The sequence below is a fragment of the Drosophila innubila genome (assembly GCF_004354385.1).
Source record: "Drosophila innubila isolate TH190305 chromosome 2L unlocalized genomic scaffold, UK_Dinn_1.0 4_B_2L, whole genome shotgun sequence".
Classification (NCBI taxonomy): domain Eukaryota; kingdom Metazoa; phylum Arthropoda; class Insecta; order Diptera; family Drosophilidae; genus Drosophila; species Drosophila innubila.
Genome location: NW_022995372.1, coordinates 16,262,341 through 16,406,519, shown reverse-complemented (window position 1 = coordinate 16,406,519; position 144,179 = coordinate 16,262,341). Strand labels below are relative to the sequence as shown.

Here is a 144,179-nt window from a genome sequence, read left to right as displayed (position 1 = left end):
TTTAACACAGTGAGATTGCAAATGTATCAGAGTCACATCTGCGGGGCATTTTTACCTCATTTAATTAAAGTACTCGTGCACTGACTGAGGAGTGGTGAAGAGGGGCGAATATACACGTAAATGTTATATTTCAATTAGTTAGTCGGCAAAGAAGCTGCCAGTGCTGAGTGGAGATCCGTGTGCGGCAGTGCACTGGGCAGAATGTACACGTAAAGGCGTTGCAAGAACCTGTGCAAAATAATTAACTGCATGCAACAATTTCCATGCCACGCCTAACTAGCAACTGTGGCAACTGGCAAACTGGCAAACTGGCAACTGCCAAACTGGCAAACTGGAAACCGGCAATCGAGAGTGACAGACGAGGGTCGACATGGGGTCTGGTTGAATGCTCGCATTGAACACGTTGCAGCGCCAAAATGAAAATCTGCATTTAATTTATTGATGCAACAACAACATTGATAGCAACAAGGAAACTTTTGTTGAGCATTTTATACGGCGCCTAAATGTATGCAGCGTAAATTGTTAAACGCGCGCTTAATCTGCATATGGTAGGCGTGGCCCATTGCCAACATTTGGATCTGGTTCTGGGTCTGGGTCTGGGTCGGTGTCGGGGCTTCAGTAACGGATCTGCTGCTGTCTGTTCGCAACGAAATTGTTTCATTTGCCCATTAAAATGTACAGGGCGCAAATGTAAGCACTTTATTGGGTTTTTCGTAACGCCCATGTTGCATGTCTCCTGTCCCATGCCCCTGCCACATGCCACATATCCCTCTGCCAACATTGCGGCTGTTTGCCACGTTTGCATATCTGTTTTCCATGTTCACAATCGCTAATCGTTAACGTCTGTTGGCTTGTTTCGCACTGTCTCTCTCTCTCTCTCTCTCTCTCTCTCTCTGTCCCCCAATCAACTCAACCTAACACTGTCTGTGCCATAGGCTTAAACTAAAGGTCAGTTGCTTTAAGTAGTTTCCTATTAGCACTAATATCATTTTTTGTGATCTGTATTTAAAAAAGTTTCAATTACTAAATGCTTATACTTTTTAAAAATTCTCTCCTGAAAGTAAAGAGAATTTCTTTTAACAATATTTCTTAACTGTACTTTAAAATGTATACAATTTGCAATTTATTATACAATTATATATAACAGCTGTTATACAAACTTGAAAATATTTTAATAAAGATTTACAAATAATCGCAAAGAATTATACAAATCTGACCAAATTTGTATACTTCTGAACTTAAAAATTGTAATACACAATTTTTGTTTACCATCGAATTACAAATATTTTATTTTTTTTGCATTTCTGTCATTGTTGAAAATGAAAATGTCCTTTTCAATTACTTTAATTATCTTCAACGAATCAAATTCAGTCAGTCAGAAATGAGGAATGGGTTTTGTCCCTTACAAACCAAGTACATTCACTACAACAAAAAATATATTTCCGACTGTCACATCACAAATTTTTCAATAGGATCCACTTATTAATTTCAGTATATTTCTTTCTCGTCTGACGTCATTCATTTATAACTATTCTTGGTTTCAAATGTTAAGCTAAAAATATTTTTGTTTATCTCTTGAAGTGACCAATGCTTCAGTTTGTTGTCGTTGTTGTTTGTTTGCTTGTTTGTTTGTTGTCATTTTGGCAGCTAGCCAGCGGAATTCCTTATACAACTGCAACAACAATAAGAGGGATGTGAGTATATACATATGTATGTATGTATGTATGTATGTGTCCTAAACATTTGTATACGCGACAACCTTTTTGATCAGATTACGCAACGTAAAACTGGTTTGCAAATTGAATAAATGACTTTTGTGTTGCCAATATAAAACGTGTTTGCAATTTTTGATTAGTAAACAGAAAAGCGTGTTCCGACTTTTCCCGCTCTCTCTCTCTTTTTCACTAAAAAAAGAAGTTCAAACACTGTTTTCAGCTTAAATTTGTGGCAGGCATAGGAATCTCCATCCCTGGACTCTGTCGTATATTCTCCCCTCGCAATGTCATTTGTCAATTTTGCTTGGGTCATTTTGGTTTTTGGTCGCTTTGTGGTGTACGTGAGCGATTGTTGTTGTCGTTGTTGTTGCTGTTTTGTTAGTCGACCAATTAAAATTCATTAAACGTAAATTAACATTGAAGTTTGGTCAATGGTGTCCCTCTCCCCACAATATAAATTAGGGGTAGCATGTAACGCCCCAAACCAAAACGCGACAAATTGCAAGCAAACTGAATGTGAAATTAGCCGGATTGAACTGACAGTCAAATTGAGATTATTTTGGGGATACAATTTGCCAGAACACAAAAGACTATTACAGTGGAACATATCCTAACATATTTCATAAAAAGAGATAAGACATGTGACTTGCTCTACACATTCTTGAATTTTAAGATACATGGATAATCGATAAACAGAAATATTAAAAGATTTAACACGGAAATTTATTAAATTTTACTAATTAGTCTTAAGAAATTTTTCAACGAAAAGAAATAGAATTGTATCTAAAGAGAATAAAAATAAATCAAAAGACTGTTGACTAGAATATTTAAATTCAAGATAAAGAAAAATAAACAAAAAGTTTTAAGAAAAATCCAACATACTAAAAAAAGAATTAATTTGAAAGTTTAAAAAAAATTAAAAGAAAATAATACAGAATAGAGGGAAACAGAGAAATATTTGGAATATGAATTAATTTAAGCGACAAATCAGCAACAATATCTGAATTCTTGAAATAAGTTATGCTAAACTCGTTTTCAAAAAGTATTTGAAATAGAATTGAGAATTTAAGAATTCAAGATAAACTTTTTCCCTTACTCCCCATTTTCTCTTATCTCTCTGTATGTTTCTTTTTCTGACTCTTTTCTCCCTCTCTGTTTGCAAAGGAATTGCAAATGCTGCATTGAGCCTAAAATGCGGCAATTCAATTGCCAACTTTTAGCTGGAAAGTTAATATCCAATTCAAGCTTAATGAGCTGTGTAATATTTGCATTTCGTTCACACGTTTAACACTAATTTTGTACGATAGTGTGCCAAAAAAAAAATGGGCAACGCTTTTATGTTTCTTGGCAAAATGCCGCAAAATGTGAAGAGGGGAGCAAAATCAACATTCGGACATGGCAATTGCTTGTAAATGGAGAAATAGAGAGAAATGGAGAGTAGGTAAGGAGGAGAGAGACGGAGAAGAAATGGAATGGGAGTAAAAGAGTTTTGCATATTGGATTAGTCTGATTGTCAATCGCTTGCAAGCATAAATCTATTACAAAATGTGCAAAGCGTAAAGTGAAAAGCAGAAATCAAAGGTCATAATTCAATATTAAATCACTCATACGCCAGGTTAAACCAATTTCAAAAAGCTTGAGCAGCATCGAGCAATAGGGCAATGAATTGGATTTTTTGGTCATTCACACACGCACACAAACACACACACACTACAGTGTGTAGGACAGAGTTGAAACAAGCACAACAATTAGTGTGTGTCAGTTGAAGTTATGAGAAATGTGTTGTTGTTGCAGCTTTTAGCCAAATGAAAACCTCAAATGCCTTGGCGTTCAGCAACAGAAAATCTTCTTGGCCAAAATCAACAAAATATTTCAAAATAACAAATGTGTCCCATCGTTGTCCAGTTTCTCGGATGACAAACTGCTTTTGGCCAACAACAGATGGAAACAGAACAATATTTGTGTAGGTCATGCTGCACATCGGATGCCCTTTCTTCCATTTACCAGTTATATGCAAACACAAATACACAAAGCGCAGCACATATTAATCAGAAGAGAGAGAAGAGGAGAACAGAGAGGTATTTTAGCTTTAGTTTTGGTCGGCAAAGCAAATAAATTGCAATTTGTGTAATTCCAACACCTTGGGGCGAAAATCAATGCAGGCCAAGTATCTCAAACAATCTGCCTCTCACTCACTCTCCACTCTTCACATCTTTCTGTCTCTCTCTCCCGCTTGAAGTGTCATGTGAGGTTGTGTGTCTGTGTGTTTGTTTGTTTGCGGTGTCAGGTGTGTGTGAAAATATTTACAATTAAACACAATACCCAACGCTTGTGCTGCGTATTTGCTTACGTTCTAGCCAAGTACGTAGCTCATTGTTTAACTGAGAGAATTGAAATTTTAGGGCGACTCGTAAGTCACAAGATATTTGATTTTAATTACACTATACATATGAATTTACCAACCGATTTTTGGGCAAAGATCGTTAGAATCAAAAGAGAGGCATCTAAGTCTAAATATCGAAGGCTAAAGGAAATTGAACCATTTAGCAGATGAATATATATGTGAAAAATAAATAAATTGATAGGTGACTTATCCAAATGGCAAAGAAAAGAGTATTTTTATTATTTTATTTGTAGAACAAATCTACTATAGACGCTTACTTGTTTATATAAATAAATAAATCCATGCAACTACATATGTGTTTTTACAATCACGAGCGATTGATTGTATCTGTTCCTATTTATTTTAAATAAAATTTTAGAGCTATGTAGTATATTTCTGTTTCGAATATATCTATCCTGTGTGATCACAGAGGGTACACCTTGGTAAAACGAAACAATATTTGTAGTAATCGTAAATGTATAACATACTGTATTACAGATTATTTCCACTGACAAATAATAAACAATTGTTTTCCCAAAATTTATACTTTTTCATTATCAATTTACGCACCAATGATATGACTTTTGATTTAATTATGTTTTCAAAAAATATTTGTATTAAAAGTTTCCTATGGTAATTCTCTTACTCGATTTACTTATTTAGTGATTGTATACCGTAAGTAAATAAAACTTTATTTAGTAAAGTAAAGTAATTTATAATATTTTACTGCACTTACCCGGCACACATTCCTTTGTATTTCATCAAAATATCATTTATTGTATTTTCTAGAATATACATTCCACTATAACAATTTATTTTTGTCTTTCTTGACTTTAACATCCCACATTTGCTAGCTGCAGTATGCCCAAGAAGTATCTTAACATATGCAATTGAATTACTTTCTCCAGATTTTTCCCCTTCTTTTTTTCACCTGCCTGATGATGTGCAGCTGTGTGTTCGCCTTCATAATTCAATATAAAAGCTCTGCGCTAGTTGACTTAAGGATATATTTAGTTACGAGAGTTGAGTCACAACTGAGATTTGGGTCAATTGAGCACTTGACTGTCTGAGTTGAGTTCAAGTTGGCGACAATTTTGCTAACTTATTTACCAAAGATGCCTTAAAGTCGGCTGAAAGGATGTTTTCTCCTAAAGCTTTGACTTTTATTTAATCAATTTTAAAGATTTTCCGCACATTTTACTTAGATATGTGATTATGGGCGTTGCCATAACCATAAAATATTGACCACTTTGTCCACACAAGCCGCACAATTAAATGTCTATTTTTGTGGCTTATAAAGCCATCAACACTCTGTCTCAATGGCCAAGATAGATTCCAAGCTGGTCCTTGGGGATTGGCCTACCATTAGACTAGGCCCTGAAGCTAACCACACTGCTTAACAGAAAAGCACTCATGATGAATGCAAGGGAGGGAGAGAGGAGGTTTACTGCACCCCAAGCTACTCCAAGCTTAACCCTAAAAGTACAATTTTAAGCAATCTTTAAGACAGCTTCCCCACTCTTATTTTCTCTCTCACTCTTAAATTTTCCTCCCTCTCTTTTCCCTGATTTTCACTATGGCTTAAAAGCTTTAAAGCAATTTATAGCATGCTCATACAAAAACACTTTAAGAGTTTTTTTTCCTCCTATTTCTTATCCGACTTTTTATTTTAGTCGAGCATATAGAAATTATACGCCTGGGCGTAAAGTGAAAGCAACTAAAATAATAACAAGCAATGAAACCAGTTAAAATGCTACAAGTACTTTTTGCCAGACTTTCAAATATCCCTTAGCTATTTAGTAGTTAAAGCTAATGAATAACAATATGAGAACTTAATAAATTTAGCAGGAAACGCCATTTAGAACTAATGATTTAAAAAAATTAAAACTGAAAGAATTTATTTGAATGAATGGGAAAATCACATATATATGTTGTTTTATATTTTATTTTAAAATTGATTTATAAATATAGATTTATATAAAAAGGGTATCAAATTCATTGAAAGCCTGATTAAAACACTCGCTAAAATATCAAAAAATTATTTAAACCTGTTTTTATTCTTTGGAAAGACTTATTGCACTTACTCATTAAATTAATAGAAATTTATACAAAACTACAACTTTAAATAATTGATTTATTTAACTTATACTTAGTACTTTTCAATTTATCCATTTGTATTGAGGAATACTCGAAAAAGGCATTTAGAGTATATAAGACTTTTGTATATTTTCTTTTTTTCTCATTTTCATCTAGTTTACCAAATAGATTACAGGGTATATGCTAGATCATCAACTGCAGTAACACCAATGAGCAACAGTCACCGCCATTAGCACAGGCTACAATTGAGTGTGTGTGTGTGTGTGTGCACACATTATTTACAAAAAGAATTTCATGGTGAAAGCATTGCCTGGATGAGAATCCTGCATCCTTTGGCCATTGCCTTGTGGAACTCAACAGTAATAACTTTGCTAGTACCGCAGGCAGAAAGTTGTTGTTGTTGTTGATGTTGCTGTTGCAGTTGCAAGTGCCGTTAGATTTGGCCAGTTGTAAGCAAGCTTTCAATATTTTCACACTTTTGTTTTAGTTGTAATGGTTTTTCTCCGAGTTTTCATGCGAGTTTTGTCTCCGAGCTCACAAATGCAATACAATTACACTTGATGGCACACACATACACACACACAGTGGCACACAGACACACAGGCAGACACATGTGTTGCAAGTAAATTGCCTTCGGCTCTGCGTTGCACATTTCTTCTCTCTAAGAAAATGGGGGCAAAAGGCAAGTGCATTGTGGGCGTGGCCAGCAGCAAATAAGGACGAAAAGGACAACGTCGTCTGCACACTGGCCACAAAATATTTGTTTTTTTTTTTTCTTGCAAGCCTTACAGTAAAATATATATGAGCCTGTGGTTGTTGTTTCCCGGAATTTATGTTCTCCTCCTGCGAGGGATTTTCCTTGGTCCGCATATTGTTTTAAATGCAATGGTTGCGAGTTTTTCATTTGCTGGAAAAGCTCTGCAGACAGTTAAAGGTGTTAAATACTCAGAGCTTTCAACACTTTATCATAATAAATATAAATAGCACCAACTCTTTTGTTTATTAAATATGTATTACGCTTCACTTTCTAAATCAAAGCAAAAGATCTATTGTTATTGTCATTAAATATGCTTTTTTATAAATTGAATTATTTTTTCAGCGTTAGTTTAATTAATTTTCATGCATTCACTTTGACGATAAAATATTCATTTATGAAACAAATAAATTAATAATAACCAAAAAAAAATGACGAAAACATTGCACAGTTTTGCCATGTGAAACATTTTAATTGTCGTTTGACTAATTTATCAAATATAAATAAATATAATAAATACCGAACGATAACAGACAATTAGTCTTGAAAAACTCTATAGATAGAGGGAAAGAGAGAGACACACATAGAAACCCTCGACTTGCTCTAATTAATGTCACCCTAGCAAATTGAGTAAACATTTTTATGCAACCAACTGACATTTTAATTGATTTATGTTAATTACTGTTTAACAAAATACGCCCGACTGATTACTAAATTGATTTTAAATGATATGCAAACAGAAAAGCGACAGATAGACTGAGAAGTAGAGAGAAAGAGAGGAAAAATAAGGGGGAAAATACTGTGTTAATCGGTAAACAGACAATGATAATGACAATCTATTTTTACTCCTGATTGACATCAAACGTCAGACGTAAAAAAAGACGGAGGGAATGTTCGACTTCGAGACACTCTGGAGAATAGAATTGTAAATTTACTGGCAAATTATTAGGAAATTGTAAATATTTTGTTAAGTTAGAAAGCCATATAAAGTACTTGTATTAAATATTTCACATTATATTTAACTTATCAATTATATTTTGGGCAAAACCAACACAATTTTTTTTTTTTTTTATTTTGTGGAATGTGATAGACACAATAATAATAACAAAACAATGTATTGTATTTAGGATAAGAATAAATGCAAGTTACATTTACATTAAAACTCAAAACATGAGAAGGTAAAATTTCTTTTTTGTTCTAAATCTTAACTTTAATCGATTATTCAAGATGTGATTGCTGTATTTTGGACTACATTCTATCTTAAATAAGAAAATTGTATAAATTTTGAATAGTAGACGCTACTTAAGACCCAACTAACTTAATATATAAATTAGCTTTCGCCTACATTTGGTTTCTTTCTCTTTCGACAATTGGTTGGAGCTTAACTTTGAATACCCAACACTTTAATTGATTCTATGTTTACACTAATAGCTATTACAATTTGCACTTAATTATTACGCTTTACCTATTTGTATGCAAATTGATTGCCAGTTTCTCTATATTCTTTTTCTTCTTTATTTAATTATCACCCTGGTTTTAGCTATTGATTGTAACATTGGAGTTGAAGTAGATGATGAAACAGAAAATGAAAATAAAGTAAGGCTCAAAATACTTTTCAAAGTTTGAAGTTTAAAGTTGAAAACGGAAAGAGACTTTGGGGAATTTCAAAATAATAATGACAGTTGATCTTTGGATTTAGTTTTGTTTTAAATCTCATTGCGCATTAACTTAATGACAGTCACAGAAAGTTTCAGAAACAAAACAAAATGCTCGAGGCATAATTTTAGGCGCTGCCCAGAGGGAATAAGAGCAAAATGGAAGTCTATAAAATGTATATAAATTTAAATGTATACTTGAAGTAGCCTCCTCACTGCAGCAGAGTACGAGACACACTCTGTAATGTGGCTTATCAATTTCATGTTGGGGCATGCAACGTACTGTAAACGCGTGAGCAATTAAAAGCCTTTGTCCACGTTTAGTACTCGTATTGAGTTGCAGTCCTTGTTGCCCTTGTTGTCTCAGCTGTCAGGTGCAGTCGAAAGCGAGAAGAAAGACAATCATGCTGTCCCGCTGTGTGCCATGCAAGTTTAATTGCAGGCGAATGCCTATCAATGTCCTCTATAAATGCCGAGAGTCCAACAACAACTTACAATTGACTTTAGTCAGTCATGCAGGCATGTGTGTGTGACTGTATGTGAGTGAATGTGTGTGTATGTGTGTGTGTGTGTGTATCTTGGGCACATGCCAACACACAAAACATGCCATAAATCCACCGGCAGCATATAATTAATAAGGATTAATTGTGCACCAGAACTTGCGACGACGAGGACGCAGCCACAGTCAAAATTTAATTAATTAATAGCACAACTTTAGGCGGCATTCAGTGCACCATCTGCAATCCCGTCCCCGCCACCTCCGCCGCATCTCTCATACATAGTCTCTCCCCCTTTATGTATGTATCTCCCTATCGCTGTCTGTGTTTATTGTGTGCTTACAGCAAATTAAATGCATATATGGAGATTCTCTATGGAGTCGCAAACAGATTGGGGCAATCGTCGGGAAGTTTGCTTAATAATAATTAATTTAAATTTTTGTTGCTAAGTTATCAAAATAGAAATCGAAGATTTTACCTTAAGATTAACTTGTCCCAATCAAAGATTATAATTTTTTTAATTTATTAAACTTTTAAATGTTATATTTTATTTTATTAAATTTAAGTTAAGTTTAACTTAATTATTCAAAAGTTAAAAATTTAGTTAATTTATTTTAATTACCTAATAAAGCAAAGCTTTAAATAAATGCTGGAATAACCTTTTTTAATTTATATAAAGTTAAGTTAAGGCGCAAATTTGGCAACTCAAATGAAGATGTAGTTTTAGCTCGCGTTGTTTCTGTTGCTCCGCAAGTAATTCGCTTAGCTTTTTGGGCCTCAAACTTTTTTATTAGCTGCACAATTCTCTGGTCTTAAGTTTTTTATCAGCTCTTTTACAGTTTTCTGCCTCGTTTCGCTGCGTCTCTGACTTAACCCCGCAATTATTTTGCCATTTCTTGTGCACCTTTTCGAAGAAGGTGAACGAAGTGGAAGGCAAAAGGCCAGAACTAAAATGGAATACGGCAATTAATGTAGAGCTCCTGGCACAGCTTCTGCAAGCAATTGAGAATTGTTGGCCATTTGACGTTGACTTTTAAAAGTGCAGGGAGCAGTCGCCAAATGAAAAGCGAGTAAGAGATTGCTTTTAATTACGTTAAGTATTTTATTGTAGATATAATAAGTAAGTCTTGTGATTAGCAAGCCGAGAAAAGGAACAAAACTTTCAGCCAGCGGAAATTTCTGGTCTACTCTATTCCGGCCTTTATATGTGAAACTAAATAGCTTCAGCGGTTCTGTAAAACTTGTTCAAAATTTATCATGAACATGAGATTATTGTTTTCTCATGTTCATGTTAAATTTACTTCCAAAATAAAAATGAATTATATATAAAACAGATTTTATAAGTTACTTGTAAATTTTACTCAAACAGAAATTCAAACTGAGCTAAATCTATTCGAATTTTAAGTTGTAGCTAAAGATATTTTCTTTTGCCTGTTATATATATTTTCACAAAACCAGAAAATCTCTTTAGCAATTTCATTAGATATAAAAGTACAAAAAATCAATAGCAATTCTGTTGATAAAAATGAAATGAACTGAATAAAATGTTGCTGCGTTGAATGAAAGCTGTTCACTTTTGTTTTCTGATGGCAAAATGTAATCAGGCAAAATAAGAATAATAATAATTTTTAATTTCTCGTTCTATTCATTATTGTTTTAAAAACACGGCATGGAGTTCGTTCGCTCGCTCGTTATTTAATTCAATGCGCATTATTTATGGTATTTAATTTAAATACCGAGCTGATTAATTTCCAATGTTTTTTGGTTGACCGAACAAAATGAATTAATGCCTGAAAATTAAATATAAATGCGGGCCAGCAAATGTTGTAGTTTGTGATAAAAATGAAAACAAAGCTACAGTGTGCTGGAGGGGAATGGACCCTAGAAGACACCCTACATATATTTCTCAAAATGAAAAGTATAAAAAAATCAGTATAGCAGCATATCCATATATATTCCATTTATATAAGCTTTATAATTATTTTAAGGACATTGAAAGGTAATTTCTATATTTTTGACTATTGACTACACTTAGATGAGTTCTGCCGAGCGTATAAAATTCCTGGAGACTTATCCTTAATAGCTTATATCTCGGCCAAAATAGACACAAACACATATACAAAGAAAATTCATAAATTTTGAGGGAAAAAGCAATTTAGTATTTATCTGTGTTTTTCATACTTTATGCTTGAATGATTTTTCATTTCCTATTTCGTGGAACTTTTTTTTATTATTGTGTCAACAATATACAACAACAACAACAACAGCAAGACTTTAAGCAATAATAACTACAGCTAAAATTTTCTTTTTATTTGTCTATCTCTCTCTCTCTCTCTCTCTCTCTCTCTCTGTTTATCTAACTATCCTCTTCATTCATTTTACGCGTTTGTGTGCGTAAACAAAATTTGTTTGTTGTTATTGGACTTTCTGCTCTGTGATAATTCGTTTTTGACTCGAATTTTGCGATGATGTCATGAAATCAAAACAAAAACCGTTCAAATTTCACATCCCAAATGCGTAGTGTCCCCGTTTTAAGTGTGAAATTTGAATAATATTTAAATATCTGCATACTTATAGGCGCATAATTAGACAATTATACATTATAGGGAGAATCGTTGTACAACAGCATTTTGTTGGTTGTTGTTTTTCTCCCACAGTATGTCAATTACAATATCACTTTAAAGGGCGAAATCCACATTCACGACCACTTCAAACCGAAAATTAACCAAAATTGTAATGAGCAACTAAAGATTTGACTGTGATAAGAGTTATAACTTCACTTACATCAATCTTTGGCAGCCATAAGAATTTTCCCTCTCCAAATAAAAAGGGCTAAACGTTGTCGTGTTAGCGTTTACCTATTTTCCAGCTTTCTTTCTTCATTTTCCAACTCTTGCTTTCGCACAGGTTTTATGGCATAGTCCGCTTTTTTGCTGGATTTTGCTCTTTTTGTTGGAAACTTAAAACAACTTGGTAAAGGGCCACAAACTGTACATACGCGCATTATTAATAGACTGTGCGAAGAGTTGGCCAATCCGCTATAGAAAACCCAATACACACACAAGCACACACATACACTAAGAGCACCCATTGAACATTGCGCTTGCCACACAATGTTTGTCTAAGATTCACGTTTGCCCCACAGGCGTGGCATCTGTGTGTGAGTGTGTGTGAGTGAGTGTGTGTGAGTGTGTGTGTTTGTATCTATGTGTGTGCTGGTGTTGGGTGCTTTTTTGCGCCAAGTGGTCGAACCGTGCGCCGGATATTGGCTAAATACACCGCCAGCCAATTTTAAATTGCCAATATTGATTTATACGTCGGCTGCGTTGCCACATGGGGCAGCATCACACATACAACACAAACATACACACACTTGGTGGCGACTCTCAAGCATTGTTAAGTTGCAATTTTCAGGTGGTGCACGTTGCACGCTGCACGTTGCACGTTGCAACTTGCAGTAAGTAAATGGGCAATGGGATTTTGCAGTTAACGTCTGGGAAATTTATTGGAAAACACGCGCAGCGTTAACAAGTTTGTGACTCCAGTTTTGTAGGCACTGTAAGTATACGATTCGACAAGAATATACGACTTACGTGTATATACGAGATCTCTCTTTATTATATTACTTAACTCGAATGCAATTTGATATGCCATCAAAGAGCATCATCTCGTTTATCTCTTCTTCTCTTTTTCATTTCGACATTTCGCATGATTTTTCCTTTCTCTGTTTGTGATTTCCCAAATCCCATTTAAGTATTCCCTTTATGGGACCACAACGCACCGCACAGCAGTTCAACAAACTCTTTTGCATAATTCATGCAAAAATTCCTCAACTCTCTTCTCTTTATCTTCTTACGTCTCCCAACATCTTGTGTGGAAAGCGCATGTCGACATATACTTTAAGTGTTGATTACAGATTGGTTTGTGCCATATAAATATTATGTTAACAACTCGTCAAACGTTTGTAAAATGTAGGAAAAATACTTACAGGAAAAGGCTACAAAAAACATCAGACAAGAAAAGCAAATTTTTGCTAGATAGTAACACTCAAACATGTTAGAGCCCAGAAACGAACAAACTTAAATAAAAACCGTGAGAGTCTTATTTGCCACATATATTCCAAAATGCTATAGACATTAATAATAATTATAAAATAAAACAATACCTTGGAAATTGGCAATAAAATAACAATAAACAATAAATACATAGTAAATATTACTTGAGCGTCAACTATTTTCATTCCATTAAAGGACTGCAAATTCTTCATATTTCAATAAAAATTAATTAAAGAGTTATCAATAATAAAGTTAAAATTAAATATACTAAATATAATTTTCCAATTTTCTGCAAAAGCGAAATGAGAAAAATAGTTTTTAAGTAGTTTTTACATGCGAAATAAAATGTAAGGCTTTAAAATTTTAAGGGAATAGCAAAACTAGATCAGAATAAATAGAAGTGTTTCGTATTTGTAAAGTAAACCAATTTATAAACTTAAGATATTCAGCATGCAAATCGAAGCAGTGTTTTAAACATTTCTGCGAGAAACAGTCTAAACAATGAATTGATTTTGTTGCCAAAATCAAGTATACTTCTATTCCTATCCTTCATTTTTTTACCCATTTTCCGTTAACTTGTTGAATGATTTTATTTATTAATGCATGGATATATAAGACCGCAATTTGATTTATAAAATAAAAAACTGGCAGAGTCCCCGCGGCGAATGAAAAAGAAAAACAGAGGCCAAAAGAAAATGAAGAGGCGGAAATATGAAAAATACATTTTCCATTAAATTTAATTTGCATGGTTTTAGGCGCAATCAGCTGCCTCTAAATTTCAAGCTGCAAAAGGAGGAACAGTAAACGCTTTGGGATGAATTTGATTATGCGTAAAATACGTTCCCAAATCGAGCTTAAATCTGGAGTCTTGAATCTGGAGTGTGATGTGACCAATCCTTAAGTACTTGAAGTATAAACCAGTAGATGAAACTGGACACTGCATGGTAATGCTGCTTACGAAGGACCTTGCATTTGAAGTAGCTACTAGCACAAGGAAAATGCTCGAGAACTTCCGAGTTGTTATTGTCTTTGGATGGACTTGCGACTTACACATCCTCGCTTGCCATTTTCTCCACTTTTATTGTTATTGGCGCTTGCATCATTATTTCAGTTGGCGCCTTGAATTCCCCTCGTGCTGCTCTTTTCTTCGAAAGCTCCTCCCTTTTCCACTTTTCCCCTTTTCCCCTTTAGCTCCTTTGCCTCCTTTGGCTGTTGTCTACTCCGGGTGTCCTTTGGGCCGAGGCTACTGTGGCGGTGTCGTTTTGCATTGTTTGGTCCTGTTGTCCCCGCAGCACGAAGGACTCGAAGGATGTTCGAGCATCGTTGCCTTTGCCGTTGCCGTTATTGTAGATAAAGATAAATAGTCTCAGATAACGTTCAGTTATTTGCAAACAAATACAATTGCGGTTCATTGATGGCGGTTTCATTTCGCCTCGCCCCAATGGAGAGACAAAGACCCCAACCCTCTCGGGTTTCCCGCTCCAATTTTATGGGGTTCATGCTGCATCTTCTGCTCCTGCTCTCCTTGTCGCCTAAGGTAAAATTTCCCGTTTAATAAAACTGCAATATAACGTAGACAACAAGAGAATTAGTGCGTTGTTAACACTATTAAAAATCCTACGACGAACTACTCTATCTTTTGTTATCTCTCTTTTTTCCCTCTTTGCTTATACCAATTTTTAATTTCATTTTAATTCCTAGGTGACAAAAGTTTGACTTCTGTTTGTGACAGTTAGATATTCAAACTGATGGAGAGTGAATCATAATTAAATTAAATTTTAATAAAATTTAATAAAAAATTTTGATTGAAGTTTTAAAGTATTATCAAAAAAATCAAGGAACTGTCAATTAAATCAAAATGGATACTGTATTAATATTATATTTTTTTGGTGTTCAAATGAAATTAAATGGAAATGGGAAAAATAGGAAAATTTAATGTTTTCATAAATTTTTTTTTTAAATTAAACTTTAGTTTTCATTGAAGCAATATGTACTTCTCCATCGAAATCTATTTGTACTGATACACCAAATATTCGACTATAACCCTTTTGACAGTTCCACAAATGGTAACCAGACAATTACAAAAAGCTTAAAGTTTAGTATTTTCATATTAAATGGTGTCGGCAATCAAAGCAGAGCCAAAATGATAAGAACTAAAAGGCTGATATTTTTACAGCGGTCGTGTTTTATTGAGTAGGGCAAGGTAGTTCTTAAGATATATATTTTTGTATTTATCTAATTTAAATAATTTGTTTACTTTCTATTTTTGTAGAATTTTAGCGAAGGTTAAATCGACAACAGGTTTCTCAAATGTACCCAGTTTCTTCTCTTTAGGCGAATAGTATTCCCTTTCAAGTAATTCATTGATGCATAAGTCTTGTCGATATGTCGTTGGTCACGTATGGACTGATATTGGGCTGAAACAGTGTCTTCCAGGTGTGCGCCCACCTATGGCAGCTTATCAATAGTGGTATCTAAATTAGTATAGCCAAAACGCAGTCTGGGCAAACAATTTAAAAGGGAAGCGAGCTATAGACTTCTGGGAGCACGTCAAGCTGCCATAATCTTTGGCTTTAGAGCAAAAGTAAAAGTTGTTCGCCTTTTTCGCTTTGACAGCTTCTTGACTTACTTTCAACTTTCACTTCTTCTTTTGCTGTCTCTGTCTTTGTCTCTGTTTCTGTCTCTGTGTCTGCCTCTATGTGTATGGAAAAGTTTCTCAACTTTCTTGTGCTACGTGCATTTTGCAGATTTGCCTATGTGAATGTCGCTGTCGATGTCAATGAGGTTTTATTTTCCCTCTTTTCGTGGGCCTTGCGCCAAAAAGTATGTTAAGCACTTTGCTCTCAGTTTTTCGGCGCACTTTTGGCATGGTCGTATTTTCGTATCTTCGTATCTGGTCTGCGATTTATACGTGCATGTAATATGTGTAATTTATGACTGACAGGATGTGTGCGTTTAAATTATGTGCAAAATGCTACCGAAAAGCTGCCTGAGCCCCTTTCTTTCTAAGCTCAGGGGCTAAAAAACTTTTGCACTAAGTAAGCTTACCAAAATAATGCCTAGCGAATAAACACACACATGGGACTGACTCCAATGTCACAATTACTTGACTGTCACGTCTGATTCTATGCATGATATGAGTAAGAATGAATCTAAATAACAAAAGAAAAAGATTTTAATTTATCTTTACTTTTGCATTTTAATTGCAAATGTGAATATATAGCTTTTATTTTATAGGTAAAATTAACACACATTGTAATTATTAACTAAAGCACATTATTATTTCTAAGTAAACATTGAAATTAATCACTAATTATTTGATTATTAATTATAAATATTTTTAAACGTCAGTTATATGCAAAATAAATAATAATTTTTACATTTGTATTACAATAAAAAATTCATAAAAATATTATTTTAACTCAATTAAGTTAAGAGTTATATAAAATTGTTGTACTTAAAACTTAAAAATTAAATAAAGTGTTGTATTTTAGACTAAGATATTTGAATTGAATTGATTTAAACTTAAAGCTTACACAAGATATTTCCATACTTGACAGGACTGCATTTTAATTTGACAGCATGAATTAATCCATCTTCTAGCTGCTTTTGTGGCGCTCGAGGAGATTTTGAAAAAAAATAAAGTCCACTCAAATTACGATCTATGCATGCTGGCAAAGCAAACTGGTGCATTGCCAATTGAATGATGATTTTTGGCCAAAATGAGTTTTCATTTCCAATTACTTTACAATTGTGCTATTGTCTGGCTCTGACGAGTCAGTGTCGGCAGTCAGTCGGCTCCTATTGCAGTTGTCCCCTCTCTACCCTCCCTTTTTTCTAACGTAACTGGGCGTTACAATTCGATTTCCTAATTTTCAATTTTACACGTTTGGCAAACACTCGAAAAAGAGAAAGAGAGATAGGGAGCAAAGACAACGCAGGCGAGAATCAAGAAAATCCCAATTGGTATCCGTATCCATATATGCATTGCCAGGCCAGAGACTTTTCCTAGAAAATTTTAATTAAAAATTGAATTTTCCTTGCATTTAATTAAAAGCTTAACTGCTGCTGCTGCACATGAAAAATGAAGAATGAAAAGCAAAGGCAAGAAATACGAAAAACTATGCTCGGATGAGCTAGAAGACGGAGTGGCAAGACTCAGGGTGGTAAGGGTAATGGGTAAGGGGTAGGTGGTATGAGTGCAGTGAGCAGAGCACTCGAGCTGAAGAGCATGCACTCGTTGCAGCTGAGATATGAGAATATCATCATAGTTATCAGGCAGCTAAAGCTCAAACTGCAGAAGGATAAGCAGCACAGCACTTGTCCTTGCAACAACCGAAGAAGCAGCAGAGGCAGCAAATATTTTTGTTTGTTTACACTGGCTAAATGCAACACTGACAGCTCCTGTCAAAATAAGCAACTAATCTCTGTTCTGCAATATTGTTTGCCAACCAAATACACACATATTTCTTCACACGACTGCAGCTTAAGTTTCAGCATCTTTCAGTAATTTTTAGACCTTTTAAATTTGTATGCAACACACAAATATTGCATGCCACAAACGTCAACTAGTTCATAAATTTATAAATTAAATTCACCAATTGGTATAATTGGCAGCAGCTTAATTGATAGCTGTACAACAAATAAAGCTATGTTGTTGCGGTCGCCCCAGAAGTGCAGAAATCTTAATTTAAACTCATGAATTTAAAATTTATTTATGGATTCCTCACAATATTCCTAAGCTAAATAGAACCACTTTTGGATGGAAAATGCAGAATTATCGGTTGTTTTCTTCTTTCAATATAACAAACTAAATTACTCTTCTTCTAATAATTGCGGGGTATAAACGTTGACCATTGATAGACGACTTTTTTATTCCGATTGCACTTTTAAAAGACTCAGACTTGCAAGTTTTGTGGAGCTTCGAAATAATAAATATAAATATAAGCAATTATTATTATGAATTAACCCTTGTCGAACTATTAGGATCTTTAAATTTTATTTGAGCAACTTTTAAAATATATTAATCAATGTAGTGAAAGAAAATGCGAGCGTTGTGGAATTTTGAACGCTCCGAGATAACAGGACTCTACAGGACCTTCAGTCAACAGCCACATATTTGTGGTGCATGCTGTGGCAGCGATTGTTTTGAATTTTTCATAAATTTTGCCACAAATTGCTGCAGAAATGAGAATGCGTGGCGCAGACCTTGCAGTAGGTAAGTTTTGCCTTCGAGTGCGAAGGACAGCAGCAGAAGGAGTTAAAGGAGCAACAGAAAATAGTTTAATATAAAATGCAGACAAAGGCTGCAGAGTGAGCTCATCTAAGGCCCACATACTTTGCTAGGGAAGCAGGACAACAGGACCAAAGTGCGTTCTCTGCCAGCATTTGGTGCAACTTTTCTTTTGTGCGAAATAGAGAAGGAGAGGCTCGAAAATATTTAATGCACCCACAATATTTTGGCTGTTTGGGAAGTGATAATGCACCCGCCTATGTAGCACCCGTAGATGGACCTCAGTCTCCTGCTAGTCTTCAAAGCAAAACAAAGTCCTTACTTTTCCCCTTACCCTATACATCTTTTATATGTACGAATATTCAACAGTGTGGAAATAATAAAGCCAACTTGCCGACAGTTATAGTTGCTTTGCTTACAGTTGTTACTGCCAGACTGTCGAGACGCCGGAAACCGGATACACTCATTGCCGGGACAGACAAAGGGGGTTACACTACAACCTCCTTCCCCTTCCCCTTTCCCATCCCCACCCCCTCCCACAAAGCCTCTGCTCCATTTCGGGCGCCGGCGCCAATGAAAACTGCAGAATTCGACACTTGACTTCGCTTTTGGCTCACGCAATGCATACAATTTATACCATCGAACGATAATAATACTAGATTTTACTTTTTCTTTATTTTTCTAACTGCTTCTTCTTGGCTTTCTCCCGCACATTTTTAAGTGCAATTCAGTGTAAAGTTCAAGTGCTCGTTGTCTGTTATCAATGCCGGAATAAAATTGTAATGGGAGTCCAAATAAAAGACAAACTTTAAAAAGATTCGGGAGAAGCAAAAACAATTGAAAACACGTGAAAATGCACAGTAATGATGTAAAAATTCGATTTTTAACTACGTTAACTCGATAATATTTTTGACGATCAAGCGATTTAATTAATTCAAATTACATGAAAAACCGACAACTCCATTAATTTCCGCAAATATAACTAATACTTTATTTTGTTTTTTTTTAAGAATATATTTAATTTCATATTTTCCAAGGCTGCAAACCGGTTCTGAACCAAACCTCGTAGACAGTAGCTCGGTTGGGTTTGTAAGCAGCCCGAACCGGATCATGAACCGAACCCTTGAAAATATTTACTTTGCGAACCCGAGCCTAAACCGAACCACTTTCTAAAATGAAAGTTTCGGTTCGAAAAAAAAATTATTACATAAATTTTAAGGTTTTTTAATATTACGCAATTATTTGAGACTTTGGACTAAAATAAGTCATATTTAAATCTTCAAATAAATTTAATGTATCATCAAAATTTGATTTTTTTTTTAAATTTATTTAGTTCAAAATGTAGAGAAAAATGTATAACAATAAAAATAACTTTTTATATAAAAGTGAACCAAGGTTCGAACCCAAACCTTAGGTTCAGTGGGTATGCAAACCAATGCGCGAACCGAACCGATGTCTTGCTCTATGGTTCAAACTGAGCCTTTAACCAAATTTTGAAGGTTTGCAGCCTTGATATTTTTTAATAAATATTATTTATATTCCTCTTTTTAATAAAATATTCTTATCGCTGAAACTCAATTTCCAATCAGTCATTTAGATATTTTCAGCTTCATATTCGAAATTTGCATATAATTTATTCTACAGACGCCTTGGTATAATTAAATTTTCGCTTTTCTATGAGTCAAAACTTAAGATGAGAAAATGAAAAGGACGCAGCGAAATTTCGCTAATTTCCTATTCAAATCATGCCCTAATCGAACTCAGTGCAACTGTCAAATGACTCAAAGATGACATTTATGACAATACTTCTCCCCCCTGCTAGCTTTTCACTCCTCTCCCCTCCCAGCTCAACATCATTCCCATAAGCATGAAGGACTCCTTTGCCTGAGGTATTCGTCTCCGCTTTTCTCTCTGTTGTTGTCAACATTTTGATTTGAATGCTGTCAACATTTTCGCAACAGACTGACAGCCAGTCGAGAGGGCAGACAAGTACGAGCGGAAGAGAGAAAGGGACACGCGAGAGAGAGATAGACTGCCAGCAAACCTAATTGTTGTCAATTTGACATTGTAAATCAGCTAGTCAGGTTTTGGTATTTTGTTTACTAGAACGTTAGACCGTTAGACCGTTAGACCATTAGACCATTAGACCGCCGGTTAATTTGTCCACATCTTGACTGACGCTGTCAAGACAAAGGCCATTGTCAACGCAGATTCAAAACATATCAAAAACCAAAACTGCGTCCTCCAAGTCTCTCTTTTGCTCCACGTTTCTCTGTGAAGTCGTAAACCTGCTCGACTTTCCTGGTCTGAGCCACAGCATGTTGTGCTACCAGGGCCAATTTGCATGCTGCTGACATTACATTTTCAAACAATTTTTATTATCTAATTGGAATTCCCTTTATAATTCAAAGTAACATATTTCGACACCATACATATAGATTATAAGAAAATCAATTCAAATAGAGATAGTGTTCAAACAAAAGACACGAGTAATCAATCTATAATCATTAGTACATGAAATCAAATGCAATCGAAAATGTCAACCTAAAACAATCTATTACATATTTAAATCTACTCTTTTGGCAGAGTAACTTATTTATTATTATTTTTTTTATGCTTATAATTTTATTAACAGACTTGGATTGCTCTTAGCTCTACTTTAACTGTGTTTCACTTTTAAGCAAAACAAAATTTCGTTTCGTAAATTCAATTACATTTTCAAACAATTTTTATTATCTAATTGGAATTCCCTTTATAATTCAAAGTAACAAATTTAGACACCATACATATAGATTATAAGAAAATCAATTCAAATAGAGATAGTGATCAATCAAAAGACACTAGTAATCAATTTATAATCATTAGTACATGAAATCAAATGCATTCGAAAATGTCAACCTAATATGCACAATCTATTACATATATAAATCTACTCTATCGGCAGAGAAACTTCTTGGAATCTATATGTATGAAAATAACAAATTTCTGCAGAATTTCAAAGTAACTTACCCTGTGTTATATGAACTGAAAGAGTATATTTGTTTCGTTGTACAGCAAATTGCATTTGAAGCACGATTTTTGTATGTTCTTGCTTTTATTCTGGCTGTCTGGCTGTTCGTGTTGTTAATGCAGAGCTGCATTATTATGATTCGCGCCATAATTATTTTTCTGTGCATCTCGGACTCCCGTCCGTGTAGGGCCCAGAGGGAATCAAGTCGGGCTAACAGGGAGAGGGCCAAGAGCCAGCATTTTGCTTGTCACGCAAATGTTTCATGTCAGATTTACGCTGCTCCGGCCACTTTGTGCAGAATATATAAACTTACTATATATATACTTTATGTTTAAAATGTGCTATCTCACTCTACGTGTATATAAAGCACAGTATCTATGTCCACGTTTGTGCAAAATCGCGTGACACGTCGACTGCCCGGTTGTCCACTTCCAGCATTGCCTCCGTCTACCAACTGACCTAACAACAAAATTTTCCTTCATACAGTGTGAGTATGAATAAAATATTAAAAAAAAAAAAATAAATGAAAATTAAAATAGAGTCAAGTTTGGTTTAATTTAATTAAATTTTGATAAAACATAAATTTGTTTAGTGTTGTTTATTGTATTAGCATTTTATTTTGAACCAACTTCTTATAAATTCTAGCAAATGGAGAGAAAAACTTATAATGGGGTTAATTCAATAGTTTATTTATTGTACATTTTTTGCATATATACATTTTAAACTTTTTAATCCTTTTTTCTAATATTCGCATTTGATTTTAATTAGTTGTAAATTTTAATTGAATGTTAAGAAAAAACATTATTTATATATTTTTCTCACATTTTCAATTGCTTCTGTTCCACTGTGCAGAGACCCTCAGACTGCGTCTTTTTAGCACGTTCTAGCGGTCGCATGCAATATTTTTCAATTTGTAAACATATCCTGCGGTGCAAGCGCTGAAAGCTGGAAAGAAAAGGGCAGCATTAGTAAACAGATGCCACACCCCCTTGCTCCACTACCCTAACTACCTATCTCCCTCCCCCTCCACAACAGTAGCAGAACGAGACGTCAACATGGCCGGCGCATGAAATGCATTTGCTTCATTTGTTTGGCGTGTTTCTCATGTCAACTTAATGTTTATTAGAAAATGTCTGCTCAAATTGCACTGGACAGCCGACCAAACCACGTGCCGCCTTTACTCAGTCCTTTGTCCCCTCCTGGCATCCGCTCCCTCAGCAGCAGACGGTGCACATTCATCAGACAACAGACGACAACAGATGACAGACACAGACCCAGACCCAGACCCAGTCTCAATTCCGAATCCCTAAAGGGGTTTATGCCAACCAAAGTCAACGTTTAGTCTGTTCTTTGATATATCTTCAAATGAGAGAGGACTATCATTTCATTGTTATTGTCCCCAGTTACTATCTTATAAATGCGTATTGCAAGCCTCCAAATTATAAAAGTTTTGAGTCATCGAAAAGATTATTAATTAATGGTTGAAATTAATTTGTGAAAAACTAAATATATTATTCATATTACCTAATTATTTAAAATTCAATTATAAACATTCTATATTAGCTTACAAAAATTAACTGTCACTTGAAGAATGTGAATTAATATTCCCAATTTGAATTTTAGAAACAGTCTGATTACAAAAGTGTAAACAGGACAAATACATCAGCTTAGCTGCACTCTTACTTTTAGTGTTGAGCTTTATTAATTGTAAAAAAAATACAAAAGTGATCAAGCGAAAATTAATTTAATGAATATATTCCGCACTAATCAAATCGAAGCAAACAGATTATATTTATTTGCTCTCTTGGGACAATTATCATTTTTGCTTTCAAACCAGACACCCGAGTTCATTGATAACCTCTGTTATATGCACATTGATTTACATATACTTTTATAAATGTTCACATGTTTGTAAATACAAAAATGTGTAGCCTGGTATATATGAAAGCTTTTTGATATTATTCTGTTAGTCTTTGGTTAGCAATTGAGCAGTAATATAATTATAAGTAAATCAACGACTTACAAAACAATATTTAAACATTGATGGTGAGTAAAGAGAGTATTAATTAAATAAAATAAAGTGAAAATAAAAAGTGCCTGACTAAATTTAGTGATTTTAGAAAGTGAATAAACACGCAAATTTAACACATCTTTCAATATCTTTCATAATGCTCCAGACTACAAAGATGTGGATAATCTGGAGCCTTCCTGCTGCATTAGTGCTTCTTACTAGCTGCATATCGGCACTTCCTCAGGTGACTGATAATTTTGATGGCTCAGATGTGAACATACTTGAGAATGCGGTTAGTCAAACTGACCCTAGATCAAAGTCATTCGAGTCTGATCTACCTCAGGTGTCTAAAAATTTTAATGGTTCTGATATTGTGAGCTTACTTGAGGAAATAATGAGTCCAAAAGACTCGTACGATGATAGGTCAAAGGCTTTCAAGAGTGATCTACCACAAAACTTTGTAGCTGAGTTGAATAATTTGCGAAGGAATATTACAGCTGCATTATCGGCAATAAATCAGCAAGGTGAGATATTGAAGGGCTTAATCGATGGCATGTTGAAACAAATTGAACCAGCTGAAACCATAACCCCGTCAACTACCACGTCAAAACCGGAAACAAACATCGTCACGAAGTCCTGCGGTATTGACAAAGTTTGCGTTAAGAAAGGACAGTGTGAATCGGATGACAAAGACATAAATGGGAATTACAAAATTCAATTCCGATCAGCTCAAAACGATAATCCTTGTCATTATCTGGAAACCTGCTGCCATATAGACGACAGGGTGAGAAAGTCAACATTTTATTTGTTATAGTCTCCTAATAGAGTTAATTGTATTGCAGATCGAAGAGTCCACTAGCCCCGATGGCGACGATGATGACGACGAAATTCCAGAATGTGGCCAGCAACATAGCCGAGGCAAAGGAATGACCTTGGCCGCAACTCCAAATAAGGAAGCAGAATTCGGTGAATACCCGTGGATGGTGGCAATAATGCTAGCATCCGACGAGGAACCAGAGTATATCGGTGGGGGCTCAATACTAGCTCCAAATGTTGTCTTAACGTCGGCCCATAAGGTCCAAAAATGCAACCCCGATGAGCTGGTGATCAGAGCTGGAGATTGGGATCTGAAGACTAATCTGGAAATATATCCACATGTGGATCGCTCCGTCAAGCAAATGATTTTGCATGATCGTTTCTCCAGAGATTCCAGGCAATACAATATTGCCCTACTCGTTCTCACAATGAGCTTCAGCTCCAATCCACACATCGCGCCCATCTGCCTGCCGAGTTCCAGCGATAGCTTCCACTACTCAGACTGCATTGTCACGGGATGGGGTAAAAGGAGTCAGAACAGCTCTGATTATCCACATATCCTCAAGGAAATTACTGTGCCTTTCCTACCCCGAAAGACGTGCAATGATCAGCTGCGAAAACCTCTTGGCTCGAATTTCGTCCTTGACGAGACTTCCGTTTGCGCGGGCGGAGAGAGGGGCGTTGATAGCTGCCTAGGCGATGGGGGATCTCCACTCGTCTGCCCGATAAAAGGTCATCCCAATCGTTACTATCAAGTTGGCATTGTTGCCTGGGGTCTCGGCTGCGGAAAGGAGAATGTTCCAGCTGTATATACCAATGTTCCCTATCTGTATCCCTGGATTATCCAAGAGCTCAAAAAACTAAATGTTGATAGCCGATACTACACCTTAAATAATGTACCAAAAATTATCCGATCATTTTAATATGTCATAATATATCAAGTATTGGCTTTTTTTATTGATTTCATCATGTTCCGTCTGAATTGTTCATGTCTATCAACTTAAATTTAACATTGAGTTTTTCATTGTGCGCTATTATAATGATCTATGTATAAAATAATGTACTTGGAGAATAATGAAATTATTAAAAAAAAAAATGTCTTAAGATTGTAGCATCTATTTGCATTTTGCTCGGATTTTTGCTTTTGCAATATCAATTTTTTGAAATAATTGATATTAGTTATCATTCTTTGAAACAAGAAAAGTTTCCTGAAATATAAATCGAATAAAAGAAACACCTAGTTGTGTCGTTCTCCTTATCATGGTAAATTTATAATTCATTTATTGTTGAAATTGACAATATTAATATGTTTCTTTAATAAAATTCAAGTAAATATGCAATTGCAAATAAAAATGGGTTGACCTTCGCTTGGAAATTCGCAAATGTCCACATAACAAAACGATACAGTGTGCAAGCAATTTAATTACATTTTAAACTGGTTAATCGTTACTTATGGGTTATAGCTACAGGAAGAAACGTGATAGTTCTGGAGTTGTGCTTCAATCCAGGGACGCAGCATCTGCACATTCACATAGACGCCGGGCACATTCTCATAGCCACAGTCAAGGCCCCAGGCGACGATGCCTGCCAGCGTGTATCGATCGGGATCATCAAGAGAGGGACACACGAGCGGGGAGCCACCGTCTCCAAAGCAGGCATCTTTGTTCAACTCGCCGCCAGCGCAGACGAAGCTGCTGTGCAGCTCAAAGTATCGTCCTAGGCGAGTTCGTCGCAATTGTCGCTGGCATTTAGTCCTGTCCACGATTGGCACATCAATCTTCTTCAGAAGATGGGGATAGTCTGGGTCATCAAGATTCTTTTTGCCCCAACCTGTGACAATGCAGCGGCGTTGATTGAAATTATCGAGTATTCCGGGTAAGCAAATGGTGTCGATGTGCGGTGCCAGCTTAAAGGGAGTCTTCAAGATGAGTAGAGCGGCATCGTTCAATAGCACAACCCCATCAAAATCGGGATGCACAATTTTCGTGGCCACACCGCGATCTTCATGGGCATATGGCTCAGCCGTGATGAGGGTATCCCATTCGCCAGCCCGCACCATAAGGTTCTCGGCCGAACTGTTAATGATTTTGTGGGCTATAGTAAGCACCACATTAGGGGCCAACAAGGTGCCACCTCCCTGGACGGTATCTTTCTCCCAGACGCTTACCATCCAGGGGAATTCACCAAATTGTGATTCACCGTTGTCAGTATTTTGTAGGGTCACTTCCACTCCCTTGGGATTGCTGTAGCCACATCCCCGAGAGACATAATTTATTGTTGGTCTCGACTTCTGCAAAAAAAAAGGGAATAGGTTTCATATTGACTAATGAGTCAAAGTCTCTCTTACCTTCTCAGTGTTAAGGCAACATGCTTCTGTCCATTTGCAACCGTTATTGTAATTTGTCGCGGAAGAAAACCCCGATCGCGCATTGATAATTGTTCTTCCGTCCCTGACGATTGATCCATTTTCACACAATTCAGCTGGAACACATTCCATATTATAACCACAAGACCTTACACTGTCTTCTCCCATGTCTGAGGTGTCCCCTGTAAAGTCTTCGGGTCTTCCCAGAGCTCCAGTGCATAACTCAATGCAGAGAAAAACCCCAAATAAACCAAAGAGCTTCTTCATGTCAAAATTTCAAAAAACGAACTGATCGTCGTAAGAATTTGTCGAGCACTGAGAGCTTTTTGCTATACAAGTACCATATATAGACAAGTACATACAATTGTAAATTTGTACGTGTGGATTTGTGTCAGTACATATTAAGTGATAACATATACTTTATTCTTATTTATTAAGAGAGCAAAACTCAGAAAAATAAGTTTAAAGTAATAAAAAATCCCAATGTGTCACATTGTAAAAAAAACCATTGGTTTTAATTAAATATATACTAATTCTTTGTATTTATTTATTTTAACTTATCTATTTAAGAAATAAAAACCATTCTCTGAATGGTGAGTGTGTTTCTTTGTCAAAACACTCAATTGACTCACTGTACATAACCACGACATATATAAATACGAGCATTTTATTTTTTACGCAGATGATTAAAATGTTGTGCTCGGGAAAGTTTGGTTTAAGACTGCTGTTCCTCGTCTGGTGCGCAACGGCATCTTCAGCTGAACGTAAGTTAAAAGCAACAAACAATTACGCAACCTTAATATTGAAACAATTATTTAAATTTTAACAAATTTACCCCATGCAGAAAGTAACGATGACGATGTTGATATTTTCGAAGATATTGTTTCATCGGGATCCAATGACTCAAATAACACGGAGAATGGCCAAAAACTAAATGCTCGTAAGTAAAATTGACTCATTCATAATATTTACATAATGACCTATTAAAAAACATAACTAATTTACTCTATGCAGAAAGCAACGATGACGATGTTGATATTTTCGAAGATATTGTTTCATCGGGATCCAATGACTCAAATAACACGGAGAATGGCCAAAAATTCGATATATCAGTTAAAAGAGACGAGCTTCAGAAGAAGCTTTATAATTTATTAACCCCAATCGGATCAAAAACAGAAGATTTAAAAGCGATTCTTGATAAGACTTTCGAAAATATTTCAAATCGAATTGAAAACAAGACAGTTGAGATAATACAGTCCGACCCAGATGCTAATCAAGAATCGTGCGAGTGCGTGGAGATTTGGATGTGTAAGAATAGTACGAGAAATCAATATGGAACGTACATCATACAGCCTCGCAGTCTCTACGTCAAAGAAGTTTGTAAATATAATCAAATCTGCTGTTACAAATCGGATATGGTTGGTATAAACTTTATATATATATTGTCATGAAACTTATAGTAGACCCTTTGTAGATTGAGAAGAGTCCCGAGCCCGAGTTGCTCGACCGGATGCAGGATTGCGGCATACGCAATGTCAATGGCGTAGAACTTGCCATAGCTGGCGATAAACATCTTGAAGCGAACTTTGGTGAGTTTCCTTGGATGATTGGTATCTTGGAAAAGGATAATTTAATTGAAAACCTAATAAGAAACATTGGAGGCGGTTCCCTGTTGGCACCAAATGTTGTACTAACTGCTGCCCATAAGGTCGCCGACAAATTACCGAACACATTAATTGCGAGAGCTGGTGAATGGGATGAAACAACCACAGATGAGATCTATATTTGTCAGGATCTTGATGTCGAGCAAATAATTACTCATTACCAGTTTCAATATAAGGTCAACAACATTGCACTCCTTGTACTTAAGGGCAGTTTCAAACCCAGTCCACACATTTCTCCCATCTGTTTGCCGAGGTCCAACCAGAACTTTGATCACTCAGGCTGCATTGTCACGGGCTGGGGCAAAAGACGAGAAAACAGCACTGATTATCCGCATATTCTCAAGAAAATTACAATGCCACTCGTTCACCGCAATGAGTGTACTGATAAGATCAAAATAATACTTGGTCCACGCTTTTACCTTGAGCAAACTAGCATTTGTGCTGGCGGCGAGAAGGACGTAGATGCCTGCTTTGGAGATGGTGGAGCTCCTCTCATCTGTCCCATAAGAAACAGTCCCAATCGTTATTATCAAGCTGGCATTGTCGCCTGGGGAATTGGCTGTGGAAAGGAAAATGTTCCAGGCGTATATACCGATGTTCCCCGTTTCAATTCCTGGATCAACAGCGAACTCAAGAAACTAAATGTGGACAGCAAATACTATACTGCTTAAGCAGAATTTATTATGTATATGTGTATATGCATACATATAAATAAAATCGAATACTTGGAATTATTTTATTATAAACATATTATATTATAGAAATAAGAACTTATCAGCAAAGTTCTCTCTTGACAACCTTCTCCGACCTTTCAACAAACAGCGACGATGATAATCTTAACACTAAAAAAAATCGGAAATATTGCCTAATCTGTCTTGAAAATTTTACTATAAATTGCGAAGTATATTTCAAATATTTAATTTACAATATTTTGTAGAATTTCTTTTTTAAAAAGCCTTACTGTTATGAGGTAACGCAAATTTGATGTTATTTGAAAACTTTTATTTTAATGATCAAAATTTATAATTTGTAAATAATAAAAAATCAACTTTTGGAACACAAATTGCATTTAATCTTATAGTTTATTTTATTATTTAAAATTTTAACCAAAAACGAATATTAGAAGTCCCTGTTTCTTTCAGTGTATTCAGTGTATTCTTTTTGCGTACTATTCACATATTTTTACTTTTGATTACTCAGTAGACTCTTACGGCTTGCTACGAACAATACAAAGCGCGACATTCAACACTTTGGCAAAGAAATTAAAGAATTAAGTTTCCTGCTGTGATTTTTTTTTATTTTCTTGCTGCTGATTTGTTTGTTGTTTCTGTGTATTTTATCAATATTTAAAATTGTAAGTGCTTATCGATAATACTGCATGTTGCTGCCAAAATGAGTAATTACCGATAAAGTCAACTGTTAACAGCAACATCGATGCATTTAACATTGGCATTAAATTGACGGCACTGTTAACATACTTTTTATTTATAGCTTGTCAAATGCTGTTATCGGGGACTCTTGTATGGATTCTGGTGCCCAGTATTTATCTGCTCGGTGCACAGTGTGACCCTAATGTCACAGAAGATGTAGATATACTTGAGGAAATTATAAATGAAACTTCAACCAGTGATGTAGATATACTTGAGAATATTTATGATGGTCCTTCCAACAATTGTCCTCCCAGCAATTGGACTTCACATAAAGCAGAACTAATACAACAAATCGATGCCATATTAAAAGAAGGATGCGATCATGATATGGTCAATAGTGCTCGCAAAACAATCGAAGAGGCTTTTGCGCAGATTGATAGGCTATTTAGTCCTAATTCTAGCTTCAGCATAGGAACTGAGTCACCACTAAAAACAACAACAACGACAACAACGACAACAACGACAACGACAACACCAGCACCAACAACGACAACAACAGCACCAACAACGACTACGACAACCGTTAAACCGATTAAATACTGTGGTTGGAACAATGAAAAACGTTGCATCAAACGGTGGAAATGTGAAAATCCATCGGTAAGGGAAGGGAAATATTTGATAAATATTAAGAATAGCAGAGTATGTCATTACCTGGAGACTTGCTGCTCTACTGAGAATTTGGTAAGTGTAACCTCATTAAATTTGAGTTTTTCAACAACTTCATTTACAATTTGCTCTCTTACAAAAGCTCAACAAATGGACACAGCCTCATCAACCTGATAACGAGGATTTACAATGCGGCTATGCGAATAATAAGGGCCTTTTTATGACAATCGAGGGCAACGATCGAGGTGAATCGGATTTTGGAGAATTTCCCTGGACTGTGGCTATATTTACCACCTCGAATGCTTATCGTGCTGGAGGTTCTCTGCTCGCACCCAATGTCGTGCTAAGCAGCGCTAGTCTATTGAATAAAGACAATGCGATGAAGGTTCGAGCTGGCGATTGGGATCTGAGAACAGACAATGAGATTCTGGAGTATCAGGAGAGATTGGTGAAGCAAACAGTAACTCACCCCAACTACTTATTCGATACCTCTGAAAATGATATTGCACTGCTCATTCTCGAGTCGGACTTCAACATGAAGTCGAATAACAAGCACATCAGGCCCATCTGTTTGCCTCCCAAAAATATTGTGGTGGACTACGACAACTGCATTGTTTCCGGCTGGAATAAAAGACCCATAGCCGGTCGATTGATGTTGACAAGCATGCTGCTAAGTATCGTCGATTGTACAATCGGACCAAAATATGACTCAATCTTGTGTGTGAAAGGTCAGAACTCAAATCTCAAGTTCTCCACTGGATCGGCACTAGTTTGTCCTAAAGCTCACGACAGCACCAATCGGTATTATCAGGTTGGTGCCTGGAGCCATGGATCTGGCACAAATAACACCAGGTTTGCTAATATACCCAATCTTCTGGATTGGATAAGTGCTGAACTCGCCAAGCTTCAGATTAATCTTGATACTTGAAAAAATTCGATTTTTGATTACATTTCCACATTTAATTTGTAGTATATGTTCGTCATAATAAATATAATACTATCGCTCATCAATTTAAATTCTACTTATTCAAATACAATACAAAAATTATCAATTATTATGGAATTATCGGTATAACTTTGCATTTTTTGTGAGTATTACATAATCAAGAATCATAATCGGTAGCAACCTTGTGAAATCTGACTAAACTAACTTTACTTTAACAATTTTTTATATTAATCAATTATGTTTCGATTGTTAAGCCGCTTGACATAATCACTAAGCTAATAACCTATCTCATTTCATACAGTACTACTGAAAGTGTCCGCACAAAACGCCAGACATTGAGTCCACGGTGACATTTACTATGAACCTGAAAAAGAGGACAGTTCTTTTTCTTCAGGTTGATAGTAAATTTCACAATGGACTCAACTTTCACAACTTTCAGTTGTATGAAATGAGTTCTCTAAAGGTTGTTTTCTTAGTGATATAATCGTAACAGAACCGATAGTGATGGTACTAAAAGAACCTGCATGCTATCGATTGTATCCAGATCTGGGCTTCAACTGCTTGAATTTACTTTAAGACATGGCCATTACCTTTTTTCAAGCCGCATGTGGTGCTCCACAAGCGAAACGGTTAACGTGGCTGCCACCAAATGTGGCAAGTGCTGGGTGCTGGTAGGTGGGAGGAGGGGAACCCCCGTTGGCAGGAATGCCACTTGCTGGGCGCTAAGGCATTTCAATTTTTATTCGCTTTAACTTTACCAGCAGCCTCAAATGTTTATACATTAGCAACATTTGTGCAAATGCGTCCCCTTCCTCTTTCTGTTACTTTCTGCTTCACTCTGCCTACCTCCCACTTCCGTTTGCGCCATCGAGGACGACGCGTCGTCCTTGTCGTCGTCACAGGTGCTGATTATATTGAAAATTATTAGTAAAACATTGCACTGGCACTGGCTGGAGGCAACAGTGGCCAAACCAGAACATGCCACGCCCACTCACTGCATGTGGGCAATAAAAATTGATTGCATACTTTGCGGTGCGCCAAATGTGCGTTTCAAATGCTCTCTCTGTATGTGTAAAATGGACCAAACAATGACTTTTGATCCAATAAAATTCATTTGGTTATAGGTTAAAAGAAAAAATAAATGATACAGCGTACAAACAAATATATTTATATGCATGTATGAAAGACATAAAGATAATTTTTGAAATTCTACTAATTTAAAAATTTATCATTAAATATTTGTATTATTAAAAATGCTACTGAATACACTTTAACACTAATTTTAGTAAATTTGCTTATAATGATAAATATCAATTATCTTCAAGTAGTGTAGTTCACTGTAGTAAGTATAGTTTTTCCAGGCCGTTACACTATGTAAAAAGTTTGCTTAATACACCCACGGTTCAAATTATTCGAAGTGGAATTCAAAATAAATATTTCTTCTTTTGATTACAGACTCTATTTAGATTTTCCGAGTGTATTTAGTTTTAATATTTTGACTATCTAATGAAGAATTGTAGTTGACATTTTGGAAGCACTACATTAAAAGTTAAAGGACCTACCTTATCGCACATATTGCTGTGCTCTTTCGGCACATTGACAATAATTTCAAAATTGATGATGTGCACATAATAAAGTGTCAAATATCAGCACACATCACATCACAGCATTGCGAGACGTGCAGCATCATCAGCAATGACATCGACATCGACATCATCGCAATGTGGGACAGAGAGTGGTAAGTGGGAGGGAGGAGTGCAGGGAAGGATAATGGCTATGAAGACGGCTTGAACTGCGACAGGCAGCGGGAATAAATAAACCAAACGTGCGCTGTACCTAAATAAGAATAAGAAAAAATAAAAATAAAATATAAAAAAAGTTACATTGGAGAGAAGAAAATTGAGAAAATTGATTGAGCGCACGAAACGAAAGGAGAAGAGAGGAAATGTGGGTAAGGCAAGTAGAATTTGTAGAGGATGTCAACATTGAAAAGTTAACGCTTGTCATACGGCAAGGCACCTTGAGTCTCCTTTTTAGCCCTCCATCTCCTCCCTCGGTCACCAGTCGGTTGGCCTGAATTTTGATCAGGACAATTTTTCACCTTTAAACAATTTGGCCCCAAACGCTGCTGTCGCTCGAATTTTTATTGTTTTTCCTTCCTTGGCGACTTCTTGCTCTCCTGCTGCTCCCTTTCACTTCTGTTGACAAGCCATTTAATCTATTTTTCCCGAAGCTGTTTACATACCTTTAGCGTGCAGTGTTGCATAAGTTAGCACTGAGTTGGTTAACTGCAAATATGTTGCATACATTTCCATAAGCTCCTAGAAGAATTCCAGGACTTACTTGTAACTAAATTAAAATATATGTTACTATCGTGATTACAACATTACAATTTTAATCAGAAACGACAGGGATGGATAAAATTGAGTTTTTTTTTAACCAGAATTTAATTGGAGTCAAATTGTCAACTTTAAATGAGAATCGATTTAATTAACTCGATTAATCGACTGCAAAATAATTGCATTTAAGTAGTTGAAAATCGTATATACATAAGTATCGGTTAACGATCCAGTTAAAAGTTAATAACAAAAACTTATGAAGATACAGCTTTATTATAAGAGTATATCAAATACAGATCCAAGAATAACCAAGCATGAAAAGCAGCAGGGAAGCAAAAGCCTAGAATCTTAATTCACAACTTTAAACAGAATGACATTTTAATATTCAGTTGACTTTGCTCAGTTACAACACAAAAAAAAATATTTAAAAAAAAAAAAACAAAAAAAGACCATGTTTCAATTTTTTTTCCCGGGAAATCGCGTTTCCCGTTTATCAACAAATGTTAGATCTGCAATTGAGTAAGTAGAAATCGCTGAGGTAATAAGTTTCACAATGATACTGTGAATTCTATAACTGTTTCACGTAGTTATGAAGATGAATGGACGGCGAACACAGAAACGGATGATAAGATGGCTTTCAAGTTGTCGAGGTAAGTCAAAAAGGACAAGAGGAACACATGTACGTAATCACAGAGCCCTGTAGGACCTCGCTGCTAATACTCGACTATAAGCAATTTCGAGCTGCCCAGCGTATCCAGAAATATTGGAAAAGGTATCATGAGAGGCAGATGAGCTATCAATTGGATGCCGCAGTGAGCATTCAACGTTGGTGGCGTGGATTTCGTCAGAGACGCAAATACATTCAACTGGTTGAGGAGAAGTTGCATCAACGTCTCTGGGAGCATTTCAATCGATCGGCAACGAAGATTCAGGCCTTCTACCGTGGCTGGTTTGTGAGGCAAACGGTGCACAATGCGTACAGCTTGCGCCGCATGCAACTCTGTGCCGCCGAGGAGCTGCTCAGTTGTGTGGCATACAAGCTGCATCATTTGCTCCGCACATACTCCATTCCGGGCGTCTACTCACTTCGCAACTCCAAGTAAGTATTACTTCCTATCCCCTTCTCCATATTTTTTTTATCACCCTCTCCTTCAGATGCCTCTCGAAGGTTGAGAAGATGTTGACCAGCACTACCTTTCGATTTCACAACGATCGTGCACGCTATTATCAATCCCAAATGGCAAATATGACAGAGTCACGACGCGCCGAGTTCAATGCCAACAGAGCATTCACGAAGGTTCCTTATTCGGGGCCCAATTTCAACACCTTATGCAAAGTACCCTGCGATTCCAGCGTATTTGGTTCCAAATATATGGACAGTCGAATGTATAAGATCATCGAGGGGTATGAGAAGAGTCAACTAGACCAGAAAATGCAAAAGATGAAGCACAGCTTGGCGAATCGTAAATAGGATTATCTCTTCTTTTCACTAAACCATCTCTATCCAATTTTGTCTTTGCTTTCTCCATCTCTTCCTCTCCTTTCCATATTTTGCATTGTTTTTAATTTTTATATTCAGTTTTTATCTTTCCCTTAAGCCCAATTTTCACAGAAAAGTTAATGGACAATTATCCGATCTTTCTATTGTAGCCAGTATATTATTTATTTCAATTGCGCAATGCGAATGCATAATGATGCTTAACCTATCTTCTTCTTCTATTTATTTACAGAGTATGTTATAATCACTAAGAAAGTATGTTATGTTATTTACAGTGTATGTTATATATTTACATCGAGCTAAGTGTACATATAACAGCGAGATGTAAATAAGCGATAATTATATTTAATCGATAACTTAATCTATATTCCTGCTGCACTATGTATTTATTTTCTTTGATATTGAAGTAGTTCTACCCTATCTTTCACTCTTACTTAACCACCTTTCTTACGATAGCTAACTCTATCTCTCAGTATTTTCTTGTCTTCTTCTTACTTTCATGCTCGACTTTCCCAATAATTATTTATTCTCTTCTTTAGGTAAATTTCGCCTGCATGTGGAGAACATTTTGTCCCAGAAAGTTCACACCCAGCGTGACTTCTGTGGTGATGTTATCGAGAGCATGCGTAAATGGAAGATTTGGGACGATCAAAACGTGAGCATTAGCAAATCCATTTTTAAGTCGCCCGAATTGCTCAGTAACTTTCTCGATGAGGCCGCCGATTTCCTGAAAGACTTCCAAAATATCACGTGTCATTGTAAAATCAAAGTTTTCGATAAACTTATTTGTAAATAAGCGAGACAAAGTGAAAGACAGAGTGAGAAAATCTTTCTCTCTCTTTCTGCTGACTGATTAAATTTTAGAATGTGAATGACATTAAGGATGAACTTTCAGTGGTAACGGGGATTTTGGGAAACATGTGTGCTTGGCGGATTTATAATTAAGGGAGAAAAATGGGAAACGAAAATAAAATACTCTCTTTGTTATAACTTTCTTGTAATAACTGAGTTTAGGCTCGAACCTCGACTCGAATCCCTTTCTCCTTAAATAAATATTTAAATTTTCATTTGTTGATTTGAAATAATAATATAAATTTAGCTCACCATTTTAAATGAAAAACGATTTATTTAAGTTGATCAACCACTCGATGAATGAAAGGGACGAAAAAGCAGAGAAGAAATAAAGATACGACGTTGGAGAGGATGTCATGGGACCAGGATAGTCAGTGGTGAAATGAAGGGAAAGGGAAGAGTGATCCAGGAGCAGTAGAGAAAGCGGGAAAAGATAAGGAGTCGAGACGACGCACACCTGTCTTCCAAGCGGACTATAGGGAATGTTCTCATGAGGAATTTTCCTTTGTTTCGTTTTTATTTTATTTTGTTTCGGCGCAAGGCATTTAATTTATTTTTGGCCTGGCCAAGAAAAGCGAAAACCCAACAAAGTTGCACATGAGTAATTTTTGATACAACTTTTGGCTTCAGCGTGGTAAATCCTGGCATGCTACCTATAAATACTTGACATGGTTACAATAGCTGCCTGCCATCCTGTCGTCTGACAACGTGGCAACCTTAGCAGCACCTAACCCAGACTCAAAGCAACCCAAACCAACCGAATTGAACCCAAGTTCCAGCTTCTTTTATAGCATACGTGCAGGCGCATTCCACTCTTGACATTAACCATCTGGCTATAAAGGGCGAGGGGAATGGGAAGAGGGAGGGGAAGGGTAGCCATTACGTGACGCCCGCGTAGGTCGTCTTACCAAATTAGATTTAACATCCCCTCTGTCCCCCATTGTCGACTCCGACCATAATTAATATGCACGATATGTGGCGTTAAGTTGTGTGAAAATTACTTGTGCGTTGACGTGACGCAGGAAAAACCATTTTCCAGCCAAGTTCTAACCAAAAGCTGTAGCTTTTGCACTCCCCTCAAGTCACTCCCCTGTTGCTGTCGCATCTTGCCAATTGTTATTCGATTACGTATTTGCTTCCAAGTATTCACTAATTAGTTGTTGATGATCGAGTGTGCTTTAACTTTTGATATCCAAATGCCCAAAGGCAAATTACTATGTTATGACGATTATATCAAATCTAATGGCTTTCAATTAGACTAATTTTTGGAAAGACTTGAAAGGAAACTATGAAATACCTATTCATTATCACGATTAGCAAGCTTCAATCATAACAGTCACCAACTAGTTTCTAAATTCTATACATCTATATATCTTTTAAGACTAAAGAGTCGAAGTGTTGATCTAATAGGAAAAATATATTGATAGTAACACAGCTCAGAATATGTAACATTTAAAAGTGTTGCAATATTTTGTTCACATGCAGTTTGCCCACTGCGAAATGTGAAGGGGAAACTCTTAAGACACAATATCAGTAGAAAAGCTCTTAACGAGTAATTTTCTATCAAGATAATTAACTAAACAGAGTTCCTTAAAAAAATGTTACCTTTTATACGTGTAGCAGCATTCCGTTTACTATATTTCAAATTGAATATGAATATGAATCTTAAGAATCATTATAATTTATTATAATATTCTAGAACAACTGTTTGAAATTATAGTCCAATCAAATCAAACATACTTCCTGGGAACACAAACTGAACTGATTCACCAATTTCAACTACTTTTTTTCTCGACTCTTTTTTTGTTTGTCTTTTAAAGCATCTCATATCCATCTTAAATATGCTCTACACAAACTTTTAAGTTTTTAATTAATTTGTTTTGCTGCGGCTCGAGACACAACGAAGACTTTCAACGCTTTCTTTCTCTTCCCTCACTTATTGGGATTTCTGCTCATTTTCACTGAACCACAAGGAATATATAAAACAAAAATGGAAGAAGGAAAAAAAGGTTAAGTGGTTCCATTTGGCAAGCATTTAGTCAGGCTCCACAAACCATCAATGGGTCGAGAGTGTGTGTGTGTGTGTGTGTGAGTTTTAATAGGCTTTTGTGTTGAAAATAAATTGATGTGGTGCACCTGTAAAATGTTCCAGCAATAAGCAAAGAGAAGGAATGGGAAATGCCGAGTCTGTTTGTGGGTTGAGGAAAACCGCAATGTAACCAGAATTTGAGTTAATTTCGAGTAAATTGTTAGAACTTTTCGCTTGGCCTTGACACGACATGCTAAAGGACTTGTGAGAGTATTCATTGTCTGTAGCTTTCAATTTGTCTAGCTAAAATTACTTTACACAATTTAATTTAAACTCCCATTAGTCTAGATGTTTACAGAATCGATTTAAGTTCCAACTTGCAATTGGTCGAGTTTCAGATCCAACTTCATTTTATTTAAGGCTACAAAATGATTAGCCAAAGTTGGTAAACTCACGAAGAATGTGGGACATGGCCGCTGGATTCTCCTGCTGGACCGTGTGTCCAGCTCGGTAAATCCAGTACATGCTGAAGCCGCCGCCCTTCTTCTCGTAACCCTCCAGCACTCCATTGATGCGGAAGGGGCTTCGGTAGGAGCTCACATATTCCTGCTTGCGATGCCAGGGCATTCGATTGATCCAGTTGACAGTGCCGGGCGTGGCACAAAGCATGTCCAGTATTCCCGAGTAGACGCCCACACGCACTGGCGTCTCATTCAGCAGACGGGTGACTGGGATGAAATGCGATTAACACGATATAATACAAGGATTGTTAGCTTTACTTATGTGTATGGCAGGCTTGAAGATGTCTCCTCCCAGATTGATGAAGACCGTTCCATTTTGCACCATCCACTCGGACATGTGGGTGAGATTGAGGGCCTGGGTGACATTCTTGATCATAAAGTCACGAAGCTTGGGATCCTCCCCATACCGATAGTCATCATCAATATGGACACGACGCTGTGTATTGTATAGAAAGACGCCTCCCGTATGCAACTTGATCAGCTCCTGAATGTCCGCGTTCTGTTCGATCACCTGCATCCATTTCTCAGCGTATACAAGCTGGGCAATTTTGCGGCCACCCTCGCAATGCTGCTATAACCATCGTGATCGACAATTCCCAGCTGAAGCAGATAGGGGGCATAGGAGAGGGTGCTATCCAAGGGAGAGGTCCATGGGTTTCCAACCACCACCGACTTCAGCTGGCACTCGAGACTCCCTCGCTCTTTGGCCAGATACAGTTCCAGGGCAAACTCAGGCGCCATCTTGCCGCCATAGCTCTCGGAAAATATATGCAATGGCACCTGACGGAATGCTGGATGCTCTCTGAGAAAGCTGACCATCAGTGTGACCAGATCTCTAGCTATTTGATTGTTGTTCTTTGCATAATCACCGTGGGACTCGACATAACTGAAGCCCGTGCCAACCGGGCTGTCGATGAAGAGCACATTCATATACTGCACCCAACTGCTGTCACGTGGTCTGCCCTCAATGTCCATCGGTCCCAGCTGCTCGAAGTTGCCACAACCCGTGGAGGCCACGCCGGGTCCACCTTGCAACCAGATGACTAGCGGTCGTTCTGTATAGGCACTCACATTTGCCGTCGTGTAGTACAGCCAATAGAAGAGATGGGCACCCTTTCGTACCTCCACATAATTCCAGTCTTGCTCACCGGCTCCAATGCCACGACGTCCTAGCAATATTACCAGTAAATTGGGTAACCCAAAGTTAATAATGTTCATTTATATTACCTTTTACATAGCCAAAGAACTGCAGCAATATTAGAACATAGGCCGTGATCTGCTTGTTGTCTTTCAGTTGCATTGCCACGCCCACAATCTGCTAATAACACCGTGTACTCCAACTGTACTGTTCTACACACAAATGCGCACTGAATTTTTGACGCAGCTTTTCCAATTGCTATTTATAAATTGCCTTTCGATCAGATAAACAATTGATGAACTTTGGAAAAGTTCCCCACAGTTCATGAGCATTAAACATTCTCCAGTTTATTTTATTAGTCAGTCTGTGCATAACTGTTAGAAAAACAACATATTTGGCTTAGCATAAACATTTATACTACAATATTTGGCTATGCAATTGTTGACGGAAGTATGTATTAAGATATGGATTGAAATACAGGCATTCATCAAGAAAAACCTCTAAAAAAAAAATTGATGCATTAATGTACACTTTTATTGCTGCTTATAAGTTCTGCATCCGTATATTAATATTGTCATAATGAAAATAGTCATTATTTCTAATACAATTACCAATATAATTTTTTTTTTTTTTAATTTGAAATTTGCTCACCTTTGCATACTTTTGTGCGCTGCAAATAAAAGTTCAGAAGCAAACGTTCTGAAAGCAGTGCCCACCCTCAAGACCTCCTGAACCTGGTCTTGACATGAAGATCTCCGACCAATATTTAGATGATCTCCCCAGTATCACCCCTTAAGCCTTCTCTTATAAGTTATCTTTAATTCATTGTTATGTTCTATCATAAATAATTTTGTTTATATTTTTAGTTTAATTTCTGTAAGGTAGCAGGACACTCATCCTTTGTAAAAATTTCATTATATTTTTAATTAAAAAAAAAAAAGAAAGCAGTGCAGTTTCATACGCTAGTTTAACAGTAAAGCCATAGCATACTTTTGCGCTGCAATTCAAAGTAACTTTGGCTGCATTTCTCTGTATTCTTTTCAGCATACAATGCAAATTCATTTTTCGATTGTCCAATGAAAGAATTTTCAATTGCAAATGAAAATGCTACCTGCAGTTTTATGATTTTAGATTTCTCGACATTCAAGCATATTAAATATTTCCATTTCTTTTATATTATATTTAACAACTTATCGATTATTTATACTTATACTTTTGCTGAATGCCTTTGAAGTATACAGGTTATTGTTAAAGGTAAATTGCTTAATTTCAACTGCAATGCAGCCACAATGGTCGGTTTCTTTCTCTTAAGTAAATTAATTATTTTTTACAAATTTGTTTTAAATTTATGTTCATGGTGTTTGCAACAAAGAGAGAGAGAGAGAGAGAGAGAGAGAGAGAGAGTGAGTGCGAAAAGTAATTAACAAATGTTATTCATGCTAGTGAAAAACAAGAAGCCAACAAGGTGGAATTGCTTGGTTTTGTACCGCGACTTTACAGCTTTCCTGCTAAGTTTGTTTTTTTTTACGCATTTGAATGTTTTTGACATTTTGCGCAGTGCAGTTTTAATGAGGGCGCCACCTGGCGGTCGTCGGTGGTGTTGACGTTTGCCTGGTGCCAAGCAACCGCAAACGGGAATCAATTTGCCAACACAGCTGACGATGGCGCCAACGGGCCAAACCGAAATTGCCAGTTGAATGCGTTTTCGATTGTCCATTAGCAACATTTTCCCTTCATACCCCCCTCCCCACCCCTCTGTCTCTGTATTCTTTCTCTTCCAACTTCCAATTGCACAAGCAGTTTCAATTCCATCTACAGCCCCAACTCCAACTCCATTTCCATTTCTATGGCCAGCTCCATCTTCTGAGTATCATGGCTTGATTTCCCCGCCTCGTCGCTTTTTGCAGCTGCCTCGTGCCAAAAGTCATTTTCGAGCAATTGGCTTGGTTCGCTGACTGCCAAAGCAATGTCCTACTCTGACTGTGGGCGGACAGGAGTGTGGAGAGGGCACAGGGGAAGGTCGTGAGAGTTGCGCATTCACATGCACAATAAATTTGCAACAGTGCAGTGGGCTAACGGCCACGCCCCTTCGCATGCAGATTCTTAGCATGACGAGCCCATACGCCCACTCACACACCCACACACACACACTCACACTCACAGATACGGATTCACATTCAGATCTGCAGAGATGCAGTCAAGTGCGAAATTGCCAACAGCAACAACAAAGCGGCACGCTGAAAAGTATGCAACACCAATAGCAACACCCACAAATACAGCACGCAACAGTTGAATAGAAGCAGTTCATTTAATACTCTTAAATTTGCGAAGTAGTAGAAAAGATATCTTCGACTTTATATAGCAGATCTTTTTCTGCCAACAGATATTAAACACCCCAAAAAAACTACAGTGAATATGTTATTTGAATATATTGAAAAAAAAAACAATTGTAATAAAGTCAGTGCGTGATTTTTGTTGTCGTCAACAACTTTTACAGTAAGTCAAGTAAAATGAAAATTAAAAATAATTGTGATTTGTGAAAAATCAAATATGACAATTATATCTATAGACAAATTTAATAAAACTAAAAATAAATCTGTTCAAATCTGATTTTTTAAATTAATATTATAGCCGTAGAAATTATAAAAATTTATTTGAATTTCAGTATTGGCAAAAGACGTTACATGATTTGTTTTTATTGAACTGTCCTCGTCTGTTCGATCGTAGCGACCCAGTCGGTTTTTGCAGTGCTGCCAACCCATTTGACGCTGTTTTTTTTTGTGTTCCGTTGTCCTCCCCCTTTTGTTTTCCATCGTTTTCTGTGTGCGCCTTGTTTTGTTGTTTTTGTCACCTAAATTACAAGTTTTTCATTTGTGGCTTTTTCAGTTGACGCCATAATATTTTACACTTTGCCGAGGACGACCTGGTGAACCGCAAAAGGCAGGGCAAAAAGCGAAAAATATAAAAAACAAGACACACCAAATTGGTTTACAATCGTAATTTGAAAATGATGGCCAAATGGCGTTAAATGTTTAACAACTGTAGTTAAGAAGTAATTACAGAACTTGTTAAAGAAATGACAGGTCCTCAAGTGTATTTTAATTTCATATCAATTCTATATTTATCTGTGGTGTTCCCGAAATGTAAGCCACCCGAAAATCAACAAAAAATATATTGACTTTTGGTTGGTTTTCGGTAAATTCATGCTTTGATGCGCTGCAAAGAAAACAATGTTTTATTAAATTTTTGCACTTGTGCACTTTTAGGCATGCGAATAAGAAAATCACTTTGTACAAATAACTGCAAGCTATAGCTATCGATTGAAGCTAAATTCCAATTTCAATGGAATTTTCCTCAATTTTTCATACATTTTTCAGTAAAACTTTTAAAATTAGGCTTAATTGAAAATTGTATAGCAGTCTTATTGTAGCAACAACTATCAATTTAATGAAGTCTTTCCCCATTCAAACACGACATTCTGATGAAATAAAATACATTTTATTTGGCTGCCGTTTTGTTTACAGATCAAACTAAAAGTCAACTCACACATGAATTTTATAACAAATTGAACAAATTGTCTAAATACTTTTAAAACCAACAACTTATGACATACTTAGCTTAACACAAAGACTTTTGCCTAAGAACTACAATTACACATCAAAAGTGAAAAGTTAAAACAAAAATAAAATAAATATGTATGTATAGAAAATACTTTTCGTTAGCTTAAAATTTAATTTTTTTTTCATTGAAATGTAGTTGTTTTAATGATTTATTTACATTTGACCAAGGATTAGGTGGCAAATCTGCAGTTGCACTTTGAAAATCCATGAAATATTTCATTTTTACAGTATATGCTTTGGTATTAATTTAGTAGATTTTTGTGTCGGGTTGAGTGTAAAGGGGGGGAAGGGGGAAGGGGCAGCTCTTCGTCTATGATGCACAACAGACATTTGCTAAATATTACAGTTAATGACAAATGTGACTAGTCACATTTATTTATTAAGTTGTTCCCGCTTTCACTTTCGCAACCAGTTTGGAAACTCATTTAAAGTATACTTTTTGATGACGCTTGTAAATTAGTTGCGATTGTGAAATTGGGAACACGCCTGTGTACATATACGATTATATAATTGTTTATTTTCCAGAGTGCTCCATAGTGGAATCCAGATCTAGATTAAATGCCAGCTCTCTTGACCACATGGAGTTTCCCTCTTGAAGTCCAATTCTCATGGCAACCATTTTGACCATGGCCAACTCATCACCGCGTTGCCAGCTCGAGTTTGTGGGGGATCCGCAACGGTTTCTCTGCCCCACAACAGCTACTTCGGCGGGTGTAACAAGCCATTGTCCTGTTCGTCCTGCTCCAGGTCAAATGCAGCAAAAGCATTAGCAACAACGCAGTCAGTTGCCAATTGAGTTTCGACTGTGTTGAGGCAGCATCTGTGTGAAAGAAATAAAGACAAAGAGAAAGAGAGAGAGAGAGATGGAGAATATCATATTGAGTGGTGGCTACGGTGGTTTCAGTGGTTGCGGTGCTTGTGGCACCCGCTGGTCAAATTAATCTTTGAATTAATTGCTTGTTGCTTAGCGCAGAGCATTAATAAATCGTGGGCTTCCACAACAACAATGGCTAATAAGGTGCGTCCCGAGTCCTTGCCTCCTCTTTTTTCACTAACTTTGATTTAATGCTCAACCGTTTATCATTCTAATGGCGTGCGTGTAATGTATCCTTCCTTCTGACCCCCAAAAATTCCCTACGGTCTGCTTCGCATTTGTTTTAGTTGCAAAACAATCAGGCTAAGATTTGTATACCTCAACATTGTGTGGGATTATGTATGTGTGTGTGTTTGAGCGTGTATGTGATTGTCTGTGTGTTGGCTGTGGCCATTGCTTATCTTAAGCTTTGGCTTTGGGTTAATTTTTAAACAAACGTTCAGCACTTTTCTATGTTGCGCCTAAATAATGTGCGTTACTTAATCAAATAAGGTATTGATTGCGCACACATTGGAGAAATGGCAATTTGGTGAAAAAAGGAGAAATGACTCTAAGGATAATAATATTTAACAAACCTGTTTTGTTCAATTTCAATTTCAAAATGAGAAGAAAACTATGATAATAAATTGGAGAATTTTAAAACTTGCTAAAATTTGCTGTTTCAATAATGGTGGCATACTCTTAAGCACAGCTAGAAATTAAATGCACCCATTTATTTTATTTTAAGCAATTTGAAATTCATACTCACTTGCATGCATATTATAGAATTCATTATTTTCATCCGTATCCCCTGGCTGATCAAATGGATACATGTTCATGTCTGGCGAACGTCCAGAGGCCAAAATCCGCGGACGATCCTCTTCGATAAGTTTTTCGCTCTCCTGTGCATAAATATCGTGAATGCGAGCCGAACACTTCAACTACAATTACAAAAATGACTTATAACATAATCATTTCTCGTATATATAAAAAGCTTGCACTCTCACCTTGAGGCGTCCCTTGATGAAGTGATGAGTTGTCACCACGAAATTTAATTCCAGCACAGAAGACTCCAGATGCTCAGCAAGATGTCTTTGTATGTCATAAATACGCAAATAATTTGGAGGAACCTACAAATCAATATGAATTACAAATTATTACGAATTAGTTAAGAAATAAATTTTTTTTTATTCATTTTACCTGTATATCATTTATCCACCAGGTGAGATTAGCTGCTGGTTTTGAATAATCCGAGGAACAGTTGCCATTGATAATATCGCCGAGGCGATATCGCGAATGAATCCCCGTTATAATAGGCCGTTGTGTGGGCAGTTCTATTAAGGGGCTTGTCAGCAATAATAACTATTAGATATTTGCACCTTTGTACTCACCCACAACCTCCATATCGGCGGTCACAATGGAAGTGTCGAATGTGGGCGCATCTGCAGAGACTTCGCAGGCAAATTTACCACTTATTGAGGTGGGCACATTACGCAATAGCACATGACTGGCATTCGATTGTGTTGTCTGTAAATTGATTGATTAACTTTTAATATAAACTATTGATTAAACATTAAATTAATTAATTAAGCATTTAATTATGTATATTTATTAATGTAAATTGTTTCAGTCAAGGATGCCGTTTATTTTTCTGTTCAGCACAAAAGTATGCTACACAAATTTTAATAACAAACAGTTGTAAGTGCAGAAAAGCATACTTTTAGGCTGAACTCAAAAATTAATTCACTTTACTTAATTGATAATTAACCTTTTTTTATTATTTTTTTTTTGTTTATAAAAATTTAAGCCAATAGACGTGTATTATATGCATTTGCAACTGTTAAAAAATGGACAGTGTAATTATATGATGCATCATTGTGGGTGTGTGTGTGTGTTTATAAAAGATATTACAAACGTGTTGCAGCAGCTTGAACACATTTTTGCGGTAGTTGACTTTTTGTTGTTGTTGTGTTTCTCGTAATGTCAGCAAAAGTCAACAATAATACGGCTGGCAGGACATGTGTCTGTGTATGTATGAGTGTGTGTGTGTATGTGTAACAACTGCAACGACGCCAAGCGAAAAGTCAAAAATGTTAATTAAAACTTTTTAACATGCATAAAACAAACATCGACAGACACACCCAAGCACACAAACACGGCTGAAACTGAAGCGCTGGCAAATATTCTACAGAACTCATCATCCTGGTTGTTGTTGTTGTTTTTGTCGTTAATACAACGAGCAGGCACAGCAACAAGACGACTTTACAGTTATTTACAGCAATTTACGTTGGCAGCTCTTTCAGCTTCTCATTTATACATTTAATCATCATCGCCAGCATCATCATCATTATCATCAGCAAGAGCAGGAATTATACTGAAGCAGTCGGTACTCACCTCGACATCAATTTCATTGGTTTTTGTGAATATCTTCCAGGCTGGGTTCTCCTTGGGCGTATACCGATAGAACTCCCTGCGGCCCCTGTACCACTTCACCGCATAGAGCGTGTCGTTCTCGATGTCATAATTGCAGATTAAGAGCGCATTATCACCGCGTTTAACGGCAGCCGGAATGCGAACGTTAACATTGCGCAGACCCACAGTCAGCTCTGTAAAGAGAGAGAGAGAGAGAGAGAAAGAGAAAGAGTGAGAAAGTGAAACGTTTGTATGTAGTTGTGTGTTGTTGAACGTAAGCAGTGTTACAAGGGCTTAAATATGACAAGTTATTGTAGCTTAATTATGATACCACGCGGATTACATTGGCTTTCTGTGTGCATGGCTAAAACGTGGAAATCGCTTAGTTAGCGACTAAGCATTAACCAAATTTAACTTAATCAGTGCTTCTTACTGTCACACTCAGCCACCTCTTCCTCTTGAGTTCATTCGCTAAAATGAACACATGCCACAAGCTACAGAAAAAGTGGGTCACGATCTTGAACGCACGAAAAATAACTTCCACACACGCACTTACATATATACGTATGCACGTATTTGCTATCTGCTGTGCTGGTGTGAGCGAGACAGCTATAATAAGTTGGACGAACTGTTTCACGTAAAGTTGATAAAAAATAAAAAAAAAACATATTGTGGCCCGTTGATGATCGTGACCGTTGCCCTTGCAGCCCTGCGCGCCTGGCCGAAATTATAAGAAACTTCCTAGTAAAATTTAAAATCGAAAGTGAATTTCAGCTCGGCAAGAGAGCCAAGAGAGAGAGAAGAAGCTTCAGTCATAAATCATAAGGCACCAACAGCAACTACATAGGAAATTGCGCTGCTGTTGGCGATCAGGGCTCCAGAAATCTATGCCAAGTGTCTACTTATGTAATCAGTCCCCAGGTCATTCAACTCTCGTATGAAAGCAACGCATAGTTAGCGTGATCTAGGCGAGTGTGCTCGACTCAAGCATACCCGGTTACAAGTTCTTAAGCATAATAACACAAACAGTGTATAGAATAGCGTTCTTAATAAATAAAGAACGTCAAAAAACTCATTAAATTATGCTTAGAGTGGAGTGTGCTCAACTTCAAGATACTCTGTAAATATTTAAAATTCTAAACATGAACACAACACTAAGATATGTTAATCTATAGTACGTCCATGTAGAATTGGCTCAAAGGAAGATACCCTGTATTAAGGAAATAAATATTACATTAAAATATTTATTTAAATAAATTAAAATTTTTAAATGTTACGAAATAACAATGTCCAGCATGAGTTAAATCTACAAATATGTATATTAATTTCGATGTCTCATTCGCAAACAATTCAAAAACAAACCAATGTACTTGTAGAAATAAAAATATTTTTAAGACCTTAAATCTAGAAAATTAAGTACAATATTGTTAAGTAAATTATAGATTAAATTTAAATTATTTGCAGAAGAAGAAAGTTTGAAGTACCTAAAATATATATGGGATCGGATGTTATAGGCTCAAAGCAGAAAAACCGGTTTGTAGTTGTTGTAGTTGTTGCTGTTACGGGGTAAAAACAATTGGTAGACAGAGTCTGCTGGTTTGTCCCCAAGTCGCGACTCAGTCAGCTCATTTCTGGTTAACCTTGAATGCTAATTGTTGATTCACGTTGATTTTTATGGCACTCGCGAGCACTTTATGTAGCATATTGTTGTTGTTGGTGTTATTTAAGTTGTTGTTGTATTCATATCAACATAAAAATATCATGATGCCCCCAAACCCAGAGAGAGGAGAGAAGAAGAAGAAGGTGCTTTGTATATATTGCTGTGCCCCGGTTCCAAATAGTACGAAAAAACTAATCACATACGCCATGTCATACCACAGAGCTCTTCTAGCCGGGCGGCATGGCCAACAAACGACACTTGGCCCAAATGAAATTTGCGTAAGCAAAAACTATTTGTTTTGCTGAAAAATGGGAACATTTGCCGGCAATCGAAGAGAATCTTTGCAGACGCGTCTTCTCAAAGCACAAAGCGGAGAAGCAGCTCAACTATTTAGAAACCGTTGCTGTTCTATTTTGGCCAGGCCAACAGAAGGCTTACCAACTGCTTGAAGAGACGCGGTTATTGTTGCCACCTTTGCAGTTTATTTTCAGTCAAAAAGGAAACCTTGAATCGCACACCACATACTCACACACACACACACACACACTGATCGAAGCAGACTGGAAAACCTTGGAAAACCAAAAAGCGAACAACAATAATCGTCGCATTCATTTAATGCCCAATGCACAACATTCATACATACATTCGTGTGCGTATGCTTAATGTGTTAATTAACTATGATTAAATTTTAAACACTATATAGTTGAATGATATAACAAAAATTCACAGATTAAAGCGATTTGTAGGTACAAGAAACTTTCCTATAACGCAGATCATTTGTCGACTTTGGATGCTGTAAAATGTTTTTCCTAACAAATGTAATAGCTTTGTCAAAAGTAAAGCGATTTTTTATCATTTTGATCATGGTTTGGCCTCTTTATTCATCCAGCACTACAATTTTATTAATTTATTATTTTGGATCAATTTAAAGCAAAGAATTTTTCTGAATCTGAAGTTATCACTTTTAAGCGACTCGTTATATCTTAATTAGTGACACATTAAATTAGCAGAAACCGATCCCAGCTTATATTATATATTACCATGAAATTTTATATTATTTACTGTACTATGCATACAAGTATATAAATATTGCAAGCCGTTTTTCCCCACAATTTACCCTCCTTCCAAAAAATATGCTCAGCAACATACTTCTAAAAATTTTTAAACCAATTTAAAAGACGAAAAAGTGTATGTCAGTTTGTAAATAAATAAACTATCAACATACGTATGTACGTACATATACATATATACATGTTTTCTTATGCTGTTGCTCTTCCCTTTGTTCGATTGTTAAAGTTTTCAACACGTAAGCAGCGACAACAACAACAACAACAACCACAGCAACAAGAAGACACCAAACGGCAACAACAAAAGAAACGAGGTCAACAAGAGACGCACCACAATAAAATAATGGAGTCGAGTTGTCGGTCAGCTGTGGATTATGTGCTCCTGTTACTTGGTGCCTGTATATTATCGATCATGTTTTAAAAGCGAAAGTGAAAAAGACGACAACGACAACGGTCAAATACGTTGTCAACTGGGGTTGCTTGGTTTCACTATCGAAGGGAGAGGGATAGGAAAGAGGAATTCACATAGCAACCACCAATAAAATATATACATGTGTGTGTGTATGTGTATGATAATTGTACGCACGGCTGGCCCTCAATTCATTGTTGTTGCTTTTCCTGTTGTTATTAAAACCTTCAAGTTTTCATACAGTGCTCATGTGCTGAATTGTCTGTTCGCCTGTTCCATAAACAAATCAAGCTATCGATTTCTACATAAAAAACGAAAGTGATGGCCACGCCATTGGCCCTGGGGACTATCAACAGGGCCCTGGCCCTGGCCCCGCTGCTTAACCCAGTTACTTGACAAGGGTAAAACTGAGAAAACACTTGCATTGACCTCCAGCATAGTCAGGTTCAATGCTCTGATCGCTATAGAGTCGGAAAAAAAGGTGAACGACCCTCAGCAATGTCACGTTCAGGGACCGCCCCTGACCCAGCCCCAGCCCCAGTCCCATTCCCCCAATCCCCCCATTATCCATTGGCAGTGTCAGGTGCCCAAAGTGATCGTAGCGACGATTGAAAGAAAAATCAGGCGCTTGTTGCCTCTATCAGGCACGCAGACGCACTCACAAGTTGCCGAACTACAAAACGAACACTTAACAAGTGCTTCTTTCGGCAGTTCAACGAACTCCACAATCGAAATTTTCGAGGTTCGTTGACCGCAACCGAATCGCAGAGAGCGTAGCGCAGAGAGAGCAATGAACTGAGAGCGCAACGTAAGCAAGAGCGGTAAAGAAATATAATGCTGACATCAGCAACACAAGTGCTCGAGTGGGAGAGAAAGCAAAAGAAAGAGAGAGAGACAGCGAACAAGGGAATATGATCAAGAGAGAGTGAGCTGTGCCGTTGGGGTTAAACAAATAACATGACAAAGTAAATAATATTATTAATACAATATTATAGCTAATTTTAAACAAATTACAAGCATAGCTCATATGAACTTATTTTACTAATTTTACATTAAAAATAACTGCTTTCAAATAGAATTTAATTTATATTATCTCAATATAATTTTAATTATAATTTTAAAATTTTGGTCACTTTTGTCCTGCATTTCTAGGGTTAATTTAACAATATCTACCTTATAAAGGCAACCGCACGCTTTGTAACCATCCAACTTAATATATTTTTCTTTTCTACACGGTATAAAACATTAATTTTTTTGTTTAATACGAAATTATAAACTTTTTGTAACAAGCGCACAGCAAACGCTTGAAAGTTGTTTGTTCAATGCATTTTACTCGCTCCGAGTGGAAATTGTTTAAGAGGAGGGCGTAATGCCCCCATGAGTTTGTCTGATAAGCGATTCAGTGGCACACACACCCAGCTGACTTACACTATACTCTATTGTGTAGTGTGGATAGTAATGTGAATTTGTACAGAGAGCATATTCCATAGACTTGAGCTAAGAAAAAAAAACCACTTTGCACTTGTGTAGAGATTCTTCTGTTTGCAGTGCTGAATGTGGTATGAGATATGCTTATAATGAAGCAGTTGAGCACTTTCAATTTCAATCGGTCCACAGTGGATAATTCTATGTGGCGCATTTATCCAAATTCCCAGGCGGACAGTTTTGGAGAGGACGTGTTTGTATCTGTCTACACTGTCAAGTTTTTGGATAAAACGTGATTTCTACGGGTCTGTACACATTTGTATCTATGTGTGTGTACACTTGAAGAAATATTTGAGAATAACGCTTATGTATAAACAGAAATTTTACAAAAATCTTCTTTATATGCTATGAATATATTAAGAGAAAGAGAAAAACTTTTTTAGACTGTATAACAAATATTGAACATAGTTATAAGCGTGATCATTTTTTCATTCAGTGTATTCGGCATTATTTAAACAAATGTGTCCAAAGCTCAGTAAGGAATTTCAAATGAGCGAATAAACAAATTAAAGCAGCGCTACAAAAAAAATGTGTGTACACATACACACACATTATAGAGACACACACACACATATACATTCAGATATATGTATATATTCACACATTGGCCGGACTTTATCGCTGAGTCGCTGCGACAGTTTTGATGCGTCGAGTTGTTGCTTCTAAAAGCTGTACGCCTATTCGAATTAGTACAAAATAATACCGTATTTCCTAGAGCTTTACGGATTTACCGTTACGCCGTATCAGCATATGAACAACGCTATGTTGAGGGCAAATACTAAGCGACAAAAACGGTGGAAGAGAGAGAGAGAGAGAGAGAGAGAAACAAGAGAGAGAGCAGAGTGAAATATCACTTGATATCGCATTTCTGTGGCCCGTGCCTTGGATTATGGGAAATAAGAAGACGCAGACGTTACTGAAAGATCATTAACCAACAAAAAAAATGTTATAAACAATATAAATAAACAGTTCAGTTTGTTTTTCTCATGCACACCAAGCGCTTTGTATAAATATTTTTATTTTGTTTATAAAATTTAACAGTAGAGAGCGTAAAAAAGTTTAAAACATTTTAAATAGTTTGCTAATTGAACAGGCGATCAGCAAAGGCAGACGCTACACACGTCACCAAAACAACAAATTGAGTTTCTTTTTTTATTTCGTGCTCATGTTTTTCACTCTTTTGGTTTTGTTTATTTTTTTTCGGTAAAAGTTACGCGCCGATCGCTGAGCAGCTGATAAGCAAAGGCAACGCCGACGCCAATGACGACAGCGACGTCGACGTCGACGTCGACGTCGACGCAGCGATCGACACAATCGAAGCGTTTTCTGACCCACGGCAGCGTTGAAAGTAGATCAAAAACGAAGAGCGAGGCGCAGAGAAAGAGGCAGAGAGAGAAACAGATTGATAAAAGTGAATGAGCACAAGTTAGAAACACAACTCAAAATTTGAATGAACATGAATGAACATCGAACTTAATTATTTAAAGTGTGATTATTATTAGTTAAAAGGAACTTGCTTGGAATAATAATTACAAATATTATTTATTGAAATATTATAAAAGTAAAAATTAAATTATTGTTTGTTTAAAAAAAAGCGTTCTAAATGTATTTTATTAATTTTCTTGAAAAATAAGAAATATTCAGGGTGCTCCAGAAATACAAACTAACCTGAGAACATCCAAAAACCCATGTACTTTTGGCTGGTTTTCGGTCAGTTAACACTTCTAAAACACCCCTGATACACTTGCTGTTTCTTAGTCTAGGGCAAATAGTATTTTAAATCGGTATTACGCGGTCCAAGATTTTTAAATATCCAAGGCATGAACTGACTTACATTAACAAAGACTGCGGTTTTAATGCCATTGTGGTTAAAGGCTCCGATAACAATGCCCGTCTGAGTGTATCGATTGGGATTACCCTTCATGGGACAGACGAGGGCCGCACCGCTGTTGACGGCGGGGACGGTGGAAGAAGATGTGAATGTGAAGTCATCTATGGGAATAGCACATAGAACACTTGGAATGGTATTGTAGGGTCTGAGCAAACGAATTTCACACACATTGCGGGGTTGAATTTGAAATTGGGATTTCTTGGGCTTCCCGGCACAGGGCCAAGCTGCCGATAGGCAGAGACTATAATCGATAACAGTTGCCGGAGTGGGCAGGCATATGGTTCGAATGTTGGGCTGGTGACTGAACCCCATGCGGAGTACGAGCAATGCAATATCATTGTTGGGCTTATCGTATTGTGGATGCTTGATGATTGATACAACATCCCGGCTGAGATGGGGCAGGACCTCGTCTTCGCTTTGCGTATCCCAGTCACCTGCCACCACCTGAAGGTTGTCCGTTTTGCTTTTCTTGAATAATCTGGCTAGTGTTATTACAATGTCGGGCGCGATCAACGTACCGCCTCCAACGAAGATTGCATTGTCGCTGATCGCAACCATCCAAGGGAACTCCCCAAAGTGTGAGTCATTCTCAGCTTGTTCGCCGCTGGGTTCATTCAAGTCGTGGGGATTTCCAAAGCCACAACCCAGATTCTCTACCTGTTAAACGAAGCTTGATCAATCGGCTCAACGAAAGTGAAAATCTAATTGCAATACCTCTTCGTAGTGCTGGAAAATCTGTGAGGGATTGAAGCCTCCACCTGATGTGGTTTCTCCAGTTGTTGGGTCCAAGCTTCGGTAACTGTCTTGCATTTTACGTGTAGTAATTACATTTTCTGTAGTTGTAGTCGTTCCTAAATCATTCACTAGGTTTTCCAATTGTGTGCTATTCATAACTGCATCCAAAACGTCGACATCGTCATTAGAATCAAGGTCCACACACTTTCCAATAGAAAGACAGCTTATCAGCATTACCAGAACAATAGTCTTATATTTTCTTAACATATTTATCATTTTCCTAATTTACTAGAAGCTTTCTATTAAAATTGTTCCGTTTGCTTCACGATCACTTCACTGTTTGAAAGCATAGTGAAATATAAAACATAATCTGTGTTTAAATAAAAAGTTGTGTCACGGAATGATTAATTCATATTATTTGCAGGTTGTAGAAGTCAATATATATTCCGACTCAGTTATTTTTAAATACGGATATTTATGTATGTATATATGTAATTTCGATACACAGAAGCTTTAAATCGTTTTTAGACCCCGTACTTAAAAGAAGTACTGGGGTCTATTGGGTTTGTTTTAACGAATATGTGCGTAACAGGCAGAAGGAGGCGTGGCAGACCCTATAAAGTATATATATTCTTGTTCAGCATCAAAAGCCGAGTCGATATAGCAATATCCGTCTGTCCGTCTGTATGAGCGCCTAGATCCCGTGACTATAAGAGATAGAGACACCAAACTTGGAATGTAGGTTCCTCTATATTGCGAGCAGATCAAGTTTGTTTCAAAATTCGGCCACGCCCCCTTTATCGCCCACAAATCGAAAAAAAAATTTCATATCCAAATTATTAGAACAATCTAAAAGCTAGTGACACCAAATTTGGTATGGCAGGTCAAGTTTGTTTCTTCTAATTTGAATCGGACCACTATGTCATATAGCGCCCATAGGAACAATCGGTCGAAAATCAAGTTTTAGTATGAAAACTTTTTTGTTTAATGAGATATCTAAAGCAAACTAATACAATAAGCATATGATTTGGTTTTATATATCCTGTCCAAAATTGGTTCAAATCGGACTACTATATCATATAGCTGTCATAGGACCGAACGAGTGAAAATCAAGTCTTAGTATGAACAACTTTTTTGTTTTTTGAGATATCGTAACCAAACTAATAGAATATACATAAAACTAGGACCGATCGGGCGAAAATCAAGTCTTAGTATGAAAATCTTTTATGTTTTATGAGACATTGTAACCAATGTTATAGAATATGCATTTAAGTTAACTAAATATTTATAAACTTTTTCCATTTTTAGTTTTTGCCGTAGTAAATACGGCGTCTCCGACAGTCGAGTATGCTCGACTGTAGCACCGGCCTACTAATTTTTTTTGTGAATACATAAGAATGTTAACAGCTTTGCGAACATACAATTTCAAATTTCTTCTGATATATCTTTGGGCTTGTACAAGATTATATCGAAACTGCCTCGCATTCCCTTCGAATTATTTATTTGTAAGAAATAAATAATCCAATAAAATATGAGATTTTTTAAGTCCGAAAACTTTGCTAAACTGATTGAAAGTACGCTAGATTTAGTTATAAGAAATCCTACATGTAGCCTGAGCTCTTCTGCTTCCGTTTTCATTCTTCTTTAAGGTCTTTTCAGAGCTTTTCCTATAGATATTATTAATATTGCAAAATTAGCTGAGCTGATGCCAAAGGACATTTGATCGGATTCCTGAGTCTCAGCCGGCTAAAAAATCAGTTGTAATCGCAGTTGGCAGCATGTCAACAAATGTGAACTGCAGTTGCAACATGCAGTCTGTTGTTGTTGTTGGCAATGCTTGAGGGCCATTTGACATCGTATTCACCTGTGCTCGATGATTGGTTGGGAAGGTGGAAAATGACTGAAAAGAGGGACAGAGAGAGAGAGAGAGAGAGAGAGAGAAGAGTGTTGCAATGGGGATTGTTCTCTTGGTCCGACTGTCTGTTTGTCTGCCTGTTGCACATAATCATGTCACATAAAGCGGACGACATGGCCGGATATGAAGAAGAAGAATGAGGAGAAGAGCAAGGGTAGATTCGCCTCGTCTTCTTGCTGGGGTCCTTGGGGCAGGTGACATGTGTCGCTTAACTTTAGATGACTGCGGGGCCGCCGACTTGTTTCCTTTTGGTACGCTTTTCTTCTTCTGTATTTTTCTTTTTTTTTTTTTTCCTGTTGTTAACTTTTCACTTTGGGTTTATGTTGTGTGTCGTATATTTTGCAGCGGATATGAGCGACGAGAATGAGGACGATATGTTGAGCGTTGGCACCTGGACACGATGGGTGTTAAAATAACAGGCAGTGAACATATTGACTTTTAAAATAAGCATTATGGCGGTACATTTTTATGAAACCTTCTGCTGTCAGAGCCATTTCCCCAGTTTGCCAGTTGCCAGTTGCCAGTTGCCACTTGCCAGTTTGCCAGTTGCCTTTTGGCCGGTCATGAAGCGACGTTTGGCTCGTTGTCAGACAGCTGAGTGATTTATATGTATTGTTTAATATTATTATGGCTGGCAGGTTGCAAGCAACCGGTAGCAGGTAGCAGGTACCAGGTACCAGGTGGCATGTGGCAGCCATTGCAATCGTTCAACCTCGTTCCGCCCGTCGGCTGTGCAAAATGCGAAAAATTGAGCACATTACATACAGCAGCCAATGTCCTTGTCCATGTCCTCCGCTCCAAGTGCCATGTCCATGTCCATGTCCATGTCCAAGTCCATGTTCATGTGGTTGGCAATAATTGTTAAAGTGTTGCGGTCTTGGGAACGATGCGAATGATGAACTGATGGCCCAACGAGTTGAGAGCCTCAGGCTCGCACAACTTCTGAGTGGCCATTGGAAAAGTTTTCCTTCATGTTTGCGGCTCAAAGGCTTTTCCGTTAAGTCGTTTTCACTTTACCCAAACGGAAAGTGCAGAAAATTATAATTATGATGCCTGATATGAAAAGTAGGAATTTTGTGTATAAAAAAATAATTTTACTATCATCTGAATATAAATAATTCAGAATTTTTTACTTTAGCATATATTATTAATAAGTTTTCAGTTAATGTGGATACAAATAGATGGTTTCTTTGACTTCTGTGGGCTGCCTATCGAATCAATTTGTCAGTATTTGCTTTATAATTTTCAAAAAAAATTTAATGTTTGTTCAGCTTATATTTAATTTCTGTCGATCCTAAAAGTGGGCTGCATTACATGCGGTAAATATCATGAATTAATTTCTTTGTGGCTTTGAGTTGATTGAATCGGGTTTCTTTTCTTTTATTTACTTTTACTATTTATATTATAGCAAAGAACAATTTAATTTTCAATTTAATCGTGAAAAAATTAAGGCAGAAATTCTGTCTATAAAAAGTTTATTTAAATAATTCATACATGCAAATGCAAATAACATTAAATACATAAGTACTTATATATTTTTGTACATTCGATTCAATTTTGTACATGTGAATGTATGCTCATAAATGTGCAAATAATTAATTGTTTGACCACGCCCACGCCGCCTGCCACGCCTAATTGATTGCATTTTAAAAGTGTTTGTTGTTGTTGCCGCAACGCTGAAGCGCTTTTTGATAAATAATAAAAATAAGTTCAAAAGTATGCATCGTTTTTTTCGCTCGCATTTTTAACAGAAGAAGGAAAGCAGAGCTCAGTTATTTAATTGGAAAGATTTTTTGGGAATCAAATATTGAAAAGTTCTTTATGGCGAATGTATGTATCTTGTATATAAAATTAGTAATCAAAGCCAAAAGACCGATCACAAAGATAGCGGCGAAGGAGAAAAACTGATGCTCTTCAAAAGTCAGCATTGACTTATATAGGGTCCGACTATTCCGATATTCCGACCTGGATTTGTTTATACTTCGAATATCGATATTTCGTGTGTCTGTGTGATTCATGGGTAAAAGCATGAAGAGCCTTGGCAATTTTGGGACATATCAAATCAAATCAATATACCAATTTTGTTGCTAATTTTCCATAACTAAAATTACCTTTAAGCTGTCACTCAATCGCATACGAATTCGTAGTATAATGTGTTAAATATTTATTACATGTTTCAAGCCGTGCTTATAGTGCATAAGTATATGAGAGGAAGGGGCTTCATTTAATTCGCTTGATTACCCTTTGATGGGTGTTTTTTTTTTTGGGGCTAGGGATGGGGTTGATAAGCTCGTTGTAAGTCAAGGCTTAATATCAGATTTGTGTGCCAGCAAATGAATATTTAATATCATTTCTATAAGGAAATTGCAGTGATTTAATGAGACGGGGACAGAGAAGAGTAGACATCGAAAACTGTTATCGTTATCGATTGTATGGCAATGTTGCCCAGGCTATAATGTAAGTTTGTTATGATTATTGCCGCCAGAGGGTGCCATATTATGGCCACAATATAATTAACCACTAAGTAAAGGGGAAAATAAAAATTAATTTAGTCAAAGGTTGCAGGTAAAATTCATTAACTATGCACAGGCAATAATCTAATAATTAAACGTAAATTAAAGCAGTTTGAATAATTTAACAACAACAACAATGGAATCTGAGGTAGCGACAACAATACCACCAAATTGTGGTAATTGAGAAACTGTGGTTGCAGTGGCGTTGGCGTTAATTGGAAATAACAGAGCATTGAACAGACGCAGGCTCTTAAAGGGGTATTCAAGATTCAAGGAGTTGGACAAAGGAGTGTGCCTTGAGCTGAGAATCTTTCGAAATTCGATAACTGAAATGAAATTCAAGTATCAAAGAAAACACAAACTTCTGAAAACAATTAAAAACATTGCCCGAATTATAGTTCGTGGTAAGTGAAAAGTAATAAAAGATGGATAGATAACTGTTATTTCATTCTGTTTAACAGCATTGATCAAATCTTTTTTATATCTGGCAACTCCTGCACTCTGTGCGGGAAATCAGCTGTCTTTGGTGGACCTTCATCCTTATTATATTGGATACTGTTGGAATTGAAATCTCTGCTCGATATGTTGGGCACAGTGTACTTTGTCCTCTACGAGTTCTTCAAGTTCGTTTGTCCGTTGCGCATCTTTCACGATATTGAGGAAATGGAAGCACAGCAGGATTTAAATGGAGACATCTGGTATGAGATATGACAAAATTGCTAATTGATTGATGATGCGAACAGAGTTTCCAATAAATATAAAGACTTGACTTGATTCCTTGCCAGTTGCCAGGCAACTTGAGCCTGATTCACTTTTCTTTCTTCTCTCAATTGTCACATAATTTTCGCATAAATTATCAAATAATTTAAAGCACCTCTCCCTTCCCCTGTGGACAACCAGACAACCCGAAGATTGCTTAGGTAACCAACGCAATGAGCATCAAATGAAATTTATTGCCTCGGCTTATGCTCAAGTATCTGGCCAAGTAAACCGTCTAACTCGAGACTGGGGGACTTACTATCAGCCAGGACGAAGGCTGTAGGCTGAAAGGCAATTGAGTGCCGTTGAGTTGGCTGTAATTGCGTATTAAAATTATACACCAGGGACCATTTGTTTAATGAAATGTTGCGATGTCTCTAAACTAATTAGCTTATTCTAGTCGACAAATTCGCAGTTATGCAAAGTAATGCTCCCACACTGATAGTTCACCATAATGATGTTTATGATGATGATAATGACAGGGCGACTGGTTAAGCTCACTTCATTTGCCATATGATTATATTAATGTGGTTAATACTACACAAAGTCAAGAAAAATACAATATGCATGGGTAGAAAGAATAAAATAGTAGGAACAGATACCATATGAGAATTAAACTTGTGAAAAAGTCAAGGGGAAATTTAAGATATATTTAAAATATGTATCAAATATATTTTTTTCCAAAAATTCGTTGTTTATTGCACTTAGGCATTCCTAGATTGTTAATATAATATTATTTGTTTAAATAACAACAAATTGGTTTTCCCAATTATGAATTTCAGCTGGGTTTTTTCCCCTTATTTTATAATTTTGTTTCTGCACTGCACTCTTTCCCAAATCAAATATCAATCATCAGTTGTCAATCATTTTGCTTTCCTTCTTTCAAACTAATTCCCCATTGTTATTGTCTTTAAGCAAGTTTTTCGATCAGATATCGTGTCCTTGACGTGATTTCTTTTCTTTGCCTTTTATTTTGAGATATATATTTTTATATGTCGAATTGACACATTCTGTCTTTGGAACTTTGAGCTAATCTATTTGTGTTTGTTTAACTTTGCAACGATTAACTCGACGATGTTGTGAGTTCATGTTGTGTTGTCCTTCAGCTTGTTTCTTCAGTTACATCATGTCAGGCTGTCATTGCTCCCCATTCATCCCTATCCTGTTTTTCCGAATGAGTTTTCGCATAGGTGACGTGGGTGACTTTGACTGGCAGTTAAAGAGAAGACATCCCAATCTCAATGAAGCTCTTCCTGTGAGTATCCTTGCCAATTATAAGACGATTTCATGCTGCTCCTTGACGCTCATTAATACCGTAAATTAGCCAAAGAACTATTTATACTTATACATAACTCAGATAATAACTTCTACTTGCCTGGACAGCGCTCCAGTTATAATTCTAATTCCAATTCCAATTCCAAGCAGTGCTTTAATTAATACGTCTCACTGAACACATTTCCTCCTATTTTCCCTCTCTTTTTCCCCTTTTCGTCTTATCCTGTGTGTCGAGTTGAGTTGAGTTAAGCAACTGATTGCCAGATTTGTTAATTATGCTCGTTGTAATTAATGTTTAAGCTCCATGTATATAGTTTGCCATCCCACGAATTTTCCTAACCTCACTCCTGCTAATTGTCAATAAATTTGCGTGCTCAAAATATAATTTTGAAGTCCTTCCCTCTGTCATGCTGGCTGTCAGTTGTGCGAAATGCCAAATGCTAAATGCTTAAATGAAATCTAATCACGTTCTAATTTCAGTTAAGTTTGACAGCAAATTTTGTGAGAATTGTCCCCCCTTTTGGCCTTGGCCCGCATATCATTTCACTTCCCTTTTAGCCTCCCCTGTTTGTCACTTGCCTTGTATTTCATTTCCGGCATTTAAGTGTAGAGCTGTTTAGTCGTTTCTCCATCTCCATCTTTTTCTCCTTGCTATGTTCTTTTTTCACTTGGCCAGCAGCCAAGCGGAGAAAATTTGCATTCATTGAGGGGATCGTTGGGTTTGACTTGAAGTGCAAGTCTTGTCCCTCCTTTAAATGTCTGATAACTTTGGATTTATTTCGCAAAATAAAACTATTTAGTTTATAAATTAGCCAACCAGTTAATTAGCAAAAGTTTTATTTAAATAACAAGGGGAATAACTATCCCTCTGCAATGGGCAAATACTTGCAAATTACGCAATTAGCCAAGTTAGGAACAGGAGTCCTCAGGAAAACTCCTAATTGGCACAGAAATATAATTTTCAGCTTCTTAACAGAAATTGCTGCATAAATGCGGCCAATAAATTCAATTTATTGGTATTTTTTTTGGCACATTGCTTATTGATTATTTTTACTAATTTATGTGCTAATAAAATTGTCAAATTGTATGCGTGCTCGCACAGAGAGGGAGGGCGTTATTGGGGGCGTGGCAGACAGTAACATTAGACTGAAGTATCTGGCTGCTTAAGTGTCTCCTGGCCGAGTATCTCTTGAGTCCTTTGGCATCAGACGGAGGGCACAATGCCAACGGCGCTTACAAATTGACGCTGCAGGATACTTCTGGTAATGATGATACTTTCCTTTGCCTCTCTCTCTCTCTCTCTCTCTCTCTCTCTATTTGGTACCCAGCGAAGCTTCGGCCATTGGCTATTGGCTTTGGCCTTTAAGCTTGTGCAACTTTTTTTATATCGCGTTCAAGCTTTAATTGTTGCTGGTATTTTGGCCAGTTTGCTTTAAATGAATTTACAGATAAAACAAGTAGTGCATGATATAAATAGGCATGTTCCAAACTTTTTTTTTAATCAACTTTAAATTTGGTTAATAAATGATTTGAGATTTAAAATTGAAATTGATATATAAATGTCATTTTTATTATATTAATGAAATTCACAAAAAGTTAAGTTATCATTTCATTGTTTAATTGCAAAAGGAAAATGATTCTATGGCTCAAGTCATCAAACATAATTAATTTAAAATAGCTTAAGTAATTTAAAAATCTTTTACTATATTATTAGAAAATTTATCTATATGTATAAATAGTCTATCTAAATAAATCTATAGTTTTGGGTATTCCTTTGGAAATCTATTAAACATTGAGTTGCGCTTAAACGAATATATGCAAAGGAATTTAATTCTGCACTTATTGGCTTAAGCCAGCAAATCTTTGTTAGCCCAGTAGCTTGGTGGCAGCCCTGGCAAAATGTTGTTCCATGCTCATGCAACCCTCGCATCAAGAACATTTTAGCACAGTTTTTTTTGCCTCCCTCGCTTTTAACACAAAGCACCCATTTCCACTTAGCAAACCTTTTGGCTACAACAACAACATGAACAGCAACAAGACGGGACTTTTACGCCATTTTGTATTGGGGTAAACGAAGAATCAGAAGATGAAGAGTAAGAACAGCCACTTGACGATAAAGACATTTCTCTTGCTAAAAAATTGTATTTACAACATCATTTGCGCTTAAATATGCGCCAGCTGAAAGTAAAGGGTCTGAGAAAGGGGGTAGAAGGGAATGGAGGGGGTAGAAGTGGCAGATATGCCAGATGGAGGCCGTTACAACCCACTGAAAGTGCGGCCACTCAAGTGGCACTTCTTTTATAGAACCAACTTGAGGCCCCCTTTCCATAGAGCACAAATTTAATGCCGCTTTATGGTTACTTTAGTGGTCAATGCAACAACAACGAAATTCGAGTAGCACCATAAAAAAAATGGCTGACTGACAGAATGACGAAAGAACTGAAGTTCTCCCCTTTCCCCTTTCCTTCCTTGCCTTTCCCACATCTTGTTAAATTATGTAAAAATGTAATTTTCATAAAAAAGTAGAAAGGAGTTGGCAGAAGGCGTCTTCCTATAGGTAAATGTAACCCTTTAGTTGTGGTTCTTATAATTGATTTAAAAACCGCAAAGAGAGTGTATTAGTTTTGCGTGAATATATGTAACAGCCTGAAGGAGATGTGGCAGATCCAATAAAGTATATATATAAACCGAATTGATACAGACATATCCTTCTGTCCGTTGTCTGTCTTCTGTTCGTCCGTCAGTATGACAACTAGATATTAGAGACTGTAAAAGCTACAGATCATATAGCGCCATAGGAACGATTGATTTAAAATCAAGTATTAGAATTAAAAACTTTATATTTTTATGGAGATATCTTAATCAAAGTGACAGCCTTTACATCTAGGTCGGTCATATATATTCTGACCAAATCTGACCACTAAAACATTTAATATAGCGCTCTGTTAGGGCATCAAATTGTAGGCGAGTATAACAGCATCTAGGTGCCTGGGCACAGGGAATCCTACAGCTAAGTATTCTAAATATTTGCACATTAATTTTAATTAAGAAAGGACACTAAAAGGTAGATTCTCCATTTCCATTAAAAATGGGCAAAAAGGGTATAATAGTTTTGAGTGAAGGTGGCAGACCCCATAATGTATATATATTCTTGATCGGGATCTGGAGCCGAGTCGATTATTTTATATTAACATAAATATCCAGTCAAAATCTCAAAGCGAAGCGGAACTAAAAGTGGCCTGATGATTGCGACTGTTCCATTAGCTTATATTGGTTCATATACATGTACGGTGTATTAAACTCACACACACACACACACACCCATACAAATTCTGTAGAGTAGCTTTGTCACAAAAATTGGCCAAGTGAGTGGTAGACATTTTGACCTTATTGCTTTTAGCAAAAGCCAGAGCCAGAGAGCCAAAGAGTCAGAGAGTTACAGAGTCAGAGAGCTAGGTTAGAGACTGTTGTTTGTTTGTTTGACTGATTTGCTGTTGTTTATTTTGATTTCCGGTTCAAATACTCGAACCATGGAGGCTCCATGCACGGCCATCGCAAAGTTCCCGTTGCTTTCGATTTCAGCATTGATTGTGTTGTCGCTGCAGGAGGTCCTTAGCTACCTTCTACAGTCTGCTCCTCCGCCACTCCGCACCACTGCCCATCCGCTTTCTACTTCTCCTGTCAGAAACCTCTTGTCGTGTTTCGACCAGATTAGTATTGACAAACAGGCAACGGCAGGCTCAGGCACAGGAAGCAGCCTGGCGACAGTTAGGTAATTCAATAAACACCTACACACACATGCAGGCACACACACACATGTAGAAACTAAGCTAACCTGATCTTTAATTTGACCAGACAATTCGCGTTACGTATACGTTTTTTTTTAGTTCAACAGTTTTAGTTCAAAAGTTATTAAAGTTTGTTTTTGTTTTTCATCTCTCTTTCTCTCCCACGCTCTCTCTCTGCCATTGTCTCTATTTCTGTGAATTGGGCCTAATAAGCACTTCATAGCACTTTTTTAATAGCTGCCTATAAAATTCAAATTCAATTGAATTTCATTCAAATTTCACAGCATTATTATTTTCCATAAAAAATGCATTAATCGAGAATTTATGTGTTTGTTTACTTTTCTCTCGTTGTTATTTTTGATGTCGTTGATGTTGTGTAAAGTCATAATTTTCAATTTATGCTCTCAATGCTTTGCAATATTATTAACCATTAAATAAAAAACGTTAACATCAAACAACATTTATCTTTTAACTGAAATGCCTTTGTGCCGCTTTTTTTTAAAAGCTGCATATAAAATAATGTAAAATTAAGTATATTAACTATTTGTGAAAGTCTAGGCAGAAATTCTCTATTTGTCAAATGTCTTTATATTTAATTCGATGATTAATGCGGATTGGCGAAATTGACGAGCAACATTATCATCATCGTAATTAAGTTATAATACAAATTATGACTACAGCAAAAGCAGTAAGAAGTGCAATACAATTCAAATGCATATTATAATACGAATATTGATATCGCCATAAATTTTTCAAGTACATCATTTATATAGTACTCCAAAATTTGTACATTAATTGTCTTTAAGAATGGACACTGAAAGGACTAAATTGACTCGGCTGTTGATACTGATCAAGAATATATATACTTTATGGTGTCTGCCACGCCTTATTCTGCCTGTTACATACATTCAGCCATACACACAGGGTATAAAAAATAAATAAACAGAGGAAGATGAACGAAGACGAGAGAGAGAGAACGAGTATTGGGGAAAAAGTTTTTGGCAGCAAAGTTCTGCCAGCAATTAAATATATTTGTCACTTCGAAGCGGCTGACAAGCTGAACTTATCAAAAACCGCAGCGGAACAGGAGGCGGGGCAGCAAATGCAGCTGCACTTGACAGTGGCAAGGAGCAGGGGAAAGGGAAAGGAAAGGGATGAAATGAGTCAGTGGGGGAAGGGGGGGGCGGCATTGCATGTTTTGCTTGTCAAATATTAAACTGGCTGTTTGGCTCGGCTTCTTTTGGCAAAAAGGAAGTCTTTGCCAGTTTGCCACTTATTAAATGCTGGTAACCTTCCTTCCACAACCTCAAGCACGTCAACTAACTTGGCCAAAACCCGGGGTCTTGTGACAACTTTTTGAGCAAAAGTTTTCGCTCGGCTGCCAAACTGCTAAAAACCGTTTCTACTGTTCTTGAGCACTTGTTAACTGCGCTGACGCCAACTCTGGCTGTCGAGTCCTTTGTCCTTTTGCCATTTATAAAGTTTTAATCATGTAAAGCATACCAATAGGTAAATATGTATATAGGTTCACTTACTTATGTATGTGAATATACATATATAATATTTATATGAAAATGCCTCAATGTTCCCTTTGGCCCTTTCCAACTTGTCTGCAGTTGCTATGCAACATTTGACATACCTCTCAAGCAAAAGGTATACTCCACTATACTATATACAAGTTTTAAATGTAATGCAATTCCTGATTAAAGCTTAAAAATCGAACAATTGTTACATCAAAAGGATTTTTATTAGTCTATAATTTGATATGTTGTATTTTTTTAATGGAATTTAATTTGCTTTCATGAATTAATTGATGATGAATCACATAATTATGATAAATGTTTTAAAGAACAAAACGAGCGATTAACTGTTGTTTATGGTAAATTACAATTTAACTCTTTATTTTTTTACTTTTAAAAAGCTTGGAAGGAAATATGTAAATAAAAATTAAACTGAACATTTATATTATCATCAAATGAAAACACTAATAGTTTGTCTACATATTTCAAAGGATTTCCTGAATTTTAGTTAAAATTTTGCCAATAAAAAAAATAAATCCATGCTGGTATCCTGAATCCATTATTAAAGATTTGCAGAGAGGTTATCATAGGATTTGTTTTGTTAAGTGTAGAACTCTGGATGAAATTCTGGTGGCAAGAAGCAATTCAGTACCATTTCTACCTCAAAACGATGATACAAACCGGCAGTCGGAAATGAAGGGAGATTCAGGAGGGGAACTCTCTTCTTCTCCCAGAGGCTCTGCAGGGACACTCTGTATGCAGCCAAGTGGAATCAATTAATCTCTTTCCGTAAACATTTGCCAGACCCAGCAACAGCAGCCTGTACAGCAATAACAAACATGAAAGGAGACGCCAAGTTCTAAGCAGCCAAAAATATGAGACTTCAGCTGAAGACGAGAGGGGAGAATGGTGGATGGGGATGAAGATGGAGTTTGAGATGGAGATGGAGCTGGAGAAATGAGATTGGGTTGGCTACTCTGTACGGTCGCTGAGTGAAATGTTTCAGAAAGTGCAGCTTGCAGCAATGAAAAATGATAAATTTCACTGGGTAGTGACAGTCAACCCCCAAACCCAAACCCAAGCCCAAACCGAAACTTAAACCGAAAATCAACTCAAACCAAAGGCAACCCCATGACAACCCCTCACTTCTTTACTGGCGCTCTTTTATTATTTATCAAGCTTATTACGAGAGCAGTAGCTCCATCCAGGAGCGTAAAAGGATCAGGGAAGTTGGCAAAGGGAACAAGGAGCAGCCTTCAACTGCAACTGTGCAGGGAGTCGCCTTTGCAGTTTCAGTTTGCCGCCTCGTTTGATATTGAAAAATTATTGCTTTTTATGAAATAGTGTCATAAATTATTCGTAATACATTAACAATTATTTAGTAGTTGTTTTTGTAGCGTCTTCTCAAATGCGTGATATATTGCCAGGCACTTACTCAAGTGACTCCAAAACGAACTCAGACTCAAATTCAGTCTATGAATCTCGATTCAGTCTTAGTTTAAACACATCAATTAATTTCATTTGGCAATCAATTACCTAAAATGGAAGATACAAAATGAAGATTAGGCTTTAGCCAAACTTATGATTATACAATTTAATAAGCTAATACATATCTTCAATTTAAATAAAAACAAAAGTCAATTGCGGGCATTGATAAATTAACTCAGTAATTATCATGTATTTAGTTTATTTAATAAGGTGCTCAAATATGTTTAAGTTAATAATAATAAATATATTTCAGATTTAAATTAATTTCCTTAAATAACTTGATTGCACATGTGAAATATTGGCTAACATTTATATTTGATTATGTTATAAGATAAAAATATTTATAAAATATATTTAGTAAAGATTATTGAATTAGGAACTTAGTTGCTCAGATTTAAAATTGTGGATAATTTATTTCCCCTAATATTTAATACCTATTTTTTACCCCATCGCCATTTTTGATATCTAACTATATATAAGTTGACAGCAAGCTAAATGAATAAACACCGCAGGAGGCAGAAAGAGAAATCAGCTCGCAGGATTCAGGACCTGTCGCAAATAACTGAGAGTCAGTGCAGAGGACGTTTTATTGATTTATCACTTTTGGAGTGAGTTATAATTGGTTTACGACGAGGCATATTTATGATTGCCTTATGGTCGTTTCTTTGGCATTTGTGGAACTGGGTCTTAAATTAGCGCTTAAGTGTGTTAAGTTTAATTATAATTGACGCAATTTGATGAATTTTTCCCATGAAATTGTGTCAAGTGATTAATGCCCTAAGCCTTTGGCATTGTCTAGTGATTTACAAAGTGTTTAAACTTATTAATTATGGGTAATTAAATTGTGTGTTACATGGAATGTGGGAAGCAACTGTCGCTGCCTTTCGGCAGACACTGTACGCAATACACAATTTTCTCTGGAATGTCAAGTTTGAATTGAAATGCCTAACTAGAGGGTTCTATACTAAATATATATGTATGGAAATAAAAGGTACATTCTAGTTTTATGCATTGTTTGTGTAGGGAGAGTAACAGCGAACAGGCTGGCAAAACAACCAGCGGCCATTTGAAGCAAATTATTTTTAATCATCCCGTTGGCACCTAAACAAACAAACAGCCGACTATCATTTTTAAAGGGCTCACATTGAGGTCAACCAACAAAATTTCGCTGGATTTCGGCCCTGTTTGCCATCAGTCTGGTTGTTTTTTGGGCATGTGCGTGTGCCGACGATTTTGTTGTTGATCTCCTAAAAATGTTAACAAATCATTAACATCTAACGAGGAAGGAGAACGGGCTAAAAGTCGACTCTGTGACGCTCTTATTTCAGAATAAAATTTAAACTCACGACAAAGGATGTTTATTTTGAGGGGCTATCTCGAAGGAAGTTTCCTCAACTCTTTTAGTTAGCTACTTCAATTTTCTATAAGTAAATTCAAGCTTTTTTCTTGTAGACCTTACTTCTTATGTTTTTTCAAGAAGCATGCTAAAAATAAATTTGTGTCAACCTTCCGTAATTAAAAACAAGTTATCTTTGTAAAATCAAAATAATCAATAATTCTATTTTAATAATTTGAAGTTAGGATTACATCATTTTATAGATTTAAGAATTCAAGATAGTAAAAATATTTATAATTTGGGCCCAACATCTACATTCTGAAGTAAGTCTGGGGCTAAATTAGTTCTTATAGGATAGGATTACATCATTTTATAGATTTAAGAATTCAAGATAGTAAAAATATTTATAATTTGGGCCCAACATCTACATTCTGAAGTAAGTCTGGGTTTAAATTAGTTCTTATCCATGGTGCAAAATATTGTGCAAATGCATAAATATCCGGCATTCGATTGCTGGCGAACTGAGCAGATTTCCAGCCACAATTGGCTAACCCGACCAAAGTGTATTGCTGGGGGGATTTTAAGAAGGGACAAACAAGCGGGGATCCATTATCGACACCGCAGGCTTTGATATCCGGTTCGGCTCTAATACAAATGACGTTCTCGCGTATGAAATCGCCAAACCAATTGATATTTTGTTTCGTTATTGTATTTTCGCAATCGTTGGCGTTCATTGGGAAAATGGAGAAAGATCGCAGAGCTGAGTTTTGATTTCCCCAGTTTGTGACTTGGCATTTGTTTAAATCGATTCCAGCCAATGAGTCGGACAAACAAATGGGTTTTATGTATTCCACATCACTGAATCGCATCTTCAGTTGAATCAGAGCAATGTCATTGTACTTCTTATTGTTTTTGAAGTTCTCGTGTAGTATGATCAGCTCAACCAGGCGTCTCTGAGGTGGATACGTTTGCTTGCTGTCCGGCAATGTCCATTCCCCGCCTACGACCCTAATTTTATCCGGATTCTTTCCATCCAGCTTGGAAGCACTAGTAATAACTTTATCTCCGCTTATTAGGACACCGGTAGCTATGAACTCCTCTCCCTCGAAAACAGCGATCATCCAGGGGAACTCAGTGATTTCGGCTTGCCTTTTGGCTCCCACTTGAAAAGGTCGATTTGGGGTCACCTCTATGCCATAGCCGCACATATTCTGCCATGGAAATTTGATAGTATTTCGGAATATTTGTTAATTAAACTCATGTGCTAATACCTGATTATAAATTGGTGACCCTTTGACTCCACAACAGAACTTATCATTGGCACACTTCCCAAAGGTTTTATATCTGCACTGTTCTTTCGGTACACATACTCTTTGTGGTCCACATTGTTGATCAGCCTGAGCGGGTGCCTCAGTTTGTGTTGCAAGTCTATCAGTCGTTAATTGCTCGTCTTCTTTTGGAATATTCGCGATACTCTCTTCAATCTCATAAAATGTTTTATTCAGTACATCATCCAAAAGTATTTGATTTTGTCTCGAAATATCAAAAACTTGAAGTAACTTCGATCTTAGTGCCGTTTTCTCACTTCCCAAGTCAATTTCAGCAGCTCTGATTGAACTCGGCATACAACTGCAAAGTACAAAAATTAAGCCTAGTACTTCACGCATTTTATTCTTTTCACGATTATCTATAGGTTTATTTCATCCAAGCTTAAACTCAATTAAAATAAATCAGCAGGAGATATTAAAATTCCAACTGCACAGTCGTGAATCTGAATGATTACTAAATATTCTGAAAATGATCGCATTCTCAATTCGAAGCTAAAGAGATTTAAATACATATATGATTTGTATAATCAGTACTATTTATATAACTTAGAGCCAGGCATGCTCTGATATTTCTTTAGCTCAGCTAGACTTTTGTTATCATCGGAATTCCCCAAGAGCGACTAAATAAAAATATATTCTTTTTTGAAATACAAAATTTAAATCTTCAAATATAAATTTGTATTATACGTATACATTTTTTTTTAATATTTTATGTATATATTCTTAACTATATGAATATATTGAACATTTACAAAATACTTCAAAGATATCTAACTGTCCGTCGGTCTAAGTATACAATTAAATTATTTCATTCTTTTTTTATTAATTATCTTTATCTCTTTTTAGTTAAATTTGCTTCGGCATTAGAATTACTATAATTATTAAAAGTCAATTTCAAACTCTTAAATTGCTTAGTATATCTTATATGTTAAAAGTTAGTTTATTTTTTATATTCTTTAAACGTTTGCGGTCAGAAAATATAATAGTCAAATACTCTTGATTGCAGCAATTTTATTTGATTTTTGATTCCAGTACTTAATGGGCGACAAATACATGCTTATCAGCAATGAAATTAAAGGCGGACACACACATTCAGACACACACAGACACACATGGAGATGGGGAACATTTGTTTAGCTAAACAAACAATAAAAGTGTACTCACACTAACACATATGTACATACGTACATATATATGCGTAGATAGTCGAGTATGCGGAAGCACTTGAAGCAGGTAGTGTGAAGGGGGTGATGTGGTGTAGGTGAAGGCGGGGGCGGGGTAGTAAAAGCTCTTCGACACCCGGTTGCACATATGTTTATAATGGCTTTTTTTAACTGCCAGCAACTATGCCCAGAGAAAGAGAGAGAGCCGTGTGGTATTGTAGGGTATTGCAAGTTGCGTGACTTTATCTATACTACATATACTGTTAATATATAATATTTTAATTTTATTATTTTAATATTGAATTAATTGCTAGAAAATTCTCCAAAACATCAATCTGTGTCACTAAACATAATTTTTCAATAAACAAACATTCTTCTCTCATTCTGCATTTCACTTACAGCAGTATTCAAAAAGAATTTTAAAAAGTATTAAAATTTTTGGAGTGTTTAAACTAAAAGTATTCCCGATAGTATGTTTATTTATCGAAGCAGAAAGTAATTGTAAATATAGGGTATTAGCAAAGTCTTGGTATACTGTATTTTCAAGAAATATCAGTCTTTATTATCAGTACCATTTTTCCAACTAACTCAATGATTTATCTGGCTTTCATTCTGTCCAAGTGTTATTCCAACTATGGAAAACCTTATCAGCTTCTCAGTCAATTGGGGTTTTTATATACTAATTCATTGCAGTACTTAATAAATTTAATTTTATTAAAACTATGATTGTTATGACCTAAGACAAATATTGCTAGAATATAAACAACATTAAGCATCAAATCATAATTGATGAACATTATATTAATATTTTGAATTTAATTACTTTAAAGTATACTTGCAAAATTAATTTAATATTTAGATAATTAAATTTGCTAGAAAATTTCGCAACATTTTTGATAACAATTTCATTATTTAAAAAACCAAATAAATTTTTTATCTCTGCATTAATTTTGTAGCAGTACATTGTAGTGTAATTTCAAGTCGCAGTACAAAACAAAAGTTTTTTCTTCTATTGCCGATTGTGTTCTTGTTTTTATTGTTCTGCCTCGTGTCTCGTGTATTTTAATTGCGGCGTTACTGCAGTGTTGTAAGCACACACATGCTTTTCCTTATCCCTTATCTGTCTTTCCATTTCCCTCCCTCTTTCCATTTTCTACTTTCTCTCTCCCTCTCTTACTTTCTTTCTTTCTCTTCTTTACGTTGGAAACAGGAAGTCAATGACTTTGTCGCTTTGCCGTCGAGCCGTTTATATAAATAGAGCTGTTAGCACTAGTTTTAGTAGCCATTGTTGTTGTTGTAGTTGATGTTGTTGTTGCTGTTGTTGTTTTAATTATGCGCCTTTTGCCACTTTGGCCGAATAGCACGCAAGCCCAAAACGGAACCTGGTCCGGGGCATTAAGTCATTAAGTTTTATTGGCAACATCGCGTCGAGCTGAGTTTCCTTCCTTGTTAGGGTTAATCATTAGGGTTAATTGTTTAAATTAAAGCGCATTTGCTGTTCAGCATTTAAATTACAGCAACAACACCGGCAAACATGAGGTATGTAGAAGAAGTACAAGAAGAAGGGAACGCAAACTGAACCGATACATAACATAAATCATTGTTGGCATTTTTAAATTGGCTTTTACGCCGACACATTCCGCCGGCCAGGATTAAGTCGAGGTATGCAAAAAGGGGCTAACGGGACTCGGCATCACGTAAACCTTACCGAGAGAGAGTTCTCCGCTCCAACTGGAGATTCATTCCGGAGCATAAATATACACACATATACGTGGAGCAAGTGCAGGCGAAAACGGAAATTTAACAAAAATTCAGTCAATTTGAATAAGCCCTGGTCAGAACAGGGCGTGAACAGGATAGGTAAAAAGAAACAGACACAGCAACAGAAAGAAGAATCATTTTAATAACAATGAAAGCGAAAACCAAAACCAGAAGCAAAAGCAGTACGAAAACGAATGAAGGGAAATGCAAGTTCACTTATTGTAAAAAATTTATCGACGGCAACAACACAGCAGGTGAACCCAAAAGCTGACCAAAAGAAAAAGCAAATGAAAATTGGAAAATCGTGTGAAGTAAGAAATAAGTTATGGGGTCGTGATAGACATTCCTAATAAGTGAAAGACCTTTCATTAGTGAGTTGAAATTTCAGCTAAAATAAACTATAAATAGTGAACTGTTTTCTGCCTTAGCTCCACTGATTTCCTTATGATCTTCTCCATGGTCACTTGACAAATAAATAACTAACGTAGAACTGCTTAGACTATTAATTTTTCTGGAACTGAATTTTATATAAATAAAAGTTGTTAAAATTAATCTTAATACTTTTCTTGCGCCAGTTGCAATTGAATATATTTAAAATTATGATTCCAAAATATTAAATTTTCTACTGTTTTCATCCCAAATTTATTCTCTTTGTTTCTCTTTAAAAAAGTCACTGTCATCCTTCCATTTTCCTTCTATCCCAATCTGATTTAATTTCCTTCCCCATCCTTAATGTCATTCCTTTCCTATCATAACATCATCATAAACAAAATGAAATTTCTTTTTCGAACTATAAATAAGCAGTTTTCAGAAATAAGTTCAATTAATCGATTGCCATATTTCATGCTAACTTCAACTTTTATTTTTGCCTGCGAAATCCGTTTGAATTGTCGTCTGGCACGCAAGGAAATAGAATTAATATATATAAAACTCAATCAACTGTACGAATGTCCAGGAAAATCCTTTGGGCGATCCTAAACACAATTCGGCTAAGAAACTTTCCATGTTGCCAATAAGTTTTGGGCAACCGTTTCGATAACTTTAGCAAATACTTCACTGCAGAGTGAGGAAGAGAGACTGTGGGGGGAGAGGTAGGAAGGACATAAAACCAAAACGCAATTGCTGTCAATTGTAGCTGGGAAATTGCTGAGCGCAGAAAAGTATGCAACATGAAATTATGAACGTTGCCACAAGAAGGCCAAAGGCGAAAAACTTTTCATTGTACGACAACAAGAGTAACAAGAACAACAACAACAACAACCACAACAACTGTTGTCCAAAGTTTTCATCAGTATTAGTGTGGGCTGTGCCACGCCCTCTCGTTGCCAGTGCTGAGCTGTCTAATGCATTGATTGATGAGCATGTCATGAACTTATGACATTGATAGTTATAAATTATTATTATTTCGACATTCTGCTTTTTGCAGCAACAAACGCTAAAAACTTGTTCCAACTTCTTCTTCTTCTTTTGGCTCTTTCTCTTGGCCGGGCCAATGGCAAGTGCATAAAGCATTTGACAACTAATTTACATTTAAAATGCGCCCATGGAGGAATGCGAGATGTTGAGGCAAACAAATGATATCTGAGGAAACTGAGCAAAATGCTTTTCCATCTATATTCTTTTTTAGATTCTTCCTATAGTCGATGACGAATCACGCTTCTTCATGTCTGTCGAAAGAGCTGACAATGGAGCTCAGCCATTTGAATGGGAATGTTTTGTTGTCCCTCTTTTTATTGTTATCAATAAGGCAAGTCAAGAGTGTGAGCAAATGAGGGTTGTCTTCGGACAAAGAGGCATACAAAAGCCAATTCATTAACCAGACAACGAGGAGAGAGAGAAACTGATGATGATCATGTTTAGAAGAAACAACAAGCCGTTATATAATGGCAGACAAATTTATAGGAAAGGTAATGTCAAAACTTTAGTCGGCAGCTATTCAATTCTGTTGTAAGGCTAAAATATTTGCAAAAACAAAAACGATGGGACAACAAGTTCCAGAAAATGTTGATTAATCGGACAAGTTGGTGACAGCAAATAAAATTGCAAATCGCAAATGAAGCAAATAATAGATGAAACTATAAAAAAATGGCAGAGTTTTTCATTTTCCATGCTTTACTTAAATTTATTTATTTTTAAAACCTTTATGAAGTCTGCTCATATTATATTCAGTTTAATACACAGAAAAAATTCCTGAATTTGGCACCTATTTATTCCAAATTTCAATCTGTCTTTAATTGTATATTAATTAATTAATGTTGTTTCTACGAAATAAATTTAAGAATCTTTACTATTAAATGAATACAAATTATAAAAGAAATTAACAAAAATAAAAAATGTTTGTTATTTAGGTTTTATTTTTGTCCAATAAAATAAATAAGTTCAAAAAATGTATCCTATTTCTGATAAAGGTTTTCAGAGCATAGTAATGTTTTAAAGGAATCTGCTTTTAGTTTTTATGGTCGGTTCAATACGATAACAAGTTGTTTACCATAAATAATCAGCGAAAATTTATAGACACACCCATATATAAATATGTAGAGCACAATTCCCGCATCGCCTCCCGAGCGAACCACAAAATGACCAAACATATTTCCTGTTTTGAGTTTTGTTTGTTTCTCACTTTGCTTTGTGGCCATTTTCCATCGTTTCGTTGTGGTCACTTTTGGGCCGCAGTTTGCTGTTTATCATTTTGGCATCTTCATTGCTGTCATTAAGCTCGCATTATGCTACCCACTGTCCCCCTCACTTCCTCCCCACCTGTTTTCCTTTTCCGAACTACCTGACGTTTTATAAATGTTTCAAAAATATACACACACACACACAGTTATAGACACAGTCCTTGCTCGGCTGGCACAATATTTATAAAGAGAAATTTGATAAATGCTTCTTGGGGGTTTATTTAATGCGCGCCAAGTGCGTTCATTGTGCGAAATAATAAAAAGAAAATGAGTCCAAACAGGAAAGCAAAATAAATACAGGGGCATTTTCATATTTCCCTTCTGTTACCTCTCCTGCTTCTTCTTCCCTTGAATGCTGCTTAGGTGAAAAAAGCAAGAAAAAAATGTGCCAACGATTTCATTTTTAAAGTGATTTCAAGCTGGCTTTGAGTTTGAGTTATTGGCAAAGTTTACAATGTTTTGCATAGGAAAATTGTAAGCAAAAAAGTAGAAAAAGTCTCAAGTTAGTGAGAGCAAAAAGAATTATTAATATGACAGTTATGGGCAGCACTTTGAATAAATTTTGATAGTAGTTCCGAACACTTCAATAATCAACTAAATTTGTAATAAATAAAGTATTTTCAGTAATTGGAGAAAGCTTTAAATTTAAACAAAATGCAGTTTGAATTCTGAACCAAATCTTTATTTTAATCCCCTCTAACAGCTTGCTCTCTTTATTTCCTGAAACACCCAAATAATATACTAAATTAGCATTATTCAGAGCATTTCCCGAGCTATGAATACGCAATGTTCGCCAGGGATGCCAAAAGATGGTTTGCCTGTAAACCACAAGTAACCGCAGACGGCACAGAAACATCCATCAATTTACAAGCATATAAATACACACACACATGTTCATATATGTATATAAATATTGTATATTAATTTCCATGCGTCACGTTTTTGGCCTGTTGATGATGATTATGATGGGAATATGATGATAATGCCGTAAAAACATACGACGGCGCTGCGGTGGCATCTTTTCATGATGATCAAAATACTGATGATGATACTGATGATGATGATGATGACGTGAATCTGTTGCAGACGATACCCCAAAAACTGACGCCAACTCCATTGGGTGCGTTTACTTCAGCAATCAAAAGTTTTTTTCCCTTTTCGCCTTCCTTTTTGCCACGCCCACATATGAACACTTGAGCATAATATAATTTTCAGCACATTTTCTGCATATTCATCAACATTTTTGTCTTTAACATTTATTTTTCTTCTTTTTTTAAGTGGATTTCTGCTGCTTTTCTGCCATATCTCCATTTGGTTTTTGTTTATGTTTGGATATGGTCATATAATTTTTATTGTTTTATTTTGGATGACGCATAAGAGTCAAGTGGTTACGGTTCGGTATTTATTGAACTCCTTTTCCTGTTATTATATTTCTCATACTACTTAAAACTTTTCATTAGTGGTCAGTTATTTGGATTTTGAATGCTAAATAAAAGTTGAAATATATTTCTTATAACGACTTTTCTTTTCTTTATAGCTAAGAACAATTTTAATTCATTTTTATGGCACTTATATGACTGGAAGATTCAATTCAGCAATTTTTTTGAGCTTTGCTCTGTTATCTTTCTAGAAACTGCAAATATCCAGCAGCCGAGTAATTTAAAAAAATATGTTGCACACTTTTAAGAGCCTCATTTTATCATGGCGCCTCTGACAAAATTCGTAGCATACTTACAAGCTGTTTTGTTAAAAATATAAATAATTTTGAGACAACAGAATTTTGTGACTTCTAAAATATGTCGCATAGTTGTAATCTTTCACATTTATTTGTTTGTTTTTATAACCAAATGTGAGCAAAATTTCCCGAGAGTTAAGAAGCGCACCTTTATGTACTATATGGGATTTAATTAACACCTATTATTGAAATTGAGGAACTTGTGCTAAGTATATTACAAAAGTATAGTATATAGTATGCTGTGTAAGCATAACCATCTTAATCACCCAAAGTTTTACTATGACTCATAGAATAAATTATAACCATTTAAAAAAAATAAATCTTTTTAAGTCTGCTTTTATATTGCTTAAGCCATGAATGTTTTTGGTTGGCTCTAAAGCCTGAAACTTCAATGCAGCACAACAAGCGGAAACAAGGTCATTATAATCATACCTAACATATATGTATGTTAACCTGAAAAGTAGGGAAGAGAGGGAGAGGGGCTTTGTACGAGAAATTATATCGCAAAGTGTTGGTTAGCAAAACTCAAGCGGGACTCTGGTAGTCAAACAACAAATAGAATGCAGGGATAAAGCAAGTGCATATAATGCACCGCAGCTTGAACAACCACGAGTAATAATAGTCACATCAACAACAACAACAACATCAAAAACACAAAGTCTGTGTGCGAATACAACAATTATTTTAAATTGCAAGCAAAAATATTTGCTCCCTCATAATTGGCAGTAGGCACAACTGAGTGAATAAACAACAACAACAAGAACAACGAGTTGTACAAATAGCAGCACTTACAATTGTTGTTGCTGTGATTGTACAATTTTGCGCATTTTCATTAAATTTAATATACTGCGATTTTTTTGCTCACAACTCCTGCCCTGCAAAAGACGTCGTCGCCATCTCCCATTGTCTGGCCGCATTAGCACTTGCGCCAGCGCAGCAACAACTTTAACTAGAGCAACAACAACAGCTTCAACAATAACTCGGACATAACAAAACATTTCACTTCCTGAGCCAGTGAGAACTTAATGAAAAAAAGTACCACAAGCAGGTAGAAGCAGGCAAAAAAAAAACATTAACAAAAGCAGAATGACAAAGAACTTTGTGTGGAGAAGTGGTAAGAGAAGAAGGTTTTGAGCTGGGAAAATTGCCAGTGGGGATTTCTTGAGGACGCGGTGACGCATTCAACAGCTTGGAAGTAATAGACCCCCAAACAAAAACACATTTCAACGAATGGCTCAAGGAAAATACTCGTAATAGAGATATGGCTGGGAACTAAAAACTCTACGAAGTATGGTATTATATGTATTTGACTTTAAATAGGTTCGTTGTAAGTCAATTGCAAAAGACAACAGACACCTAATTAAGAGTACTTGTATAGCATTTGGAGGCGTCTGTATTCTAAATCAATTATGAGGCAAAGTTTGCAAGCTCTCGATTTTTCAATCAATTAAAAACGATTTGATTTTTTTTCTTTTTTCTATACATATATTATATTGAATACCATCAATAACAATAATATTCATAAATATGATAAGACATAAATCACAAAGTAGCAGGCTTCGCAAAGTGCCGGGAGTCCTGCTGCAGGACCCAGACCAGGAACAGGAACAGGACGAGGACTCTTAGTCGAGGCATTTGGTCACACAAAGCACGTGCGTCTCTGGAAATGATGCGGCTGAGGATTGAGGATTGAGGTTGGAAGTGTGAGGGAACAGGCAAGCTGGCTAAGTAGTTGTTGGATGTAAAGCGAAGGATACAGGGCGCAGGACATGGAACGCAGGATGTCTGGTGACGCGGTCACGCCGTCACGCGGCGCTGTCATAGCGCAATAAAAATAAAAATCTAATTAGTATGCCGTTGACAGTTTAATCGTGATTACGCTGGCAAAAATTCCAACCAGCCAAAACACAACAAAAAACGAGCGAAATAGAGAAGGGAATAATAAAAAGAGAGAGTGAGAGGGGGGAGCAAGAGAGATTTGTGAACAGGCCAACAGTTGATTCTTGTTGTTCTCCATTTTGTTGCTGGTTTGTGCTTGGCATTTCCGGCAGCCGCCGACATTGTGTGCGTGCCACAACAAATATGTGTGTGTTGGAGTGTGTGTGTAATTGGGTGTGTTGGAGTTGGAGTGTGTGAAAGTTTTAAGGAGCAGATCCCAGTGCATGCAAATGGTTACAAAAATATATTCTTCCAAAATAATAATAATTTAGACTGCAACGAGGGACGACCAAGAAATATATAGGAATTGTGTACGGTATGTAAACTAAAATTCAATCATTATTTTAAAATTTGAGTGAGAAACTTTACATTACATAACTAGCTAAGTAAATAGTTAGCCGATGGAGTTTTCAGCTCTTTATTTAAACGTACTGAAAGTTAAACTTCACTAGCAAAATTATAATAAAATAATTTATTATTCAATAATGTGTTATTAAAAATTCTGTTCGCTACTCGATTATCTTATCTATCAAATAAAAAGAAATATTATTATTATTATTATTATTATTATTATTATTATTATTATTTATTATTATTATTATTATTATTATTATTATTATTATTATTATTATTATTATTATTATTATTATTATTATTATTATTATTATTATTATTATTATTATTATTATTATTATTATTATTATTATTATTATTATTATTATTATTATTATTATTATTATTATTATTATTATTATTATTATTATTATTATTATTATTATTATTATTATTATTATTATTATTATTATTATTATTATTATTATTATTATTATTATTATTATTATTATTATTATTATTAACATTTTAGTAAACTGAATTTTGATCACATTGCAGCTTACCATTATACAGCATTCCTAGAAGAGTCCGCAGATCAAATATCCTTCATTTAGTTATAGTCTTGTTATGTTTGTTTCATTATATAATAATAGTTTAACAACAATAATTTCATTAGTTATTCGTCTATTGCCTTAAGCCAAAGCACGTCGAATATAAATAACATCATGCAACTCAGGCATTACTTTCAATGTATCCTCTACTGTATGAGTGTGTATGTAAGGTACGTGCGACATACACATGCCACGCCCCACTATCCACTGCCCCCCTTTTTGTTGGCCATTGAAATGCGTGTCTAGTGAAGGATACGCGCGACGTGATTGAAATTTTCGAACAGGCGTCGCTTTTTTTTTCCTATTCGTGTGGGTGTGAATATATGTGTGTGTGTGTGTATGTGTGTGTGTCTGTGTGTGTGTGTGTGGTAAGGCACCTTAAAAAATGACTAACTTGACTGGCACGTCAGTTGGTCGCATGTCTGTCAAGAGTCAACAGTCAAAATCAAGCTGTTGTTGGGCTAGACCGGAAACGGAAGTCGCTTTGATGAATTGCCTTAGCCCCCGACCTCTCACAACTAGCCTAATAGTAAAGTAAACTTGTAGCTGCAGCGCATTAACAAGCGAAATTCAAGTTCAACTGTTGAGTTTTTCAGTATTTTAATATCAAATGCTAAAATAAAGTTAGACGAGCGTAAAGCAGGGATTTATGAGCGAGCACTTTGAGAACAACAAGGACTACACTCGAATCTAGTAATTCGTCGACAGTCTGTCGTAAAATTCAAAAAGATGGTGAAAAAGAGACAAGCAGTTAAAACGGAAATATAAAACGTTATTAAAGCTACCGGAAATGCAGACAAAGCTACAAGTCATTGCAGCCATTTTGCCTAAAGTGTCAGACGGCGACACATAACGGAAAACTGAAGGGCGAAATTGAAAATGGAATCATTTTCATAAAGAAAAGAGCGAAGAGGCGTCGAACTATGGAATGGGGGCGTGGCGAGCATGGATTCAAATTACAATGAGCAAAAAAATATTAAAAAGCAAAGTAAATGCTGGAAATAATAATAAAATTTTTTTATGAATGCGAATCCAACTGCTATGACAGTCCAGGATAAAGGACAAAGGACTTGCAAGTGCTGAAAAGCCATAAAAAATGACATTGACAGCATAAAAAAAAACAGCGAAAAGCTGATAAAAGTCATAAATTAATGCAGACAAATGTCGAGAAGCAAATTACCTGAGAAATGTAAAATGCAAAGGATTATTCAAGCAAAATGGTTCTCCACTAAATAATTTATAATTTCTCAATTTCCTAAAAAAAGAAATTTTCGAGAAAATTGCATGTGAAAAATTTGGCCAACAATTTTTTATACACTTAAGCTTGATTAATGTTATTGTATCTGCTCATAAAATTTTAAAAATCTATATAAATATTTCATTAATGTTATGGATAGTGTTGGAAAAAGGGTTTTTAAGTTTATTAAGGCTTCTATAGACATATGATTTCTTAAAACATAATTTCAGTAATGAATAAATTAAAATTGTAATAGTTCGATTGCGTTTCTAAATATATTTTCTACTAGTTTATGTCCTAAGTGATGAACTTTTAAGTAAAGTTGCAGTACAGTAGCACCATTTGTGTGTTGTCGTTTCACAACACTAAATTAATTGTGGTTTTCAATATTTCTGGACACAGTTTACCTTTCGCATTTGCTGCATTACGGAAACAAACTGCAGTTTGAGGTTGCTTATTGCATTTCTGCGGTTTTTCAATTTGTCTGTATGTGTGTGGGTGTGTGAGTGTGTGACAGAATGAATGTCGAGCAAACTGAGTAAACAGTGAAGCCTCAACCGCTTCATCATTAGCCATAAACTATACAAGGAACACAGTAGCAAATATTTTCTGGATGAATTTAGACTGTGTCAGGTGTTGGACAGCTTTTAATGCATGCAACAGGCAGCTGGTCACACCTCAAATTAAACCTTTAATTTAGAAGCTGTCCACACTCACCTGGTAATGTTGTGAGGCAGGCAACGCTGATGATGACAATCTTGGCAAGTTCGATCCTTGGCAGCGGCATTTTGTTCATTTATATAATATGAAATTATTTACGCAATTAATGTTTATTTATTAAACAAGTGTGTTTCGATTTTTTCGTTTCGTTTTGTTGACCGCACTACCGTTATTTGGCCACAATATCCGTTAGTTAAAACCACAGAAATCAATTTTTACATTTGCAATCCCGTTTTTTCCTGTCGATTTCCGCTGCTCAATTCCCATATATTTTTTTATGTACTTTTTTTAATTTTGTTGTGTTCTTTTCTGTTGGTTTTCTATTTTGCGGTTGCGCTTAATGCATATTTTTCCGTATGAGTTTTTCCATCGCTTTTGTCCAACAGTTGCCAGCCACAATTAGCAGTTGGCTATACAGTGGCTCACATATGTATTCGCATTCGCATTGAGTTTCCCTTGAATTGACTGAATCGTGTAGATGCGTTTCGTTTGGTTAGCAGATGATTTCTGCATTGAACTCGATTTCGTTATTTGCATTTCTCATATCCTTTTTGCCTTTTTTGCATATTCATATCCGGTTTGCACTTTCAACTCGTGAGAAGGAAGTTTCCAGTTTCCCTATTTCTAAATCTCTCTCTCCCGCTCTTTCTTGCCTTATGAAATTTCAATCTCCACTGTTACGGTCAGTTTGTGTTTTCCCATTCTTAATTCTGAAAATGTTACAAAAAAAGTGAAATGTAAATTTAATAAATATTTGAAATATTTATTTAAAATTAAATTGATTAATATTTTTAATTCATTTTAAATATTATCAACACTTAAAATTATTGAAAAGTTATTATTTCATTAAATACAATAATGAAATTATTGAAATTAATTTCCAAAGTAATGTTGAAACTTAAATTAATTTTAAAATATAAATATTAACATTAATTTATTTTTTCATTTCAGTTTTAAAATAATTTAAAAATAAGTATTTTACTAGTTTAGAATTTAGAGAATCCTTTTCAATTAAGATAACAAGAAGTAAACAATAGTATTGAAACTCTTTTTTTTTCTGAATACCTAACAAACTCCATTATCAAAAGACAAAACTGAACAGAGCTCAGTTCCTCAATCATTTGGCATTGTCTTTAAGCTGCTGGGGCTATAGATGACAGTTCAAACAGAGGAAAAAAAACAACAGAAGGAACGACAAAAGGAGGAAAAGTAAAGAGCTCACAGTGCACATTTTCCGAATGATTTAAAAATCCAAATGTCGCCCATTAGCAAACCAAATACGCACATGGGATACAAGTATCTGCAACCGTATATGTTAACTTCAACTTTCTATCACGGCGACTTATATTAAAGGGTCCGCTTTTCCCGCTCCTGGCATTTGGATATTTTTGGGGAAAAGCCAAGCCATGAAAATGTACAACACGATTCGCACATATCGTACATGACACCATTTGGCAATGATATGGCAGAGGCGGATTTTCCCATATATATGACGCCCTCGAGTACTCCAAGTCGTTCTTAACCTCTCTCTCTCTCTCTCTTTCTCTCTCTCTCTCTCTCTCTTTCTCTCTAGATCTGTCTCTGGGGGAAATTCACTTATGGAAATCGAACTGCGAGGCGACAGTTCGCGACCGAAAACTAAACTCATATGAAGTATCAACATTCAGTATTCAATGTAAATCCTTTAAGCTGAAAATGCGCTTGAGAGTACAGCACACACACACACACACACACACACACACGTACACATGCACCCACAGAGTGTAACTCACTCTGATTGGAAATTTGTGCTGCCTGGGAAAAGTGAAAAATGCCTGTGGAGGATTCTGTGGCACAGACTTATAAATCGGAACGTGGTGACACGCATCGCTTTGGGAATTCCACATCGCTTCCCCTTCCCCTGCCCTTTACAATCCGCTTCCTTGTCTGATGAGATTCAATGTGAAATGCCAGTTAAAGTTACTATCCATTTTTAAGTACTAGATTTTTTGTTGAATAGCAACTGATTGTTTTATCCCTTGCTGACAGCTGATATGCTTAAAACTGTTCATCTGTTCCAAGATATTCCTAATTATAGAAAAATGTGGACAATTTTTATTCTGATTATTTAATTTCGATATTTATACGATAGTTTTATTCGATCGATTTATACCATATTGATTTAATTTTAAATAAAATATCAAGTGAAAACGAACTTTTCATATTCCATTTTGACTTTACCTTTCAAAGAAATGTTTTTCCGTTATAAAGTTCCCAAACAAGTTAAATAAATTGTGAATAAGAACTGTGCTCTATATGATGTATAAATGCATTATATATATACGTTTCTTTCGACTAGCCAATCTTAATGTAATACTCTGCAACATCTCGTGCTCATCAGTCACAAAATGTACAAATTCCGCAACATAAAACATATTTTGTTAGATGTATATAGCATTTCCCAGGGAAACTCCACAAGAAGTAAGCAAAGTGCTTAAACTTTTTTTTATGTCAAGGCAAAATAAAAAGACCAAAACCAAAAAGGAAAAGAATGAAAAAAAATGTATTGCAGCTCAAATTTATTTGCAAACATTTATTATAGTTACTTTGTTTTATTTTCGTAGAGTACTTTTGCTTGTTCCACGGCGGGAACTTGAACTAAAGAGGAGGGAGAATGGGTAGAAGTACGAAAAGAAGAGGGTGGGAGTTACAGTTTTTTATGTTGCATTGTTTTATAGTCATCTCAAGTCGTTGTTGTCTGGGTAATGAAACGCACCGCAAAGTTGATAAAAAAGAGGACCACAAAATGCGAATGACAAGTAACAGAGTGCGAGAGAGAGAGAGAGAGAGAGAGAGAGTGGGGAACAAAACAGCTTAGGGGTGTGACATTTTTTGCTCTTTCTTCAGTTGAAACAAATTAGTTTGAAGATAAGCAGGCTACAAAATATGCCAAAGCATACTTGCTGTGGCTATCAACCAAAGTGGCTCTCTTGATTAGCCCTAAGAGGCAACTTTTATGCAGCAGTGTAGGGGCTGAGGAAAGAGAGGAAAGTTCAGTGGGCAATGATGGGGGGGGAGTGTGGTGATAGCGACTCAGCGAATAAACACAATCAAGCGTCAGACTTAACGTGAAAATGTTTAACAGCTGTCGATGGAAAATGCAGCGCAAATAGCGCCAAACAAACACACAACCGACTTCAGAGGGAGAGAGTGAGATAGACAGAGAGAAAGAGGTAGAAAGAGAGAGTGTCTGTAATGCGCCTCTGCACAAGTGCACTGTAAATACCAAAGCAATTTCCACTGTAAAATTAACAAGCGCCAAACCGCAACAGACTAAGCAGGAGAAAGCAGATAGAAAACGAGAGAGATGGAGAGAGAAAGATAAAAAGAGAGAGAGAGAGAGGGTGTAGTCTTGTTGAGGTATTGGCATCTTCAGAATGGATAACTTGTCGAGTGTTAGTCTTAGTTACATGGCTTCCACTTGGCACCATCCGTTTTGGCCTGCTCCAAGGCTCAAAATACATAATGAATTTCTACTCTTCTCCCTGCCGTCCCCCTTTATCCTCCCTGCCTGCTAGCACTCTTACCCATTTCGCTTGTTGGTTTGCCTTTTTAGCCATTTTTGTTGGCCACACTAACACACTCACACGAATGCAATTAAGCTGCCTGCAAAACTGTAACGAGTTGACTGCTTAAACAGTTTTCCTACCCAAAAACACACACACACACACACACACACACACACACACACACACACGCACATACCAAAGTAATGGCCATTGCATCCTGTGTGCTATTTTGTATGCCAGCAAATGTTTCTGGTCTTTCACCATTTGCCTGAATTGCTGGCCTGTTTATGATCCTGCCAGTTGCCTCTCAAGCCTGCCTGACTTTTGAGGTTCTTATTTGGTCAATGACTTCAAAAGATAGGGAAGGTAACCAGTGCAAATGCAAGTTGAAAATATGGCTCAAAAAGATCGTTTAATAATTATTAAGTTAAAAGTTGATAAATTTAATTCAATATTAAATTTTTTATTTTAAAAATTCTATTTAAATTGATACGAAAAGTCATTTACACATTTAATGATTTGCATTTTACTGCATAATAATAATAACTTAATATTTTTTCACAATTAATTTTTGATTTGAAAGTAAATTTTATTGAAAGACATTTAATAAATTTTCACTTGGCATTAAACAAAAATTTTTAAAAAAAATTAACTATCATTTTATATTATTCGTCTTCAATACATAAATTTGAACAACTAAGTTTTGTGAAAATTATGTTTGATATTATGGTTTGGGCTGCGCAATGATCAGTGAGTGAGTGAGTGAGTCAGGACAAAGAGTTCTGTATATAGATTTACTTATTTCATCAATCAAATATTATTAGAATGTATTGAATTAAAAATGAATGCCTGGATTTTCAATGTTACAAAGCGTTTTCAACTTCTTAATTTCAAATATCTAAATTATTATTTCATTAATTGATTATCATGCAATTTGGTACTATTTGAATTGAAAGCTAAGTGAAATTAAATATTTTTAGTATTATATATATTTTAATTAAATAAAAACAATTTATTTGCCAAGAGCGCCAACAGTATATCAAATACAATTAAGGTTTTATTTTTATTTACGCACTTACAGTTCAAAAAGTTTAACTATTGTTGATCTTAATTTTGACATTTTTTTATAAATACAACAGAGATATTTAGATTTTATTTAAGCTTTTAAAATCCACTTGAAATTAACTATGTTCCAGTTGATGGCAATAAAAAACGGTCAGACAGAGGGAAGGGAAAAAAAGAGATTACATAAACAAAGCTTTTAACTGGCCATCAAGCACACATTGGACACAATTTCCATTACCCGAGTCCAATCAAATCAAGTCCAATAAATTCGTAAAATAAAATGTGCCAATAAATTGCATGGATCGAGTCTCGTTCACACACTGAAAACTAAACTAAAGTCAAATTGAATTAAAATTCAAAGCGCTTAATGTGTAGATAGAAAGAGGGCGAGTCAGAGCGAGAGAGAGAGAGAGAGAGAGAGAGTGAGAGAGAGAGAAGTATACGCTGACAGCAGCCTTCAAGTTGTCGCATTTTTCAATAAACTAAACAATTTACGAAAATTGAAGTTTATCTCAATTGTGCAGCTGTTGTTGACAACATTTTGTCGTCAGCTAACAAAGCTTTGTGCCCTTCGCTCGCTCAGAACTCAATTTGACAATAAACTGACTGCCATATTCCCTCTCTATACGAGAGAATATTCCCCTCCCTGCCAGTCTCTCTCTCTCTCTCTCTCTCTGCACCCTTGAGCAGAACTCCTCTCGAGTGGCGCACAAATGCGCTTAGTTGCTTTATTGGTCAAGCTGTTGTGCGTGGATAAAACCCTTTTAGTGCACAATTGCTATAAATTTGCTGCGACCATTACCATGGAAAAAGGAGGAGAATAGGGAATAGGTGTGGGGATAGGGCAGGGATTCAGTTTGTTTCCATTGTCATGTGTGCGACTGTGTCGCAAAAAGGGGGATAACCAAGTCGATTGACGAACAAGCTTATTTTAATCTCATTTGACAGCCCTGAAAAGGCAGAAACCCAACTATTTGTACCCCAAACGAAGCGAACATCTGTTGTAGCTCTTTGAGTTTGACAAATGAACAACGTGAAAGGGTCTCCAATATAACTTCCATTTACAAATTTGACTCCCTTCCCTTCTCTTCCTATACTTTCTCTTTGTCAAATAATTTCACCATGATTAAGTTTGAAATTTGCATTTGGTCCAGTTCTTGAGCTCAGCTCGATTTTGATGACCCCCATCAGCCTTTAGCATTGAGTCCATTTGTTTGAGTATTTACTGTGACCAAAGTATTTATCCTTGGTCAGTTTCCCAAAAAGTGCGGGTTAATTTTGTAATTTTCGCACATGGCCCTTTTGAGCCACAATAAAGATTATGGTCTTTTGTCGACTTCTTCCTTCGTTAGTTCGCTTTCTCCATTTAGCTCACATACTCTTGTTTAATTGAAATGGATTGTGTGTTGGGTCAACGATACGACTTTTCAAGTTTTCTATACTCTACAAAATGATGTTAAATTTCTTCTAATTAACTAGTGTGATTCCATCCGATGTTTATGTGAAATTTGTTCTCAAATTCCCTGCGGCTGTCTTGGTAACTTTTTCTTGACGACACAAAAAGGTTTTTCTCGTCCTTCAACACTGAACGATTATCATCAATTTAAGAAAGAATGATAATAGAAACTAATTAGTTAATTGATAACGAGTGGCCAACTCATTGAACTATTTTTCATTAAGAACAGTTTGAACTTTAACAAGTAGTTTAATAAAATCGATAAAGAAACTTAAGTGTAGCTTGAGAGTATAATAAAAGGGTGAAATTTGAAGGCTTGAATTTGATTTGAATTTTGATTTCATAATATGTCTTTTACCTGTGATATCTTTAATCTGTCTACTTTTATAAACATATTTAACTTTCTGTTATTTAGATTAAATTTCTTCAATTCAGATTAAAGTATAGTCTGCATATTATCATCTTACCCACTTCTCAGTCTTTTATCAAAATGATTTGCCTATTCACACATGCACACACACACACACGCACACACACAGAATAACCTTAGCTTGTCCCATTTCCCATTTTTTCCTACATTTCCCAACTGAATCGAAGGCACTCGCATGTCGTTGATATTTTGCTTCAGCTTGCACGATTTTCAATTCAAATGTTTTACTCGATATTACGTTTGGTGTTTGGGGGAGGCGTTGATAGGGGAAACGCGAGAGGAGAGGCAAAGGCTGACTGGATTGGGATAGCGAAACTTTTCGCATAAAATAACACAAGATAAATTGTTAATGCGTCTGTGGGGAAGCGATTAGCGGTAAATGTGCCGAGTTTATTTCGAGTTTTCAGTTTCAGCTTCGTCTGAGAGTTTTTTTTTACTTTTATTTTTATGTAGCACGCGGCCAATGCGGCGTATGCGCAATTTAAATAATATTCACACAAGAGCACAGTCAATTCGGTTATTCAGTTTGCTTCCATTCTTGATGCGAAAAAAATACGAAACAATATTTTCGATTTTGACCGGCAAATGGAAAATATATATAGCTTTTGGCCATGTGCATTTACAGCTAAATAACGTATACGTCATGGGCACACCATAGATATATATATATATATATATATATATATATATACCATATTTATACTTGTATATATGCTGATGTCTGACTGCAAAAAATTGTCTCAGTTACCAGAGAAAAGCAGACGGGCTACTCAAATGCCATTGGCAATTTATTTTGCTTTATGTTGCTAGGGATTTGCAGCCAGGCTTAAGCTACACTTCGAGCCAATTTGAATTGGCCAAGTGCAGTGCACACACACACACTCAGTCAGCTCAGAGTTGAGATTTGAGGTGTGTTCAGGTGTGCAATTGGCAAATGCAACTCAATTTGTGACACAGCATCTGCAGCTGCAGCTCATGATAAATCGTTATTTATAATTTGTATTCTAATCGAAGGACGTTTCTTTAGTTTTCCCTTCTCCCTTTTTCGCATGGAAATTGTTGGTTAAGTGGCAATCTCAACTTGCCTCAACTGGATTGCAGAAATTGTTGCAATGACTATTCAATTGATATTGAGTATTTGTAAGTGCATGTGAAATATGCGAGTCTCAAAGTTCTCAGAGGCTTTGAAATTCATTTCAATGGCATATAAAACATGTCCTTTGGTCCTGATTCGATTGAGTACGTTATTGGTATGAAATAAAGCTGTAAGGCAATTTCTATAATTCTATTTATATGCTGAAGTGAGTTTATGTTGAGTCCTTTTGCATCCTATGTAATTGACAGTCTCTTCCGGTTAGCATCTTTAGTTTATGAAGAAATCCCTTACATCTTGGATACTTAAAATCTTGACAGCATATAGAATATATATAGGAAGAGTACCTTCAAAATAAATATGACATATATATATGATTTAATTACTTATTAAAATGTCACAAAATCTCAAACATTCAAGATAAAAAATAGAAAACTATTCATTTTAGATACTTCACCTAGTAGCCTACTTTTCATAGTTATAATTAAATATTATATTATGACATTTTTTAATGTCCCTTAAATTTTATCAAAGAGCTATTTTCAAATTTGACATTTAAGTCACTACATTTAACTTCAAAATATCTGTGATATAACTATCAAACCCCTTTACTTGAGATTGAAAAACCGGCTCTAATAATAATAATAATATTTTAACTAATTTTTGAAGTTAATCAAAATACTACTAAAATCCAATGAAATATAGATCCATATTGGCGTATTTTTAAATTCAATTTATCTCGCAGAGTACAGAACATATAATCTTTATATTCATAAGCATCTTTCTATGTACTAATTAAATTTCATTGTTTTGGAATTGCACTCGAATTCTCCCTTAAAAACAATTTCCTCTCTAATTGCTTTACACGGTATATAGGAACTCTTATATCCTGTCCATAGTCCAATCTTTACATAATTTGAATAACCAGAGAAATTACAATAAAAATTGCTTTGGAAACTCTTCAAAATGTTGCAACATATTTCCCCAAAAATCTCACAAATTATGCTAACAAAACTGGCAACTCAAACACACATACACCTGCCCCTTTTCTCTCCTTTCCCTTCAATGTTTCGTGCATCCTTTCTAATTTCTTTGTTTGTACCTGTTGTTTGTACCTGTTGGCCAAAAGTATCCATCTATGCGCAAATTACAGTAAATACCAAAACCGAAAAATAATTATTAGCAACATAAATATCAAGACCGAAAACGTATAATTTTGTTAAGCTGCCCTTGATGTGGAAAGGAGAATGGTAAAGGGGGTGTGCTAACCTAATTTGAAGAGCAAACATAATTTATGGATAATTACATATTTTACTGCGCACACACGCACACACAGTAACTTTCTCCTTAGGGGGAAATTTTCATAGACAAATTTTCATTTTGTATGCGCAAAACATAATTTGATGTTGCTGTTAATGAAAATTATTTGCGGTAACAAAATCTAAATAGCAGAATTTAAAGCAACTTAAAGCGGTGTTGTGGCAGGTCAGAATTTGTGGCATAAATAAATGCAACGCTGCCACTGGCAGTAGAAAGAAGAAGAGTAGAAACGTAGAGATGAAACGTAACAAAAAGAACAGTTTCAGCCATCTGAAAGCTGTTGGCCAAATGTCAACGAGGAGTGCAAGTGACAAGTCAGAGCTCATTTTGGAAAGGCAGAGAAAGATAGAGAGAGAGAGAGAGAGAGAGAGAGAGAGAGAGAGAGAGCGCGAGAGAGAGGAAAATGAATATCCGGATGCATCTTGGCGGCAATGGAGGTCAACCCCCCAATTGTTAGTGTATATGTGTTGGTTGTGCTATTCTATTTAGCTCTTTAGTAGCTGCCTCTCTTTTACCCTCACTCTCTATCTCTTTTTATGCCACACTGCGAACATATTGTGCATGCCGCTGCCACAGACTGTTGCATACTTTTGTGCACTCGACTGCGTCTGAGTGACTGCGCCTCAAGTCAGTCATACTCTCCCCTCAACCCCTCTCCAGCTCTGCCACACCCCGCTTGCAACATTGCTACTTGCCTCTTGCCACTTGCCATTGAGAAATTACCTAGCCAAAGTTGCGTAGCGAATCAGGCGTAAAGCAGACAAAGAAAAGTAGCTCCAAGTTAGCTGACAGATATTATTATTTATGCGGATCTCTGGTCGCCAGGCTACCTTACTCTCTCTCTCTCCTCTGTCTCCCTCTCTCTCTCTCTCTCTCTCTCTTATTTTCTAACCATCTCTTTCGCACTGTTTCTGTCTTGCATGGCTGGTTGAGTTTTTAAGTGCAGAATCGCGAAATGGAAACGCTCATTACTCATGCGAGTGGAACTTGGGCAAGAAGGAAAAACTTTCTCAAGTTAACTAGTTGGTTTGTTTTCCTCTCTCTCTCTCTCTCTCTCTCTCTCTCTCTCTCTCTCTCTCTCTCTAGCTTGTTTCGGAAAAGTCGTAAAGTATTCAGGTAAGAGCTAAAACAGTGTATAATATATTATAAAATATATAAAACTCTCGAAGAAAAACAAAGTTATTATAAATATATAAATATATACAAAACGTAATATATATTTTTTGTAACCAATATGTATGTCTATCAAGTTGTATGCAAACTTTCCAAAGCACAAAAAATAAGATTATCATTTTAAGAAAAATATATTTTTCTTGAAATGTGAAATGATCTCGATTATTCAATACTACAAGTATTACTAAAGTAGAATTCCGTTAAATGCATTTTTAAGGCAAAGAAAATCATTCTCCAATTATTATACATTTTTATTTAAATCATATTCAGATTTTCTATATTTGGAAAATGTTTTTAAATTTTTATAATCATAGTTCACTTATTAAAAAAAATAATTGCATATATTCTAAATGTCAAAATAATATATATTAAACTTTGTGTTTCAGAGAAAGATTAGAGCTTTTGATGCAATCTTACTTTAATTGACCTTGAAATAAAATATTCAATCTGCTTAAGAATGGCGGCAATATTAACTATTAAGACAACTTTGACCCAGAAAGTCTATTGAAGTGTGTTTGGACTAGGAGCTTGTTGGGGGCAATCAAATAAATCAGAAGCCCGCGTCTAATTAAACTTAAGCTGCGACCCTTAACACTTGAGCTTTTGACATTGTTTTTGCTTAGGGTAGTGAGGTGGGTGAGTGGCGAGAAAGAGTGGGGCGATCGGGAAGCTTGTTAGGCCGCGTGCCAGCGCACACATCAAGTCATTTGCATAAGGCGTTGCAAGTGCCGCACACACCAACCACGCCTACAAGGCCAGGCGAAAGATCAGCTGGGGAGCCATTTCAGGGGAGGGAAACAAGTTCCGGCAACCCGACATGGCGACATGGCGACATGCCGACATCTGAATATGTCTATGCATATGAGCAAAAGTTTGTGCCCAAGACCCATTCCAATAAGGCTCCGTCTCACTCTCACTCTCCTCCTCCTTATCCAATTCCATTCCCCTGTTGCTCCTTTGAGTAGTGGCAACTGTGTCACGAGCGCCTTTGTGTCATGTGTGCCAATTAAAGTCGCGCCACGCCCCCAAAACACCAGGCGACAACAAATGTCCCAAATTTAACAGCTCGAAGAGTTTATGCTCTTGTGTTTAGTAAAATATATAAAATAATTAAATTTAATTAAAAGTGTTTATTTTCTTAACAGGATAAGCTTTTTAAAATTAATCCATATTTACAATTTTAGCAAGTATTATTCAAGCTTTGGATTAATACGGCGCTATAGCTTCTGGAAAAAGGCAGTAAAGCTTGAGTATAGCTTGAAATGAATAAGCCAGGCTTATAAATTATCAAATTCATTATATTGGAAAAAAATATTTGTATTAAAAATAAATAAATAAATGTGTTCATATGCCTGCAACAAATTAAAGCTGTGAGGAACATAAAAAAAAATTTTGTCTAAGCTTGCATGCGCTTTTAAAGCTTTTCATGGAACAAATTAAATGGACTTTGAACATTAAAATCTGTTTTAATTAAATAAAGCTGCTGGTTTTCCTGTGCTTTTTGAGATTAGGAAAGCTTTGAGTTTCTTGAAAAACTGTTAAACTTTTAAACATATTGATACTATTTATCAAATAAGTCTTTTCTCGTAAGATTTCTTGTAAGAGGTCTGTTTAATAACTTTTAAGCAAAGCATTAAGCTTTTACATTTATAAAATCTGTAAGTTATAACCACCAAATAAGTCAAAGTTCTGTATATGATTTTCAGGTCTGGCAAATCCCAGAAGACTTTCGATTTAAGGGTATTCAAATGCATGCTGCTCGCCTGCTGTTGATGTTGCTGCTACTTAGTATAGTCTACTTTTGCGCGTTGCTGCCTTGCTGTGCGCATTATTAGCTGTCGTTTATTTTACACAAACAGCGAAAATGAAGAAACAGCTGCTGTGAGAACACAGAGAGAGAGGGTGTGTGTGTGTGTAAGAGAGAGAGAGAGAGGGAGGGAGCTCATGCTGCTTAAAAGTCCTTGTGCACAACAAATTTCTCCTGTCGTCGTTGGTTGCGTTGCAACAGGACTCGAGACTGCAGAGTCCCCACTCACACCTTTTCGTAGACCAGAAGAAACTTGGCTGCTGCCACAGTTTCTACTTGCAACCTGCCCGTTGCCTCTTGCCCCTTGCACCCTGTACACCGCACTGCGCACTCCTCATTCCCTTCCTGTCGACAGTCCTTGGCTTTGTTGTCGTTTTAGCTGCCGTGACGCTACTTATCTTTATACATTTAAAGTCATTAGTTGCTGCCGTTGCAACGGTCCTTAAAGAAGCTGCCACAACAGACACCAAAAGGGACATCGTTGTAAACTTCACTGTACTTCACCAGCAACAAGAAATTAAAGAAGAATATTAAAACTAACAAAATAAAAGTACAAGCAATAAACGAAAAGAAATAAGAAGTCGAGCCAAATGATAAATATTTATCCAATGTCTGCTTGCTGATTTTGGGTGTGAGTGCTTTAAGCTAAAGCCTGAAGAAATAGAAAGAAATACAACAAATAGAAGACTGAAAGAAACTGAGGTCAAAGTACGCTAATAAACTATGAAAAGGCAGTTGGCAAAAAGAAACAAATAAAAGCACTCAATAATTATAATACCAATAATAACATAACTAACTTGAATGAATCATCTTATATTTTCTATTGATGTTTGAGCTATTTAAATTTAGTTCTGACATCCAATTGCATTATTCAATGGTCACAACAGCCGTTATGTATATATTTTTGCTCATATCTCTATTTTATTTAATTTTTTTATATTTTATCTCATATCTCATACTTTCTGCCTATCAATTTCCGTATTTTATTTTTTTGTGTTCTTTATTATACTTTTCTTGTTCCGTATAAATTTTTAATTTTGTATTATATTTACTTTTATTTAATTTTATTTGTCCTTTAGACGAAAGATTCCGACTTTCTATTCAAATAAAAGTGTACTTTGTTCTGCATATAACTTTTTATATCTAATACTTTACTCTACTTTCTATATAATTCTTTCAATCATTCCATATCTTAGATCCTTTGTAGCTGGCCATACTATTTTCTTATTTTACTAAGATATTAATTCTCTGATACCAATTTAATTAACTATCTTGCATATTTTTAGGGCACTTAATAAGATTTGTTTTCTTTTAAACTCGTGTTATTTTGCATAATTTATTTATTTTTATTTTAATATGGCTTTTGAATTTATATTCATGCTTAACGAAACTGAGAAAAATAGAGCATTGGGAGGAAGAATGTGTAGCAGCCCTTATACGAGTTGTGTTGCAGCCATGGATCTGGGGCATAGATTGCTCCACAGTGTGTGGCAACGCAATGAGGCGAGTGGCAGCAGCTGTCACAGCTGTGTTAAATCGAAAAAGGGGGCGGTGTGGAAGGAGGAGGTGAGACAATGGCAGCAATTGCTAATGCTAATGCAACGCGTGGCAGCAACAGCAACAGCAACAGCAGCAGTTATGTGTGTGGCAAGTGGCAGTTGCAATACGTTGGACGACTCTCATCGGTTGGTCAAGTAACTCGATTCTGCGGCTTGTTGCACATCAGACTATTTTGTAATTTATATGCGCATGTCGATGTCGCCATCGTTGTAGTTGTTGTTGTAGTTGTTATTGTAATCGTGGTCCTTGGGGCAGCCTTCTTGTAATCGTGCAACCGCAGCGAACAAAATCTGACAGGAAGCATTTTTGTGACAAGCGCACAAGTTTCACGCTTCAATGTGCAACGGCTACACTGACAGCGGTAGCAGTTGGGTAAGCGAGAGGGAGAGGGAGAGGGGCAGGGGTAGGGGCAGAGGAGTGGAGTGGAGTGGAGCGACAGTTGTTTCAAGGGGCAAGCGTCAACAGCAAATGAAAATAGCTGTCGGACCTGTGAATGTGAGGAGCGGGCAGAGAGAGAGAGGAAAACTGTTGGAAAATGGAATGAAAAGCACAATATGTTTGGCATTTCTTTCTCGATTTTTATTTCTCTTTTAGCGGAAAGTGGATGGAGCTTGACATTGATAGACACAAGGGTCACCTGTTCAATCTAGAGAGAATGGAGGCAGAAGAGAGAGTGCTAAAAAGGGTAGAAAGGAAGTGTCAGCTGATAAAGTTAGTAATAAAGAGAGAGAGAGAGTGTGTAGAAAAAGACACAGTGAGACGGAGTGCGAAAGAAAGAGAGGCAGAGTATTGAAAAGAAAGAGAAAGTCATTTCCCTTGCTTAAGTTATAATCTTCGATTTTTTTTAAATGATTAGTATTTCCTAAAAAAGTTTTATTTTGAATTTATCTAATTAAAAGATTTTCAGAAAAAAAACTAGCAAATATAAATTTACATTGATCAAATTAGTTCGATATTTAGAATGGGAAAAAACTCAACTAACAATGCTGTAGGCTACAAATAGTAATATATATAATATGATAAGCTTTAAGTTAAATTTAAACTCATTTTAAGAGAGCAAAAAGCACTGCAAGTTGTCTTTATAAAATGTGGAATATATGTTCGCCTTCTCGCCTACAACAGTCACATCTACGACAGCAGCAACAACAACAACAGTAGCAATAACAGAAGGAGATATTCTTCCCGAAAGGAGAATCGGTGCCATAAAGAAACATAAATATATTACGACCACACGGCATTCATTGCAAAAGTTGTTTAAAGAGCTGAAGCCGCAAATGAATTTTTTACCTGAGCATAAGAAACTTTGAACCATTTAAACTGGCGAAAGTTTTCTTTGCTTTTCCTCTTCCTCTTCCTTTTCCATTTCCATTTCCACCTCCATTTCCATTTGGATTTGCATTGCGAGCCTCCTTCTGTTTGGAGGCGGAGGCTGCTTTAACTCTTGTTATTATTATTCAGTTACGCGCTGTTTATACACGCGAGATATTTATACATTCATGAATATCTATATGTATATTTATAAAAATGTGTATGTGTGTATAAGACACGTACATATTCGTATCTGCTTTTGGCGTTGTCCCAACACACACGACGCGGAGCGAAAATTTGCATAAACACCAACAACTAAAAGGAGGGGATGTGGCAAGGGGGGAAAGGGAGTAACCACGAAAGGCATCCACAGATAGCACAGCAAACGCGACTTGGTTTACTTTTAAATTTGTATTATATGCATTTCCCTGCTCGCCTCCCTCCCTCCCTTTATCTCCATTTTTTGTACATGTTTATAAAATTGTCTAAATTCCCACAAGTTGATTTAAACTTTTTGCTTTCTTCCCGTTGTGTTCGGGCCACCATAAGTTGAGCCTCGCTTTTGTTAGTTGCCTTAGTTGCTCTATATATGATGTAGGGTGTATCAGAATTTCGCTTCAGTTTGTAACAAATCCATTAGCAAATTAAATATTAATTTTCTGCTTTATAACTGAAATTTTCGTTTAATTTTCCTCGCCTTTTGTTAATATAATTTCATTATTTTGCAGTTAATATTTTTATAGTGCATAATTTATTCGTTGTTTGTCGCTTTCCACAAGAGAAATTTCTAGAGCTGGTGCCACGTCGCGTATACGTTATGCTTTTTACACAATTGTTATTGTTGTTGTTGGCTTGGGTTGAGTGGGGATCTGTCTTTTTGGAGCATTCGCCGGCATGCAGAAATGTTTTTCTTTTACACACGAGGGCTATATAGTCTCGCATACTTGTAGAATTGGTCGGGGGATTGCGATGCCACCAGGAAATGCTAAAAATGCACTCAGGTATTGAAATCTGTCTATGTGTGAGTGTATTTCCCTTTGTCTGTGTATGAGTGTGTCTTGTCTTCCTTGTTTATTTATGCAACTGTGCCAGCGCATTCGGTTTTGGGTATGGAAACCAGATAAGAGCAGGTTTTATGTTATGCTCCCGCATGAGTATCAACATCTCATATACATGTTAAAGAAATTGAAAGCGAAAATAATCTAAGATGAGCACAACAATTGAAGAATTGATAGCTTGCGAAAAGTTAGAGAAGCTGTGGAATAAGGTGTGAATTATAAATATTAAAGTGATAACGAGAAAGCAGCTAAAAATTTAAAAGAAATGAGTACAACCAAGCGTATACTTAATATGCTGTAAAAAGTGATTCAGCTGTAAACAATGTATAAATTAAGCAGATGTTTTTGTTGCGATTCAAGAGATGTAAGAGAGCTTAAAATTTAACACAATGGAATTGTGTATTAATACTTTCGACTTTAGAGTTATTGAGCTTAAGCTTAATGTGAAGAAAGTATAGATATTTGTGTTTAAAGAATAAGAGACGCAAGTTGGACATTTGGTAATCTTTATAATCAATTAATGATATAAATAATAGAACGCTGTATTATAGTGTTCTTTATGCCAATATCCAAGAATCCTTTCGCAAAGCTATTGGCTTCAATGACTTAAATTACATTAAAACTTTTTAGAAATATTTGTTTCTTAAATGATTAGGGACACAAATCTTTAATCGTTAATCAGTAAAATCAATAAATGATATAAATATTCGAAACCTTTACTTTTTGTTAACAATTGCCGAAAAGTGATTCGCATAGTTCTTAGCTTATTTCGCACTTTCGACGTGCTCGTATCTAATCCACTTACATCTAATTTATCCCCACTACTCTACATCTACGAGTATTGTTTAGTGGTTATGCTGTTCACCCCATGCACTTGACTGAACTTTTCCCTTTCCTCGCACACACTCATAGATATTCACATTCATTTACACATGTATTCACACTCACACTCACTCACAGCCAGCTTTAACCAGTCAGGCACTTGGCTCAAGTGTTTGCTCACTTTGCGGCCTCTCACTCTTCTCTTTCGGCTCCTCTTTCAACCCCTTTCACCTATCTGCCTATCTCCCCATCTGCCTATCCGTGGCCATATCTTTCCACATTCTAACCCATGTCTGGCCTCTCTGCTTAGTTACCGTTTTGGCCTTTGCTTCTGCCTGTTATTCATGTATTTTTTTTACGTTTAGGCCGTGGCTAAGTCTTCTTGGCATATGTTTCCCACGCCCTCTTGTTATGTTTTTGTTTGTTCCCAGCATGTTCTTTTTTTCTTGCTTTTCTTTTGCATTTGAAACCTTCTTTCCCCACTTTTCTGCCATTGTCTGACGCCTTTCACTCACTCACTTTATTTGTGCTCATGCATCATAAGGGTTTAATGGATTTGCTGCGGCCTCTGGAAGATCTCAGTACAGGTCTGCATCATTTCTCAGCCAGCGCCACACCCACAAATTTCACACGCCCCTATTTTCTTTGTTTTGGTTTCGAGTTGCCCACACAATGATTATCATATTACGCACATTGCCTTGCCCCATTTTTCCCCATTCCCAAAAAAAAAAGTTGCCATCTTGACGTTGGTTCTGTCTCTGGTGTTTATGACTTTATTTTAGCCACCTACCCAACAGTTAATACATTTTTATAGACTTGCCAAACTACTTTCTCCCACTCTCTCTCTTTCTCTCGCTCTCTCGCTCTCTCTAGTCTCTAGAAGCACTTTACAGGGCTGTCATTCTATTAGCTTTTCGCGTGCTTTGTCATTGCCGTTAATAGACTTATTTTTCCTTCTTTTTTTGTGCTTAGACAACTTTTTTGTTGTTCTCGTTGTTGTTGTTATTGTTGTTGTTGTTGTGGCGCCATTAAGATGTCGTTGTTGTCGTCCTTGCTGTTGCTGTAATTGCTCAGTTACGTGAGAGGCTCAGGTGTAAGTGGTGGCTATAAAAAAGTGAGCAACGCTGCGTATACGCAATGCGTAAATCAAATTGAGCGAATAGTCGAAAAGTCTATAAAACTGGAATACTCCCATATTTTGAACTCAATTCATGGCGAATGACAATTTTTGGAATAGCCAAATAACGAATTATGTATATACTCTATACATAACACAGAATAGTATTGGAGTAGTATAATAATGTTTATATTAAATATTTAATGCATATATTATGTAAAAAAATAAAGTTGGATATATATTAAAAAAAATTCAAACATAATTGTTAACACCAAGAAGAGAAATCATAAGTCATTTTAAATGTAAATTCATAAATATAACTATAATATTAAGTTTAAAAAAATTAAATGGTTTTATTTTTCTATAGAATCTATTATATAAATAGTATGTTCAAATGAAACACATTTGTAATAGATATTCTGAAACTAATTTGCAGATATTTTATTTGAAGGAAATATATTTACTTAAATAATGATAAAAAGTGAAGTGTAATTTAATTTTGTTATATTAAAACATATCTGCATTTTAATTAAATTAAAAAATAAATATGGTAACATTTTTTTATTAGTTACTCGTAGGTCAATAATTGAAATAAAATAGACATCTTATTGCATTGTTTGTAGAGTAACGATTATCAACAATGTTTGTTAAATAAAATTCCAAATATTATTTTGAACATGCACTTGATTTACAAGCTTAATTCCCCTGTGTTTAAATATTGAGTTTTTCATTTGCTTTGCAGCAAAGATAAAGACAGAAATATGAAGAGAGAGAGTGATAGAGAGGGGTAGACTTCAGCCGCAGGCACAGCTTAACTGGTTTAGTTTCCTCTCTCCCCTCAATACTCGCTGGGAGCATAACCAGATCCTATATATGTGTATGGTATAGTTTGTAGCTGTCTTTAACACACATCAAAACATTATTAACACGACGACAAGCACAGGGACAAACATGGTCTGGGGATAATAGAAAAGATGCCTGCGAGCAGGCTCAGCAAACCAAAACATGTGTCCTTACTGCAAATCTAGTGTGTCTATGTGTGTGTGTGTGTGTATTTATATGCCATGCCACACACACACATATACACATACACACACTCTCTCATTGCCAGCAACATCAACTGCTTTTGGCATGCATTAAGTGGCCTTAGACTGCCACACAAGGACATGCTTTCTGTGGTCTTTAAAACATTTTGTTTTCTTTTTAGCATTCTACCACAATCCCGCTAGCTTCTCCCTTTCTATTTTGCATTGAAGGTGTCTGTCTGCCTTTCCACTTCTCTGGCGAAATATTATTAAAAGCAATTGCTACCAACAGAATGAAAAAAAAAAATCTAGTCTTAAATTTAGTTTCGCGTTTCTGCTTTCGTTTCCTTATTTTCTCAACTTGGTCTGGGTCCTCCTATTCTGTCGGTGAATAAGCAGCTTAGAACGAGATTGTGAGAGCAGAATTTAAGTACAGCACACGCGAATGTTTCAGATAATTTAGAGCATTATGAAAGATAATGAAAGTAGCTTAAAAGTATATTATATTTGCCAAGCAATAAATCATATATTTATTTGATTTGCTTGAAAATAATATAAATGGAATTAGAATAGCAATTAAAATGGATAAATAGGTAAATATTATAATCGAATTGTATTTTTTTTTTAAGGATTTGAAAGATAAGCGATTTTGAAATGACAAATGTATAATATATAAATTAGGAAATCATAAGCTAGGTTTGGCTCTGTCAGTGGGTGATAATATTTTAATACCCTCTGAACTTAGCAAAGTCTCATTCTTTCTCTCTCCCTCTCTATTTCCTTCTCTCTTTCTCTCGCTTTCCTTCTCTCTCTCCCTCTTTAGTAGGCTGTCAAATTTGAAGTGCAGCTTGTGTGTGTTTGTGAGTGTAAAGCAAAAAAGAATCAGGTTAACGAAGTTGCATCTGAGGGCAGCCATGAAAGTGTAGTGCGTATGGAATTGAAATCAGTCAGTCATGAAATGTAGGTTACACACACACACACACACATACACAGACACAGAAACACACACAAACAAACATACATATACAACTGAAAGTATGCAACAATTTGCAAATCAAATGAGAATCTTACAATTAGTGCGATGTCTGAGAAATGCCGTGCGCTTTTTTTTAGCGCTGCCAAACACCTTGGCAACTTTAGTTCGTTGTTAAATTGACTTGTTGTTTCAATTGTTGTTTTTGTTGTTCGCGTTGTTGTTGCGGAGGCACTTGAAACTGTTGCAGGTTCGTTAGTGTTGCTTTGACACTTTTGTTCTGATCATCGCCGACTTCTGTCGACAACTTTTCAAAGTTTGCAAAATCGTCAAGTTTCTGTGAGTCGAACAAGTTGCAGATGGATAGAAAGAGACAGGGAGACCGAGAGATTGGGAAGGAGTGTGCTGCATTCAAATTTAATAGCATTTTGATGAATATTGATTGATTGCTGTTGCCTTGAGGCAAATTAAAAGCAATTGCCGAACTGGCAGATCGACAAAGTTTACCCAAAAACTTTTGCCTTCTTAATTCTGATATACACACAACTTGCAATTGAATTTGGTGACGAATGATATATTTATTTAGCAATAGTTATTTATGTGGGTTAGGCTTAAACGAAATTAAATTGCGAATAGAGTTCTGGAAAATTCTGTTGTCAATTTTGATTAATTTATTTATATTATAATGTTGGAGATTTGCTTCTTCAATATGAATAATGGTAAAATGGTATAATTTTAAATATTATGTAAACATAAATTTAATAAAAACGAATTTTTCATCCTCCGTGAAATCCATGAAAAAGTTTTTTAATCTTTTAAAAAGCTATTGTAAATTCGAACTCAAGTGCATAATACATCAAACATTATTTATTTATTAAATTATAGCCAACGAGAAATAAGAAGAAAAGTGTGTATAATTACAAATTTTTTCTAAAAATTCTATAAAATTTTTTCCTTTGTCAATGACAATCTTTTTTTGTAAACCATTTATATTTGATGTCAACTAAGCGCAGTTGATTTAAAGTAATTTAAAATAAAGTGATACAAATTTAGAACTGAAACTGAAAAGAAAAAAATGTTGGAGTACATAATAGTCTGAAGATTTTCAAAAAACTATTAATTCATACATAAGAACTTTAGTAAAGTGATATTAAATAGCTTTAATTTAATTAAAATCAGCCAGTATTAACTGACGCTGAATAGTCGTAGTCTTGTAGAACTTTCGAGTTCTTTGTCTGTTAAAAGCTATAAAGTATTTCAGCATTTAGTGCCAGGTCCGTTGTCAGGGGAGAGAGGAATGGGATATTGTGCTACAAGGCTGTTTGCTGGTTGCAGGACGCAATGCAAGTTGCAACCGGAAATGAGTAAACAAGCGTCAAATAGTAAAAACACAAGAGCCAAGCGAAAGCGAGAAGCACAATGCTCGAACCAGACAGAGAGTCCTTTAGGTCCTTTTCGAAAATATAAATAAATGAAACATTAAACAAAACTGCGACGACGACAATGGACAATGCCTTGTGCAGTGTAAAAAGTGTTGGGTAGTGCAGTGCAGAGTTTGGAGTTTGGAGTGTGACGCGTGCATAAGGACGAAAGATGGCGAAAAATGAGCGAAGACAACAACCGGATATCCGGCAACTTTATAAGGCAAGCAGGCGCGCAATACGCTTGAGAGTGCGCCACGAAAGACAACAAGACTCCCAGCGACAACGACAACTACAACGACAACGACAACAACATCGACAACGCCGCCGACGACAACGTAGTTTATTTTAACTTTTGATTTCCGTCCTCCATTTGTGCCTTCTCTGCCCCGCTCCCCTCCCTCCATCTCTCCCCCAGTTAGCTGCATTGTAAATGCAGCCCTGCGCTGTTCCTCGAGTCCAAAAGTTGCGACCCAAGTTCTCGAAAACATCTCCAAGACGACGCTCACTGCTAGCATTAAAAATGAATTAAACTTGCAATGTTTCTCCCAGTCTCCATGTTCCGACTCCCTTCTCTTCACTGTCCCTTCTTGTATCCTCTTTGCTTCTCATTCTCTCCAAGGAATTTCCGATGATATGCAACAGCACAGAATTCAATTTACACCGCTCGTAACATAGATTTTTGGGAACTTATATTGAGAACAATTCAACAGAATAATTAATATTATGGAAAAATTGTATCTGATATAGTCCGATTAATACAGCATTCAAGAAAATATAATTAAAATTAAATAATAAGGGTATTCTACATCTGACTTTTTTTATATCTTTAAGTTTTTGTGGATGTGTTAGAAAAAATCAAATCAAAGCAGCCTCTGATTTTGTTTGAAAAACCTCTTCATTCTACTCATATCGAAAATCATGAGAAATATTCACTTTTAAACACACTTTTATACCAACCACATCACAGAAAACAAAATTAAAATATACAAAAAAAGTTATTTAAGCACAAAGTGATTTTTTTTTTGTCTAATTTTAAGAATAAAGTGAATATTGTTTATCATTTTTGTATAAAATTTTAAAAACATTAAAAAAAAATATAAATATAGAGAAAGCTAAGAAAGTAAAGTGACTCTGGAAGAGTAATAGCAAAAAGACGAGCTTTCGCTCGTTTGAGAAGAATCGATGGGTTTGGTCGATTCTTCGTTTGGAGGAGTTGGTTTGATTGATTCATTGGATCTAATTTTGGATTGTATTATAATCAATTTGATTTTGATTTAGATTGTGAGTAAGATAGGTTAGAGTTAATATAATAATTTATTGAGTCGCCATTCGTTACAGAGATCTACTACTATTAACCGGACTTTAATACTGGATGAAGGGAGTTTCGTTGTCCCGATATACATCCTCGACTTATCAACTACATAGACTTGATTTTGGTGATTTCGTTATTGGATTATTGGATTAATTGGCCGTTTGGTACGGAAAAATTAAAAAAAAAATATATGGTTGACGATTAAAATGGTTCTTCTGTTCACAAGAGGCATTTATAAACATAACTTATGCAATGTTTTAAAATTTAATTGTACAATGTTATCGTTTGGAGTAATAATAATAATAATAAATAATTTGGTATTTTGTATATACATTTACTTTTAATTTTTGGAGTGAGAAATCTGGACTTATTAGAGCAAACGCCAAATTGCGCCAATTCAGTATACTGATGCTTAATTTAATTTCAGCTTACTTCTGTGTATTAGCCGATGACTTTTAGGTGAAGTTGTTAAATTTGGTACAAATACATATCTTTTTAATTATAATAAATCGTTGATCACTTAGACTTAGGAGTTTATTCAAGAATGGAATTAGGCTACAAATCAATTTACCAAAGACTTGAAAGTCTGTTTTATATTATACTGTTTGTATTTATAAGACACATTCACACTTCACTTTGTAAGAACTATACTGTACACAAAAACATCCTAATATTTACGATATATTGTAATGTGGCCACAGGGTTTAACCTCATATCACTCAATTCTACTACGCCATCAGATTCATGCTGACTTTGAAGAAGATTACAACAATGATAAGATTCCACGTGTTGATTTAAATCAAAATATTTGCAGGTAAGTTCATCGGCATTCTACATTTAGGAACATTATGTAAGCTCTCGATTGTTTTAGAACCCAACTTTTACTGCTCGATTACAAGCAGTTCAAGGCGGCTCGTCTAATTCAACGCCATTTTCGGGGCTGGAGTGTCCGTCATATGATGCATAAACAGCGCAGGGCTGCGATTATTATACAAAGGAAATGGCGAATATATTTAATAAAGAAGAATATTTTAATCAATTACCAGAATAAAACACAGTCCAATATTCTGATGACATTCAATTCCAATTCCATCAAGATTCAGGCCCTCTTTCGTGGCTGGTGGTCCCGCAAATACGTCAACAATATGATCTATCTGAAGTCTATACAAGTGAAGGCCGTCGAGGATATATTGCATTGTATTAGCTATGAGCTACATACTATGAAGCGCAATAATCAGCTGCCGGGATACTTGTCGCTTCGACAGGGCGAGTGAGTCAGTCTACTTATTAATATATATACTGTCAATCCTTGTCAGTTTGCTAAAGTCTTTCAATATCTTTTATATTTTCCAACTTCTTGCTCTTTGTCCTACACAATAATTCCGCTTTTAAGCTATTAATCTGCTTAATTTATTTTGTAGATGCCTTCTACAATATATACTCCTCTAAATTTTAAATTATAGTGAGAGACAGCGGATATCAGTTCTAATACTTTTAATGTTCATGATATATTTATTTTCCATGCATTTTTTAGTTTTTCTTTACTCATATAGTCTCACACACTCTTTCCAGCTGCCTTCGAAAGGTGGAAGATTTGATTTCGACTCTAACCTATCGATTGTACAATCGATATGTGGGAATGAAGTGGCTTGATACCAGAGCTTATATGAATAAACAACGTTCTGACTTCGCTAATTCTATTTTTTACACCTCGGTGCCATATTATGGTAATGATCCTATCAATGTCTGCGCTCCTCCGCCGCCTCCAAAGTCGATCAAGATCTATGACCGTCGTGAATACGATGTCACACAAGCCTTAATGGCGGGCAAAAAAATTAAACCAGAACACAAAGGCAAACATCCGAAATATCGTGAGTAGTTTATTCAATTAATTAAGCGGGAAGAGTTAATAAATATTGAATTAACTTAAAGGAAAACGTCAAATAAAGGATCAAGGTATAAGCTGTAAGCTTTTCTGCAAGGATCTCGTGTACAGCATGAAGCGTTGGAATATTGGTGATCAACACAAACTCATTATACCAGATGATATATTGGATGGTAACTTGCAAGAGTTTATAATGGATCTTAAGGGGTATCTAGAGAAGAACAACTACGTCGAAAACTGTGATTGTGTTCGTGATAAGCCAAATCCAGCTACCTGAGTTCCCCATTTTGATATTTCCATAGCTTGTTCTTTAATAAATAATATAAAATTCATCGTTTATTTATTTTTAATGCAACAAAAGGCTTAACTTTTTTTGCGATTCGTTTAATCATTTGAAGACTTGATTTGGAGTATAAGTAAGGATTGAAAAAAATGACGTCGAGCTCAATATAAAATTAACCAAATTGTTTGAAAAAATACAAAGTTTATATAAACGTTTTTTTTTTTTCAAAATATGTATTTTATTTTTATATTTGATTAGCTTTTCTCCATGTACTTGGAAGGAAACTTTTAAAGACGTTCGAAAGGGTCTGTCGTCTTCTTCATCTAATCAAAACACATAAATAAGTTCAATCAATATTGGCAACAAATTAAATTTAATGATGTTTGTTGCTTGCAGCCAAAGTAAAGTAGCTCCAGAAATAAAGAAAGCAACGAAACGAGAGAAGAAATTGCTAACTCTGGTAAATATTTGCCAACTGACGCTAATGAACTTGAGCATACAAATGGCCAACATACCGATTCAGTTACTTGAGGTCCCTCCATATCTCGACAGCCAAAGTCAAGTTGAAATGATTTTCCCAATAGAATCAAGCAAATGCTTTTGATTAAAGAGTTTTCCACAAGAACATTTGCTCACTTACAGAATTCTCTCATGTATTTTTTTCGCAACGAGTGAAACATGTTTATACAAAGAATTTTGGCTATTGATTGTGTGATTGCCATGTGTATGTGTGAGAGGTGTGTGTGTGTGACTAAGAATTTCCACATATGTATGCTACAATGTTGCATAAGAAGCACGTTTGTGCTCCATTGTGGGCACACTAAAGTCAATAGCACTGCTCTGATTTTCTCTTTCTATCTTTTTATATTTTTGGCCGTTATTTGCAGAGGTTTCGTTTCTCAGAAGGAGGCTACTTGTCGCAACAAAAATTGAGTACACAGTATCAATATCTAGTAGGTTGAGCCTCAAGGATTTTACTTCAATTCCACAGATCAGGTTTATAACCTTCTGCTCAGTTTTCTTCAGTAAACTATTTATAAGTGTTTAATATAAATTAATAAAGCTATAAATTATTTATAATTTTTGGTAAATAGCTATACAGTTTTGTAAAACAATAAGCTCGTGACAAATGAAGATTTTACTTTGAACAATTTATTTAAATCTAAATTATTATTTGAAATTGTAAAGATATAAATTATTTTTAGTCAGCGTGAAATTGAATAAAATTTACTAAAATAAATCTTTATTTTGCTTCTACTACACAAAGTAAAAGCCTAGTTTTCCTAGTCAGCACATGACGAATGATAGGACATGTTAATTAAGGAGGGCAAAAAAACAAGAAAAATGCCAGTCATATAGGAAGAATAAAATAGAAACAGAATTAACCCAGATATGCAAATAAATTGTATGAAAAACAAGTCCGAGAGCCAAAGTTGCACATTAACTTCCGCAGCTCATTAAGTCACTGTCAGCCAGAGAGAGAAAGATAAACAGAGTCAGAGAGAAAGTGAAAGAAAGGGGAGTGAAAAAATAATGCGGTAGGTAGGGGTAGACATTGCCTAGTGAAAGCTAGCGGAAAATACTTGTATATAAGAATTTATGCGACGCCAACTGGACGACACGCCACCCACCCAGTGGCTTGGGGATCTACCTCCTCTGGAATCCCCCTGCCAGAGCCTTGCCAGACTGCCCAAAAGTTCTCGCTGTGCGAAAACAAAAATAAAACATTCGTTGGCCCCCATGTAAATTATGAGGGCTCCAGCCCAGCACAAAGAATACGTAAATTAGTAAAATAAAATAAAAATATCAGCACTTGGGGCGCCAGAGGTCAGCTGGGTGAGGCTCAGGCAAAAAAAAGGGAGAGCATTTTTGTCGGATTCAACTCGAGAAACTGCCCTCGCAGTGGAAAGGTTAAATGAAAATGTCGACGCATTAATTGAAAATACCAGAATTTTTGTTGGAAAAAAAATACAAAAGTGAAAAAAGAAGCCGCACATCCTTGGCCTAAAGTTTAATTAGGCCGTCTGCGTGCTCTGGCCTATATAAGAATTGCTTAAAATTTCGGTTAATGTTAATGCTGTTGGCCTTGCGTCGTTGAAGGTCAGTTTGGTCGGGTGTTGGGGTTCTGGGATGTTGGCCATTTGAGAGTGAGACGATCAATGTTGGCCTGTTGGGTGTGGCCAAACTAATTAGTGAGCATTTTGTGGGCGTTGCTGTTTAATGAAATTTTAATAGGAGTTTAATTAAAACTCTGAACGAGCTTTAAATTATTTGTTGCTAACAAAAACTCGACTATTTACACAATGGAATTTTATAAATGTAATTCATACTGACAATCGTGAAAAGACTTTATCTAGCTGCTGAACCACTTAAAGATACATATCAAAAAAATTCAAAACAATTAAAAAAATATATGGAGCCAAATCATTGCTTAGTATTGAGCTTTTATTTCAATGGAATTTAAATATTTATCGAATTATTATAAAATCTTCTTAAAGAGTAAAACTTCATCGTGAAAAAATAGTTGTAAAGAATATTCAAGACTTTTAAGTTAGCCAAAATTAACTTTTTGAAGGAAGACGACAATTTTATTACAATAAATAAATTCTGAACTAATCAGCTCTTTAATAGAAATAAAGGATTAACTTTCCGTGGTTATAAAGAAACAAGTTTTATAACACAGCAGCTACAAAGCATAATGCTTTTTCCTGGAATATTCTCAGCAAAGTTGGAGTATAGCGGATATAAAATAGGAAGTGACAATTAAATAAAGGTAAGGGTACAATCGTTGAGTATAAAAAGTACTTTACTTACTTGACTGCTGTTTTCTATATAGTTGTAATTTAAGTAGTGCCAGAAAGTCTTCAACTCGCACAATTTGTTCAACGGGTAATTGGACAGCCAAAAGAAAATTGTTTCAGACACGCAAGAAATTGCAGTCTCAGCAGGATTGTAATGCAAGGAAATTCATTTAATTTTCAGTTGTGGTGACCGTATGGAAAACACACATACACACTGACTGCAATAATTAAACACACGCGCGACAACGACGATGACAAAATGACTGACAGCACCAATGAAATTTATGAAATATGCAGCCTCGACAACAGTAGCAATATCACTCATACGCCTCATCTGCCACAGTCTGAAGTGCCTTTCATTTTACACAGTTCTGCGATTGTTGTTGTTGTTTCTGTTTTTGTTATTGTTATTGACGACACGGCGACGGCCAGTTCGTGCGACAGTCTGACTTGCTTATGGGGTAGATCCAGTTCGCAGCGCGTTATCAATGAAACTGCTGAACTGCTGATTTTTCTCGTCATCGTCGCTAGCATCGCCCCAAAAATAACATTCTTAGCCCGTCTTCGTCGTTGTCGTGCGGCTCTCTCGGCATCCGGCTCGACTTCGGCTCGTAATCGTTTTGGGCGGGCGACTCAACTTAACGAAGGCAGCAGCTGTGCTCCGAGTTTTATTATGAGGCAAATTATTATACGAAACTCAGAGAGCGTGTGAGAGAGTGAGTGACAGAGGGAAATTTTAAATACTAAGCAATGGGGAAATTTACAACAGCTAACATAATATTTAACATTTGTGAATAAAGTTATATGATGGATTGCGTATATGTGTAGTATTTCAGTAGGCAAGTTAAAAATAATTTAGATTTAAATTTAATTATTTAGTATCCTAGTGCTTCAAGTTGGTAGAAACTTATGATTATTGCACTACTAACAACATAATACAATTAACTTAATGACAACATAATACATTTGACTTAAATAGTAAAGTAAAGTATATTAAAAGTATAGTCAAATGTTTTTATTTTATTAAGAGCTACTATATACATATCTTATTATTGGGTCATATTAACATGATTTAGTGACTTGAATTGTTATTCATATCTTTTACATGGCGTTAACAGAAACTGTAAATTAGCAAATGGAGATAAATTTGAGATATTTTGCAATTATCCATTAGGTAATAATTAGACAAAAATTTCAAATTTTAAATTATATTTAAGTAATTCATTTTTTTAAATGTCGGCATATCTTACTTTAATTTGTTTCAATGACTAACATTCTCTTTTGTTATCATTTTAAATAACTATATTTTTCGACTTGTCCCAAAACTAAATACTGGGAATTTTGTTAGGGAATTTGTAAAAAAGTTTAACGGTCATCAGTTTGAAAGTTCCTGGGTTTATTTCTTTATATGTTAATTAATTTAACAGAGTATGTTTGATTTCAAAGCTAAACTTGTTGTTTTCAGGTTGTATCTTTGAAACTTTCAAAAAGAGGGTAAATAAGCTCTGAAGCACTGTAAGCAGGTTAATATAAAAAATATTATAAAATCTATAGAAGTAAAAATGCTTAATGGCAAAGTTGATATTATTTATTGTGAACTGAATAGAAAGTACTTTAGCTAATTTTCATTTAACAGAAAGTGATCTTTGTTGAATTTAAATACTTCTACATACACAGTTTAAGGCCGACCAATTACTTACCATTAATTACAAATGATGCATTTATCGTTTACGACTCGAGGGATAATTACTTAATTCATTATGTGACATGCAGCTAACACAATGTCATATTAACTGTGGTCTTAGCCACCCTCTCTCTTTCTCTTTCTTACTTCCTATCTGTCTCTTTCATTATATCGCCCTAGCATTGTTTTAGAGTATCCGCATCTCGTAAAAATACTGGAAAATCTTTTATAACCCGCCTTAAGTTGACGACGAGCATCAGCTTTAATATGCTTAATATGATTATGAGTGCTGTACGAAGGAGGAAAAGAGAGAAAAAAAGAGGACACACAATCTCCCTCTCTGCATGCAAATTAAAGCATAATTTATTAAGTCGTATGTGAGAGATTTGACTCGGTTCTTACCTGTTACTTGTAACCAGACGACTGTCATAAAAATTCGCTTTTATTGTCGACGCGGCGTCTAAGCCTCAAAATGAAATATTCATTTTGAATTGCCCTTGTCCCTCTTGGTTTGAATCTGATGAGTAATGGGCACCCTGTAGAAGAAAGGGAGTTCACAATGGGCTCTAAAATAAGTTGAACGTCCTGAAAATTCCAGTTTTAACTTGGCCAAGTTCTTAAGCCGTAAATGGAGTAAATACAAAACTTCTCCCACACGCCACATTTTCCATAAGTCAATTGAAATTTATTACATATAAATTATAAGTACAACATATGCAGTAACCCCCTCCCCACACTTTACCCGCTTTCTACCACCTTTTCACAAATACTTGGAGCCTGCAAGCAACTTTATCTGCATAAATATTTGTATATTGTGTCTATTATGACTTGTTCTGTCTCCCTCTCATATTTTTTACTATCTCTCTCTCTCTCTGTCTCTCTCTCTCCTTTTCGCTCTGACTTTCTACAACAAGGAGGGGGCGATTTATTCTTTTTCTATAATAATTTACAAAACATTTCACGCTTCGCTTCGACTGCCATCTGCATTAGCAGCAAAGTCACTTTTTAAAGAGCCCAGAAGTTAGCTTTATACTGTTTGAGTTGGAGAAAGGGGATTGGTAAATAAATATGAATAAAAATCTAAAATAAGCTTCCTTGATCTATTGCCCCATGTTGGCAGGTTGACTTTTATTCCACTGACTAATGGCCGATTATGACGGACAACAATTTACTGAGGCTTTTTCAGCCTGTCACGTAATTTCCGCTTGTTTTTTATTTATAGAAAATCTTCTATAAATTTAATTTTTATTATTTTATAAATCATATTTAAATAGCAGCTCAATTTATGTCAAGATCGTGGCTAGAAATATAATAAAAAACTGATTTATTCATATAGATTAAACTGAATAATATCTATAGCCTACCGTCAGACATGGAAATAATTAAACTGCCTTAATTAATTAGTATGTATGAAGACAATGCACAGATTTTAATTCCTTTCTTCAAGGAATTTGATATTAATTCATTGTTTATTATTAAGAATTTCCCAAAGAACGTTTATTTAACATGTTGACCAAGTCACTTAAGAATTTTCATCACATCTATGCTTTCTCGACACAACTGTACTAATGCACTCTAGGACATAGCCCCAATAATAACTCCAGACGACTTCCAGTTATGAGAGCCTAATTCATTGGGCAAGAAATGTGTATTTGTAATAACGGCAGATAAACAATTTCCAAGTCATAAGCAAAAGCAATGCATCATTTTTATGCCGAAAACTTTACAACTGCCGCAGCGATGAGTGTGCCCAGAGGCATCCACAGAGCACAACTCTGTTGCCAGAGTTGCCACACACACACACACACACGCACAAGCACACACATTTGTGAGCTAAGCGAGCGCAGAGAGCACCCCAAAGGATATTAACAATAATCTAACCAAATTAACCCAAAGCACTAAAGTGTAAGTGACATTAAGTTAATTTTCGTGCGAGAAGGAGCTCAAAGAGGATACAGCTGCGAAATAATCACAGTACATAGAGAGACAGAGACAGAGACAGAGGCAGATAGACAGAGGGGAGTGTCAGGTGGCTTATAGCAACAAAGTGAAAGAAAAGAACGTTCGAGTTTTATTTTCTATTTTCTTTTTTGTTGCCACAAAGTTGTTGCTTTTGTTGTTGCTGGATGTTGCAGCAACTGTGCAAAATTTCCCACGAGATCAATCAGCCACAGGCAGAAGAAGAAAAAGAAGAAGCAGCAGCAGCAGCTTTGTTTTGCCTCCCACAGTTGGTGTTGTTGTTGATATTGTTGTTGTTGTTGTTGCTGCTGTTGTTGCTGCTGTTATTACTACTTTTTGTAACTTTTTCTTTTTCTTTTTCTTTTGTGTAACGTGAACGAACGTCTGCTTTAGTTTTTGTATTGTCTATGAACCAACAGCAAAAGCAGCTTTTGCCTCAGTTTCAGCTTCAGCTCCAGCTTCAGCCTGAGCTTCCTTTTCTTTTACCCAGTTTTTCTACTCTTTTTCTTTTTTTTTCACTAGTTTTTTGTTTTACACCTTTTGGCATTGGCCTTTGCAATGAGCGCAGCTAATGAAGCGACGTTGATGATGCTAGTGTGGCGAGGGGGTGGGAAGCACACAGGGGCGTCTGTCAAAAGGGGGTGAAGAGCGAGGTGTGCCAGAGAGAGAAGGAGACAGACAGAGATAAAATAAAAGACAGGCAGAGTAGGTTATCTAGTGTGCCATGGGAATTGTGTGAAAGTATCACAGTGGCGTCTGACCAAAGGGGATTAGAAGGTGAAAAGGAAAAGAGGAAAAACGGAGGACGAGAGAAGGGGAACAGGCAGTGTATCAGACTAAAGTATTATCCACAATTGTTGAGGGATTTTGTGAAAGTAGCACAGCTGGATCTGTCTGAAAGGGGCCTACAGAAAGTGTGTGACAGTGGGAGACTTGGAAAGGGAGACAGAGAGAGTGAAATAACCACAAAAATTGCATGAGAAAATTTATAATTTAAATATGAAAATATTCAGAAATTTAATGAAACTATAATCCAGTATCGTTAATATGAGTAATGAGATTTAAAAGGATCTAATTTGAGAATAATTATCGTGTGAAATGGATAATCTCTGGAAACAATTTAAATATTTATGTTTTAATTATTTTTTCTGTATACTCTTATTTCTGATTGATATATGGAGTAAAACTATACTACACATCCTGTCTCTCTCCATCTTCACCCCACAAGACGCCTCTGAAAATATAATTTAAAAAAAAATGAAGAAAGAAAAACTGTCATCAAACCGAGCAAGAAACTTTTGGCGTTTATCTCATTAACGGGCTGACACTTCAAGGACAACTTAACGCTAATTGTCACCGCTGTGTGTGTGTGTGTGTGTGTGTGTGTGAGTTCAAGTCAAAGAAATATGCCGTCAAATGGCAAAATTCCCCTACCAGAAGGAACCTCAACAAAGCCAGATGATTGATTAATGGATGTCAACGTCAGCGAAGGTGACAAGTGGCCAGCAAGTCGAACAGGGATTCGTGTCCTGGTAATCATCAAGAGCTGCCTACTAAATGATCTGCCAAATTGGATGCGGACCAAGAGGCTGGGCAGTAGGGGTAGTCGTTTTTGGTTAGGGGTAGGCATTTGAAGTTGAGGTATCGCTTTAGGAAGAATGTTGTGCCAAAAAGTATGCAATAAAATGTCAAAATGTCACTCAGCAAATTACATGAAATTTGTTTTAAATTTTCCCAGCTAAAGCAAAGGTTTGCATTTTTCCGAATATGCGGAAACATTTAATTTTGCGCCTCAGTTGTGTAAGGAGGTTAAAGGACGCAGGAAAAGGGGGAAAGGGTGCCAACGGATGGGTAAGCAAGTAAATGGAGTTTCTTGCACAACTTGCACTTCCGTCTACTTTTGCATTTCCGCAAAACGATACCAAAACCCGAATTGGCCAAAAGACTCCATTGCCGTCCATTGGAGTCCATTGCGGAAGTCCGTGTCGCAATTTTAATGCCATTTTTATGCGCTCGTTTTAACTTCCTATTTTCTTATTTCCGTCATGTTCTTAATATACTTTATTTACCTTATTTTATTTTGATTTTATTTTCCCATTTTTTTATCATGGATTTTTTGTTGGCTCACTTTTTTTTATCGTGTACACAAGTGTATCCTGTGAGCGGATGTTTCAGGTATTGTGCCTGAATTAGGGTTGCAAACGTCCACTATATCGAGTGGTACTCGTATGCAGTTTGTATAAAAATTAGTTTCCTAATTTTTGCGCAAAGTTTTAGTTTTCCTCCCACTTCGATAAAAGTCGGCTGAAAATTTGAGCATCGAATCATTTTACATGCTGCTAACCACAGGACAATGTTTGCAAACTAAGAGCCCTCAGTCTCTCTCTCTCTCTCCCTCTCTAACCGCATTCTCTCACACCCCTTGGCTGTTGTTGAAAACCAAGTAAATTCTATAAAAAGGCACAAAAGACGTCAGCAATGTCTACAACAGCTCAGCAGCAACTAAAACAACAACAAAGGCATCAATAAACAGTGTAAAAGACAGTCGCCAGCGCCCAGGACATGAAGACAAAGGACACGGAACAGAGGACACAAGACACAGGACAACGAAGAAACTAGACAAAGGAGTAGGAACGGGGGCTGAAAACGGACTTGAGGCCGGTCATAAAGCTTCCGGCCACTGGCAGCTTTTGCTGGTCCTTCATATTTTTATCGGTTGCGCCTCAAGATCCTTGAGGCAACGGGTTAATAGGGCGTGGCACTGGGCAGTCCATAGAGGGAAAAGTGGTGAATGGGAGGGGTAGGGGGAAGAACATACGTCAGAGATACTTTATTGAGTGAAACAAACAAAGCTTCGTCTTCTTCTTCTTCTTGTTTTGCATCTTCTGCATGAGAAAAGGGAATTGGCAAACAATTTGAAAGTTGTGCGGTTACTTAAGCTCAGTATCCAGCAGCGTCTTCGCCTAACTGTTATTACCCCTAGCAGTACCTACCCCCATATCTCCACTTATTCACCCCCTTCATTCCCTTGGTTCAACGGTTCACAGCAGCTGCCGTTGCACACAAACAAAGCGCCCAGGGCGGGATTTTAAAAAGCACTTACCAAAGCTACCATGGGAGGAGCTTTTTGGCTAGGGCTGTGGAGGGGGGTGTGGGGGGGACAACCATACGCGTCTGCTGGCAAATTTGCAAAATATTGCCAGGCATTGGCAGTACACTTCCATCCACAAGGCTCATCCGCTTCAATTCTTAGCGCCATCGCATGCTGGGCATAATTTAATAAATCAATATTTTATTAGCTGCAGCAGGGCTGACAATGTGTGGGGAGGGGTGTTAGGCGGAGTGTTGAGAGAGTGGTGCAAAGGAAGGGGATCAAACAGGTTGTTTATCTCAATGCGAAGGTGACAAATTTAATAAACAGCTGCTGGTAATTGAAACAGCCCGCTGTGGAAGAAGAACCAATTGAATGTGCTGCAAATCTATCGATATATCATCAAATTATCGATAAGTGTAGTACACATATGGATTTATATGATTTAAGTACACGAAGGTGGGGAAATATTGCTGAAAATGTTTTTAATTGAAACTAAATTAAAACTATAAAAAATAAAAACTCTTTATGGATAAGTAAGTATTTATGGTCTACTTTCGTCACTAGCATGATCTCACTTTCACATTGATAGATCAATAATGATCTTCAAGATAAAGCAGTATTTTATAAATAAAACTTATGATACGAGATTCTAGATTCTACATTTCTCCACCAATTTTCTTTTATCCTCTGCCTGTTGTTTACTTTAGCTTCATCTTCTATTCTTCGAAAATCAACTGTAATTGCAGCTAATAGTTATTATCCTAGCTTTTTCTTGCTTTTGTGCTTTTCTCCTACTTCTTCTAGAGATCAAAAGCAAATGAAACACGTGTCCAACCATAGCTGGTGGCTAAACCAAACACACAAATGGTGGACGAGGTCAGTCACGCCCCCCACTTCCCCTTTACTCCTTGGGCTGCTGAGAAAGGACATGCTCGTATATCCTTGCCAGAGCATCAACTGCGTGCAATGCCTTCCAAATGCCTTTCAAATGCGGCGCCTGCAGCAAACGCATAGAAAAATAATATATAAGGAGAAATAAGAAGTCTTCTTATTTGTTGTCGTTGTTGTTGTTGTTGTTGTCTTATTTGTTGTTGCTGTTGCTTTACGCACTCAGCAGAAATGTTCAACTGACGCTGCTCCTTTCATTACTTATTTCTTTATGACGCTAATGTCCTTAATTCGTCAGTGTTAACCTAATTTCGAGTATTCGAGCCGAAGCAGGCAACAAACTTCAACGACAACGACAATGACAACGAGGATGAAGACGATGACGACAGGACGCAGGATTCAGGAAAATAGAAAGAATTATGCCAAGAAAGTTTTCTATTTTGTCGCAGCAAAAGTTTTGCGGCCAATGCGACGACGATTGTGCCACACACACACACACACACACACACACACACACACACTCACCGAAACATAGAAAAGAGAGAAGGAGGCGATGGGGGGAATTCTTTGCCTTCTGGTATCTTGGCCATGTCCTTTGTGTTTGTCTGCGCCTCAGAGTCTCAGAGTTGTGCGCATTCCCAAAGGCTATATAAATCATAATAATTTTGCAATGTAGCAATGGGCTAAAGGAGCAACGGCTGCCTCGCTGTCGCATATCCTTGTGGCATGTCCCTTATTTGCTACGTGTTGATGTCCTTTTGATGGCACTTCTTTTTGGCCGAACAGTAAACGAGCCCATACGAAAGCCTCTGGGGCAAATGATGCCCACAAACCGCCAAGCGACCCTCGCTCTCTTTTTCTCTGTCTGTCCGGCATGTCCTTTTTGTGCTGCGTGCGAGCGTGCGTGCCGTCTTGTATTTGTAATTCCTGGCAGCATGTCCAGCATAAAAATATACTTAAGTGATTTCTCTTGATTCACTTACATAGATTTGGGTTACATTTCGTTTTTTCTACTCTGTGCTATTCCTGCGACGAGTCCTTGCCACAACAACGTTGCAAATAAATAATCTTTATGATAGAATATGCCATCCCTTTGCCATCGTCCTGGCCCTTCATTTAATTTCGCTTAAAAGCGCCAAAAGTTAAGCTGTAATCATTTAAATGATTTATTCTCCTTGATTTTCATATCACGGATTGCCGCTTGTCATTTCCTTTTTAAAGGAGGCAGGACAAGGAGGAAAAGGGAAGCTCAATTTCCATTCCTTTTCCATTCGTTTTCCATTCTCTCCTAACATCTCCCTTGGGTCAGTCGAATTGGCATGGAAATAGGGGACATTCTCAATCATAATTTGTTGCTGTCACATTGATAATAACAGATTTATATGCGTATCTTTTGCAAAAGGTGAAATTTTATGTTGATTTTGCGATTTTGGTATTCACTTTGGCATTGATTTAAGTAAATTCCAGAGCTCAAAAGGTTAGGGAAAGGTCAGCTTGAAATTATTTAACAATTTTGTAGGTGATTTATTACGTTTAGTGGTTGTCGATTTATATTTAGTACTTTAACTAACAAGTTTTTACATGGCGCTTGAATAGTTTAGCAATATTTTGTTTCCATTTATTAAAATTAAGAATAAAATTATTTCTTCTTCTGATTGTTAATTTCCTAAATATATTAAAATATTTTTTATGTTGTTTTAAATCTTTTAAATAATGTTAATATATAATTTTTTAGTTTCTTTAATTACATTTTAATATAATTTTAGCTAAACTAACAAAATCAGCATTTTCAAAGCGAATTCCAGCAGTTTTTTGTATTCCTAAAGTCATTTATCAACACTCTGATGTTTATTTAATTAATAAGAGAAAAGCACAGTTGCGTTGCCAATATCTGAAATATGCAACAAATGCTGCAATCAAAAGCCAAAGGCTGCCAGCAAATGCTGCAATTTATCCTTGACCTCAGAGTGCAAACCGAAGTCATTAGAAGATTTTTGCGCTGCATGGCAAATTTTTAATTGTTATTTACTTATTGTTCTTGCTCTTGTTGTTATTGTTGCTGTTGCTTTTGCTGCAACAAAGGCCCTCGGGGGGCAGCTGAAGCAGCAGTGCACTATGGTCCGGATGACGATTTTTTAGGAATAAATTAATAACTCGAAAACGAATGAAGATATTTTGGTCTAGTTTTTTGCATTGGGCTTATGATATCAATACGCAAATGGCCTAGAAAAGTGGGCGTGGTCCCGCCTTTATTTCGGATTCTGCGATATGTAAATTTTTTGTTTTTCAAGCTATCAGGACCAAACTTACAGGTTAGGCGTGTTACTATGCCCGTAACGTGTTGGCAAAATTTCATCCAAATCGGACAAGTATATCATATAGAAATAATAGGAATTATCAGTCGAAAAGTCACTTTTTTTATAAAAACGCTGTTTTTTCCAAAATATCTGACCAAACTGATCGTATATAAGTGATATTATGCTACTGACATTCTGACCAATATATCAAGATCGGAATACTATCATTTATAATATCATATTGTTCAAATTATTAAAATCGGTCGTGAACTAACTTTTTGTATGAAACTAGAAATTTTTATTTTTTGTCGATTGTAAAGATTTATCATTTATTCAATACGTAAACACGAGTTTTTGTAATTTTCGCCAATGCGCGCAATAAAATAAGCCAAAAAATCATAATTTTGGTCATTTTGTCTCATGTCTTGTTGGCACACTTTAAACGAATACGCAATTTATAACGTGAGGTTAGCTGAAATAAAGTAAAATTGTGAAAAATGCGCAAAATTGCGCAACTTGAGCTTAATAGTACAAATTCAGAATTGATTTCTCTACAAAATGCATATAGTCGCATTGCTAGCATATGCTAGCAAAATTAGTTACGACATTTCAAAGTTAAAATTTCATCGAATAAAATTTTTAACAAGGCAATTTTTTAAATTACAAAAAACTATACATTGCACTTTGATTTTTAACAATTAAGATAAATAAACACAAAGTACAAGCCACAATGAATATAATCCATGATAAATTTTTTTAAAAAAGCTTTTTAGCTAATGCCACCGAGTAATTAAATTTTACCTACAAAATTGAAATAAGAGTTTTATGTGCACTTCGTTCAAATCAACTCTGTTTCACAGCTGATTGCTAAACAGTGTTGGAAAATGTGAAAATTTTGGTTATGCAACATTTGAGGCTGAAGTATTTTGAATGCATTGCCATAAAAAAAACGGTAATTTGAACAACTTTAAGAAACGACTTTTTTCCAAAATAATCGTCATCCGGACCATAGTGCAGTGTTGAAAACAACGCTAATGACTAACTTTTGGCAAAGCAACAGCAAAAAAATATTTCATTGCATACATTTCAGGGCTGTTTCTGTTGCAGTTGTTGACCTTGTTGTTGTTGTTGTTTTCGTAGTCGTCGAAAACACTCAAAACCCATTAGGCAACACTTTATGCTTAGTTTAAAGTTTGAGGGCATAGAAAATACAAAAACAACAACAACAGGAAATATCAGAAACGAGGTAACTGTGTCCCAACTGAATTTTGCATATTAGCAAAGCAATGAGAGCAACAGAGAGGCAGATAATGAAAACAATGAGAGAAATGAAGAGAGATCTATGTTTGCTGGAGTCTATAAAAACGTTGCTCAGCTTAACAAGAGACACACAATGCGCTGTCTACTTAACAGTTGGCGATGGGCTGTGCCGCAAGGCGTGGCATCTGCATTTTAAATGCAATTGCCGTACTCTGGGAGCACACACACACACACACACACACACTATGCAAATGAATTGAGGCAGACACGCCCCTCAAACAGCCTACACTCACGCCCAAAGTTATCCTCCAAGTTGTTAACTGTTCTGCCATGGGTGGGGGAAGGACACCAAGAAAGTGGGAGAGCAGAGGCAGAGGCAGGGGCAGGGCAGGGATTGCAAGGATTGCAAGGCCGTAGGCGTTGCGTTTACATTGAAAATTACCCCACTTACTGTGTTGACGAGGTCGTCGCAGTCGAAGTGCTGAAGATGTACGTCTTAGCGACACAAACAATTCAGGACAGTGGGCTAAATCTCGAGATCAAGGGCTACAAAAACTAAAACATTTGCCTGGAGATTATGATAAATACCAGCGACTGTAGTTAAATTTAATTTAGAAAAAAAAATGTACATTACAAAAATTATTTTCCCTTTTTTAATGGTGTTACTTAAAAACATATTATTCATATAAAATTTATAACAAAACAACACTTACTATGAAACTCGTTTCTGAGACCATTAATTTTATTTGGAAGAAATCATGAAATCATCAAGAAAATTTTAGCTTGTTAATTGCTACGAGTAGAGTCGGATCATCTTCAAACTTCCATAACTTTGTCAAAAGTGAACCCATTTTCAAGCAGAATGTTATCTTAATCATGGTCTAGCCTCTAAACCATCGCCAAGATTCGATGGTAAGAGTAACTTCTTGTGATTTTCGAAAACTCGAAAATTTTAAATCACAAGATTTAACTCTTTATCAAGTCCTTATTTAGTTATTGCTATAAAACAGCACTTAAAACTTGTTTCTAAGAACTTTTCTTAATTTGTAAAAAATCATGTTCAATTGGAAAAAAAACTTGTAAAGTTGCTAGATCCAAAATCTGATAAATTTCATACTGCCATAACTTTATCAAGACTCGCCGATTTCCAAGCGGAATATCATTATGATCATAGTTTGGACTCTAAATTTATTGTTTATTGTGCATTAAAATTGATACAGCTGGAGCCGCTTAAGCTTTTTAAGCTTTTAAGCAACTATATAGAATTGGCATAAAACAACACTTTAACATTTTGAAATTTTAAAAATTGATTATTGTATCGGAATGGACAAAACCGGAATATAACGTATTACCGAAATAGTTTTTTTGGAACATACCGGATACGAAATCGAAACCGATATTTCCTGAATTAATTTGATCCACTGTGCGCACAGTGGGCATTGTGGTTAGATTTAACTCTTTATCAAGTCCCTATTTATTAATTGCTATAAAACAACACTTAAAACTTGTTTCTAAGAACTTTTCATAATTTGTAAAAAATCATGTTCAATTGGAAAAAAAACTTGTAAAGTTGCTAGAACCAAAATCTGATAAATTTCATACTGCCATAACTTTATCAAAACTCGCCGATTTCCAAGCGGAATGTCATTATGATCATAATTTGGACTCTTAATTTTTTGTGCATTAAAATTGATACAGCTTGAGCCCCTTAAGCTTTTTAAACTTTTAAGCAACTATATAGAATTGGCATCAAACAAAACTTTAACATTTTGAAATTTTAAAAATTGATTATTGTATCGGAATGAACGAAACCGGAATATAACGTATTACCGAAATAGTTGTTTTGGAACATACCGGAACCGAAATCGAAACCGATATTTCCTAAATTCAGTACTAATGCAAAGCATTTGTTCCACTGTGCGCACAGTGGGCATTGTGGTGGATAGGGTACTGCAACCGCAACGCTTTTGTGGTTGCCGCGTATATTAACATAAATCGAATGTGACACCGGAAGGTGGCGAGACGGAGGGGGAGAAAGTGAGATGAGAACTCCTTTGACACTCGCAAATCACTCAACGCAAATGATAGATGATCCCTCTTCTCCTCTCCCCTCCACATCGCTTACCAAGCGATGCAGCAGCAAGTGCAGACAAAAAGGGGAAGCGGTGGGAAAAGGGAGAGGGGCTAAAGGTCGGAACCCGCAGCGTCATTTAACGCAATAGCGCCAACTATAAATTTAAAATTAATTTTGAAGGCAACGACGAAGGCTGCACATCAGCGAGACATTTCCGCTTACAAGCGGATAGAGACAAGAGAGTGAGAGAAAACAGAGATGAGTGGGGAGAGGAAGGAGAGAGGGGACAGAGAAAAGCGGAAGCAGAGGACACACACATGACACGCATTTTATTGCGCTTCACTCGCATCACAACTGACAGCAAATTTCGAGCTGTAGTTGAAGTTGGAGTTTGGGTTTGGGTTCGGGTTCGGGCTCGGCATTCGGGCTACGGTTTCAGGCAACGGGTAGCTGTTCTTTAACGCTTTGTTGTCTGTCATTACAAGTGCATAAATTATTGTAACCACATTTGCTGGCGTCAGTCGCAAACGATGACGATTTCGACTCCGACTCCGACTCCGATTCTGTATCTGAATCTGCGGACACTCTGATGGAGTATCATCAACAGTTGCCTCTGCGCTGATGACATGACAAAATATTTTCCCAAGCGACTTTGTTCGACTCGCTGTCGCTCAATCCCTCTCGCTTCCTCTCTCTCTCCCTCACTCTGTCTCTTCCTCACATTGTCGCCCCTGTCACCTTCGAAGCTCCAAAAGTTGATTTTGACTTTGATGCCAAAGCTACACACACATCGACACACACACACCCACAGACATCGACACACACACACAACGACACAAGCGTCAGTTACGCCCCTGCCACGTCACGCCCACTTTTGTCATGTTGCCTTATGACCTTTATGCAATTGCATTCTGCGGCAATGTGTCGTCGATGTCAGCAGAGACGTCACATGTGTCTACCACCCTCCCCCCCACTCTCTCTTTCTCTCTATCTTTCTAGCTGTCTCATGACGTGAGTTGTTCTTTTGCTTTGTTTTTGCTCCTCTTCTTCTCGGTTTTTTGTGCATTTCATTGTGGATTCTATCATTTTCTACTCGCATGCTTCAGCGATTTTTGGAATTTTCAATTTGTTCAGAAATTTTTGGACGCTCTCAACGAAAAGAAAACGCATCAGGAGAAAAGAAAAGAGAGTGAAAAGTGAGGACAGTGTGTGCAGTTGAAGTATAGAAGAAGCTCTGCATGGAATTTTGTATTTTCATATTAAAACATAATTTATAAAAATTAAACTTGTAATTAAAATGAAAGGAAAGTGAAAGATGTGATAGTGAGAAGGAAATAATTAAAAGTTGTCGGTGGAATTTCTTTATTTGATAAAACATTTTTATTTTTAAATGAATGACATTCTTATATCAATTTGTATTAGCTACTATGCTTTCTAATATTAATTCTTACTTCAACTCTCATAACTAAACTATCTCAAGCTACGAAAAGCATTTAATGTGCTTAAAATTTTATTTATCACATTAAAACATTATAAAGAACAAATTTAAATAATGATGAAACATTCATCATATTTCTAAAATGTTATTTAAAATTTCCACAACCTTTTTTTTAAATCTAATTTCTTAAAATATGTAAATCGGTTCTTGACCAATTTCTAATGCTTTCCTTGAACTTACTTACAGCATTTTATTCCGAGTCAGTTAACTATCATATTTTATGGTTATTTAATTCAGCACATCAATCTATTCCCAACTCCAAATTATTTCAAGCTATCGAAACTCAATTACAATATGCCAAATATTATTTAACTTATTAGCCAAAAGTTTGGCTTAAATTTATGGCTGACCACAGTCTAACATAAATATAAATTTGCTATTTTTATTTTAAGCCAAAACTTTTGACGTTTAAAAGGGGCAGAGAATGAAAGAAAATGAGAGATATAGAGATGAATTTAGAAAGAGAGGGGGAGAGAGTGAAACAACCGCTGACCTCTGTCAATAATAAAACGCTTGATAAATGCTTAGAAAATGTACGAAATATTTTACATGCGAATTAACGCAATAAATTTGATGCCATAGATTCGGTCAAAAGCAACAACAACAACTAGAAACAACAAATATAGCGAAAACAGAGAAACGACAACAATAACAAACACAGAGACTGAGACTGAGAGAAACTTTGATTGCAAAACACATTTGTGATTTATTTGAGCGCACATTTAACAAATTGCCAGCCCAAAAAAAAAATAATAAACGAGAATATATGTATGTATAAATAAATTTTTGGATATATATGTAGCGTATATGCCATATTGGTATTTATTTATGCGACGGGCTACTTAAGCCATTAAGCAAACGGCTCGCACCACCCAAAAACCACCCGAAAACCACACGAACTCAACCCTCAAGTTGCTTTTGGGCAAATAACTTGATTAAAAAACCGCAAAAACCTATTGAGGGCCCAATGCGTTGACCACATGCAAACACACACACACATATACAAGCTGTCGAGCAAGGGGGTAAAACTATAATTGGCAGGGGGTTGGGGCCGAAGGGTTGCAGAAATACAGTGAGGGCAACATGTTATGGCCACCGCAATCCGATTCAATGTGTAATTTAACACGATATGGGAAACGATTCCTGCTGTATGTGTGTGTGTGTGTGTGTGTGTGTGTGTGTGTGTGTAGATCTCTTGACCAGATGAAGACCATGCCTGACCAGTGCCGGAACCACACCTGTGGACGTTAGCTGCTCTTGATGTAACCCGTGGGCGTGGCCCCTGTTTGGGCTCGTCTCTGTTTGCTTGCTGCGGTGCGGTGTGTCATGTGGAGCGGTGGGGTGTGGTGTGGTGTGGTGTGCTTGAATACTTTTCGCACAGTTTATTGAAGCTGTTGGAATTAATGTGGCAAAATGCTATAATCTACTGGGATTTGCCTTAGCGTAGAAACATTCAAGAATCAGGCAACGAAATCTTGTTTCTTGAGTGCTTTCTTTTGACTGGAATTTGATTCGTATTTAAATAATTTGATTATGAGCGAAATCAATTAATTAAATTAGCCACAAAAATTAAAATGACTAAATAAATAAATAAAATTATTTTTAAGCTGTCTTTGAAATAATCACTATATGTTGGGGATGTTTTAAACCAATATATAGTAATAAAAAATAAAATAATGTAATCACTGCGGACGGCAGTTCGCGCTAGTGACAAAAGCAGCACGAAGTGTGTTAATATTTCTTTCAATAATATACGTATAATTAAAGTTATAATTTATCATTGAAAAAATTTGCAGTTGCAATAATTTATAGTTTAAAATCGAAATTTGGTAAGCCCTAACTATGTTATTTCACATTTCTAAATTCAATATGTAAACGGAGAAAGGAGAGGTTTAATTGAAATATAAATATACGTATTAAAGGTTATAAACAAGCCAATTAAATTTTTTTTTCGCCATTTTAATTACTAGATGACTCCGTGACTCCTTGTATATCAGTGTCTTACTTTTTTCCTCACTGTCTACTACGAGTTATATTAACAATCAGTTTAAAACCCAGTAGAAATCTGTACAAAAAGATGGCACATTTTCAGCAGACCTTTTCGATTAAAATGCGTTGCATACTTTTCAGCACAGATTCTCAGATTTGCATGAGGCGGAAGGGGAGCAGCAGGAGGAGAATGAGGACGCCAGAACAGGACCCTGACAGACCTACAACCAACCCTCGGAGCATACAAATAATTAAGTTTTTTCTCTAACTTTTTTATGCGAGTGTGTGAGTGTGTGTGTGTGTGTGTGCTCTTTAGTGTGTGTGGGTATGTCTCTGTAGTTTTGCCTGTTCCCACGCACTATGGTCCGGATGACGATTTTTTTCGAAATAAATTAAGTTTTTTTGGTTTAGTTTTTTGCATTGGGCTTATAATATTAATAAACAAATGACCTAAAAACGTGGGCGTGTTACCGCCCTTAGTTTAGATTCTGCGATATTTTTTTTTTTTTTTTTTTTCAAGCTATCCGCACCAAACTTGCAGGATAGGCGTGTTACTATGCCAATAACGTGATGGTAAAATTTCATCCAAATCGGACAACTATATCATATAGAAATATTAGGAGCTATCGGTTGTAAATCCCTTTTTGTATAAAAACGCTATTTTTATCCAATATACCTAGCCAAACTGAACGTATATAAGAGATATTATGCTCCTAACATTCTTGCCAACAAATATCAAGACCGGATTACTATAATATAAAATATTTTATTGATCGCATGGAAAAAATAGGTCGTTAACTAACATTTTGTATGAAACAGGAAATTTGTATTATTTGCTAATGGTAAATAATTAATATTTATTCATTTAGAAAACACAAGCTTTTGTAATTTTTATGAATTCACGCAATTAAAAATTTCAAAAAGTTATCTTTTTCGTTATTTTTACTTATATGTTGTCGCCACATTTTGAAGAGACACGCCTTGTTCAAAGTAAAGTTAAGTGCAATTAAGTAGAATTGTGAAAAATGCGCAACTTCAGCTTAATGGTACAAATTCAGAATTGATTACTCTACAAAATGCTTAGGTCTAAGTATTTTGAATGCATCGCCATCAAAAAATCGGTAATTTAAACAACTTTAAATAATGACTTTATTCCAAAAAAATCGTCATCCGGACCATAGTGCCTCGCCGTGTCACGTAGCTTTACAATAGTAAAAACTTTTGCATTTTATGCGCTGAGCTCAAGCTCCCACCGTTTGTCTCACTCACTCCCACTCTCTCACTCTCTCTCTCTATCACTCTTTCGTTCTCTGGATGATTGTCTCTGAACGGTGCATAAAATGTTTGTAAGTGACGTTGAAATTGAGACACTTGTCGCTTAATTGTTTTTCGAGTTCTGTTACCCAAAAAATTAAGATAAAAAGGGGAAGAAATAAAATAAAATACATTAAGTGAATATGTTGGCCTGGCTTCCATTTGAACAGAACACAGGGTTTGGGTACTTCATAGTTGGACTACCCCCCTCTCCCTCACCCACTCCCCAACTCCTCTTGCAATCGTGCTGTTTTTGTTGCCAGTTGAGAAATTGCACTTGGCAAATGTTGTATGCGTGCTTGGGATTTGCCTTTGCATGCTTTTGGCCTGGTTCTGTTTTTGGTTTGCATCTTTTTTTTTTTTCTGTTACCACTTTTGCATGCCAGCCCGCTTGCTGGCAGTGGGCGTGGCCCGCCAATGCGTCCTGTGGCTGTAGATTATTTTAAGTAATTATCAAGCGATTTGCGCAGCGACTTAAGTGCCATCAACTCCATTCTCTGGCGACGGAGGAGCTGCAGGAGAAACAGAAGGACCACGAAGGGGCGTGGAGGGAGTGTGAATATCTCTGCATTAATTAAACATGGAAACTTAACTGTTAAGTGGCAAGTTAGCAAGTTACTTTCATAATGTGAATGTAGTTTTTTTTGCACTTAATAATTACACCACCAGACTATGCTTTATCAATGTCTTAGAATATTTAAAATTATTTAATAAATTTGATTATAATAATTAATTTTAATTTTTATTATTTTTTATCGTTTCTCTAAAATATTTTCTGGATTACCGAAGTTTAGTCCAAGCAACTTAAGCCTTTTTTGTTTTTTTTTTTTTAATTTACATTGCCTTTATTATTGAATCTTCTCCAAGGGAGACTTACAATAGGTTTATCAAATCTTATATTTAAAGCTTAACTAACAGTCATGTTGACTAAAAATGAACTTAAGCCTTAAGGCCGATTTACTTTAAATATTTGACAGGGTAATTTTTATACAAAACAAAGTTTATTCAATTTGTTTATTTTTTTTACAAAAGTAGTAAATAATGAAATAAAAAAATCATTTCTATGTGTGCACTTTCATATTAATGAACTGTAAGCCAAACATGTAGAGTTTTCCCAATCATTTAATGAAATTAACTAACCCAAATGATTTTTGTGTTGGATGCCTTGGGTTGAATGCCCTTTTGATTATATCTGCAATATGTGACCCAATTGTTACATCGACTAATTGCATTATGGCAGTGAAATGAAGGAGACTCATGCGTTGCAAGCACTCGTTGCAAGGAGCACTCGTTGCGCCAATGCATTAAGGGACAAGGAAACGCCATTGGCATTGACTGTATGCTCGCATGTCCTGTACCAGGACGACAACTTTCTGAAATGTGAAATTTTGCGGCCTTTTGCAAACATTTTATAATTTGCCGCACGGCGCAGCACATAAGTCAGCAAGTGATGTGGTGAAGGGGTAAGGATGGGCCATGTGGCAGGGGCAAGCACTTTGAGTTGCCATGTAAGCGAGTCCTGCAACATGACAAGGACATGGGACAACAGTCAGCATCAGACGAAGCTGTCACTCAGCAGGCAAGCCTATCCACTCAACTCTTCCTCTCTACTCCTAGACTCCTAGACTCCTACTCTGCTCCTTTCATTCTCTCTCTTTCTCATTTGGGGTCTTCCTAACACTCGGATAAACCGCAAATGATTTTGCAGTTGACAGTTGTCTGTTGCCATTTGGGGAATTTAGTGTTAATTATGGTTGTAATAAGTTATACAACTCGCATATACACACACACATACAGAGGACACACACATATGATTGTATGTGGGACCATTTCAGATCTCCAAACGTCATTTGCGAAAACTGTCGTCGCATTGAAATTAAATTTTTCGTGCTCATTTCATGTTTCATTCCTTTCTGAATGCTCGTTATACAACACTATAAATTGTCAATGCTTTATAATCAACCCTTGCTCCTATTGAGATCACAATTTTCCACTCAGTTCATCTTAGATAGTAGTTCTTTGGTCATATTGATTATACTTCATTAAATTTTGTTTGTTATTTTAAATGGTATTTAAAATATATCGATTTAGTACATATAAAAACTACTCATTTTGACGTAGAAAATCTTATGACACCAAAAATATTAAACTTTCTAGAAATTTGTACTTTTGAAATATATCTGTTTAAAAGATTTTTCGGATTCAACATACTAAATTTCGTGTCTCTATCTCTGAAAGTTTCTAAGATCAATTCATAAGTAGATTATAAGCAAATATATATGTTATATTCTTATTTAAATTTGATCCATTTATCTGTTCAATTGTTAAATATCTGTTAATATAGCTATAATGAGCTGCATTACATTCTTCAATAAACCAACCACAAACTAATCAACTACCAGTCTGCACTTGTGTGTTTGTATGTGTGTTTGACTGTGTATCTGGCACAGTAGACAAATATTGTGCATGATATTTATTAATTTGGAGTGCAGTCATCGTAGCTTTTGTTTGCAGCAATCATAAACGTCAGACAGTTTCTCAATTCTTGCCCAGTCTCTACATGGTTCTTGCTCCTCCTTGGTCCCTAAAATTTAGTCCTGCTGCAGTTTCTGTTCCACTTTCTAGTCGAGTCATTGGCAACTTTATGACTCAATCGGTTGCTGTTGTCTATTTGCGGTTATGTAACTCAAACTCAATTGCTGTTGATATGTAAATCTGTAAGTCTATGTGTGTACTTATGTCTGCACATGAATTTGGAAACATTATCATATTCCTAACCCCTTTACCCCTTGCGATTACCCCTCAACACCCGCAAAATAGTCAAATGCAAACATACTGATTTGGGAAACGTGATTTGTCTGTCTGTCTGTCTGTCCGTCTGGCATCATCAACTTAGCTAAGCCTTCAGCATTAACTTATGCAATGCACATTTCTGCGTTTAATTAGAGCAAAGTCTTGTTTCCAAATCTTAGGTATAATATCATTGAGCACATCAATGTGCCTTCAATGCAATTCGTAATTAACTTAAGGTTTTCATTCTGTAAATTCATTAAGTTATGTAATCGTTCAGAAGTGCAAGTGAATATTAAAAATCTATGTTAAATACCTTAACATGCAACTAAGACAATGTATTAGATACAAATTTTCATTAATACAGTCTTTTAAATGTGTAAAAATATTGTTCACTATTTTATAATTCAAAGTGAAATATTTTAAAGTAAATAAATCTAAAAGAATTTTGTACAATTCTCATCATTTTATTGAGCCCATAATTTTGAAATAATCTATTTATATTTAATTATTTTTTTTTTCAAATTGCTATGCTGAATTTTCTTTATAAAATTTTATTTGGATAATCTTTTTATTAATCTTTAAGCGGAATTTCTTTGAATATATCCTCGATGTTAAGAGCATCTTTTTTTCGCAAGCATTTCAGATTTTACAAAATGTTGTTTTCTACCAGACTACTTTGAAACTTATTACCAGGCATAATCTTTTCACATACACAGTCATAAGAATAAGTGTGTTTCAGAGTCGTTATCAGATGCTCTCTCAGGTTGTTTACTTAATGTAAAGTTTTCAATATGCAAGCTTTTCTCCTTATTTCTCTGCTCCTTATCAACTTTCTGTACGTTTCATAGTGATTTTTTGTCGTCTTTGCTTTGGCCAGGTGTTTTATGTGCAAAAATATTTTTAGACATAAAAGTTTTACGACAACTACAACAAAACAAAAACAACATGGCTACAATGTCGAGTTGGTAGCATTTTGTGACTTATGGGTAAGTTGCTTCAAGTGAAAGTATGCTCAATGTTGTACCAAGTAAACTGTGTAAATGACTGAAAAAGTTCAGACAAACAGAAGGTATGAATAGATAGATCAGAGACTTGTCAACTGTTAATATTTGCAGAATTGCACTACACTCTTAAGTGACTTTGAATTAAATTAACGGCTTGAAAATTAATTGAAATTAAGTGAGAAATGGATGCAGGAGATAAAAAGAGACTAAAAAGAAAAGAAATAAAGCTTGACAATTATAGCTTTTTACAACACTGAAACATAATTTATTTTAGTTTTTTCTACAACATAAGTATTTAAGTAAATTTTCCCATAAATGCAAGAGACGGAAAAAAATATTTTATTTGCCTATTGAAATCAAGGATGCAAGCCTCTAAAATTTTGTTAAAGGTTCGGTTCGGCGATTCGAACCATAGAGCTTGACATCGGTTCGGTTCGCGAATTGGTTTATATATCCCCTGAACCCAAGGTTTGGGTTCGATCCTTGGGTCAATTTCATACAAAAAAATATTATTATTGTTATACCTTTTTCTCTACATTTTGAACTAATTTAATTTTTTTTTTTATTAAGAAATCAAATTTTGATGAGAATTTGAAAAATTAAATATGACTTATTTTTACCCGAAGTCTTAAATAATTGCGTAATTTTAGAAAATCATAAAATTTATGTAATTATTTTTTTTTCGAGCCGAACCTTTTATTTCAGAAAGTGGTTCGGTTCAGGTTCGGCTTCCCAAAGTAAATAATTTCAAGGGTTCGGTTCATGATCCGCGGTTCAGGCTGCTTAAAAAACCCAAACCGAACCGGTTCTACGAGGTTCGGTTCAGAACTGGTTTGCAGCCTTAAATATTATATGTTTTAAAATTAAATTTTATATAAAATTTGAAAAATTGCCAACTAATATTAAAAACACAGAGAAATTTAGAAAAACCAAAGAAAGACAGAGAGAGAGCCAAATAGCGACCGATAGAGAGCGAAAACCAGCGAATTTTCCAACACTGCGTGTCCTTTAATTTAATGGCTATTCATTTAACAAATTGCACACTAAAAAGTTGACATTTCTGCAGCTCGCTACTCCCTTCGCCCAGTTCCCCTTCCTCGTCCCACCCACATTTTTCTGGCTATGTCGCCTCTCGCTTGTTAACTGAAACTAAACAGTACAAACATGGCTGTCAACAACTGTAACGTTTACCGCATGTTACCGCTGCGCAACGTCCTGTGCTGCATGACAGGACATGTTGTGGCTTCTCGGGCTACCACACACACACACACACAGAGAGAGAGAGAGAAAGACAACTCATGCTCGGTTTCGTATGTTTGTTCCATGTGAGTGATAATGCATGTGTCCATATGGGACGTTCCGTGCTGGGTTCGTTGGTTAGAATCCCTCCTCTCCCTCTTCCCACTCTCTCCTCACACCCATCACAACGTTACTTAATTGTTGAAATGCATTTTAGATACACTAGTAGTTTCAACCAAGCGGCCAATGAATTAGCCTGGTCCTAACTGCAACTGCAAAGGAGAAAATTAGAAGGAAAGCAGGCGAAAAGGAGTTCGAATTCGAAAGGAGAGTTCATGTCTGTGAAATGGAGTTAAAGACACACATAAAAGATGCTTCTAACTAGTTAGTTGCTTTTCAATCTAGCAAATTGTATGCCATATTGGGTTGCAACTCTAAAGCATAAAATCAGCACTAGTTAAATCATAAATTTGAATTTATGCTAAATATATTAATTTAGAGTTGATTCTTTTTTATATCTGAGATTTTTGACCGAATTATTAAACCATTAATGATGTATTACTATCACAAGGTTGCAACTCCAGTACTTAAAAACTAGATTACGATGTTTTGTTTAAATTATTATTTTCGCTTTTTAAACTTTTTGCTTTCTGGGAAATTTTTGCACATTTTTTAAAAATAATTAAAATTTGCAAAAACAAGGAGAATTATATATAAACACCGCTGTGGTTGAAATCTTAACAAAATATATATTTTATTTTCTCAATTCATACAAATGTGTGTTATGTGTTCTCAGACTTGGGTGTATTTTTTTGGATTCTTTTGTATTATATTGTATACATATATTTTAAACATAATATATCTTATTTTTATTAAATCAATAATTATTTTTTAATATATTTTATATAACTCAATTATTATAGTTGTTTCCTTTATATATCTATACCAAAATCTATTTTACAATCTTAGACCTATAGCCATACATTTTTCTTGGCCTTAAGATTCCTTCACAACACAGTCTTATGACATCTTTTATATGCCGAAATTCCTCCTATACCATTTCCCAATCATCGAAGTTGACCCACTGAATTCATAAATTAGACTTTGTGTGCATTTCAACAATGTTTTGCCTCCTCTTTTACCCCAATTGTCAGTTCTGCCGCATTGAGCACACAATTTATGATGGCAGAAATTTCATTTTGAACTCAGAAAAAAGACACACAAAAAAGAAGAATTACAAAAAGAATTACAGAAAGTCAAATATGTTTTGGCAAATTTCTGGACGATTATCAAAACCGTGCGCCATATGAGAATGTGGTGCACATTTTCCCATTACCTTCTGCTTTTTATATTCTTTATTGAGTCCAGGCAATAAATTCAATAATTTATGATTGCAAATTTGTTGCAGTTTGTGCGATAACAGCTGCTAACAAATAAAGTATTTAAATAAATTTGTTCAAATTTAAGTCGAAAAGAAAAAAATTAAATCATTGTCATTGAGCGACAAAAAGTTTGACAAACGAATCGCAAGGCAAACTGAATTATCACCTCAAAATATGTGTAATAAAGTCCCGAGGGCTCCTGACACAAAGCACACACATACGAGTACACATGGCAAACATGAGACATGTAAAAAAAAAAAATAACATTAAAAAACGCAGACATGGTTGGGTATGGCATATGGCAGCTGGGGAACTGCCCTCAAACCCAACTCGAGACCCAAAACCCCATTGGCAGCCCGTAACCAGACCCAAACAAAAGCCAATGCCAATGAAGTTATCAGCGTGTGCCAGACAGAGCTTGGGGAGCAGCCAAAAGCCGAGTAAACATAGAGACAAATAAATAAATTACATTTAGACGGTGAGAACCAGAGAGAGTGTGAGGAGAGATTGAGAAGTGGGAGACCCCTCAACAAACCCAGCCTCCCTAGTGCATTGAAAGATAAAAATATGGTTAGCAGCATTTAGCTTTATTTGAATTTTTTAAACATTCTTTGAAGCAGCAGTGAAAAATTTAAATATATTTTAAAATTATTAATTAATTATATTATTTAAAGCCGCTGCACCTTTTTACGATGGCGAGATCAGAAGAGTGGAAATTTAATTTCTTACATACTCAATAATTATGAAGAAACATATTTAAAAAAAATTTTGATTACGGAAAGAGGGCGACAGTAGAAAATCCCCTTGTCTCCACACTACCCGGTGTTTTTACATAGTACATAGAAATATAGTAAAATTTTAATATGTATTCTTGTTTTTGTTTTCTAATTTTATAACTTATTTTTTTTAATTTTTTTAAAAATTTTCAAGATTAATTAATTAATTAAGACAGTGAGAGTAAGTGAAACAGATTAGTTTTATCCTACACTTAGAAAAAAAATCAAGATTTCCGTACTTAAACAGGCCATTTTCAAGTACAAGCGATCTCAAAAGCTGTCTAAGTTCAGAATTTCTAAAGTTGAGAACAAAAATGTTATTTCATATTCGGTTTTCGAAAGTACGGAGATTATTAAATTTAAATTTTTCGGGGATACTTTAAGTACGTTTTGGGTTTAATTCAAGCCTGAAAAAATTGAAAACATACTATTTTAAGTGCACACAAATCTTGAGCTATACCCAAAATGAACTTGTTTCTAGTACAAAACATTGTCATAATTAATTTACTTTAATCTTAATGCATACACTAGTATATGTACTAAAATGAAGCAAAATACCAAAATTAAATACCATTTAATAATGGTGTATTTTCTTGGTAAGCGACCTTTCGAAATAGGTGCTGATTTTAGCAGCGATTCAACCTTTACGTCATATTTGAGTAGCTAGAACCAGTTGAGAATTCTAAGGTGCGACAATGAAAAAGAAATCTCTCAAAACGTACTTGTTTTTAGTACGAAACGATCTACAATCTTGAAAAAAAAACTACTTTAAGTACAAAAAAATCTTAAACTAGTTTAGTACAAATAACTCAGTTGTTTCTGGAGGCAACTTTACGAGACTCACGGATTATATATTTTCCATGGTCTTATATATTCTGACTAAGTTTGGATAAAACCGGACTACCATTTTGGATAGCTGCCATAGGAATGTGAAGTCAGTATTCTAAAATTAACATTTCATACTTATTTCAAGATTTGTAGCACACAGTAATCTTAAAATTTTAAGAACGAAACGGTATAAAGTCAAGTACGGTCGTACCTTATTTTAGGATGGCATATTTTTCTGAGTGTTAGTAAACCTTAAATATATACTTAAACAAATTCATATAAATAGTTATTAAAGTTATCTATCGCTTTCCTTTCAAGTTAAAAGCTTTGGGAACAGAAATCTTAAAAATAATTACAAAATACATTGAGAAACATGGCCAAGCCGACAACTATTAAGGATGCCCTCGCTCGCTGGGAGGAACGAACCAAGCAGGAGGCAATCACAGCTACAGATATTGGATTACAGTTTCAATATCCTCCAATTGAGAAAATGGATGCTACACTGAGCACCCTGGTTGAGTGCCAGAAGCTGAGCTTGTCCTCAAATATGATTGAGAAGATAAGCGGCATATCGGGCATGAAAAATCTACGGGTTCTTTGTCTAGCTCGCAACTATCTGAAAAATTTGAATGGCATTGAGACTTTGGCTGAAACTCTGGAGGAATTGTGGGTCAGTTATAATAACATTGAGAAAATAAAACAGATTGAATCGATGAAGGCCCTCAAGGTACTCTACATATCACAGAATCTAATCAAAGATTGGGCTGAGTTTATGCGCATTGGAATTCCGCCGGGTCTCAGTGAGATCACCTTTACCGGGAATCCACTGTACGAGAACATGGATCCGGCCAACTTTCTGGCCGAGGCCGTGCGACGCTTGCCCAATCTTCGAAAATTGGATGGCGAGCCAATAATACGTTAGGTTTTGAATTGTGTTTGGAATGCAATTGAAATAAAAGATGCAAGTACAGAATGTTAATCTCACCTCCTTTGTAGGCTTGTCAGGGCTTATTGCCACGCCTACACAACAAAACAAGAAGCATTTCAAGTGTGTGTGTGTGTGTGTGTGTGTGTATTTGTGTCGAGCACATTTTGTTTTCTATTCTATTGAGAGAATTTTCCAATTTTCATTGCGTTTCTGCTGATGAGCACCATTGTTTAGTGCCCAACCTCAACAACGTTGTAGGTGAAAGGTTTTCGCCTTTGTTTTCCCCTTGTTTTTACCTACCACATGCCACCTACCACATGCCGCATGCCACCTGCTGCATTGCCCCTATACGTTGCGGTAAACAAGCTCAGAGATTCAGTTTTTGTCTAGCATTGTTTGCATATTTTTAACCTGCTCGAAAGTAATGATCTCAGATTTTAGCATACACAAATGTGGGCGTGGCATTTTAAACCAGAATGTGCCTAAAAATGTGAATTGTTCTTGCATTTATTGGAAATGTTTACCTGCTTTACATTCCCCCTCCCTTTCTGGCATTTGTTTTGCAATGGCAGCACAAGTCGACCAGCTAAAGTTCAATTTACAAACGGATAGGAGAATGTATTTTTTTTATTCGAATTGTTTGAATAGATTTTAATATCCTGTGGCTGGATATTATTTGTTTGCCGATAGGTAAAAAGCATATAAAGGAAGAAAGCATTCACTACCGCCCCCTCCGTTGTCTTCTCCTTTATATCCATTGCCATCACTGTAGCCTCTAAAGATAATTTATTTCTTAATTTTAAATTTAGGCTACTTTTAATTTTTATTACAAAAATTTAAAAATTGATACTATTAGTGGTATTTATTTTAAAAATTTAAAAATACCTTATTTTCATTTTTATTCTTGTGCATTCCTTTCTCCATAATTGTTGATAACTCAGCTGCTTTGCTTGTTATGATGCTCATATGCGAAGGGTATCTATTAGTCACATTATATACTAAAACAAGCTCGATTTCGATACGCACTCAAATACCGAAAAATAATTAAAAATATTAGGTCCATTGGACCAGACAGTTTTTCCTCTCCAACTGACAGTCTGACAGTCTATGGCCAATAGAAAAGCGTTGTGTGCATAAATAATCAAAAACACAGACAGAGTTTGGGACGACGCCCCTCACCTGAAAAGGGCAGGCAGACAACTTGGCAAACAACCGAATCCAACAAACATATGGGATGCATTTGGAATGGGGAATCTGTACAAGAGATAAAAATGTTAAATAAAATCGTTATGCAGCTGGGAGTGCTCGACACAAAGTTATCCTGTAGCTACATTACGATGAATGAAAGTGAAAACATTAAAGAACATTTTTTGAATAGCTACTTTGACCAGAAATACATGGAAATTAATGTCAAATCTGAAAATATCTCTCAGATTAAGTATAACTGGACTATAAAGAAACGAGCCATATAAATAAGAATTTTTAAATAAAAAATATAGATAAAAACAAAGCTTACCTCGTCAAAAACTGATAAATAAAAACTACACAGATAAAAAAAACAACGTAAATCTAACTAGATACACTTTGATTCAAATATTTTTACGAATGATTTATCACCACATATGTTTGTTGTTGATTCAAAGTGTGTACACTTAAATCTCTGTTTCAATATGAACATATTAATATTAAAGTGAAATCATAATTAATTTAAGCATTAAACCATATTAAATACAAATACGTTTCATAATATATTCTAATATTTTCATTATTAAATTAAGTAAAAAATATATTTAATTCAAATATATATCACAATTAAATCCAACATTTTAATATTTAAAGTTAATATTTTCATATTATATTCAAATATGAATGATATTGAAATTAAACAGTATACATATTTAAATTAAATATATATCAGTTTTAAAATGATGTTTTTTCATTTTTAATACTACTATTATTCAGCTTTAAATAAAATATTTTTGTACTAGAATAAAATAGAGTTTAATATACTTTTTGATTTTATTATTTAAAAAAAAAAAGAAAACATATAATACATGTTTTCATTATTTATTCGCTTATAGTCTAATCTTCCAAGTATAACTAAAGCGTAGCGAAATATTCCACTGCAGTTCAAGTGGGAGAGTCTTCATACCTTGTTGAATTATATAGTCTGACGTAGCGCCGTTTTGAGGGGGGGGGGAAACTGCTACATTTCGAATTCCATTTTTAGAATCAATCGACCCCATCATTTAGCAATTAAATTGAGATTTGAGGCACTTTTTATTGTTTCTGATGATTTGAATTTATTAACAGGACTTTAACACTAAATCCAAATTGGACAGTGAACTTGAAAAGCATTCAATGAATTTGACAACGATTTTTTAACGATTCACATAACATCCTTCACATCACATCAGCATTAGCACATCATTTATTTAGCAAGCTTCAAATAAGTTTGAACCACTTACGATCATCAATTGGACAAGATAGCTTAGCAGTCTTCGTTTGCTATCAATCGAATATCTCCAAATATGTGTAAAGTAATTTATGAGTTTGCTAATAATTTTTTTTTTAGTTTTATTGTTTTAATTGAGTATTTAAATTAATTGTTAAATCAATTTTAATTAAACACTTCTTACTTTTTCGCACTCCTTACGCGTCCAGCTCGGCCAACAAACAAATGGCCTCTGTCGCTACTCTGCGTCAGAAATGAAGAGTTGCGATTACCGCTGTCTTGCAGCTGCGTGTGAAGCAAAGAACGCGATCTTTGCATTTGCCACAGTGTGTCAAAACATGAAATAAACATAGTAACATATTTATTTTTGTGCGTCGTCTTTTTATATTGGTTATGATCAGGAACCATAACTGTTATGAGGAATATCCAAAAAAGTCATTTTTAATCGTTATTTTAAGACTTTTATTTTATAGATACAAATTAATAGTTATTTTTATTTAAAAATAATAAAAATTAAAATTAAGTAAGACTTTCAAGTCTTTTTTGATACATTTAAAAGTCTGTAAAGACTTTATTTCTGATTTTAAAATTTTAAAAGTCTCAAAAGACTTTAATTTTTGAGGAATTAAATAAAAGTTCCTTTAGACTTTTACGATTTGAAAACTTTTGAATAAAAGTCTTTGTCAATATTTTTTTTTTCATAGCTTTTCATACTAAGACTTAATTTTCACCCGATCGGTCCTATGACAGCTATATGATATAGTGGTCCGATTTGAACCAACTTTGGACAGGATATATAAAACCAAATCATTTGCCTATTGTATCAGTTTGGTTAGGATATCTCATAAAACAAAAAAGTTTTAATACTAAAACTTGATTTTCGAACGATTGTTCCTATGGGCGCTATATGATATAGTGGTCCGATTCAAAAAATAAACAAACTTGACCTGCCTGCAACATAGAGGTATCTACATACCAAATTTGGTGGCACTAGCTTTTAAATTGTTCTTATAATTTGGATATGAAAATTTTTTTTTTCGATTTGTGGGCGATAAAGGGGGCGTGGCCGAATTTTGAAAAAAAACTTGATCTGCTTGCAGTATAGAGGAACCTACATACCAAGTTTGGTGTCTCCATCTCTTATAGTCTTTGAAATCTAGGCGCTCATACAGACGGACAGACAGACGGATAGACGGGCAGACGGACATTGCTATATCGATTCGGCTATTGAAGCTGATCAAGAATATATATACTTTATAGGGTCTGCCACGCCTCCTTCTGCCTGTTACGCACATATTCGTTAAAACAAACCCTAGACCCCTGTACTTTTTTTAAGTACGGGGTCTAAATAGCAAAAATTGGCATTCGGCACTGCGCAAAAAGGAATTTTTATGTACAAAGAAGCTTACCTTTTTTGCTCACAGTGCACAATGCCAATTTTCGCATTTTTAGACCCCGTACTTAAAAAAAGTATCTATTCTCTCTCTCTGTCCGTCTCTATCTCTCCCTCTCTCTCTCTCTCTCCCTCCCTCCCTCTCACCCTCTCACCACTCTCCCTCTTTCCCTCTCACTTTCCCTCTCACTTTCCCTCTCTACCTCTCACTCTCACTGTCCTCTCTCTCTCTCTCTCTCTCTTGCTCTGTCTCTCTCTCCGTCTCGCTTTCTCTCAGTTTTTGCCTCTGTATGCGTGGCTAGTTCAAATAAAATGCAAATAAAAATTGGTCCAAAAATGTGAAACGCATTTAATTGAATTGAAAACCTAAAGAGAAACCAACAATGCTCAACGCTACACCTAAAAGGCTTCAACTCAGTTTAGTAATAGTTTATAACAGCGTTTGTTACTTAGGCTTCCTGCTGCATTCGTCACTATCGCGGACTGCCGTCCGCAGTGATAAAAATATAAACAACTTTTGGAAAAATGTTCCGAAACGGTACCAGTACAAACTTTCGGTTTTTCATTATTGACAAATAAAAATTGGTCCCAAAATGTGGAACGCGTTTAATCGAATTGAAAAACTAAACAGATACTAACAATGCTCGACGTTACACCTGAAAGGCTCTAACTCAGTTTAGCAATAGTTTATTGCAGCGTTTGTTACTTAGGCTTAGCTGGCTTTCTCTTAGTTTTTGCCTCTGTATGCGTGTGTAGTTCAATGCGCAGTAAAAATTGGTCCCAAAATGTTGAACGCATTTAATTGAATTGAAAAACTAAAAAGAAAACAAGTGGGAAAGGCTATAGTCGAAATTCCGACAGTAGGATACCCGTTACTTAATTTAAATATATATAAAAGTATTGTAAACAAATTTTTTTATTAGTAAAAATGTTGTTTGAGAATTAACTATTATTATTAAAATTTATTATTATAGGCCCTGAATCCCCATTGGGGCATGGCTTGTTGCTCAATTTGCCTCGTCCTCCTAATTATGAGAATCGAAAGGGAAGGTTCTTGTCCAAGTTATAAAACTAGCAGCTTCGTCAGGTTAAAAACTGGTTTTGGTTATCAACTGCTTCATGTTCACAATTGTTTCAACATCCTCAGGTTCTCAACTGCTTTATATTAGCAACTGCTTCAGGTTTAATTCAAGTAGAACCTGCTTCAGGTCTAAGAAAAAAACTCTGCATAGTTTGAAATCAGTTCAAACTTTTATGGTTTACAAAATTTTGTATGAGATAAATTAGTCAAAAACAAAAATTGTGTCTTTTGTTAGTTTACTGTCGATATGACATCTTCAGCAAGCAACACACCACTTGCATAAATGCAAGGAGAATGATTTCAAGAGATAATAATTTTTCATCCTCAATACCGTTTCTGCTAGTTGACAAACAATTTAAACTTAATGCCATCATTGCGTGACTAGTTGAGAATTTTAAGGCGCACGAATGATAAAAAGGTTTGAATGCCATATTGTGTTGCTGTTGTGACTTAGTTTAAACCTAATACATAAGATTTTAGGCCAACTTTTAAATCTCTTTGGTTACCGACCCCTCTACTGAGTAACAGGCCACAATATACAACCAATAACCCACAAAACTTGCATAAAAGAACCAATTGAGAATTATTTGATGCATTTATGCTAAGTCTAATAATATTAGAACTATTGCATACTCTAAGAAGCTTATTTTACTTCAAGAACTTTGGCACGTTAGTACTGCTGTTCTTTTTGTCCGATCTTTCTTCGATTTTATAGAATAATAGATAATAGCAACTTGCAACTCTAATACCCACAAAAAAGTATTATCTTAAAAACTATGGGTGTAGTGGTTTTTCGCGATTTACGATTGCGGAAGGGGGCGTGACAAACATTTAAAACAGACTTGACCTGCGTGGGGTACATAGAAATCTGCGTGCCAAATTTGGTTACTCTATCTTTTATAGTCTCTGAGATCCCTTTGTTCAAACAGACGAGCGAACGGCTTTTCGCTATTTGCGGGGATGGAGGGGGGCGTGTCTTCGATTTGAAACAAACTTGATCTGCGTGGGGTATATAGAAGTCTGTGAGTGAAAGTTTGGTATCTCTATTTCTTATAGTCTCTGAGATCCTTTTGTTCATACGGACGGACGGACGGACAGACGGACAGACGGACAGACACACATGGCTATATCGACTCGGCTGTTGATGCTGATCAAGAATATATATACTTTATAGGGTCGGAGATGCTTCCTTCTCCCTGTTACATACATTCCAACGAACACAATATACTCTTATACTTATTTTTTAAGTAACGGGTATAATAACAATGCTCAACGCTACACCTGAAAGGCTCCAACTCAGTTTAGTAATAGTTTATAACAGCGTTTGTTACTTAGGCTTAGCTGGCTTTCTCTTAGTTTTTGCCTCTGTATGCGTGGCTAGTTCAAATAAAATGCAAATAAAAATTGGTCCAAAAATGTGAAACGCATTTAATTGAATTGAAAATCTAAAGAGAAACTAACAATGCTCAACGCTACACCTGAAAGGCTCCAACTCAGTTTAGTAATAGTTTATAACAGTGTTTTTTACTTAGGCTTCGTGCTGCTTTCGTCACTATCGCGGACTGCCGTCCGCAGTGATAAAAAAATAAACAACTTTTGGAAAAATGTTCCGAATCGGTACCAGTACAAACTTTTCGGTCCTATGACAGCTATATGATATAGTGCTCCGATTTAAACCAACTTTGGACAGGATATATAAAGTCTTATAATTTGGATATGAATTTTTTTTTTCGATTTGTGGGCGATAAAGGCGGCGTATCCGAAAAAAAAATTTCATATCAAAATTATAATATCAATTTAAAAGCTAGTGACACCAAATTTCGGTATGTAGACTCCTCTATCTTGCAGGCAGGTCAAGTTTGATTCTTTTTTGAATCGGACCACTATATCATATAGCGCCCATAGGAACAATCGGTCGAAAATAAAATTTTAGTATGAAAAACTTTTTGTTTTATGAGAAATCCTAACGAAACGGATACAATAGGCATATGATTTGGTTTTATATATCCTGTCCAAAGTTGGTTCAATACGGACCACTATATCATATAGCTGTCATAGGACCGATCGGGTGAAAATTAAGTCTTAGTATGAACAACTTTTTTGTTTTTTGAGATATCATAACTAAACTGATAGAATATACATAAAACTTGGTTTTATATATCCTGTTTAAAGTTGGTTCAAATCGGACCACTATATCATATAGCTGTCATAGGACCGATCGGGCGAAAATCAAGTCTTAGTATGAAGCTTTTTAGTTTTATGAGATATCGTAACCAAACTTATAGAATATACATTTAAGTCGGTCTTATACATCCTTATCGAAGTTGGTTTAAATCGGTCCACTATATCATATAGCTGTCGTAGGACCGATCGGACGAAAATTAAGTCTTAGTATGAAAAACTTTTTTGTTTTATGAGATATCGTAACCAAACTGATAGAATATAAATAAAACTTGGCTTTATATATCCTGTCTAAAGTTGGTTTAAATCGGAGCACTATATCATATAGCTGTCATAGGACCGAAAAGTTTGTACTGGTACCGTTTTGGAACATTTTTCCAAAAGTTGTTTATTTTTTTATCACTGCGGACGGCAGTCCGCGATAGTGACGAAAGCAGCACGAAGCATAAGTAACAAACGCTGTTATAAACTATTACTAAACTGAGTTGAAGCCTTTCAGGTGTAGCGTCGAGCATTGTTAGTATCTGTTTAGTTTTTCAATTCAATTAAATGCATTTCACATTTTGGGACCAATTTTTATTTTTCAATAATGAAAAACCGAAAAGTTTGTACTGGTACCGATTCGGAACATTTTTCCAAAAGTTGTTTATTTTTTTATCACTGCGGACGGCAGTCCGCGATAGTGACGATAGCAGCACGAAGCCTAAGTAACAAACGCTGTTATAAACTATTACTAAACTGAGTTGGAGCCTTTCAGG

At 35.8% G+C, this 144,179-nt stretch overlaps 10 protein-coding genes and 3 long non-coding RNA genes across 13 annotated transcripts; 8 read left to right on the top strand and 5 right to left on the bottom strand.

The window, feature by feature from the left end:
* Window positions 1–23,576: 23,576 nt before the first annotated feature.
* LOC117780194 (phenoloxidase-activating factor 2-like) lies at window positions 23,577–25,192 on the top strand. Its single transcript, XM_034616625.1, has 2 exons — window positions 23,577–24,194; window positions 24,253–25,192. The coding sequence occupies exons 1-2, from the start codon at window positions 23,586–23,588 to the stop codon at window positions 25,147–25,149; spliced, it is 1,506 nt and encodes a 501-aa protein (XP_034472516.1). The 5' UTR covers window positions 23,577–23,585; the 3' UTR covers window positions 25,150–25,192.
* A 367-nt stretch (window positions 25,193–25,559) lies between these two features.
* LOC117780196 (phenoloxidase-activating factor 2-like) lies at window positions 25,560–26,882 on the bottom strand. The gene is made up of 2 exons (XM_034616627.1): window positions 26,574–26,882; window positions 25,560–26,516 (listed from the first exon to the last, which is right to left on the bottom strand). The coding sequence occupies exons 1-2, from the start codon at window positions 26,856–26,858 to the stop codon at window positions 25,677–25,679; spliced, it is 1,125 nt and encodes a 374-aa protein (XP_034472518.1). The 5' UTR covers window positions 26,859–26,882; the 3' UTR covers window positions 25,560–25,676.
* Window positions 26,883–27,278: 396 nt separating this feature from the next.
* Window positions 27,279–28,989, top strand: LOC117780195 (phenoloxidase-activating factor 2-like). The gene is made up of 4 exons (XM_034616626.1): window positions 27,279–27,355; window positions 27,436–27,531; window positions 27,606–28,009; window positions 28,066–28,989. Exons 1-4 carry the CDS (start codon window positions 27,283–27,285, stop codon window positions 28,924–28,926), a joined length of 1,434 nt encoding a protein of 477 aa, XP_034472517.1. The 5' UTR covers window positions 27,279–27,282; the 3' UTR covers window positions 28,927–28,989.
* A 758-nt stretch (window positions 28,990–29,747) lies between these two features.
* Window positions 29,748–31,302, top strand: LOC117780373 (phenoloxidase-activating factor 2-like). Its single transcript, XM_034616886.1, has 2 exons — window positions 29,748–30,366; window positions 30,434–31,302. The coding sequence occupies exons 1-2, from the start codon at window positions 29,755–29,757 to the stop codon at window positions 31,217–31,219; spliced, it is 1,398 nt and encodes a 465-aa protein (XP_034472777.1). The 5' UTR covers window positions 29,748–29,754; the 3' UTR covers window positions 31,220–31,302.
* A 2,713-nt stretch (window positions 31,303–34,015) lies between these two features.
* Window positions 34,016–35,955, top strand: LOC117780712. The gene is made up of 5 exons (XM_034617343.1): window positions 34,016–34,095; window positions 34,164–34,226; window positions 34,280–34,675; window positions 34,732–35,039; window positions 35,614–35,955. Exons 1-5 carry the CDS (start codon window positions 34,028–34,030, stop codon window positions 35,868–35,870), a joined length of 1,092 nt encoding a protein of 363 aa, XP_034473234.1. The 5' UTR covers window positions 34,016–34,027; the 3' UTR covers window positions 35,871–35,955.
* A 2,392-nt stretch (window positions 35,956–38,347) lies between these two features.
* On the bottom strand, window positions 38,348–39,838 carry LOC117780415 (retinoid-inducible serine carboxypeptidase-like). The gene is given in 4 exon segments (XM_034616931.1): window positions 38,348–38,683; window positions 38,735–39,028; window positions 39,031–39,645; window positions 39,704–39,838. Coding segments are annotated over 4 exon segments (1,278 nt in total). The 5' UTR covers window positions 39,777–39,838; the 3' UTR covers window positions 38,348–38,387.
* Window positions 39,839–43,090: 3,252 nt separating this feature from the next.
* LOC117779885 lies at window positions 43,091–81,911 on the bottom strand. Its single transcript, XM_034616224.1, has 7 exons — window positions 81,842–81,911; window positions 46,482–46,693; window positions 45,479–45,614; window positions 45,288–45,421; window positions 45,095–45,217; window positions 44,857–45,028; window positions 43,091–44,054 (listed from the first exon to the last, which is right to left on the bottom strand). The coding sequence occupies exons 1-7, from the start codon at window positions 81,909–81,911 to the stop codon at window positions 43,873–43,875; spliced, it is 1,029 nt and encodes a 342-aa protein (XP_034472115.1). The 3' UTR covers window positions 43,091–43,872.
* On the bottom strand, window positions 68,534–70,095 carry LOC117780749 (phenoloxidase-activating factor 2-like). Its single transcript, XM_034617392.1, has 3 exons — window positions 69,612–70,095; window positions 68,765–69,551; window positions 68,534–68,651 (listed from the first exon to the last, which is right to left on the bottom strand). Exons 1-3 carry the CDS (start codon window positions 70,005–70,007, stop codon window positions 68,632–68,634), a joined length of 1,203 nt encoding a protein of 400 aa, XP_034473283.1. The 5' UTR covers window positions 70,008–70,095; the 3' UTR covers window positions 68,534–68,631.
* A 68-nt stretch (window positions 81,912–81,979) lies between the features above and the next one.
* On the bottom strand, window positions 81,980–109,513 carry LOC117780753. Its single transcript, XR_004617117.1, has 2 exons — window positions 109,318–109,513; window positions 81,980–82,554 (listed from the first exon to the last, which is right to left on the bottom strand). It is a non-coding gene; the product is annotated as an uncharacterized LOC117780753 (long non-coding RNA).
* On the top strand, window positions 95,124–95,684 carry LOC117780752. Its single transcript, XR_004617116.1, has 2 exons — window positions 95,124–95,302; window positions 95,577–95,684. It is a non-coding gene; the product is annotated as an uncharacterized LOC117780752 (long non-coding RNA).
* On the top strand, window positions 104,095–104,560 carry LOC117780751. Its single transcript, XR_004617115.1, has 2 exons — window positions 104,095–104,304; window positions 104,362–104,560. It is a non-coding gene; the product is annotated as an uncharacterized LOC117780751 (long non-coding RNA).
* On the top strand, window positions 104,988–106,552 carry LOC117780750. Its single transcript, XM_034617393.1, has 4 exons — window positions 104,988–105,149; window positions 105,207–105,605; window positions 105,908–106,206; window positions 106,268–106,552. Exons 1-4 carry the CDS (start codon window positions 105,025–105,027, stop codon window positions 106,495–106,497), a joined length of 1,053 nt encoding a protein of 350 aa, XP_034473284.1. The 5' UTR covers window positions 104,988–105,024; the 3' UTR covers window positions 106,498–106,552.
* A 26,214-nt stretch (window positions 109,514–135,727) lies between the features above and the next one.
* Window positions 135,728–136,359, top strand: LOC117780895 (dynein light chain 1, axonemal). The gene has a single exon (XM_034617582.1). It carries the CDS (start codon window positions 135,757–135,759, stop codon window positions 136,303–136,305), a length of 549 nt encoding a protein of 182 aa, XP_034473473.1. The 5' UTR covers window positions 135,728–135,756; the 3' UTR covers window positions 136,306–136,359.
* The last annotated feature ends 7,820 nt before the right edge of the window (window positions 136,360–144,179 follow it).

What these genes read in the sequence shown, in the direction of transcription:
- LOC117780712 (XM_034617343.1), top strand. Translation starts at nt 34,028, where the DNA reads ATGTTTCAATTTTTTTTCCCGGGAAATCGCGTTTCCCGTTTATCAACA. An exon ending in ATGGCTTTCAAGTTGTCGAG is followed by an intron (nt 34,227 to 34,279) that starts GTAAGTCAAAAA and finishes AGAGCCCTGTAG; the next exon opens with GACCTCGCTGCTAATACTCG. An exon ending in GAAGCACAGCTTGGCGAATC is followed by an intron (nt 35,040 to 35,613) that starts GTAAATAGGATT and finishes TCTCTTCTTTAG; the next exon opens with GTAAATTTCGCCTGCATGTG.
- LOC117780195 (XM_034616626.1), top strand. Translation starts at nt 27,283, where the DNA reads ATGTTGTGCTCGGGAAAGTTTGGTTTAAGACTGCTGTTCCTCGTCTGG. An exon ending in AACGGCATCTTCAGCTGAAC is followed by an intron (nt 27,356 to 27,435) that starts GTAAGTTAAAAG and finishes TACCCCATGCAG; the next exon opens with AAAGTAACGATGACGATGTT. An exon ending in GCTGTTACAAATCGGATATG is followed by an intron (nt 28,010 to 28,065) that starts GTTGGTATAAAC and finishes GACCCTTTGTAG; the next exon opens with ATTGAGAAGAGTCCCGAGCC.
- LOC117779885 (XM_034616224.1), bottom strand. Translation starts at nt 81,911, where the DNA reads ATGCCGCTGCCAAGGATCGAACTTGCCAAGATTGTCATCATCAGCGTT. An exon ending in CGCCGATATGGAGGTTGTGG is followed by an intron (nt 45,422 to 45,478) that starts GTGAGTACAAAG and finishes GCCCCTTAATAG; the next exon opens with AACTGCCCACACAACGGCCT. An exon ending in ATTCTATAATATGCATGCAA is followed by an intron (nt 44,055 to 44,856) that starts GTGAGTATGAAT and finishes TCTTTCACACAG; the next exon opens with ATGCTGCCTCAACACAGTCG.
- LOC117780895 (XM_034617582.1), top strand. Translation starts at nt 135,757, where the DNA reads ATGGCCAAGCCGACAACTATTAAGGATGCCCTCGCTCGCTGGGAGGAA.
- LOC117780373 (XM_034616886.1), top strand. Translation starts at nt 29,755, where the DNA reads ATGCTGTTATCGGGGACTCTTGTATGGATTCTGGTGCCCAGTATTTAT. An exon ending in GCTGCTCTACTGAGAATTTG is followed by an intron (nt 30,367 to 30,433) that starts GTAAGTGTAACC and finishes CTCTTACAAAAG; the next exon opens with CTCAACAAATGGACACAGCC.
- LOC117780750 (XM_034617393.1), top strand. Translation starts at nt 105,025, where the DNA reads ATGTGGCCACAGGGTTTAACCTCATATCACTCAATTCTACTACGCCAT. An exon ending in TTAAATCAAAATATTTGCAG is followed by an intron (nt 105,150 to 105,206) that starts GTAAGTTCATCG and finishes CGATTGTTTTAG; the next exon opens with AACCCAACTTTTACTGCTCG. An exon ending in TTGTCGCTTCGACAGGGCGA is followed by an intron (nt 105,606 to 105,907) that starts GTGAGTCAGTCT and finishes CACTCTTTCCAG; the next exon opens with CTGCCTTCGAAAGGTGGAAG.
- LOC117780749 (XM_034617392.1), bottom strand. Translation starts at nt 70,007, where the DNA reads ATGCGTGAAGTACTAGGCTTAATTTTTGTACTTTGCAGTTGTATGCCG. An exon ending in GGTCACCAATTTATAATCAG is followed by an intron (nt 69,552 to 69,611) that starts GTATTAGCACAT and finishes TTTCCATGGCAG; the next exon opens with AATATGTGCGGCTATGGCAT. An exon ending in AGACTTACTTCAGAATGTAG is followed by an intron (nt 68,652 to 68,764) that starts ATGTTGGGCCCA and finishes TTCAGAATGTAG; the next exon opens with ATGTTGGGCCCAAATTATAA.
- LOC117780194 (XM_034616625.1), top strand. Translation starts at nt 23,586, where the DNA reads ATGTGGATAATCTGGAGCCTTCCTGCTGCATTAGTGCTTCTTACTAGC. An exon ending in GCTGCCATATAGACGACAGG is followed by an intron (nt 24,195 to 24,252) that starts GTGAGAAAGTCA and finishes ATTGTATTGCAG; the next exon opens with ATCGAAGAGTCCACTAGCCC.
- LOC117780196 (XM_034616627.1), bottom strand. Translation starts at nt 26,858, where the DNA reads ATGAAGAAGCTCTTTGGTTTATTTGGGGTTTTTCTCTGCATTGAGTTA. An exon ending in GTTGCCTTAACACTGAGAAG is followed by an intron (nt 26,517 to 26,573) that starts GTAAGAGAGACT and finishes TTTTTTTTGCAG; the next exon opens with AAGTCGAGACCAACAATAAA.